At 48.3% G+C, this 142,068-nt stretch overlaps 2 protein-coding genes across 2 annotated transcripts; both read left to right on the plus strand.

The window, feature by feature from the left end:
• Positions 1-27,317: 27,317 nt before the first annotated feature.
• LOC141201581 (uncharacterized) lies at positions 27,318-93,935 on the plus strand. Its single transcript, XM_073663573.1, has 7 exons — positions 27,318-27,378; positions 75,013-75,162; positions 75,292-75,471; positions 75,546-75,669; positions 75,753-75,850; positions 78,693-78,783; positions 90,578-93,935. Exons 2-7 carry the CDS (start codon positions 75,070-75,072, stop codon positions 93,187-93,189), a joined length of 3,198 nt encoding a protein of 1,065 aa, XP_073519674.1. The 5' UTR covers positions 27,318-27,378; positions 75,013-75,069; the 3' UTR covers positions 93,190-93,935.
• A 34,852-nt stretch (positions 93,936-128,787) lies between these two features.
• LOC141201597 (uncharacterized) lies at positions 128,788-136,910 on the plus strand. The gene is made up of 6 exons (XM_073663600.1): positions 128,788-128,952; positions 129,082-129,261; positions 129,339-129,462; positions 129,555-129,652; positions 129,851-129,941; positions 132,228-136,910. The coding sequence occupies exons 1-6, from the start codon at positions 128,875-128,877 to the stop codon at positions 134,399-134,401; spliced, it is 2,745 nt and encodes a 914-aa protein (XP_073519701.1). The 5' UTR covers positions 128,788-128,874; the 3' UTR covers positions 134,402-136,910.
• The last annotated feature ends 5,158 nt before the right edge of the window (positions 136,911-142,068 follow it).

Here is a 142,068-nt window from a genome sequence, read left to right on the forward strand (position 1 = left end):
TGCAGCCAGCCACCCACCCACCCACAGGCCGCAACACTAAACTGACAGATTTCTGGGTAGCTCTTTGCACTTGAAATATGGCCTTTTAAGCTTGTGGAGGTGGAAGCTTTTCACAACCTCATGCAGGCTGCGGCCGGGTGTCCATACTGGGTCCCCAGCTGCCAGCATTTTTCCCGGCATCGCCTTCGTCTTCCACAAGCTCGGGTCCCACAACATTACCCATGCCCTACCCAGTGCACTTACTAAGAAGGACTGCCTAACCACAAACACGTGGACTGGTGAATGTGGCCAGGGACGGTACGGAGCCAGTTCACAACTTTTTTTGATAAGAGTTGTATTTAGCTCAGTGAAAGGACTGGCATAGAGGGAAACCGTATCTACCCTGCGTGTCATTTCTCCCAGGAAGTCCTCTAAAGCTGCTTGCACTTGAAATGTGGCCTGAACATTACTGCTGGTACTTTTCTGTGGGAATTTTCTTGCCTCCTACCAGCCTGGAATATTTCCAGCAAACTATGGTACAACACTATGGTATTAACACTGCCCCCAGTACCAGTAGCGAAGCCATCCTCAATTTCCTTCTCTGGAATTTTATTTGGTAGACTGAGTGGCTGCCCAAATACATTTTCTCACAAAGGAGCTGATGATAGAGTGGCAGTAGGTTCAAGTTTCTCCAGCCTGTTAGATATTAGAGGGTGAACGGCAGCACATTGGATCAGTGGTTAGCACTGAAGTCTTGCAGCACTGGGATCCTGGGTTCAAATCCCAGAAAGGACAACATCTGCAAGAAATTTGTATGTTCTCCCCATGTTTGCATGTGTTTCCTCCTCAGTAAAAATAGTGTCCTGGAATCTTCCCACACACTTTTCTTAGCCAGGACTGCTTCTCGGCAGGGTTGGACAGTCCCACCAGAGAATTCTCTGGTGTGCCTTGGCTTCTACCTCAGGAGAGTTCATGATAGCGCTAACTTTGCAGCTGCTATGGGGCTCTTGAGCGGGTGAGAAAGGTTAGCTCTCAGAAACAAATCCTCTGGTGGGCACAATGTTTTTCAATCTGAAACAGCTTCTCAGTGGGAGTTGTATTTCACCACAGCCATATTCTTTAGCTCTGTGAAAGGACTGGCATAGACGGAAACCTTATCTACCCCGGTTGTCATTTCTCCGTCACCAGGTTCCGCCCATTGTAACACACGACCATGCCTGGCTGTATGTTCAGCGGTGAGAGCCACAGATCAAGCTGCTGTGTTACAGCTTTCAACAACTATGCAGCGCTGGGCGGTTTGTCAATTAAGCATTAAGCATGTTATCTTCAGCACAGCCTGTTGCTGTTTGGCCAAGGCAGTGCTGCAGTGCTGTCAGCTTGTGACTGATGTGGTCATTTCGGAGATGGAGGAGGAGGTGCATGAGCTGAACAATGTGATTACATTGAGGTTAAATTGGTGATGCTGTTTTTTATACTAAAGAAAGATCCTATTGTTATGTTTTTTTATGTTATTTTTTATGACAAATGCATTCACCGGGAAATGTCATTTTAAATTTTACAACCTCATCTGGCAATGTGGTGTCATCAGACACATCCTGTTTTATTTATGATGGAGGGACTCTGAAAGTCATAAAGCCTATTTTTATAGGGACATCAGACGGCCCTTACTTTTCTTAAAAGGCCAGCAGTCGGCCCTAGCTATTGTTAGAGAGCCATCAGAGGGCTATGCTTTGTTGTTCCCATTATTAACAAGTGGGTCTCCTATACTGTTATTGCGCATCCAGTGACTGCAAGGGTTGTCAAAAATTTGGACGCAACCTAATACCCCTTTGAAGAGACATAGAGGAGGGTCTCAGTAAAAAAAATGTTCCCATTATAAAGGAGCGGGTCTTCTATAGTGTTTATGCCCATGCTGTGACTGCAAGGGTGGCCAAAATTTTTGAAAAAAAACACTAACAATTTAAAGACACAAAGAGCAGGGCTACAGTAACAAGGTACGACATGCTCCCATTTGAAAGGACAGGGTCTGCTATACAGTTATAGGGTATGCAGTGAGTCCAACAGCTGACCAATTTTAGGAAAAAACCCACTAAGAATTTAAAGACATAAAGAGCAGGGCCACAGTAACGACAAATTCCCATTAGAAATGATAGGGTCGGCTATACTGTTATAGGGTATGCAGTGAGTCCAACGGCTGACAGATTTTAGGAAAAACCCCACTAAGAATTTAAGGACACACAGAGCAGGGCCACAGTAACAAGGTACGACATGTTCCCATTAGAAAGGAGATGGTCTGCTATACAGTTATAGGGTATGCAGTGAGTCCAACGGCTGACCAAGTTTAGGAAAAAACCCACTAAGAATTTAAAGACACATAGACCAGGCCACAGTAATGACAAATTCCCATTAGAAAGGAGAGAGTCTCCCATAGTGTTGGACTATGCAGTGACTGCAAGGGCTGCCAAAAATTTGGAAGCACTTCAATGGCCCTTGGAAGAGACGTGGAGGAGCGCATCATAAAAAAATTTTACCATTACAAAGGAGCGGGCCTCCTATACTTGTAATGCCATGCACTAAGTGTATGGGCTGACAAACATTTACTCCTGGGGGGTATACATGAACATACTGTATAAAAAATTTTTTTTTACGGGCATCATAAAAATGTAGCACCCCGAGGGCTCGGCCGCTACAGGGGTATTGCACCTCTGCCAGAGGTGTGATATTCCACTCCCGGGTAAGGATGGAGTATGGACCAGGGTTCAGTTAGCACACTCACCCCATTTCCGAGGGACAGCTCAACGGTGCTCCCATTAGACAGAAATGCAGGCACAACAGACCATGTCCCTGGCTGGAGTGGGGAGGGGGTAGGAATACCCAGTGATGTAGGAGCAGATAGTGGTTGGTTCCTGAGCGTAGATAGGAGCCCATTGGTTGCTGGTCACCTGGGCTCATGTTCTAGAGGGAGGTATAAAAGGTGGGCACCATCTTAGAACAATGTTCAGTCAGAGAGAAGAAGTGACGGAGTGGAGGCCTCTGCAAGGGGCTCTTCTCCGTAGGCGGTCCTAGCCTCTGAGGCCCAGCCAGCACAGAGAGAAGAGAAGAAGAGAAGTTCAGTGAGTGGAGTAAGAGAAGGAGTTCAGCCAGAGAGGGCCGACAGGGAGCTGTGGCTCAGTCTGGGCCCAGCTCCACGAGGCAGGCCTAGGGTGAAGGCCAGGAACAGAAAGGAACAAGAACAGAAAGGAACAGAAGAGAAAGAGAAAGAGAGAAACAGAAGGGCTCAGGAACAAGACGGCAGAAGGGACCCTAAGAACCCACGAGAATACAGGGTGAAGGGTCAGGCAGATTAAGGATACCGGATCCCAAGTTGGTGGAGGAGAAACAGCCCTCAGCCAAAGACCGGAGGTCGTGATCATTTATTGGTGCGACACCTCATGAAACCTGCTAGGAAGGCACCATATAGGACAGCGGGGAACGGGAAACACGTTTACCCGCGGCAGCTGGAAAAAAGTGGGTCACTGGTGAGGCAGGCCAGAGAAAGGATTGAAGGGGTCCTGTGCCATGTGTTATGCACACGCCCGGGCTAAGCGGCGTGTGCGTGTGATTGGTAGTGATTCCACTGGACCGTGCCGGAGAGTGAATGCCTGGAGGGGCGTGACTAAGTATTCACCCGATCCGACCAGGGTCGCACGACGGCATACGACGCCAGTGCACCAAGGAGGAACCGAGCAGAGGGACCAGGTGCTACTCCAGGACAGACCCCGGACACGGCTGTTGACCCACACAGGGGAATACAGGAACAGGCTGGTAGGCTGGCACACAGACTGGTGGGTATAGGCAGGCACGACTGGTATGCAGGCAGGCGGGTATGCAGGCAGGGGGGTAAAGGCAAGCACAGCTAGAGTGCAGACAGGGAGGCACTAGCAGGTAGGAACACAGGCGGGATAGGACCCAGTACACACCGGGACTCAGGAACAATACAGGCAGAGGGTTACAGGCAAGCACGGCTAGAGTGCAGACAAGGCTGAGCAGGGAGGACAGGGCTCTGTTCACACGGAACAGACAGGAAGGGAAAGACAGAGCCAGACACCCACAGGGTACTTGCAGTGAAGTAGCGAGTGGACCACAAACTCACAAACGGGAGTACAGAGACAACTGGCAGGAGTTAGGTACGAGTTCAGACTCTGCAGAAAAAGGAAGGGAACGGACATAGAGGCAAAACAGGTAAAGGATAGGAGAGAGTTCAGACTGGAACTGAGTGTACGGAGGAGACCGACACTGCAGCGGGATACAGGAGCGGGTCTGGGAATACTGCCCCCAGAGAGGCAGGACGAACAGGCAAGGAGCGTGTTCAGACAGGACAGACAAGATACAGGAGCGGGTCTAGGTAATCGGCCCCTAGAAGGCGGGAGGAACAGGCTAGGAGCGTGTTCAGACAGGACAGACAAGAGAGCACAGAAAGGACTCAGTACAGACACGGGAACTAATACCGAAAAGCAGGAGACATACAGGACTCAGTTCAGACACGGGAGCTGATACCGCAAAGCAGGAGACATACAGGACTCAGTTCAGACACGGGAGCTGATACCGCAAAGCAGGAGACATACAGGACACAGTTCAGACACGGGAACTGATACAAAAAGCAGGAGACAAGAGACGGGACCTGGCACCTTCAGAGTGCAAGCACACACTGAAGGAAACACTATGCTCAGGCAGGGATAGAAGGGAGCTGCTGAGCTATATACCAAGTGACAGACAGCAATAGGCTGAGGACGCACAAGGGGTGTGACCCACAGCAGGTACAAAAGGCAGGAAGTGATCGGGCGCCGCCCTTAAGCAGCAGAAACAGACACAAACAGACAGCATGGAGGGAAGCCAGAGAGACATTCTGGACAGGAGATCAAGTGCGCCCTCTTGCACAGTGGGAGATGGACCACCATGCAAGGACGCCGCCAGGTATGTTACAGTACCTCCCCCCTTACGCCCCCTCTTCTTCAGGCCTGCCAGAATCTTCCGCAGGGAATTCGAGGACCAGTCGTTCACTGGGTTGGAGGGGGACAGAGACTTAAGGGTAATCTCTGCTTCGAGGTACATCTTGTCAAGCTCACAGGAAGAAATAGACGGGTTATCAGGTACATAATGAGGAAAAGTCACTGTCTCTTTGTTATCTGGTGGTATCCCAGAGGATTCAGGAAACAACTGGAGGTCCTCCGCCGGGTCAGAAGAGTGCAGAGGCTCAGAGAAAACAACTGCTTCAGAGTACACTAGGTCGGACTCACTGGAGGAAGCAGGCGAGGTATCGGGTACCGAGTATAGGAAAGTCTCTGTCCATTCACCACCAGGTGGCACCCCGAAGGGTTCTGGAGACAGCTGGCGGTCCTCCGCCTGGTCAGGGGGGTGTAGAGACTCACGGGTAACCTCTGCTTCAGAGTACACTAGGTCGGACTCACTGGACGAAGCAAGCGAGGCATCAGATCCAGGATATAGGAAAGTCTCTGTCCATTCACCACCAGGTGGCACCCCGAAGGATTCTGAACACAACTGGAGGTCCTCCGCCTGGTCGGAGGGGTGTAGAGACTCAGGAGTAACCTCTGCTTCGGAGTACACTAGGTTGGACTCACTGGACGAAGCGAGCGAGGTATCAGGTACAGAGTATAGGAGAGTCTCTGTCCTTTCGCTACCAGGTAGCACCCCGAAGGGTTCAGGAGACAACTGGAGATCCTCCGCCTGGTCAGAGGGGTGTAGAGACTCGGAGGTAACTACCACTTTGGGGTACCCATTGTCAGGCTCACAGGACGAAGCGGACAAAGTATTGAGTACCGGGTGTAGAGAAGTCTCTCTCCATTTGTCATCGAGTGGTATCCCGGAGGGTTCAGGAGGCAACAGGGGATCCTCCGCCAGGTAGTAGAGGTGCACAGACTCTGAGGTAACCACAGCTTTGGAGCATCCTTGGACATGCACACCGGTTAAAGAGAAAGAAGCATCTGATGCCGGGTGCAGGAAGTTCTCCTGTGTGGAGTCTGGATGGGCAGAAGTCTCTTCGGCCAGGAGAACTGGTGCACTACCCACGCACATTACCCATTGGGGTTTCTCCGGGATACAGGGAGATGAAGCTTCAGTAGGGACTTCAAGGTTGGGGTCAGGAGGTCTCAGGGAGGACAGACCCTGGCGTGACGGCTTGCCTCTAAGTCTAGCACGTCTGGACTGCCTCTTGAGGTGGAGAGAAGTATTCCGGAAAGCGTAGTCACCCTGTGAGGATTCTGGGTGGGCAGTAGTCTCATTGGGCTGGAGGACTATTGCGCTACCCACACACATTACCCGTCGGGGCTGCTCCGGGATATTGGGAAGTGAAGCTTCAGCAGGGGCTTCAGAGTTAGGGTCCTCGAAGACCATACGAAAGGCCACCAGGAAGGCCTGCAGGTCAAGGATGACAGGATCCCATGCTTCCCATAGGGGGGTGACCCATTTCAAGGCATCACCCGCTAGGTAGTCAATCATAAAGGCCACTTTAGCCCAATCGGAAGGAAAATAGAGAGGGTAGGCCTTAAAGTGTAGCATGCATTGCTCCACAAATGCACGACACTGTCTTGGATCCCCATAGTAACGTGGCGGATCCGCAGGAACGAGAGCAGATAGATCCATCTGGACGGGTGCGTAATTCGCCTGGAACTCAGCTAAAGGGGGAAAAAATTTATTTATTTTATTTTAATGCATGTATTCGCTGGAAAAACTTCTCAAAGAGCGAAGGCCGTGGGGCTCAACGGGAACCATGGCCTGAGCATGCTGTTATGCACACGCCCGGGCTAAGCGGCGTGTGCGTGTGATTGGTAGTGATTCCACTGGACCGTGCCGGAGAGTGAATGCCTGGAGGGGCGTGACTAAGTATTCACCCGATCCGAGCAGGGTCGCACGACGGCATACGACGCCAGTGCACCAAGGAGGAACCGAGCAGAGGGACCAGGTGCTACTCCAGGACAGACCCCGGACACGGCTGTTGACCCACACAGGGGAATACAGGAACAGGCTGGTAGGCTGGCACACAGACTGGTGGGTATAGGCAGGCACGACTGGTATGCAGGCAGGCGGGTATGCAGGCAGGGGGGTAAAGGCAAGCACAGCTAGAGTGCAGACAGGGAGGCACTAGCAGGTAGGAACACAGGCGGGATAGGACCCAGTACACACCGGGACTCAGGAACAATACAGGCAGAGGGTTACAGGCAAGCACGGCTAGAGTGCAGACAAGGCTGAGCAGGGAGGACAGGGCTCTGTTCACACGGAACAGACAGGAAGGGAAAGACAGAGCCAGACACCCACAGGGTACTTGCAGTGAAGTAGCGAGTGGACCACAAACTCACAAACGGGAGTACAGAGACAACTGGCAGGAGTTAGGTACGAGTTCAGACTCTGCAGAAAAAGGAAGGGAACGGACATAGAGGCAAAACAGGTAAAGGATAGGAGAGAGTTCAGACTGGAACTGAGTGTACGGAGGAGACCGACACTGCAGCGGGATACAGGAGCGGGTCTGGGAATACTGCCCCCAGAGAGGCAGGACGAACAGGCAAGGAGCGTGTTCAGACAGGACAGACAAGATACAGGAGTGGGTCTAGGTAATCGGCCCCTAGAAGGCGGGAGGAACAGGCTAGGAGCGTGTTCAGACAGGACAGACAAGAGAACACAGAAAGGACTCAGTACAGACACGGGAACTAATACCGAAAAGCAGGAGACATACAGGACTCAGTTCAGACACGGGAGCTGATACCGCAAAGCAGGAGACATACAGGACTCAGTTCAGACACGGGAGCTGATACCGCAAAGCAGGAGACATACAGGACACAGTTCAGACAAGGGAACTGATACAAAAAGCAGGAGACAAGAGACGGGACCTGGCACCTTCAGAGTGCAAGCACACACTGAAGGAAACACTATGCTCAGGCAGGGATAGAAGGGAGCTGCTGAGCTATATACCAAGTGACAGACAGCAATAGGCTGAGGACGCACAAGGGGTGTGACCCACAGCAGGTACAAAAGGCAGGAAGTGATCGGGCGCCGCCCTTAAGCAGCAGAAACAGACACAAACAGACAGCATGGAGGGAAGCCAGAGAGACATTCTGGACAGGAGATCAAGTGCGCCCTCTTGCACAGTGGGAGATGGACCACCATGCAAGGACGCCGCCAGGTATGTTACACCATGCTCCTGAACTGCCTGGGGTTTACCGAGCCCCTCACCTGGTGGACGCAGCACGGCTCGGGCGGTCATTGCTGACAGAAGTGACCCGGAGTACATGAACTGTGAGTAAAAGACATTGGACTGCAGTACGTTGTCTGTGTACTCTTTCGCTCCTCCAGCACTAACGGCACTGGGACTCTCTGCACCATCACCCCCACCATCCACTACACTGCCCTGGGGCTGCACTCTTCCCGTGGGGAGTCACACTACCTCAGCTGCATACATCATCAGCCCCAGCGGTCTGCCTTGCAGCGGCGGTTCATAATAACCGCAATCCACGGGTGGCGTAGTCGGACATCACTTAGGACTGCTAAAGGACTACCACTGGTCTGACCACCCTGAGCCACAGAACCGAGTCGCCACTACTACCCCCACCGTCTCCCTATTGCCCGGCTCCGAGTGCCCCACGGCCCAGGGGCGAGTCAAACACCCTTTAAAAAAATTATGTGGGTGTTGCATCATGGACCACGGTCACCCTGGTGATATGGTGGTGGAGGATGAGGAGAAGGAGGAGGACAAGAGCAAATAGCCAAAATCAGGAAGCGTATACCCATGTTTGGGTGTGAAAAGGTGCATGGGAATACACGCTGGCGGCAGGGCAGGGCAGGACATCCAAGGCATAGAGAGCCAGTTCATTCCACATATCTAGCTTGGATACCCAATATTTATAAGGCACAGAGGAATCACGGAGGACGTTGGTACGGTACGGCAAGGTACTCCCTCAGCATCTTCCCAAACTTTGCACTCCTTGTGAGTCAGAGCCTGTGCGATGGGAGGGTCTGAGAAAACTCTCCCAGAACTTTGACAGTGTTCCCCTGCCTCTGCTGGATTGAAGTTGTGTCTCTCTCGCCTGTACTCCTTGGTTGTCGAACGAAGTGTGCCCTCTGCCTCCAGCGTTTTCAGATGGGAATTTTTTTAATAGTTCTGCAACAAGGGCCTTCTGGTACTGCCTCATTTTTGTACACCTGTCCGCCTCAGGAATAAGAGATATAAAGTTCTCCCTGTAGAGTGGGTCTAGAAGTGTCACCAACCAGTAATGACCTAAAATTTTGAGAATGCGAGGGTCATGGGAAAGGCAGCATAACATAAACTCAGCCATGCGTGCCAAACTACTAACAGGCAAGACTTCCGTGTCCTCACCAAGAGGATGACTGACCATGCTCTCCTCCTCCTCCTCTCTGTCCTCTGGCCATCCACGCTGAACAGACGGTATGACAGCTGTGCAGATAGCACCGTCTATAGTGCATGAAACTAGTTCCTGTCCCTTCTCCTCCTCCTCTTCCTCATTGTCACCCAATCCACGTTGGGATGAGATGAGGCTTGGCTGTGTGTAATCACCCTGTATGGTTAATTGCTCCATCTTATCGTGCTCCGCCTGCAATGCATCATCTTTGATTGTGAGCAGACAGCGTTTCAGAAGACAGAGAAGCGGGATGGTGACGCTAATTATGGCGTCATTGCCGCTCACCATCTTGGTGGAGTCCTCAAAGTTTTGGAGGATGGTACATATGTCTGACATCCACGTCCACTACTGAGGTCTTATGTGTGGAGTCTGAACTGAATACCGATAGCCTTTTTGATGCTGGTACTCAACAACTGCCCTCTTCTGCTCACAAATCCTTCCCAACATCTGCAATGTAGAGTTCCAACGTGTGGGGACATCACACAACAGTCTGTAAGCCAGAAGCTGCAAACGCTGCTGAAACACTGCAAGGGCGGCGGAAGCTGTAGCTGACTTTCTAAAATGGGCACATAGGCGGCATACTTTAACAAGCAGATCCGGCTGCTCCGGGTAGGATTTGAGTAACCACTGAACCACAAGGTTAAGCACATGGGCCAGGCATGGTACGTGTGTGAGCTTGCCTCGCCTCAGAGCCGCCACCAGGTTCCGGCCATTGTCACACACGACCATGCCTGGCTGTAGGTTCAGCGGTTTGAGCCACAGATCTGCCTGCTCTTTCAGAGCGGTCCATAACTCTTCAGCATTGTGTGTTTTTTCACCTAAGCATATTAGCTTCAGCACAGCCTGTGTCACGCTGTCTCTGTATACTGGAGGTAGGGGGCCTAAGCTGACCCTAAGCTGGGGCCCTGACTAATCCCTCAACCTAGAGGTACTGTTAAAGGTACAGAGGTCCAGGCCGCCAGCGTAACCCCTACCTCCTGAGGATCCCTGCACCTAAGTAATCTAGTCCTGAGAAGGACCCCGATCACAACAAAAGAGGACAAGTAATAATATGCCCACACACAGTACTTAGACGAACAAGACAGTACAAGGGAAAAACCAAAACCACCTTGCATACAAAAACTACACAACTACAACAGAGGGAACACCAACGGGAAAGGAGATAAATGATAAAGCGAGGAAGGGAAAAAACACTCCAAATACACTTATCTCAGAAACTCCAAATACCACGATCCGCTCTGTAAGTCTGTATGAAATGCTTTCACCGACACTTCCCAAACAGACCAGCAGGCATTTGAAGGAGACTCACTACAGCAGCATTGATTGCAGCTGGGCGAGGCTGGACCTCGTCAAGCACAGAGAGAGAGAGAATTAACTCCCTCACTGCCGAAAACACAAAGCACCAAAAAGTCAGCTGCGAGAAGTCAGGCTGTGTAATCGTGACGATCTTCGTGGCGACACACCCGTGACAGTACCCCCCCTTCTACGAGGGGCCTCCGGACCCTCAGGGCCAGGTTTATCCGGGTGAGTCGTGTGGAAGGCCCGAACTAATCGGTCTGCGTTAATATCCGACGCAGGAACCCACATCCTCTCCTCAGGACCATACCCTTTCCAATGAACCAGGTACTGAAGGGACCGGCGATTAAAACGTGAATCGATGACCCTTGATACCTGGAACTCCAAGTTACCATTGACCACCACTGGAGGGGGAGGTAAAGGTGACGGTACCACCGGCGCCACATACCTCTTAAGCAACGATCTGTGGAACACGTTATGAATTTTAAACGTAGGGGGGAGGTCAAGACGGAATGCCACTGGATTAATAATAGAACTGATTCTGTACGGCCCGATGAACCTGGGACCCAGTTTCCAGGAGGGAACCTTAAGTTTAATATTCCTGGTAGACAACCATACCCGATCGTTCACACTTAGGTCCGGACTAGACACTCTCCTCCTATCAGCCATACGTATGTATCGGTTCCCCATAGTATTCAGATTCTTCAGCACCCCTCTCCATACTGAAGCGAGTGATGAGGAAAATCGTTCCTCCTCAGGAACCCCCGAAGAGCCCCCCCTACTGAAAGTACAAAACTGGGGGTGAAAACCATATGCCCCAAAAAACGGGGACTTACCAGTGGACTCGCTCCGCCTATTATTAAGAGCAAACTCTGCCAGAGGTAAGAAAGAAGCCCAGTCCTCCTGGTTCTCTGACACAAAACACCGGAGATATGTCTCCAAGCTCTGGTTCATACGTTCCGTCTGACCATTGGTCTGAGGGTGAAAAGCCGATGAGAATGACAAATGCATCCCCCGCCGTGCACAAAACGCCTTCCAGAACTTGGACACAAACTGAGACCCCCGATCAGACACCACATCGGAGGGTACCCCGTGAAGCCTCACAATCTCCCCAATGAACACCTGCGCAAGAGTTTTAGCATTAGGGAGAGCCGGAAGAGCGATAAAATGTGCCATCTTGCTGAACCTGTCCACTACAACGAGTATGACCGTTTTACCCGAAGACGGAGGGAGGTCCGTAATAAAGTCCATAGACAGATGAGTCCAAGGACGCTCCGGGATCTTCAAAGGTAAGAGGGCCCCAGACGGACGGGTATGTGAGGTCTTAGAGCGCGCACAAACCCCACAGGACGCGACAAAAGTTACCACCTCCTTATGTAAGTTAGGCCACCAAAACCGACGCGAGAGGAGATCCACAGTTGCTTTACTCCCCGGGTGTCCTGCCAAAACTGAGTTATGGTGTGCCTCGATCACCTTTTGTCGCAACTGATCTGGAACAAACAGTCTCCCCGGAGGTCCAACAGGGGCGTCCCCCTGAGCCTCCAATACCTCCTCCTCCAGCTCAGAGCAAACTGCCGAAACCACCACCCCCTCCTGAAGGATAGGAATCGGGTCGTCCGTATTCCCGGCCCCAGGGAAACTACGAGATAAGGCATCCGCCTTTACATTTTTTGACCCAGGACGATATGTAACGACAAAATTAAACCTGGTAAAAAACAATGACCACCTAGCTTGTCTGGGATTCAGACGTTTCGCGGACTCCAGATATAGCAGGTTCTTGTAATCGGTGATGACGGTGACCGGATGGACTGCCCCCTCCAAAAAATGGCGCCACTCCTCAAAAGCTAACTTAATGGCCAAGAGTTCCCTATTGCCGACATCGTAATTCCTCTCAGCGGACGACAATTTTTTAGAGAAAAAGGCGCACGGATGCCACTTACCAGGGGACGAACCTTGTGACAATACTGCTCCCACCCCTACCTCGGAAGCGTCTACCTCTACAATGAATGGCTGTGACGCATCAGGTTGAATGAGTATGGGTGCCGAGGCAAAACATTTTTTCAAGCAGGAGAATGCTTGACAAGCCTTGTCAGACCACCTAGAAAAATCCGTCCCCTTTTTAGTCATGTCTGTGAGAGGCTTAACCATGGACGAGAAATTACGAATGAACTTCCGGTAATAATTAGCAAACCCCAGGAAACGTTGTAGTGCCTTAAGATTCTCTGGCCGATCCCACTCAAGAACTGCCCGCACTTTCCCAGGGTCCATACGAAAACCGGACGCTGAAACCAGGAAGCCTAAAAACTGGAGTTCCTGTACGGCGAACACAGACTTTTCCCATTTGGCATACAGTTTATTATCCCGCAAGATCTGTAACACCTGCCTAACGTGCTCCTGATGAGACACCAGATCCGGCGAGTAAATTAAGATATCATCCAGATATATGACAACAAACTGTCCCACCAGGCGGCGAAAAATGTCATTAACAAAGTGTTGGAACACCGCCGGGGCATTAGTCAGACCGAATGGCATGACAAGGTTCTCATAATGCCCCTCCGGAGTGTTAAACGCCGTCTTCCACTCATCCCCCTCCTTCATCCTAATCAGATTGTACGCCCCCCTGAGATCCAACTTAGAGAACCATTTGGCGCCCACGATCTGATTAAAGAGATCGGGAATAAGTGGGAGTGGATACGGATCTCGGACCGTAATCCGATTAAGTTCACGGAAATCCAGGCAAGGGCGTAGGCCTCCATCTTTCTTCTTAACAAAGAAGAACCCCGCAGCCACCGGTGAAGATGAAGGTCTAATATGCCCCTTAGCCAGACTTTCTGAAATATAATCCTTCATGGCCTGCCTCTCAGGACCAGAAAGGTTATACAACCTAGCTTTAGGTAACTTGGCCTCAGGGAGCAGTTTTACAGAACAGTCATACTCGCGATGAGGAGGTAGTTCCTGACACCCTTTCTCCGAGAATACATCCTCAAAGTCCGCCAGAAATGGAGGTAAGACCCAAGGAGTAACCGCACCGATGACCGTGTTCATGCAGTTTTTATTACAGAATTTACTCCATTGGCTTATCTCTCTGGTTTGCCAATTAATAACCGGGTTATGCTTAGTTAACCAAGGAAGGCCCAACACTATAGGAGTGGGAAGACCCTCCAACACGTAGCAAGACAACAGTTCTTTATGTATCGCCCCCACTTGAAGTTTTACGTCATGCACAGCTTGCAAAAAACTTCCCTGACCGAGAGGCCTGGCATCGATCGAGAATATGGGGATGGGTTTAGCCAACTCACTCAATCGCATACCTTGAACCCGGGCAAACCGAGCATCAACCAGATTAGCCCCGGCCCCACTATCCAGAAGAACAGATATCCTCTCAGTTCTCGTACCCACCACCACCTCCGCCGGTACGAGAAACTGAGACGAACCTAGGGACGAAATACCTACTCCCAGATTGCCGTCCACCACACAACCTGGGATCAACAGTTTTCCGACGACTCTTCACTCTGCAAGGGACGGGATGGACACCCCCCAATAAAATGTCCCTTTCTCCCGCAGAAGAAACACCTTCCTGTCTTATGGCGCACCACCGGTCCCCTCCCCCGAAATGATGTCCCTCCTAATTGCATAGGCTCCTCTGGACTGACCAGGGGAACCACCATATGAGGGGACCTTGTAGGAGGTGGAGTCATCACAGGGGGTCGAGTTATCCCGCACCTCTCCCGAAGCCGTCTGTCAACGCGAATAGCCAGGGCCATAGCGGCTTCCAGTGACGCGGGAGAGTCATACTGTGCCAACACATCCTGTAATTTGTCGGATAAACCTTGACAAAACTGGCTCCTAAGAGCCGGGTCATTCCATTGGGTGTCCGTGGCCCACCTACGGAACTCCGAACAGAATTCCTCCGCCGGACGATCTCCCTGCTGGATCCTACGTAACTTAGACTCAGCAAGGGAGATCCGATCTGGGTCATCATATACGAGTCCCAGAGCAGCAAAAAACCTATCCACTGACTGGAGAGCCGGGGAGCCCGGGGGAAGAGAGAACGCCCAAGATTGTGGGTCCCCTTGTAGGAGCGAGATGACAATTCCCACCCTTTGTTCTTCACTCCCCGATGACCGAGGCCGCAGCGGAAAGTACAATTTGCATGCCTCCCGGAAAACAAAAAACTTGTCCCGCCCCCCAGTGAACCTGTCAGGGAGAGCTACTTTAGGTTCTGGTCCGGCTTGCTCCTGAGGATGCAAAACCTTGGACCTAACGTCCGCCAGCTCCATGGACAAACTCTGCAACTGCCGAGCTAGACCGGCTACTGGATCCATGGTAGCTGGAGAAAAACTAAGTGGGTCGGTGAAAATGTCACGCTGTCTCTGTATACTGGAGGTAGGGGGCCTAAGCTGACCCTAAGCTGGGGCCCTGACTAATCCCTCAACCTGGAGGTACTGTTAAAGGTACAGAGGTCCAGGCCGCCAGCGTAACCCCTACCTCCTGAGGATCCCTGCACCTAAGTAATCTAGTCCTGAGAAGGACCCCGATCACAACAAAAGAGGACAAGTAATAATATGCCCACACACAGTACTTAGACGAACGAGACAGTACAAGGGAAAAACCAAAACCACCTTGCATACAAAAACTACACAACTACAACAGAGGGAACACCAACGGGAAAGGAGATAAATGATAAAGCGAGGAAGGGAAAAAACACTCCAAATACACTTATCTCAGAAACTCCAAATACCACGATCCGCTCTGTAAGTCTGTATGAAATGCTTTCACCGACACTTCCCAAACAGACCAGCAGGCATTTGAAGGAGACTCACTACAGCAGCATTGATTGCAGCTGGGCGAGGCTGGACCTCGTCAAGCACAGAGAGAGAGAGAATTAACTCCCTCACTGCCGAAAACACAAAGCACCAAAAAGTCAGCTGCGAGAAGTCAGGCTGTGTAATCGTGACGATCTTCGTGGCGACACACCCGTGACAGCCTGTTGTCACTTGGCCGAGGCAGTGCTGCAGTGCTTCCAGCTTGTGACTGATGTGGTCATTTCGGAGATGGAGGCTGAGGAGGAGGCTGAGGAGCATGAGTTTCAGGAGCTGTAGACCGTGGGGGCAACCCTGATTGACCTAGGGCCTGCAATCCTTGGCGTCGGGAGGACGTGTTCCGTCCCAAGGTCCGACTGGGTCCCGGCTTCCACTATGTTAACCCAGTGTGCCATCAGCGAGATGTACCGTCCCTGCCCACAAGCACTTGTCCACGTGTCTGTGGTTAGGTGGATTTTACCGGTAACTGCGTTGTTGAGGGCACGGCTAATGTTTTGGGACACGTGCTTGTGTAATGCGGGGACGGCACACTGGGAGAAATAGTGGCGGCTGGGGACAGAGTACCGAGGGACGGCCGCCGCCATCAGGTTGCGGAATGCTTCTGTCTCCACAAGCCTAAAAGGCAACATTTCGAGCCAAGCAGTCGTGAATTGTGTAGTGTGACCTGTGGGACGTTGGCTGCATATTTGCGCTTGCATTCCAAGGACTGGAGTATGAACAACTGAACGCTGCGCTGGGACAAGGACATGGACGTGCTTCCTGATGCTGCTACTTGAGAGTGTGCAATGACAGGTGCAGGGCAGGAGGCATCTTTGCATGCATTATGGACAGGGGATTGACTTGCATGCACAACAGCAGAAGAAGCAATGGTGCCATCTGTAGACACTGTTCCTGGACCCTGGTGTTCGGCCCACAAAGTCGAGTATTTTGCTGCCATGTGCCTGATCATGCTGGTGGTGGTCAGGCTGGTCGTTTTGCCACCCCTGCTGATGCTGGTCTGGCTCGTGATGAAAATGGCCTTTTTGGAGTTATCGGCAGAGTCTTTAAAAAACAACCAGACTCGGGAAGACCTAACAGTTGTAGTGGCAACTTCCTTCGTGTTGGTGTTACGGGAAACGGTAGCCTGCCTTCTGTCTGCGGCCACCACACTGCTTCTTCCTGCCTGTTGGGGTGCTCTGCCTCCCTCCCCCTGTGTGCTGCTGTCCTTGCTCTGCATGTCCTCCTGCCAGGTTGGGTCAGTTACTATATCATCCACCACCTCGTCTCCCACTTCTGCACCCTGGTACTATTCCTGACTTTCTGCCAATTGTGTCTCATCATCGTCCACCTCTTGTGACAGTTTCCCACCGTCGCCTTCGTGTGACCGTGGCTGCTCAAATATTTGGGCATCGCTACACGTGATCTCCTCTTGCCCCGCTTCAAGTGGACCGGGCGAGAGGCCCGAATCTATAAATGGAAAAGTGAACAGCTCTTCAGATTGTCCAAGTGTGGGATCAGTTGTCTCTGGGTATTCGGCATGGTGGGAGGAAGGAGGATCAGGGTGAGGAATATGAGGTCCAGACTCATGGCTACTGACACTTGACCGTGTGGAAGACAGGGTGGTGGTGGTGGTGGCTAAGTGACTGGAAGCATTATCCGCTATCCAACCAACAACCTTTTGACACTGATCTGGGTTCAATAGTGGTGTGCTGCGGTCCCCTAGAAATTGGGACAGGAAGGTCAGGCGAGAAGATGTGGGTGTTTGTTGTGGCACAATTTCGGCTTGCCCACGGCCTTGTCCTCGGCCTCTGCATGTACCATTACCATCACGTCTAGTTCCCCGTCCCTTGCCACGTGCCTTGCCCATTTTAAATGGAGGATAGTATCTTCCACGCTCACTACAAATGACTGAGTTTGAAGCGAAGTTATATGTGATCGGTGTGATGGAGAAAACAGAGTTTTAAATACCTGGCCTGTAGGTAAGTAGTGTGAACAGCAAACTGCTGTGAATTGCTTCACTGACACACTGAAAAAATGGAGGCCAGAAATGGCAGTATTTTCTGACAACGTATATGTGATCCGTGTGACGGAGAAAACACAGTTTTAAATAGCTGGATTTCTAGCGCTCTAATATGGAAAGGACCTGGCTGTATTCTGCAGTGCCAACAAGCAAATGGCGCCGAAAAACGGTGTTCTCTGGATTGCTTTATAAGCAAATAATGAGGATTAAGATCCAAAGAAAAGTATTCCTGGCCCCTGAGACCTGGGCCTTTGTATAGAAATATCTAACAGCAGCAGAAGGCAGAATTGGAATGGAGCCTCTTGTGCTATATGCACTGCAGTCTGCTATATACCCTGCCTGCCTATATACACTGCCTGCCTGATATCTCTGCAGATGGATTAGTCCTCAGAAGAACTGTTTGTTAGGATGGATATGTGTAATGTGCTGTTTTTCTCCCTACACTACCTAATGCACGATCAAATCTCTCCCTAACGCAGCAGCAGCTCTCCCTACACTGTCTGATCCGGAGTGACTGTGATGAGCATGGCGGCGCCAGGTCAGATATAGACCTGATGACGCTGTGCGGCCAGCCAATCACTGTAATGCCCACAACCCGCCCGACCAACCCGGAAATACTCGGTGAGCGCAGAACATCTCGAGCAGTGAGATACTCGGGCAAGCACCGAGCAGTAGCGAGCATGCTCACTCATCACTAGTTGTCATTAAGATTTAAAAAGAGAAAACACAGAAATGTGACAGTAAATGGCTTCACCCAACCAATAACCATGAGTGGAGAAAAAGTGTTTTTGTTATCATTCATTTTCTCTGAAACAAGGCCAAGAAAGGAAAAATTCTGCCGGGGTATGTAAACTTTTGAGAACTGTATATGCGCCAGCCCCAGTGTCTCCTATTCTAAATACTCCAGCCCCAGTGTCTCCTATTCTATATACTCCAGCTTCTTCTGTGATGTATATGCTCTAGCCCCAATGTATCCTGTGATGAATATACGCCAGCCCCAGTGTCTCCTATTCTATATACTCCAGCTCCAGTGTCTTCTGTGACGTAGCTAATATAGCCCTAATGTCTCTTATGCAGAGGCGTCGCATGATAAAGCAGTGAGACACAAGCTCCCTGCCCTATCACTATCTCTTTCATATGCCACAGATCGCCATAGGCCTGTGGTTAACGAGATGTCAGCATACTCACGCAGGTGGCTCGGTGACATCATTGCATCGCTCTGCTCTGCTGTCCCGCCATGGAAGAGGAGACAGAGGCCGTGATGTAGGGAATCAGGATTAAGTGAGAATAAACTTTATTTTTTTAAATGATCGGGCAGTGGAGCCATCCTACTATATATCTGGAGTAGTGGGTCCATCATACTACATATGGAGTAGTGGGGCCATTATACTATAAGTATGTGGGGCAGTGGGAACATCATAGTATATACAGGTGCATCTCACTAAATTAGAATATCTTCAAAAAGTTAATTTATTCCAGTTCTTCAATACTGTTTCAGTATGCTCCACAATCATGAGGAAGACTGCTGACTTGACAGATGTCCAGAAGGCAGTCATTGACACACTCCACAAGGTCCTAGAGTTCCAATTTTCATTTGGAAATCAAGGTCCCAGAGTCTGGAGGAAGAGTGGAGAGTCCACAATCCAAGCTGCTTGAGGTCTAGTGTGAAGGCTCCACAATCAGTGATGGTTTGGGGGGCCATGTCATCTGCTGGTGTAGGTCCACTGGGTTTTATCAAGACCAAAGTCAGCACAGCCGGCTACCAGGACATTTTACAGCACTTCATGCTTCCCTCTGCCGACAAGCTTTTTGGAGATGGAAATGTCATTCTCCAGCAGGACTTGGCCCCTGTCCACACGGCCAAAAGTACCAATACCTGGTTTACACATAACAGTATCACTGTGCTTGATTGGCAGCAAACTCGCCTGACCTTAACCCCATAGAGAATCTATTATAGAGAATCTATGGGGTATTGTCAAGAGAAAGATGAGAGACACCAGACCCAACAATGCAGATGAGCTGAAAGACAGCTTTTGTATTGAAGAACTGAAATAAATTAACTTTTTGATGATATTCTAATTTAGTGAGATGCACCTGTATATGGAGCAGTGGGACCATCATGCTATATATATGGAGGAGTGGGGGCATCCTACTAAATATAGAGCAGTGTGTGTGTGTCACCCCAGGCCTGGATGCCACAAACAATAATCTGTTTCTGAAAGCAGGAGGGAGGTCCCCTGGTTAGGGACAATTAGCGCACAGCACCTCCTGTCCCAGGCCAGCAGGGGGAGCTGGCTGCCCCTATAAAAGCTGGAACTGGGGGCAGGGTTAGAGAAAACTGGACGACCTAGCTCAGGAGTGAGACTAGTCCCAGAGAAGGAGGGACAGTTCAGCTGTAGCTGAGGAGTCCGTGAGGCAGAGGAGAAACTGCAAGCCAGGGACAGAGGCGACGAGAGCCGGTCCTGGCAGAGAACCAATCTACCGGACATTGGGGTCCGAGGCTGTCAGGGTTACAAGCCCAGCAGCAGAGAACCAACCTGCGAGGGATTTCAGGTCCCTTGGCCTAAGAAGCCTGGAGGCTCCGCCACACAGAGGGACCAGTACATCGAGGAGCAAGCAACAGGTACCCAAGGCCTGAGTCGCAAGCCATACAGGAGAGAAGTACACGGCCAGTTCAGGGACGTGGGCTATTACACCACGAAAAGGGGGATAGTCAGAAAGAGCATAGAGAGAACGATAGGCCTACACACTCACCCTGACCAGTGGGGCTCGCCCGAATGCTCTCAGACACCCAGGTCCATTCCTAACCGGTACTGTTGGGTCATTAATAATATCTATAATAAAACCCTGAACTGTTTGAAGCGGACTCTGAACTCTTACTATTGCGACCTGCACTATCACCCCAAACATCCACCTACACTGCCCTGAGGCTACACTCTTCCCGTGGGGAGTTATCCTACCCCTGTGCTGCACACCAACACCAGCCTCAGCGGTCTGCCTTGCAGCGGCGGTTATCTCCAACCGTAATCCACGGGTGGCGTAGTCGGACATTCAAAACACTGATAAATAGACTGCCACCATTTGGTCTGACCACCCTGAGCCACGGGATCGGGTTGCCACTACTACCCCCATCAGCACCGTACACTAGAAGGCCCGGTTCCGGGTACCCCATGGCCCAGGGGGCGAGTCAGCTTTGGCATAGTCGGCAGAATTGTGACCAACCCGCCACAAACGGGTATTGCGTGCCTGGAAAAGACTCTATACATATCTGAGTGAAGTTTCCCGCCATTCGGGGCCATTTCCCGCCAATCGGAGCCGTTTCCCGCCATCGGGCGCCATCTTCGGGACGCCGCGCGGGAAGAAGAGGGGCGTGGATGTCCAAAAACGCGCGAGACCTGAAGCCCCGCCCTACGCTGAGACGCTGCGCAAGGTCCTGGAAGGAGATCCAGCGGATGCCGACGTCATCACCGAGCAACGCAAGGTCCTCGCCCAGAGCATCGCGAGCGGAGCCGCGGCCTACAGAAGAGGATCGCCAGAAGGTAGGCCACGGTTAACTAGGGGGGAGGAAGATGTCGGACGCGGAGGGACCCTCTACCACTAGCGTAGCCGCTGCAGCTGTGATGCCGTTTTCCATGCCCTATATTCATAGGCGGATTATAATGAGGGCAATCCGGGCGACCGCCCAGGGCCCCGAGCCTGCAGGGGGCCCGCGGCTCCAGGCGGGGTGTCTAATGCCGGATTGCCCTCATTATATGTGCAGGCCGCCGCGGCACATAGCGGTAGCAGTGGCGGGAGGGGGGGGCCCGGACTGCTCCCCTAGCAGCGGCCGCCGCTACTTCTTCATCGGCCGGGCCAGCACTGCAGCAGTTAACTTCCCTGTGCTGGCCCGGCCGCGTCACTGCTAGGAGACACGGCCCTGTGCGCGGCTGTGTCTCCTAGCTGTGACGTCATGCAGTGCGCCCCGGCCTGCAGTGCTGCACCGGAAAAGAGAGAGAGCAGGCAGGAGGAATTGAGCCGGGGGATGGTGAGTGTGTGTGTGTGTGGTCAGATGTGTGTGTGGGCAGGTGTGTGTGTGTTTGTGGGCAGGTGTCTGTGGGGGAAGGTGTCTGTGTGGGCAGGTGTGTGTGTGTGTGTGTATATATGTGTGTGTGTATATGTGTGTGTGTGTGTGTGTGGCGGGGGGGGGTGCAGAAATTCAATGAACAACTCAGGTAGCTAACAACTTTTATCTTGTATTTCTCTGCAGGATGTTTTGCTGATCTAACCATGGCCTCTACATCTCGCAGAAGACAGTGCTCAAATGATCCAAATATTTTTTGTTACATCTGTGGAAACTTTACTGTGAAGACTCAGAGGCGCAACATTACTGACTTTGTTAAGAGGGTGTATTTTGGGAACTTCAAAGTAAAACTTGGAGACCAAGACAAGCATTGGGCTCCTCACAAAGTGTGTAAAACCTGTATTGAGAGCTTGAGATCATGGTCTCAAGGAAAGAATGCTAAACTTCAGTTTGGAGTTCCTATGGTTTGGAGAGAACCAAGCAATCATTTAGAAGGCTGCTATTTCTGCCTTGTTGATGTAAAAGGTTTCAATAAGAAAAACAAGCAATATTTGCAATACCCAAGTATGTCTTCAGCTATTCGACCAGTTGCCCATAGTGAAGACATACTTGTTCCAAAATTTACTGCGCTTCCAGAAAACGTTGACACAGATCGCTCCTCACATTGTTATACTGATGAAGAAGACAGTCCAGATATTTTTCAGCCATGTGATGAAGATTGTGACAAACCAATTCTGTTTACTCAGTCTGCTTTGAATGATCTGGTTAGAGATCTTTATCTACCAAAAGAGTCTGCTGAACTATTGGCTTCAAGACTACAGGAGAATCGAATGTTGAAACCTGGTACAAGTGTCTCATTTTATCGCAACAGGGAAGCAGAACTGCGGAAGTCCTTCCATTCAGATGGCCAGCTTGTCTATTGTACTGATGTTGAAGGGCTACTTCTCTTTATGGGACTTCCAGCATATGATTCAAGGGATTGGAGGCTTTTTATTGATAGTTCCAAAAGAAGTTTAAAATGTGTTCTGTTACACAATGGAAATAAGTATGGCTCTGTACCAATAGGTCATTCTGTAAAACGTAAAGAAGAATATAAAAACATCAAGATTATTCTAGAAAGGTTACAATATAATGTTCATGGGTGGTTAATTTGTGTTGATTTGGAAATGGTTAACTTTCTTTTGGGTCTGCAAGGAGGGTACACAAAACACCCTTGTTTTTTTGTGCTACTGGGACAGTAGAGCTACAGCAGAGCATTGGGTGAAAACTGAATGGCCTCAGCGACAGAGTTTGGCATCTGGCGATAAGCATGTCATCCATGATCCTCTAGTGGATAGGAAGAACATTGTCTTTCCTCCCTTGCACATAAAACTTGGATTGATGAAGCAGTTTGTCAAAGCTCTCAATCACAGTGGAGAATGCTTTAACTATATACGTTCAAGTTTTCCTGGTCTTAGTGAAGAGAAGAAAAAGGCTGGAATATTTGATGGACCTCAAATAAGAACACTTATGAGAGACCCAAATTTTATCACATCAATGAATGAGACAGAAGAAAGAGCTTGGAACGCATTTTGTAATGTGGTGCAGAATTTTCTAGGGAATAAGAAAGCAGACAACTATGAAGAGATTGTGGAAGAGCTACTAATGAGTCTGCGAAATCTTGGATGTAGAATGAGTATCAAGATTCACTATTTACACAGCCATTTGGACTTTTTTCCAGAGAAGCTTGGGGATGTGAGCGAGGAACAAGGTGAGCGTTTTCATCAGGACATTAAAACAATGGAAGAACGGTATCAAGGCCGGTGGGACTCACATATGATGGCTGACTATTGCTGGAGCTTGATGAGAGACAACCCAGAAGCTGTACATCACAGATCAGCCAAGATAGAAAGTTCAAATAACTGCCATTTGCCATTCATCTGTGTGCCATATATATGTGTTTTTATATTTTGTAGCTTCATTCTGTAAGTATATTTGATTTGCTGTACATAGACTTTGTAATCTTTGTTATTCCTTGATTAAAAATATACAAAATGTAGTACCAAAAATCACGTGTTTTTATCTAAAACATTCAATAGGAGTAATTTTCATCAAAAATTGAAAATATCTCGAAATCCTGATGTGATAGCCAAAAACGGAGTTCGTATTCGTAATCAGCAGCCAAAATTGACTTAAAATAGGTTTTAAAACCTTTTGCCAGAAAAACTGCGTTGACCAGTGAATCAGTTATTTTTTTTATTACATTTTTTAAAGGGAAATTACAATAAAATGTCCCCAATCCCTTTTTCCCTTCTCCCAATCCATAATGCTGGGGTAAGATTATCTCTACAAAGACCCCTGTACAGGAATATTAGGGCTCCAGCGACATCACATCTATTATACAGAGAATAGCGCTATCTCCATAGCTCTGTACACAAGGACATAGAGATCAGACAAGGTCCTCATATTCAGGCAGCTTCTATTCTACTCCAACCCTCTTTATAAGAACAAGATCAGAGTCTCATTATACCGAGCAGAGAAGCTCCAGGGACAAAGACCCCGTCTGGTCCTAACACGCTGGGGGGTCCGGAGTATCCAGCCACGGGGCCCGGATTCTCTCATTTGTGGCCCCAGCGTTTCTTGTAGAATAAATCCCTTTCTCATCCAGTCCTGTAGTAATGACTTTGTTATCAGGTTTTGTAGGAGGGTTCGTCTGACTCCATCTTATGTTATCAATATCTGTGCGAGAAACAAGAGACGTCCGAGCGCAGTTTTACCGAGTGTCCAGTGTCAGTTCTTCTACATCTGATAAAGAGCCACGGTGTCTCCGACCGAACCTGGGAGTATACAGCTGTATACAGCATACACACAGGGCTCCGCTCCATACACACGGCTCCGCTCCATACATACCCGGCTCTGTACACACACGACTCTGTACACACACAGCTCCGCTCCGTACACACACGGCTCCGCTCCGTACACCTCGTACACACACGACTCCATATACACACGGCTCAGTACACACGCGGCTCCGCTCCGTACACCTCGTACACACACGGCTCTGCTCCGTACGCCTCGTACACACACGGCTCTGCTCCGTACGCCTCGTAAACACACGCGGCTCTGCTCCGTACGCCTCGTAAACACACGCGGCTCCGCTCCGTACGCCTCGTACACGCGCGGCTCCGCTCCGTACGCCTCGTACACGCGCGGCTCCGCTCCGTACGCCTCGTACACGCGCGGCTCCGCTCCGTACGCCTCGTACACGCGCGGCTCCGCTCCGTACGCCTCGTACACGCGCGGCTCCGCTCCGTACGCCTCGTACACACGCGGCTCCGCTCCGTACGCCTCGTACACACGCGGCTCCGCTCCGTACACCTCGTACACACGTGGCTCCGCTCCGTACACCTCGTACACGTGTGGCTCCGCTCCGTACACCTCGTACACGTGTGGCTCCGCTCCGTACACCTCGTACACGTGTGGCTCTGCTCCGTACACCTCGTACACGTGTGGCTCTGCTCCGTACACCTCGTACACGTGTGGCTCTGCTCCGTACACCTCGTACACGTGTGGCTCTGCTCCGTACACCTCGTACACGTGTGGCTCTGCTCCGTACACCTCGTACACGTGTGGCTCTGCTCCGTACACCTCGTACACGCGCGGCTCCGCTCCGTATACCTCGTACACGCGCGGCTCCGCTCCGTACACCTCGTACACGCGCGGCTCCGCTCCGTACACCTCGTACACGCGCGGCTCCGCTCCGTACACCTCGTACACGCGCGGCTCCGCTCCGTACACCTCGTACACGCGCGGCTCCGCTCCGTACACCTCGTACACGCGCGGCTCCGCTCCGTACACCTCGTACACGCGCGGCTCCGCTCCGTACACCTCGTACACGCGCGGCTCCGCTCCGTACACCTCGTACACGCGCGGCTCCGCTCCGTACACCTCGTACACGCGCGGCTCCGCTCCGTACACCTCGTACACGCGCGGCTCCGCTCCGTACACCTCGTACACGCGCGGCTCCGCTCCGTACACCTCTTACACGCGCGGCTCTGCTCCGTACACCTCTTACACGCGCGGCTCCGCTCCGTACACCTCGTACACACGGCTCCGCTCCGTACACACACGGCTCCGCTCCGTACACCTCGTACACACACGGCTCTGCTCCGTACACCTCGTACACGTGTGGCTCTGCTCCGTACACCTCGTACACGTGTGGCTCTGCTCCGTACACCTCGTACACACATGGCTCCGCTCCGTACACCTCGTACACACGCGGCTCCGCTCCGTACACCTCGTACACACGCGGCTCCGCTCCGTACACCTCGTACACACGCGGCTCCGCTCCGTACACCTCGTACACACGCGGCTCCGCTCCGTACACCTCGTACACACGCGGCTCCGCTCCGTACACCTCGTACACACGCGGCTCCGCTCCGTACACCTCGTACACACGCGGCTCCGCTCCGTACACCTCGTACACACGCGGCTCCGCTCCGTACACCTCGTACACACGCGGCTCCGCTCCGTACACCTCGTACACACGCGGCTCCGCTCCGTACACCTCGTACACACGCGGCTCCGCTCCGTACACCTCGTACACACGCGGCTCCGCTCCGTACACCTCGTACACACGCGGCTCCGCTCCGTACACCTCGTACACACGCGGCTCCGCTCCGTACACCTCGTACACACGCGGCTCCGCTCCGTACACCTCGTACACACGCGGCTCCGCTCCGTACACCTCGTACACACGCGGCTCCGCTCCGTACACCTCGTACACACGCGGCTCCGCTCCGTACACCTCGTACACACGCGGCTCCGCTCCGTACACCTCGTACACACGCGGCTCCGCTCCGTACACCTCGTACACACGCGGCTCCGCTCCGTACACCTCGTACACACGCGGCTCCGCTCCGTACACCTCGTACACACGCGGCTCCGCTCCGTACACCTCGTACACACGCGGCTCCGCTCCGTACACCTCGTACACACGCGGCTCCGCTCCGTACACCTCGTACACACACGGCTCCGCTCCGTACACCTCGTACACACACGGCTCCGCTCCGTACACCTCGTACACACACGGCTCCGCTCCGTACACCTCGTACACACACGGCTCCGCTCCGTACACCTCGTACACACGCGGCTCCGCTCCGTACACCTCGTACACACGCGGCTCCGCTCCGTACACCTCGTACACACGCGGCTCGGCTCCGTACACCTCGTACACACGCGGCTCGGCTCCGTACACCTCGTACACACGCGGCTCGACTCCGTACACCTCGTACACACGCGGCTCTGCTCCGTACACCTCGTACACACGCGGCTCTGCTCCGTACACCTCGTACACACGCGGCTCTGCTCCGTACACCTCGTACACACGCGGCTCTGCTCCGTACACCTCGTACACACGCGGCTCCGCTCCGTACACCTCGTACACACGCGGCTCCGCTCCGTACACCTCGTACACACGCGGCTCTGCTCCGTACACCTCGTACACACGCGGCTCTGCTCCGTACACCTCGTACACACGCGGCTCTGCTCCGTACACCTCGTACACACGCGGCTCTGCTCCGTACACCTCGTACACACGCGGCTCTGCTCCGTACACCTCGTACACGCGGCTCTGCTACATCCACACTGTAAACCCCTCCTGACCCCACACATAAACTTCAGCTCATCCAGCACCATGACAACCAGCACAGCAGAGTCCTGCATCCACTGAGGCCCCTGATCATGTGACCCCTGACTCCTCCCCTCCTGTGACCTCATCACAGCTCCTGTGCGCACAGAGCAGCCATATATGTGGTGGCGGCTCTGCAGGTGGAGGTATGTGGAGACCCCATTACTGGGCGCAGGGGGCATTAACCCCTTCAGCACGGAGACTCTTTTGGGGTCTTGTGTTGCCCCTTTATAAGAATCATAAGGTTTTTGTTCTGTTTCCTGTAATAGATACATACAACCCAACTATGGAGACAGGAAGGAGGAAACGTATTGTTCTAATAGTACAGGACCCCTTTACTGGCCCCACAGTGTAATGCCCCCATTATGCCCCTTATGCAGTATGTATGTTGCCCCCACAGTGTAATGCCCCCATTATGCCCCTTATGCAGGATGTATGATGCCCCCCACAGTGTAATGCCCCTATTATGCCCCTTATGCAGGATGTATGATGCCCCCACAGTGTAATGCCCCCATTATGCCCCTTATGCAGGATGTATGATGCCCCCACACAGTGTAATGCCCCCATTATGCCCCTTATGCAGGATGTATGATGCCCCCCACAGTGTAATGCCCCCATTATGCCCCTTATGCAGGATAGAGCCTAGAGAAAATGGAGTAGGACACCCAAACAATCAGAAACAAGGAAAAACTTATTTCAAACACTTTAAAAACACTTTTATTAGATAGAAAAATTAAAAGAGTTTCCTTTTCAATATATATATGTGACACTAATAGAAAGAGGTCATACAGGGTAAGAGAAACACACATAGCAGTTACGGCAACTCGTTTGTGGGTCCCCCGGGAGAATAATGCAAAAAAACCCTGTCAAAGGGTACAAGATAGCATAGTGTGTATGCAATGTATACCATTATAGGGCGTAAGTAAGAGTTCAGAGTCAAAAAACAGGAGAAAAATGGCCACCACTCAGATAAGAGAAATAATGGCCAGGATACAGAGACAATGCATAGTATAGGACTCACCCATGGGGACTAGGGTAACCACGTGGCCGTACTGCAGCCCCGACGCGCGTTTCGCGTGGCTTCCTCGGGGGGCTGTGGTTGTGGATGGGGTGGGCACCTTTAAATATACCTCAGGATGCAGCGCTGATTAGTGCAGCGCATGTGGAGCGACAACATCCCCCCATACCGCGTCACGTCCGGCCAATTTCCCGGGGAAGCGCGGGCAGCGACATACTAAAATGACGTCACCGCCCACACCTCCCACGTACGGAAGCCCGACGGGACGCGGCCAAGGGAGGGCGGCGCTGCACATGCGCGGCTCAGCCGCCGCCATGGCGGGTGAGGGCAAAGAAAAGGGCAAAAAACATACATTGTTGCGAGTTGGATATGGGACAAGATATGGACACGGTGAGTGTCCCATTCATGCCTAAACAGCACAATAATATCACCATAAGTATGCATCAGTGTGAATAAAACAGGGAGCATATTTGCCCATACATAGTGCAGCAGTGGTTATCACATTTACACAGAACGACAGGGACAGGCAAGTTTAAATGTATAGTGTAGTATATATTGCCAAATTGAAGGCATGTGGAGAGTCCAGTAGTTGCACAGTTGTCACCATTCACGGGAATCGTGTCATCAAGAGCCGGGGTGCATGATAAGTAACAATAAATTGGCTCCTAAAAATTATTTGTAACGATGAATATTCATAAGCACTATAGGTGCCCATCCCACATTCGTCCGAAACTCATCCTAAATAGTGCGGAGGTATAGATGGTGGTGCCTAAATATGAAGAAATGATAAAGAGAACAGAAAAATAAATAAAAAAATAGAAACATATATAATACTAAAATGAAAATCCACATTTAAAAACGAAGGAGAGGAGAACTCACAAGAATGAAGAGAAACTGTTGTATTCATTGAGACCGCCAGGGGTCACCGTATCCAAAATCGCAATCCAGCGGCACTCCAACTGCGCCAAGATGCGTTTGTAATCGCCTCCCCTAGTACCCAAATGTACCATATCGATACCAATAAACTTAAGGAGGGAGGGGTCGCAGTTATGGCGCAGTCTGAAGTGCCGCGGGACAGTCTTAAGTGTTGACACATCCAACACATCCTTTGCGGCCACCACATCCCTAACGTGTTCCCTAACACGAACCCGGAATTCACGAGACGTGAGTCCCACATAGTTCAAATTACATGGACAAGTGGCCATATAAATATCGTGTGTAGAACTGCAAGAGATGTGATGGGTGATTTTAAATTCCCTGCCATGATTGGTGGAAAAAGATTTAGCCCTAGTGATATTACGACAGGCCATGCATGATCCACAAGGATAACATCCCCATCGCGATTTAGTTATCCCAAATGGGGTTACCGTAGGGACCACATAGTGGCTCCTGACTAGTGAGTCCTTCAAACTTTTTCCTCTTCTGGCTGTCATTAAAGGTCTGTCAGGTAGGATCCTGCCAAGCACCGGTTCCGTTTTGAGGATGGACCAGTGCTTCTCAAGGATCCCCCGAATGGTCTGCCAGTGGCTGTTATACGTTGATATAAATCTTAATGGAGGATCTCTTTCATACAATCTACCAACACTAGTCAAGAGGAGATCACGTGGGGTCCCCTTATCACGTCTGTAGCCTCTCTTAATGCTCTGTGCACTGTAGCCCCGTTCCTGAAATCTTTGGCGCAGGTCCCGAGACTGAGACTCAAACGCCATATCGGTAGAACAAATGCGTTTGGTTCTAAGATACTGTCCAACAGGAATGGCCCGAATAGTAGCCGGTGTATGGGCTGATGTTGCATGCAAAAGTGCATTGACCGATGTTTTCTTACGAAACACGTCGGTCTGAAGTAAGCCATCCTGCTGGACAGTAATACCGATATCCAAAAAGTCTATGTGGGTAGAGTTCCATGTATACGTAAGTCTGATGTTCATTTGATTAATATTAAGAAAAGTAATGAAGTTGTGAAGCTCAGCCTCGGAACCCTGCCAAATAATAAAAATGTCGTCTATGTATCTATACCAGCACTGCGCATGGGAGGCGGCGCACGCGCCATCGCCGAGAACCTCCCTCTCCCAAAAACCGAGAAAGAGGTTGGCGTAAGATGGCACACATGCCGCACCCATCGCAGTGCCACGTTTCTGAAGAAAAAAACGGTCTTTAAATGTGAAAAAGTTGTGGGTAAGTATGAATTCCAGTAGTTCGAGGACCAGTGCACGAAGTGAGGCATCCAGACTGCTAGTCTCAAGAAAAAAACTTACTGCACGCAATCCATCTGTGTGGCCAATGCTGGTATATAATGATTCAACGTCAACAGCCACCAGCAGACTACCCGGATCAAGATATACACCATCAATTTTACCGAGGACATCTCCAGTGTCCCTGACATAGGAGGGCAACGTCTCCACAAGTGGATGTAAATAATGCTCAATAAATTTACAGATAGGGTCACATAGCCCTCCAATGCCAGAGACAATGGGACGTCCCGGTGGGTCCAAGAGATTTTTATGAACCTTAGGGAGTAGGTAGAACGTGGGAACTATTGGGTGTTTGGTACAAAGGCCATCAAAAACTTTTTTAGGGATAATGCCCTGTTCATATGCCCGCTCCAAAATGTCGAGAAGGTCGGCACTGAAGGATATCATGGGATTATTAGGTAAAGTATCATAGGACGCACGGTCCCTAAGGAGTTTGAAGGCCTCCTTTTCATACTTCACAACCGGCCAGATCACAACATTTCCCCCCTTGTCCGCAGGTTTAAAAACTACATCTTTAAAAGATTGTAGTTCTTTCAAAGCTTCTTTCTGTTGGATTGTAAGGTTGTGGTGTTTGGGTCCACCCGATAGGGCCCTAAGGTCCCTACTAACCAATTTATTAAATATCTCCACCTGTGGGCAGAGGGAGAAGGGGGGAAATGTGGTAGATCTGGCCAGAATAGAACACGGGAAAGTACCTGTGTTAACGGAGTTGCCCTCTCCCTCTAGCTCTTCCAGAGCCGATAGAGCCTCTCTCTCCAGGGTCGTGTCAGGATTCATATCAAACGTTGGTTTCATGTGTAATCTACGTAGAATTACTTTTCTAAGGAAAAGCTGTAAGTCCTTCAATACTGTGAAGAAATTATAACCGTTAGTCGGAACAAAAGTCAATCCCAAAGAGAGTACTTCAATCTGGCAGTCAGAAAGAGTGTGTGTGGACAAATTAATTACCTCTAATTTATTTGGTTTTGATTTTTTCTCCAGAGAGTGGGGGGGTGTCAATTTACGTTTTGAGTAGGTTTTACCCCTTAATTGTCCATGCTGTTTGTCATTCACAAATTTAGTGCCACCGACATTGGATTGATTACTTGTGGAGGTCCCTTCATCCATAGAGGATAATGATGACACTGAGTTCCACCGATTCTCCCATGTTTGTCTATTGGGGCCCTTGTGTCCTCTCCACTTGTAGACCCGTTTGGAATTAAAATCAGAGAGATCCCTCTGATATTTTTTGGTTTTGGTAGCCACTATTTCCTTTTCCCACTTCACAAAATCAGAATCCAAATCAGTATTGAATTTATTCCATCCCTCAGGGGTCAATTTAGTAGATATCAAATTTTGGAGACGATCAATCTCTGTCTCAATAATTTGTAAAGAAGACTCATTAGATTTGATCAAAAGCTCCATAAAGCCCTTGGAGCATACCGAGGACAGTTTTTCCCATTGGGTCTTTAGTGCATCATCATCAAAGTTATGTGCTGGAAAAACCTGGATCCGTAGACCCCTGGGGATCAGTCCCCTAATGATGTAGCGCTCAAGAAACGCTTTGTTCCACCAAAGGCGGATTTTTTTGTTATACAGGGTTCTCAATTCATCAAGTAAGTCCTCATTCTCCCTCGTATTTAAAACCACGGTGGTTTCCTCCCCGAAGACCTTATTAAGTTGCGTGAGCCACGTCTGCTCACGTATTTTGTGATCCATCTGTTCAGATCCACACGCTGTGAAAAGACACAGTATCAGCAAATGACAAAAAATCCTGAGGTATATTTAAAGGTGCCCACCCCATCCACAACCACAGCCCCCCGAGGAAGCCACGCGAAACGCGCGTCGGGGCTGCAGTACGGCCACATGGTTACCCTAGTCCCCATGGGTGAGTCCTATACTATGCATTGTCTCTGTATCCTGGCCATTATTTCTCTTATCTGAGTGGTGGCCATTTTTCTCCTGTTTTTTGACTCTGAACTCTTACTTACGCCCTATAATGGTATACATTGCATACACACTATGCTATCTTGTACCCTTTGACGGAGTTTTTTTGCATTATTCTCCCGGGGGACCCACAAACGAGTTGCCGTAACTGCTATGTGTGTTTCTCTTACCCTGTATGACCTCTTTCTATTAGTGTCACATATATATATATTGAAAAGGAAACTCTTTTAATTTTTCTATCTAATAAAAGTGTTTTTAAATTGAAATAAGTTTTTCCTTGTTTCTGATTGTTTGGGTGTCCTACTCCATTTTCTCTAGGCTCTATGTTCGATTAAGGAGTACCCTGTTTATTGTACTATGCATCATGGTGTTTGATCCAATTTTTTGCCCTTATGCAGGATGTATGATGCCCCCACAGTGTAATGCCCCCATTATGCCCCTTATACAGGATGTATGATGCCCCCACACAGTGTAATGCCCCTTATGCAGGATGTATGATGCTCCCACACAGTGTAATGCCCCCATTATGCCCCTCATGTAGGATGTATGATCCCCCCACACAGTGTAATGCCCCCATTATGCTTCTTATGTATTATGTATGATGCCCCCATTATGCCCCTCACAATGTGATGCCCCCATTATGCCCCTTATGCAGTATGTATGATTCCCCCCACACAGTGTAATGCCACCATTATGCCCCTCACACAGTGTGATGCCTCCATTATGCCCCTTATACAGTACTAGATGGTGGCCCGATTCTAATGCATCGGGTATTCTAGAATAGGTATGCGGTCGACCGGGCGCAGTCAGCAGAGCTGTGTTTAAATTTTGAGCCAAAATCGCTGATTGGTCGAGGCCGGCAACCGTGACCAATCAACAAAGCGGTGTTAAAATTTGGCGCCTATATCGCTGATTGGTCGAGGCCGGCGGCCGCGACTAATCAGGAGAGCGGGATTTAAATTTGGCGCCAATAATGCTGATTGGTCGCGGCCAGTAAACGTGACCAATGAGCAGAGCGGTATTTAAATTTGGCGCCAATTATGGTGATTGGTCTCGGCCGAGACCAATTAGCACAGCGGTGTTTAAATTTGGCACTAATAATGCTGATTATTCGAGACCGGTAACCACGACCAATCAGCAGAGCGGTGTTTAAATTTGGCGCCAATTTCGCTGCTTGGTCGCAGCCGGCCACCTCGACCAATCATCGAAGCGGTGTTTAAATTTGGCACCAATATGGCTGATTGGTCGCAACCACCGGCCGTGACCAATCAGCAGAGCGGTGTTTAAATTTTGCGCCAATACTGCTGATTGATCTCGGCCGGCGTCCTCGACCAATCAGCAGAGCGTTGCTTAAATTTGGCGCCAAAATCGCTGATTGGTCGAGGCCGCCGTCCGCGACCAATCAGCAATTTTGGCACAAAATTTAAACAACGCTCTGCTGATTGATCGCGTCCGTCAGCCGCGACTAATCCGCGATTTTGGGGCCAAATTTAAACCCCGCTCTGCATCGCTCTGCTGATTGGTCGAGGCCGGCGGCCGCGACCAATCAGCAGAGCGGGGTTTAAATTGGGCGCCAATAATGCTGATGGGTCGCGGCCGGCGACCGCGACCAATCAGCAGAGCGTTGTTTAAATTTGGCACAAAAAACGCAGATTGGTCACGGCCGGTGGTTGCGACCGATCAGCAGAGTGAGGTTTAAATTTGGCACCAATACTGCTGATTGATCTCGGCCAGCGACCGCGATCGATCAGCAGAGCGGTGTTTAAATTTGGCGCCAAAATCGCTGATTGGTCGCAGCTGGAGTCCGCGACCGATCAGCAGAGCGTTGTTTAAATTTGGGGCCAATCTCGCTGATTGGACGCGTCTGGCGTCCGCGACCAATCAGCAGAGCGTTGTTTACATTTTGCACCAATACTGCTGATTGATCTCGGCCAGCGACCACAATCAATCAGCAGAGCGGTGTTTAAATTTGGCGCCAAAATCGCTGATTGGTCACAGCTGGAGTCCACGACCAATCAGCAGAGCGTTGTTTAAATTTGGCGCCAATCTCGCTAATTGGTCGCGGATGGTGTCCGCGACCAATCAGCAGAGCGTTGTTTAAATTTTGCGCCAAGCTCGCAGCAGAAGTGTTTAAATGTGGCGGTAAGATCGGTGATTGGTCGCGGCCGCTATTTAAATGTAGCGCCCAAATCGGTGATTGGTCGCGGGCAGCGGCCGCGACCAATCAGCAGAGCGGTGTTTAACTTTAGCGCCAAGATCCCTGATTGGTCGCGCTCTCCGCACACGACCAATCCGCGAATCGTATTGGTGAGGAGCAGGGAGCGGAATCGTATTAGTGAGGACCGGGGAGCGCCGCTGCCTGTGCGGGTACTTCCGCTGCGAGAACCCGGGACATGAGCGGGCGCTCAGAGCAGAAGTATCCCGACCCGCAGCGCCGCTCCCCGGTACTCTCTTCACACCCTAGCCGCTGATGTCCCCACAGTATCCTCATGGTGTTACAAAGGTCCGGACATTTGTTTTAAAAATCGGTGATTGGTCGCTGACGCTACCCGCGACCAATCACCGATTTGGGCGCCAAATTTAAATATCGGCCGCGACCAATCAGCACAGCGGTGTTTAAATGTGGAGCCAAGATCGGTGATTGGTCGCGGACGATATTTCAATTTAGCGCCCAAATCGGTGATTGGTCGCGGGCCAAGACAGCGACCAATCACCGATTTGTGCGGCAGATTTAAATAGCGGCCGCGACCAATTGGATGTCAGCGCCGCTCCCCGGTCCTCCCTTCACACCCTAGCCGCCTGGATGTCAGCGGCGCTGCCTGTGCGGATACTTCCACTCCGAGAACCCGGGACATGAGCGAGCGCTCGGAGCAGAAGTATCCCGACCCGCAGCGCCGCTCCCCGGTCCTCCCTTCACGCCCTAGCCGCTGATGTCCCCACAGTATCCGCATGGTGTTACAAAGGTCCGGACATTTGTGTTAAAAATCGCTGATTGGTCGCAGGCGCTGCCCGCGACCAATCACCGATTTGGGCGCTAAATTTAAATATCGGCCGCGACCAATCGCTGATCTTGGCTCCAGATTTAAACACCGCTGTAATGATTGGTCGCAGACGCTATTTAAATCATTACAGCGGTGTTTAAATCTGGAGCCAAGATCGGTGATTGGTCGCGGCCGATATTTAAATTTGGCGCCCAAATCGGTGATTGGTCGCGGGCAGCGCCCGCGACCAATCACCAGGTTTTAACACAAATGTCCGGACCTTTGTAACACCATGCGGATACTGTGGGGACATCAGCGGCTAGGGTGTGAAGGGAGGACCGGGGAGCGACGCTGCGGGTCGGGATACTTCTGCTCCGAGCGCCCGCTCATGCCCCGGGTTCTCGGAGCGGAAGTATCCGCACGGGCAGCTGCGCTGACATCCATGCGGCTAGGGTGTGAAGGGAGGATCGGGGAGCGGCGCTGACATCCAATTGGTCGCGGCCGCTATTTAAATCTGCCGCACAAATCGGTGATTGGTCCCTGTCTTGGCCCGCGACCAATCACCGATTTGGGCGCTAAATTTAAATATCGGCCGCGACCAATCACCGATCTTGGCTTCACATTTAAACACCGCTGTGCTGATTGGTCGCGGCCGATATTTAAATTTGGCGCCCAAATCGGTGATTGGTCGCGGCCGATATTTAAAGTTAAGCACCCCTGTGCTGATTGGTCGCCGACGCTGCCCGCGACCAATCACCGATCTTGGCTCCACATTTAAACACCGCTGTGCTGATTGGTTGCGGCCAATATTTAAATTTGGCGCCCAAATCGGTGATTGGTCACGGGCAGCGTCGGCGACCAATCTGCACAGCGGTGCTTAACTCAGTGATTGGTCGGGTCCGAAGACCGCGACCAATCATCGAATCGTCTTGGTGGGGAGCGGCGCTGCCTGTGCGGCTACTTACGCTGCAAGAACCCGGGACATAGCGGGCGCTCGCAGCAGAAGTATCCTGACCCGCAGCGGCGGGTCAGCGGCGCCGGCGGTCCTTCTGCTGCTACCGGCCGGGAGATGAGCGCCTCGCGGCGCTCATCTCCCGGCTGCATCTCCGTCCCGATCTCCGTCCCGCAGATGGGTCCAGCGGTCGGGTTCCTTCTGCTGTTGCTGGCCGGGAGATGAGCTCCTCGCGCCGGTCATCTCCCGGCTGCATCGCCGCTCAGCTCCGTCCCGCAGATGAGCCGCTAACGGCCGCCATCTTTTTTCAGAAATCCCGTGGCGCTGATTGGCCGCTGGCGGACCAATGAGCGACGCGGGATTTCCTGGACAGACAGACAGACACACAGACAGACAGACGGTATAAGACAATTATATAGTAGATGTATGATGCACCCACACAGTGTAATGCCCCCATTATGCCCCTTATGCAGTATCTATGATGCCCCCACACAGTGTAATGCCCCCATTATGCCCTTTATGCAGTATGTATGATGTCCCCACACAGAGTAATGTTCCTATAGTACCACCTTCCCCCCACACACACAGTATAATGTTCCCATAATATTGCCTGAGGTCCTGCAGTTGGAATAAGTCCTGAGGTCCTGCACGTGGCATGATTCCTCTGGGATTGGTTTTCCCTTTGCCTGCTCCCCTACATGTAAACCCTCAAGCATGTATGCATGCATGTAGGGGAGCAGGCCTTACCAGATATCGAGGCTTTGTACAGTAATATACCGCATGAGGATGGTATCAGAGGAGTAAGACATTTCTTGAAATCGAGATCAATAGAGTGTAGCAGACATAATGACTTCATGGAGGATCTTTTAACCACTTCGCACCAGAGCCTGTTTTTGCCTTCGTGACCGGGCCAATTTTTTCAATTCTGACCACTGTCACTTTATGAAGCAATTACTCTGGAACGCTTCAACGGATCCCCCTGATTCTGAGATTGTTTTTTCGTGACATATTGTACTTCATGATAGTGGTAAAATTTCTTTGATATCACATGCGTTTATTTGTGAAAAAATCGGAAATTTGGCGAAAATTTTGAAAATTTTGCAATTTTCAAACTTTGAATTTTTAAGCCCTTAAATCAGAGAAATATGTCACACAAAATACTTAATAAATAACATTTCCCACATGTCTACTTTACATCAGCACAATTTTGGAACCAAAATTTTTTTTTGTTAGGGAGCTATAAGGGTTAAAAGTTGACCAGCGATTTCTCATTTTTCCAACAAAATTTACAAAAACATTTTTTTAGGGACCACATCATATTTGAAGTCACTTTGAGGGGTCTTTATGACAGAAAATACCCAAAAGTGACACCGTTCTAAAAACTGCACCCCTCAAGGTGCTCAAAACCACATTCAAGAACTTTATTAACCCTTCAGGTACTTCACAGAAATTTTTGGAATGTGGAAGAAAAAAATTAACATTTAACTTTTTTCACAAAAATGTTACTTTAGACCCAATTTTTTTTATTTTCACAGGGGTAACAGGAAAAAATGGACCCCAAAATTTTTTGTGCAATTTCTCTTGAGCGTGCTGATACCCCATATGTGAGGGAAAACCACTGTTTGGGCGCACGGCAGGGCTCGGAAAGGAAGGAGCGCCATTAGACTTTTTGAATGTAAAATTTGTCTGAATAATTAGCAGACACCATGTTGCGTTTGGAGAGCTCCTGATGTGACTAAACAGTGGAAACCCCCCACAAGTGACACCATTTTGGAAACTAGACCCCTTAGGGAACATATCTAGATGTGTGGTGAGCACCTTGAACCCCAAGGTGCTTCACAGAAGTTTATAATATTGAGCTGTAAAAATAAAATTTTCACATTTTTCCCACAAAAACGTTTTTCATCCCTTAATTTTCCATTATCATAATGGTAATAGGATAAATTGCACCATTAAATTTGTTGTGCAATTTCTCCTGAACACGCCGATACCCTATATGTGGGGGAAAACCACTGTTTGGGCGCACGGCAGGGTTTGGAAGGGAAGGAGCGCCATTTGACTTTCTGAATGTAAAATTTGTCTGAATAATTAGCAGACGCCATGTTGCGTTTGGAGAGCCCCTGATGTTCCTAAACAGTGGAAACCCCCCACAAGTGACACCATTTTGGAAACTAGACCCCTTAGGGAACTTATCTAGATGTGTGGTGAGCACCTTGAACCCCAACGTGCTTCACAGAAGTTTATAATAATCAGCTGTAAAAATAAAATTTTCACATTTTTCCCGCAAAAACGTTTTTCATCCCTTAATTTTGCATTATCATAAGGGTAATAGGATAAATTGCACCATGAAATTTGTTGTGCAATTTCTCCTGAACACGCCGATACCCCATATGTGGGGGAAAACCACTGCTTTGGTGTACGGCAGGGTTCGGAAGAGAAAGGAGCGCTATGTTGGCTGGGATAGGCAGCAGACACCATGTCACATTTGAAGAGTCGCTGACATGCAGAAACAGCAGAAACCCCCACAAGTGACCCCATTTTGTAAACTACACCTCTCAAGGAATTCATCTAGGGAAGTAGTGAGTATTTTTTAATTTTTAAATTTATACCATTGGGCAGTGAAAAAAGCATAATTATATTTTTACCACAAAAAAATGTTTTACCCTCAGATTTTACATTTTCACACAGGGCAATGGGTAAAAATGGTGCCGAAATGTGTCACACAATTTCTTCTAAAAGTGCCAATACCCCATATGTGGCTGTATCGTACCGCTCAGCCATACGGCGAGATCTGGGGGGGACGGAGTGCTATTTGACAATTGGAGAACAAATTATTGTAGAATAGGCATTTGGATTTGGGAGCACAAAATTTTTTGAATTTCTTTTGGGGGGCAAGGGTCATTTTGCTTTTCCAGAGCCTTTCTGCTACCAGTAACTTGGAAGTCCCTTATATTTTTAACAGATAACGGACCTGAGTGGGGACTAGCTTTTTTTGAGGACTGAGTTGAAGCTTTTATTGGGAACATTTTACGTAACATTTATCCGGCGCTCTAGGCTGAGCACTTACATCGGGGTTTCCATCTAAATTTCCAAGTGATGTAATTCAGATGAAACCCCTGCGGGATCCATTCACTGTAATGAGGCAGCAGAGTTACTCTGGACTCCGTCTGGCCTCTGTTTAGCGGTGTCCTTTTTTTCAGAAGTGCACAAAACTGTGGCCAACCGCACTTTTATGCACGCCTAAAACAAATGACACCGTGGGATCACAGGCCAGACGGCATCCACAGTGGCCTATATCTGCCTCATTACAGGGAATCTTCCGTCATGGGTTCCGGCTGAATCACATATTTCAGAGATTTACATGGAAACTCTGGCGTAAGTGCTCAGCGCAGAGCGCAGGATAAATGTGTGCCGAGCCATACTGCGATCTCTGGGAGACATAATAAACAAATCAGTAGCAGGTGAAGAATTGGTTTTATTTATTTTTTACGCCGTTCCTAGTGTGATATAACTGATTAGATTACTTTATTCTTCGGGTCGGTGCGATTACAGAGATACCAGATTTATATCGGGTTTTTATGACTGACAGCTGTCACACACTAAGAGACGCTTTTTTTTTGCAAAATCTAGTTTTTGCATCGCCATATTTTGAGAGCTATAATTTTTCCATATTTCGGCCGACAGAGTCATGTGATGGCTTGTTTTTTGTGGGACGAGTTGACATTTTTATTGGTACCATTTGTGGGTACGTGACATTTTTTGATCGCTTTCTATTCCGTTTTTTTGGGAGGTAAAATTAACAAAAACCAACAATTCAGGAATTGTTTTTTGAGGGTTTTTTTTATGCCGTTCTGCGTGTGGTAAAAGTGATCAGGCAGCGTTATTCTTCGGGTCAGTACGTTTACAGCGATACTACACTTACTGTATATTTTTTTATGTTTTGGCGCTTTTACACAATAAAACAATTTTAAAGAAAAAATATTTTTTTTGCATTGCTTTATTCTGAGAGGTATAACTTTTTTTATTTTTTGGCTGATGGAGCTGTATAGTGGCTTGATTTTTGCAGAACAAGATGACGTTTTCAGCGGTACCATTTCTATTTTCATTTTGCTTTTTGATCGCATTCTTTTCCACTTTTTGTTTGGCGATATGAGGAAAAAGCATAGTTTTTTGCTCCGTTTTTTATTTATTTTTATTACGGTGTACACATAAGGAGTTAATTAGTGTGACAGTTTTATAGCTTGGGTTGTTTCGAACGCGGCAATACCAAATATGTGTACTTTTTTTATTTTTGCATAACTATATGGATTTATCGGTTTAATATTTTATTTATTTATTTTTATTTATTTTGTATTTTTTTTTTAACAGTTTCAAAACATTTTTTTTTACCTTTTTTACATTTTTACTTAGTCCCTGTATGGGACATTAATTTTTATTTTTCTGATCCCTGATCTCATGTAATGTAATAGACATATATTACATTACATGAGATCTTCACTGACTGTTTCACAATCTCCTGTCTGGCATCAGCTACATACAGGCTGAAGTCAGACAGGAAGGACACCATATATGGCAGAGCTGGAGGCGGTCATGTGACCTCCAGCTGCCATAGCAACGCCAGGTCCTGAAAGCAATCAAGGGGTCGTCAGAGAGGTAAGTGGACGACCCCCTCTCCTCCTGCTGTCTCCTATATGCCGCGATCACTATAGATCACAGCATATAGAAGACAGCAAAGGGTTAACATCACTGGGACCTGATCTAATCAGGTCCCGATGATGTTCCCTGTCAGAGCTAACGCTCTGCACCGCTCTCACAGCGCTTGCAGGACCCAGGGGGTCCTGAGCACTGCGAGACCACCCACCGTTTTTAAACGTCCGCGCTGCACAGAGCCCAGGCAGCGCGGACGTTTATCTACAGTGGGCGGTCGGGAAGCGGTTAAAATTCACTCTTGTTCATAACTTCTTTCTTTTTGACAGGAAGTTATTCACTAGCTCAGGGGTACTGCGATGGGGAGCCCCTGTGCCCCCTCGTATGCTAACCTAGTTTTGAGCTGGTGGGAGAAAACCACAATATTCTGGGATGATCATAAGTGGTGGCAACCATATATTGGGGTATGGTATAGATATATTCATGACATTTTTATCATCTGGTCAGGGACGAGTGAACAATTTCTTGAATTTGTCAAGGAACTCAATGTCAATAGCGATGGCCTTAGAGGTACATCAGAGGTTAATTATAACCAGTTGCTTTTCCTGGATGTACTAATCAAGAAAGAACTGGATGGGACCCTAGGGACATTCATCTACCATAAACCGACAAGCACTAATGGTCTATGGAAGTGGGATAGCCACCGCTCCATCCCCCTAAAAAAAGGAATACCCAAGGGCCAATTTTTACAGTTGAGAAGGTACTGTACTAATGTCACAGATATTAATATACAGGCAATAGACATGAACACCAAATTCAAGGAAAAAGGTACCCACAGTACATTTTGGATTTCACACAATTGTTTGCAGAAAATTGGGAGAGACAGACACTCCTCCATACCTAACCAAGAGACCAAGAAAAATTTAGGATAACACAATTAATAGGAAGTTGTGACAATCAGAGTGACCATATCTTTAACCCCTTAACAACATTAGACGTACTAATACGCATCTGTGCCCTGGGACTTAAGAGCCAGACCCCTATTAGTACGTCATCGCGATCACGCGCGCACACAGGCTGTGCGGGCGCGATCGCCGCTGGGTGTCAGCTGACACCCGGTACTATGTGCAGGGAGCGGTCCCGCACCGCTCCCAGCACATTAACCCCCGCAATGCTGCGATCGAAGTCAATCGCAGCATTGCGGTGGCAAGGGGAGGTGATCGCAGATACTCACCTCCTCTTCCGGCCTCCAGCTCTGTCTGCCGTGGCTTCCAGGATGTTGCCATGACGACCCGATGACAACATCCGGGTCACCAGACAACAGGAAGATTGTTTGGACATGCGCAGTGCATCTCCAAACTATCTTCTCCCTGTCCAGCGCTGACAGCCTGCATAGCACAGGGATGGTGCTGCATTCCTGTGCCATGCAGGCGATCAGAATAAAAAAAGTGAAAGTCCCAGAGTGGGACAAAGTAATAAAGTATAAAAACTATCAGAAAGTGAAAAAAAAATTAAAAAAAAATTGTAAAAATATATAAAAAAAAATCCACCAAAAATAAAAATAGAATGTACCCATCAATAAATGTTATTATAAAAATAAAAAAAACAATAAAAGTACACATATTTGGTATTGCCGCATCCGGAACAACCTGACCTATAAAACTTTCCCACTAGTTAACCCCTTCAGTGAACAAGGGAAAAAAATAAATAAAAATGAAGCAAAAAACAATGCTTTATCATCATACCGCCAAACAAAAAATGGAATAACACGTAATCAAAAAGACGAATATAAATAAAAATGGTACCGCTGAAAACGTCATCTCGTCCCGCAAAAAACAAGCCACCATACAGCTCCATCAGCCGAAAAATAAAAAAGTTATAGCTCTCAGAATAAAGCTATGCTAAAAAATATTTTTTTCTATAAAATTGCTTTTATGTAAAAGTGCAAAACATAGAAAAACGATATAAATGTGGTACAGCTGTAAACGTACTGACCCAAAGAATAAAGCTGCCTTATCAATTTTACCACACGCGGAACAGAATAAAAAAAAAAACAATTCCTGAATTGTTGGTTTTTGTTTGTTCTGCCTCCCAAAAATCGGAATAGAAAGCGATCAAAAAATGTCACGTGCCTGAAAATGGCACCAATAACAACGTCAACTCATCCCGCAAAAAACAAGCCGTCACATGACTGTCTGCCAAAATCTGGGAAAAATTATAGCTCTCAAAATATGGCGATGCAAAAACTAGATTTTACAAAAAATGCGTCTTTTAGTGTGTGACAGCTGTCAGTCATAAAAACTCCATATGATTCTGGTATCACTGTAATCGCACGGACCCGAAGAATAAAGTCGTCTAATCACTTATACCGCATGAAGAACGGCGTAAAAAATAAACTCTCGGGTTAGGGTTGGGCTAGGGTTAGGGCTGGGTTTGGGGTTAGGGTTGTGATGGGGTTGGGATTTTTTTCAAAAGTAAGAAAAAAAGATGACGATATGGCGACTAGTGTTGAGTTCAAGTGCTCGCTACTTGAGTTTGCATCGGGTGCTCGGGTATGCATTGAGTATCGTGGGTATTTGAGTGACATGCTCGAGTCTCCGCCCCATATGCTTCGCGGCCAAAAAAACTTCGTGGGGATTGCCTGCCATGCACGAGCGATCCCCGCATGTTTTTTTTTGGGTGTCTAATAACATTGAAACATGCGGGGCAGGGACTCGAGCATGTCACTCGAGCACACCCAGTACATGGTGCATACCTGAGTACCCGATGCAAACTCAAGTAGCGAGCACTTGCGCTCAAGACTAATGACAACTTATTCAATATGATGACCTAATGTTATCAAATTCTGTGTCATACCTCTGGGTTCAAAATGTTCACTATACACCTTAACAAAATCCTTGAGGGGTATAGTTTCCAAAATGGGGTCACTTGGGGGGGAGCTCCACTGTTTAGTCACATGCTCTCCAAACGCGACATGGTGTCCGCTAACAAATTGAATGGAAAATCGGCTCAAATTGTTAGCGGACACCATGTTGCGTTTGGAGAGCCCCTGTGTGCCCAAACATTGGAGCTCCCCCACAAGTGACCCCATTTTGGAAACTAGACCCCCCAAGGCACCTATCTAGATGCATAGTGAGCACTTGGAACCCCCAGGTGCTTCACAAATTGATTCGTAAAAATGAAAAAGTGAAAAAAAAACAAAATGGGGTCACTTGTGGGGGAGCTCCAATGTTTAGGCACATCAGGGGCTCTCCAAACGCAACATGGCGTCCGCTAATTATTCAAGCAAATTTTACAATCAAAAAGTCAAATGGCGCTCCTTCCCTTCCGAGCCCTGCCGAGCGCCCAAACAGTGTTTTTTCCCCACATATGGGGTATCTGCGTGCCCAGGGGAAATTGCACAACAAATTTTGGGGTCCATTTTTTCTTGTTACCCCTGTGAAAATAAAAAAAATTGGGTCTAAAGTAACATTTTTGTGAAAAAAGTTAAATGTTCATTTTTTTCTTCCACATTCCAAAAATTCCTGTGAAGCACCTGAAGGGTTAATAAAGTTCTTGAATGTGGTTTTGGGCACCTTGAGGGGTGCAGTTTTTAGAATGGTGTCACTTTTGGGTATTTTCTGTCATAAAGACCTCTCAAAGTGACCTCAAATGTGATGTGGTCCCTAAAATAAATGGTTTTGTAAATTTTGTTGGAAAAATGAGAAATCGCTGGTCAACTTTTAACCCTTTTAGCTCCCTAAGAAAAAAAAATTTTGGTTCCAAAATTGTGCTGATGTAAAGTAGACATGTGGGAAATGTTATTTATTAACTCTTTTGTGTGACATATCTCTCTGATTTAAGGGCATAAAAATTCAAAGTTTGAAAATTGCAAAATTTTCAAAATTTTTGCCAAATTTCCATTTTTTTCACAAATAAACGCAAGTGATATCGAAGAAATTTTTCCACAATCATGAAGTACAATATGTCACGAAAAAACAATCTCAGAATCAGGGGGATCCGTTGAAGCGTTCCAAAGTAATTATCGCATAAAGTGACAGTGGTCAGAATTGTAAAAATTGGCCTGGTCATTAACGTGCAAACCACCCTCGGGAGTTAAGTGGTTAATATCCTCAGAAAACACTGCTATATACTTGTGGTCGACCCGGACCTGAGGGTGCTGTGGGATGTACTGTCAAAACAACTTTCAGAAAGGGTCGTTTAATTAGGGACCGTTTAGTGCATAGTTTCTATAACAAAAAACTCCACCGAAGGGGACTTGGCTAGATAGAACAGTTTGCGGTTTCTTTAGATGTGGAGAACGTTGTACATGTAATTGGATGAGACCATGTAAATCTTTCTCGAGCTCCTCCACGGGTAAAACCTTTTTTCAGAGGGATTATTCCAACTGTAAAACGTCAGGACTTATATATATGGCCACATGCACTTGCCCCCTAGATTATGTATGCAGGACCAAGAGTGAGTCTAGGAGGAGGGTGGGGGAGGGGGAATTTGGGTGATATACACCATGGTCGGGACACTCCATTAGTGAGACATATGAACAGTGTACATCGATGTGAAACCGGAGACATCTTATGTATCATTGAGATGGTTAAACCTAATGTGAGAGGAGGTGATCACAATAGATGTATCCTCAAAAAGGAAAGTGAATTTTTAGATGTTATTCACTAGCCACTCAATGAGCAAATTCCCTATGCCTGTTTTGTATGAATACAGCCCCATTCCGGATTACATTTTTGGATTTTATACTCTACCCATTGCTACTCCGTTCCCTGTGAATGGGGTTCACATATTGTTGTACTTCATCGAGATATTTGAGCTTTTATATAAGAACTATTTCTTATCAGTTATATCACACACATATACTATTTAGTAACTAACAAGTGTGGTGTTCCTTGTGTATCTCTAATTATACAATAGGGATCAAATTTGACCATTTAGGAATATACTGTGGTCCATCATCCCTATTTTATGTAGTGATATTGTAGATCTACATGCTTACTGCATGATGGGAGGATGAGCTATTCTTGTTTTTAGTCTCCTATCATGCTGATCTCAGAGACGGGACTTTTCTATATTGCTGGAACGCAATCCAAATTCATTATGCACTCCAGCATGGAACTCATGCACAGTCATACATAGGAGACCGTAATGCTCTCCAGCATAGAATACACACATCCAGGCATGCGCAATCGCTGACAATGACCCTAGATGCGCTCTGGCATGGAGTGCATAACTACGGCCATGCGCAGTGTTAGACGTCAGGCGTTTGCTGGATCTGAAATTGGGTCAGAATCATCAGTGGATTCTGTGGTCTCCCATTCTGGTCCAGCCAGGGCAGATGCTGCTCAGCATCGCCATCAGTCCCAACGCCTAGCTAGTGCACGAGATGTACAAGCTGTCTCTCGGGTCTTTGTTCCTAGTAGTGTTAAGAATAGGTTGCGGAGGGGAACATGGCTGCTACAGCCTAAGTCCAGGGTGCACTGCACTGAGCATGCCCGTGACATGGCGGACTGTGATTGGTGGTTGGATGTCAGGTGATCCGGTGACCTGGCACCGCCTGATTGGTCGCGGGTGACGTCATCAGTAGTGCGACCAATAATACGACTGTGGGCAGGGCTTAGTCTTTAAATAGCCCGACCACAAACATGGTGCGCTCTGATCATTCCATTTAAGTTGTGCTCTTGTGTGGACGCTTGTCTGTTTGGGCTCCAGGTGCTCCCTAGCTGCTCTCTCCGTGACCTTCCGATGCCAGAGTTCGCTCGGCTGATTAGCACAGGTCGCTTAGGCAGGCTTAGCTGTGTTTAGGGAGGTAGTTCCCGTTTGGCATTCTGGCTCCGGCAAGGGGGTTGCTATACACCCCGAGCAGACTGCGGGGTCCGTATCCCTGGCACTGCCTGCTAGCCACTTGGAGAGTTAATCCGCAGGCTGGTCACACACCGGCTGGGAGCACGTACACTCCGGCGTGAGTCACACACACCTCCTAGCGCCTGCTGCGTAGCCTCTGTGCAGTCAACAGAGCTACGGCTACGTTATTTGTCGCACATCTATCGTGCAGTTAACGGAGATAGTGCGAATCCCTTTTCCCGTCCCGGTGTGTAGTAACACTGGAGGGATTTATACTTTAGTTGGTTGTTTTACATTCTTACCCGGTAGGTGTTCGGCTGCAGTCTTCTAGGCTGCATCGCGGACCCCGGGTTCGGTTGCTTTCCATTTTAATAAAGTTGTTGCAACCGTCCCCTTAACATGCAGTCCCAGGTACGAGTGGCACGGAGGCAATCAGTTTATCAGGCGTTTCAGTGTAAAGTGCGTCACTTCCAGACATGAACACTAGGGGATGGACATTATCAGACCTCTAGCGCATGAGAAGTAGCGCAGCCACAATACATTATTATAGACATACTCCATTCTATATATCCTATGACAATTCACCTCTAGGAATGGGAATGGGTCTCCTAGTCTGGGGAGGGGTTTTGGATGAAGTGGGATATTTATACATGGACATATGGCTATTAGGCACACTATGCTGAACATCATGAATTATCATCCCTGTATCAAGCCTCCTGATGAAACTAGTGGGGAAATGCACTGAGGTGGATTATTGAAGCATTCTCTGGTGAGTACCATACCCTTTCCATTTATATATAGCTTGAGACATATCTGATCCTATTTAATGTATCAGTGTATTTTTTATATATATCAGGGTTAACTAGGGCTTCTGAGGGACAGCCACCAGTGAGCAGAGGTGCCATTGTCGTTCCTTAGAGTGCCAACCTCCGTGGCTAGGCAGTATCAGCTTTGTTTAGGTACAGGATAGGGTAAGGTAGTGACTGTATCAATTATTCAGCAGCATCATTGCATACATCTGTTTATATAGATCCACAACAGTATCTCGGACCTCCCTCTCCTTCCCCATCATCACAGTTTCAGCGAGATCCACATTCCCGTGACGGTGATACCATTGAATAGAATAGTGAATCAGGAGTTGAAAGCTCCCTGATCCACCATTCAGCATTTGTCTGTGAGTCTGAGACTCCGTGCACAGCAGCCACAAACACGTCACTACATCACGGCTGTAGTGTGGAGACTCAGTTTGACCAAGGTTTCTGACCTTAATTAGCCGTTGTGTTTTTGCTGCCAAGAGATTCAGAAATGTTGCCGACATTTCTGCACCAAATACTCAATGTGCACACATACCTTAGGGTTATGGCTTGTTCACTATCATCATAAGGAAAGACCAGGTGATGCAAATTTCCCAGATTTATAAAAAGCCAGCCTCCTCTAACCTTGTGCCCAAAAAAACGCAGCCATGGGTTCTTCTAAGCAGCTGCCGAGCACTCTGAAAATGAAAATGGTGGAGGCCACAAAGCAGGAGAAGACCATAAGAAGATAGCAAAGCTTTTTCAATTTACCCTTTGTTACAGGGCTTTATTCCGTATATTAATTATTAATGCTGGCCTTGGCTATCAATAACCAATATCCGGCTGATACCTCACGTTACGTACTCTGATTCACATGCTATAAACTATACTGAACGGCGACTAACTGAGATGAAACCGCGTACCAATGAAAGATATTTATTACACACAAGTCTTCAGTTATTATACTACTAATTACCGCACTAACAGAGTACAAATAATAATATATAATTAGCCCCACAGTACCCTAATTATACTTCCCACCCACTTACCTAAAAACATACATACATTAATAAGAGTCCACCGCCCATCACTAACTATTCCTACAGAGAACAAGGGGTTAATAGCAGCGATATTTAACAGAGTCCAGGTACTGTGAGGCTGAAGATCCTGCTTGAGGGTGACCACAGTTGCTTGATGGTAGGAGAGTGGGTGCTGCAGCCTGAAGGAACGCTGGGGTCATGTGGGGTGAAGAGAGGCAGAAGATCAGGTCAGAAGGTGAGCAGCAGAGTGTGACAGGCTGCCCGCTGCAGCACACAGGGGGACATGGAGAGAGAAGGAGGGGGCCATGGATGAAGGGGCTGCTGCGGAGTACAGTGCAGGCCGGGAGCAGGGCTGAGGCTGGAGAGTAGAGGAGATGAAGGGACTGCGGGCAGAGGATGACACAGAGGAGGAGGGGGCCATGGATGAAGGGTCTGCTGCGGAGTACAGTGCAGGACGGGAGCAGGGCTGAGGCTGGAGAGCAGAGGAGATGAAGGGACTGCGGGCAGAGGATGACACAGAGGAGGAGGGGGCCATGGATGAAGGGTCTGCTGCGGAGTACAGTGCAGGACGGGAGCAGGGCTGAGGCTGGAGAGCAGAGGAGATGAAGGGACTGCGGGCAGAGGATGACACAGAGGAGGAGGGGGCCATGGATGAAGGGGCTGCTGCGGAGTACAGTGCAGGACGGGAGCAGGGCTGAGGCTGGAGAGCAGAGGAGATGAAGGGACTGCGGGCAGAGGATGACACAGAGAGGAGGAGGGGGCCATGGATGAAGGGGCTGCTGCGGAGTACAGTGCAGGACGGGAGCAGGGCTGAGGCTGGAGAGCAGAGGAGATGAAGGGACTGCGGGCAGAGGATGACACAGAGGAGGAGGGGGCCATGGATGAAGGGTCTGCTGCGGAGTACAGTGCAGGACGGGAGCAGGGCTGAGGCTGGAGAGCAGAGGAGATGAAGGGACTGCAAGCAGAGGATGACACAGAGAGGAGGAGGGGGCCATGGATGAAGGGGCTGCTGCGGAGTACAGTGCAGGATGGGAGCAGGGCTGAGACTGGAGAGCAGAGGAGATGAAGGGACTGCGGGCAGAGGATGACACAAAGAGGAGGAGTGGGCCATGGATGAAGGAGCTGCTGCGGAGTACAGTGCAGGACGGGAGCAGGGCTGAGGCTGGAGAGCAGAGGAGATGAAGGGACTGCGGGCAAAGGATGACACAGAGAGGAGGAGGGCGCCATGGATGAAGGGGCTGCTGCGGAGTACAGTGCAGGATGGGAGCAGAGCTGAGGCTGGAGAGCAGAGGAGATGAAGGGACTGCGGGCAGAGGATGACACAGAGAGGAGGAGGGGGACATGGATGAAGGGGCTGCTGCGGAGTACAGTGCAGGACGGGAGCAGGGCTGAGGCTGGAGAGCAGAGGAGATGAAGGGACTGCGAGCAGAAGATGACACAGAGAGGAGGAGGGGGCCATGGATGAAGGAGCTGCTGCGGAGTACAGTGCAGGACGGGAGCAGGGCTGAGACTGGAGAGCAGAAGAGATGAAGGGACTGCGGGCAAAGGATGACACAGAGAGGAGGAGGAGGCCATGGATGAAGGGGCTGCTGCGGAGTACAGTGCAGGACGGGAGCAGGGCTGAGGCTGGAGAGCAGAGGAGATGAAGGGACTGCGGGCAAAGGATGACACAGAGAGGAGGAGGGGGCCATGGATGAAGGGGCTGCTGCAGAGTACAGTGCAGGATGGGAGCAGGGCTGAGACTGGAGAGCAGAGGAGATGAAGGGACTGCGGGCAGAGGATGACACAAAGGAGGAGGGGGCCATGGATGAAGGGGCTGCTGCGGAGTACAGTGCAGGACGGGAGCAGGGCTGAGGCTGGAGAGCAGAGGAGATGAAGGGACTGCAAGCAGAGGATGACACAGAGAGGAGGAGGGCGCCATGGATGAAGGGGCTGCTGCGGAGTACAGTGCAGGACGGGAGCAGGGCTGAGGCTGGAGAGCAGAGGATATGAAGGGACTGCAAGCAGAGGATGACACAGAGGAGGAGGGCGCCATTGATGAAGGGGCTGCTGCGGAGTACAGTGCAGGACGGGAGCAGGGCTGAGGCTGGAGAGCAGAGGAGATGAAGGGACTGCGGGCAAAGGATGACACAGAGAGGAGGAGGGGGCCATGGATGAAGGGGCTGCTGCGGAGTACAGTGCAGGACGGGAGCAGGGCTGAGGCTGGAGAGCAGAGGAGATGAAGGGACTGCGGGCAAAGGATGACACAGAGAGGAGGAGGGCGCCATGGATGAAGGGGCTGCTGCGGAGTACAGTGCAGGACGGGAGCAGGGCTGAGGCTGGAGAGCAGAGGAGATGAAGGGACTGCGGGCAGAGGATGACACAGAGAGGAGGAGGGGGCCATGGATGAAGGGGCTGCTGCGGAGTACAGTGCAGGACGGGAGCAGGGCTGAGGCTGGAGAGCTGAGGAGATGAAGGGACTGCGGGCAAAGGATGACGCAGAGAGGAGGAGGGGGCCATGGATGAAGGGGCTGCTGCGGAGTACAGTGCAGGACGGGAGCAGGGCTGAGGCTGGAGAGCAGAGGAGATGAAGGGACTGCGGGCAAAGGATGACACAGAGAGGAGGAGGGGGCCATGGATGAAGGGGCTGCTGCGGAGTACAGTGCAGGACGGGAGCAGGGCTGAGGCTGGAGAGCAGAGGAGATGAAGGGACTGCGGGCAAAGGATGAGACAGAGGAGGAGGGGGCCATGGATGAAGGGGCTGCTGCGGAGTACAGTGCAGGACGGGAGCAGGGCTGAGGCTGGAGAGCAGAGGAGATGAAGGGACTGCGGGCAGAGGATGACACAGAGAGGAGGAGGGGGCCATGGATGAAGGGGCTGCTGCGGAGTACAGTGCAGGACGGGAGCAGGGCTGAGGCTGGAGAGCAGAGGAGATGAAGGGACTGCGGGCAGAGGATGAGACAGAGAGGAGGAGGGGGCCATGGATGAAGGGGCTGCTGCGGAGTACAGTGCAGGACGGGAGCAGGGCTGAGGCTGGAGAGCAGAGGAGATGAAGAGACTGCGGGCAGAGGATGACACAGAGGAGGAGGGGGACATGGATGAAGGGGCTGCTGCGGAGTACAGTGCAGGACGGGAGCAGGGCTGAGGCTGGAGAGCAGAGGAGATGAAGGGACTGCGGGCAGAGGATGACACAGAGAGGAGGAGGGGGCCATGGATGAAGGGGCTGCTGCGGAGTACAGTGCAGGACGGGAGCAGAGCTGAGGCTGCTGAGCAGAGGAGATGAAGGGACTGCGGGCAAAGGATGACACAGAGAGGAGGAGGGGGCCATGGATGAAGGGGCTGCTGCGGAGTACAGTGCAGGACGGGAGCAGGGCTGAGGCTGGAGAGCAGAGGAGATGAAGGGACTGCGGGCAGAGGATGACACAGAGGAGGAGGGGGCCATGGATGAAGGGTCTCCTGCGGAGTCCAGGTACTGTGAGGCTGAAGATCCTGCTTGAGGGTGACCACAGTTGCTTGATGGTAGGAGAGTGGGTGCTGCAGCCTGAAGGAACGCTGGGGTCATGTGGGGTGAAGAGAGGCAGAAGATCAGGTCAGAAGGTGAGCAGCAGAGTGTGACAAGCTGCCCGCTGCAGCACACAGGGGGACATGGAGAGAGAAGGAGGGGGCCATGGATGAAGGGGCTGCTGCGGAGTACAGTGCAGGCCGGGAGCAGGGCTGAGGCTGGAGAGTAGAGGAGATGAAGGGACTGCGGGCAGAGGATGACACAGAGGAGGAGGGGGCCATGGATGAAGGGTCTGCTGCGGAGTACAGTGCAGGACGGGAGCAGGGCTGAGGCTGGAGAGCAGAGGAGATGAAGGGACTGCGGGCAGAGGATGACACAGAGGAGGAGGGGGCCATGGATGAAGGGTCTGCTGCGGAGTACAGTGCAGGACGGGAGCAGGGCTGAGGCTGGAGAGCAGAGGAGATGAAGGGACTGCGGGCAGAGGATGACACAGAGAGGAGGAGGGGGCCATGGATGAAGGGGCTGCTGCGGAGTACAGTGCAGGACGGGAGCAGGGCTGAGGCTGGAGAGCAGAGGAGATGAAGGGACTGCGGGCAGAGGATGACACAGAGAGGAGGAGGGGGCCATGGATGAAGGGGCTGCTGCGGAGTACAGTGCAGGACGGGAGCAGGGCTGAGGCTGGAGAGCAGAGGAGATGAAGGGACTGCGGGCAGAGGATGACACAGAGGAGGAGGGGGCCATGGATGAAGGGTCTGCTGCGGAGTACAGTGCAGGACGGGAGCAGGGCTGAGGCTGGAGAGCAGAGGAGATGAAGGGACTGCAAGCAGAGGATGACACAGAGAGGAGGAGGGGGCCATGGATGAAGGGGCTGCTGCGGAGTACAGTGCAGGATGGGAGCAGGGCTGAGACTGGAGAGCAGAGGAGATGAAGGGACTGCGGGCAGAGGATGACACAAAGAGGAGGAGTGGGCCATGGATGAAGGAGCTGCTGCGGAGTACAGTGCAGGACGGGAGCAGGGCTGAGGCTGGAGAGCAGAGGAGATGAAGGGACTGCGGGCAAAGGATGACACAGAGAGGAGGAGGGCGCCATGGATGAAGGGGCTGCTGCGGAGTACAGTGCAGGATGGGAGCAGAGCTGAGGCTGGAGAGCAGAGGAGATGAAGGGACTGCGGGCAGAGGATGACACAGAGAGGAGGAGGGGGACATGGATGAAGGGGCTGCTGCGGAGTACAGTGCAGGACGGGAGCAGGGCTGAGGCTGGAGAGCAGAGGAGATGAAGGGACTGCGAGCAGAAGATGACACAGAGAGGAGGAGGGGGCCATGGATGAAGGAGCTGCTGCGGAGTACAGTGCAGGACGGGAGCAGGGCTGAGACTGGAGAGCAGAAGAGATGAAGGGACTGCGGGCAAAGGATGACACAGAGAGGAGGAGGAGGCCATGGATGAAGGGGCTGCTGCGGAGTACAGTGCAGGACGGGAGCAGGGCTGAGGCTGGAGAGCAGAGGAGATGAAGGGACTGCGGGCAAAGGATGACACAGAGAGGAGGAGGGGGCCATGGATGAAGGGGCTGCTGCAGAGTACAGTGCAGGATGGGAGCAGGGCTGAGACTGGAGAGCAGAGGAGATGAAGGGACTGCGGGCAGAGGATGACACAAAGGAGGAGGGGGCCATGGATGAAGGGGCTGCTGCGGAGTACAGTGCAGGACGGGAGCAGGGCTGAGGCTGGAGAGCAGAGGAGATGAAGGGACTGCAAGCAGAGGATGACACAGAGAGGAGGAGGGCGCCATGGATGAAGGGGCTGCTGCGGAGTACAGTGCAGGACGGGAGCAGGGCTGAGGCTGGAGAGCAGAGGATATGAAGGGACTGCAAGCAGAGGATGACACAGAGGAGGAGGGCGCCATTGATGAAGGGGCTGCTGCGGAGTACAGTGCAGGACGGGAGCAGGGCTGAGGCTGGAGAGCAGAGGAGATGAAGGGACTGCGGGCAAAGGATGACACAGAGAGGAGGAGGGGGCCATGGATGAAGGGGCTGCTGCGGAGTACAGTGCAGGACGGGAGCAGGGCTGAGGCTGGAGAGCAGAGGAGATGAAGGGACTGCGGGCAAAGGATGACACAGAGAGGAGGAGGGCGCCATGGATGAAGGGGCTGCTGCGGAGTACAGTGCAGGACGGGAGCAGGGCTGAGGCTGGAGAGCAGAGGAGATGAAGGGACTGCGGGCAGAGGATGACACAGAGAGGAGGAGGGGGCCATGGATGAAGGGGCTGCTGCGGAGTACAGTGCAGGACGGGAGCAGGGCTGAGGCTGGAGAGCTGAGGAGATGAAGGGACTGCGGGCAAAGGATGACGCAGAGAGGAGGAGGGGGCCATGGATGAAGGGGCTGCTGCGGAGTACAGTGCAGGACGGGAGCAGGGCTGAGGCTGGAGAGCAGAGGAGATGAAGGGACTGCGGGCAAAGGATGACACAGAGAGGAGGAGGGGGCCATGGATGAAGGGGCTGCTGCGGAGTACAGTGCAGGACGGGAGCAGGGCTGAGGCTGGAGAGCAGAGGAGATGAAGGGACTGCGGGCAAAGGATGAGACAGAGGAGGAGGGGGCCATGGATGAAGGGGCTGCTGCGGAGTACAGTGCAGGACGGGAGCAGGGCTGAGGCTGGAGAGCAGAGGAGATGAAGGGACTGCGGGCAGAGGATGACACAGAGAGGAGGAGGGGGCCATGGATGAAGGGGCTGCTGCGGAGTACAGTGCAGGACGGGAGCAGGGCTGAGGCTGGAGAGCAGAGGAGATGAAGGGACTGCGGGCAGAGGATGAGACAGAGAGGAGGAGGGGGCCATGGATGAAGGGGCTGCTGCGGAGTACAGTGCAGGACGGGAGCAGGGCTGAGGCTGGAGAGCAGAGGAGATGAAGAGACTGCGGGCAGAGGATGACACAGAGGAGGAGGGGGACATGGATGAAGGGGCTGCTGCGGAGTACAGTGCAGGACGGGAGCAGGGCTGAGGCTGGAGAGCAGAGGAGATGAAGGGACTGCGGGCAGAGGATGACACAGAGAGGAGGAGGGGGCCATGGATGAAGGGGCTGCTGCGGAGTACAGTGCAGGACGGGAGCAGAGCTGAGGCTGCTGAGCAGAGGAGATGAAGGGACTGCGGGCAAAGGATGACACAGAGAGGAGGAGGGGGCCATGGATGAAGGGGCTGCTGCGGAGTACAGTGCAGGACGGGAGCAGGGCTGAGGCTGGAGAGCAGAGGAGATGAAGGGACTGCGGGCAGAGGATGACACAGAGGAGGAGGGGGCCATGGATGAAGGGTCTCCTGCGGAGTCCAGGTACTGTGAGGCTGAAGATCCTGCTTGAGGGTGACCACAGTTGCTTGATGGTAGGAGAGTGGGTGCTGCAGCCTGAAGGAACGCTGGGGTCATGTGGGGTGAAGAGAGGCAGAAGATCAGGTCAGAAGGTGAGCAGCAGAGTGTGACAGGCTGCCCGCTGCAGCACACAGGGGGACATGGAGAGAGAAGGAGGGGGCCATGGATGAAGGGGCTGCTGCGGAGTACAGTGCAGGCCGGGAGCAGGGCTGAGGCTGGAGAGTAGAGGAGATGAAGGGACTGCGGGCAGAGGATGACACAGAGGAGGAGGGGGCCATGGATGAAGGGTCTGCTGCGGAGTACAGTGCAGGACGGGAGCAGGGCTGAGGCTGGAGAGCAGAGGAGATGAAGGGACTGCGGGCAGAGGATGACACAGAGAGGAGGAGGGGGCCATGGATGAAGGGGCTGCTGCGGAGTACAGTGCAGGACGGGAGCAGGGCTGAGGCTGGAGAGCAGAGGAGATGAAGGGACTGCGGGCAGAGGATGACACAGAGGAGGAGGGGGCCATGGATGAAGGGTCTGCTGCGGAGTACAGTGCAGGACGGGAGCAGGGCTGAGGCTGGAGAGCAGAGGAGATGAAGGGACTGCAAGCAGAGGATGACACAGAGAGGAGGAGGGGGCCATGGATGAAGGGGCTGCTGCGGAGTACAGTGCAGGATGGGAGCAGGGCTGAGACTGGAGAGCAGAGGAGATGAAGGGACTGCGGGCAGAGGATGACACAAAGAGGAGGAGTGGGCCATGGATGAAGGGGCTGCTGCGGAGTACAGTGCAGGACGGGAGCAGGGCTGAGGCTGGAGAGCAGAGGAGATGAAGGGACTGCGGGCAAAGGATGACACAAAGAGGAGGAGTGGGCCATGGATGAAGGAGCTGCTGCGGAGTACAGTGCAGGACGGGAGCAGGGCTGAGGCTGGAGAGCAGAGGAGATGAAGGGACTGCGGGCAAAGGATGACACAGAGAGGAGGAGGGGGCCATGGATGAAGGGGCTGCTGCGGAGTACAGTGCAGGACGGGAGCAGTGCGGAGGCTGGAGAGCACAGGAGATGAAGGGACTGCGGGAAGAGGATGAGACAGAGAGGAGGAGGGGGCCATGGAAGAAGGGGCTGCTGCGGAGTACAGTGCAGGACGGGAGCAGGGCTGAGGCTGGAGAGCAGAGGAGATGAAGGGACTGCGGGCAGAGGATGACACAGAGAGGAGGAGGGGGCCATGGATGAAGGGGCTGCTGCGGAGTACAGTGCAGGACGGGAGCAGGGCTGAGGCTGGAGAGCAGAGGAGATCAAGGGACTGCGGGCAGAGGATGAGACAGAGAGGAGGAGAGGGCCATGGATGAAGGGGCTGCTGCAGAGTACAGTGCAGGACGGGAGCAGGGCTGAGGCTGGAGAGCAGAGGAGATGAAGGGACTGCGGGCAGAGGATGACACAGAGAGGAGGAGGGGGCCATGGATGAAGGGGCTGCTGCGGAGTACAGTGCAGGACGGGAGCAGAGCTGAGGCTGCTGAGCAGAGGAGATGAAGGGACTGCGGGCAAAGGATGACACAGAGAGGAGGAGGGGGCCATGGATGAAGGGGCTGCTGCGGAGTACAGTGCAGGACGGGAGCAGGGCTGAGGCTGGAGAGCAGAGGAGATGAAGAGACAGCGGGCAGAGGATGACACAGAGGAGGAGGAGGCCATGGATGAAGGGGCTGCTGCGGAGTACAGTGCAGGACGGGAGCAGGGCTGAGGCTGGAGAGCAGAGGAGATGAAGGGACTGCGGGCAGAGGATGACACAGAGAGGAGGAGGGGGCCATGGATGAAGGGGCTGCTGCAGAGTACAGTGCAGGACGGGAGCAGAGCTGAGGCTGCTGAGCAGAGGAGATGAAGGGACTGCGGGCAAAGGATGACACAGAGAGGAGGAGGGGGCCATGGATGAAGGGGCTGCTGCGGAGTACAGTGCAGGACGGGAGCAGGGCTGAGACTGGAGAGCAGAGGAGATGAAGGGACTGCGGGCAAAGGATGACGCAGAGAGGAGGAGGGGGCCATGGATGAAGTGGCTGCTGCGGAGTATAATGCAGGACGGGAGCAGGGCTGAGGCTGGAGAGCAGAGGAGATGAAGGGACTGCGGGCAGAGGATGACACAGAGAGGAGGAGGAGGCCATGGATGAAGGGGCTGCTGCGGAGTACAGTGCAGGATGGGAGCAGGGCTGAGACTGGAGAGCAGAGGAGATGAAGGGACTGCGGGCAGAGGATGACACAGAGAGGAGGAGGGGGCCATGGATGAAGGGGCTGCTGCAGAGTACAGTGCAGGACGGGAGCAGAGCTGAGGCTGCTGAGCAGAGGAGATGAAGGGACTGCGGGCAAAGGATGACACAGAGAGGAGGAGGGGGCCATGGATGAAGGGGCTGCTGCGGAGTACAGTGCAGGACGGGAGCAGGGCTGAGACTGGAGAGCAGAGGAGATGAAGGGACTGCGGGCAAAGGATGACGCAGAGAGGAGGAGGGGGCCATGGATGAAGTGGCTGCTGCGGAGTATAATGCAGGACGGGAGCAGGGCTGAGGCTGGAGAGCAGAGGAGATGAAGGGACTGCGGGCAGAGGATGACACAGAGAGGAGGAGGAGGCCATGGATGAAGGGGCTGCTGCGGAGTACAGTGCAGGATGGGAGCAGGGCTGAGACTGGAGAGCAGAGGAGATGAAGGGACTGCGGGCAGAGGATGACACAGAGAGGAGGAGGGGGCCATGGATGAAGGGGCTGCTGCGGAGTACAGTGCAGGACGGGAGCAGGGCTGAGGCTGGAGAGCAGAGGAGATGAAGGGACTGCGGGCAGAGGATGACACAGAGGAGGAGGGGGACATGGATGAAGGAGCTGCTGCGGAGTACAGTGCAGGACGGGAGCAGGGCTGAGGCTGGAGAGCTGAGGAGATGAAGGGACTGCGGGCAAAGGATGACACAGAGAGGAGGAGGGGGCCATGGATGAAGGGGCTGCTGCGGAGTACAGTGCAGGACGGGAGCAGGGCTGAGGCTGGAGAGCAGAGGAGATGAAGGGACTGCGAGCAAAGGATGACACAGAGAGGAGGAGGGGGCCATGCATGAAGGGGCTGCTGCGGAGTACAGTGCAGGACGGGAGCAGGGCTGAGGCTGGAGAGCTGAGGAGATGAAGGGACTGCGGGCAAAGGATGACACAGAGAGGAGGAGGGGGCCATGGATGAAGGGGCTGCTGCGGAGTACAGTGCAGGACGGGAGCAGGGCTGAGGCTGGAGAGCAGAGGAGATGAAGGGACTGTGGGCAGAGGATGACACAGAGAGGAGGAGGGGGCCATGGATGAAGGGGCTGCTGCGGAGTACAGTGCAGGACGGTAGCAGGGCTGAGGCTGGAGAGCAGAGGAGATGAAGGGACTGCGGGCAAAGGATGACACAGAGAGGAGGAGGGGGCCATGGATGAAGGGGCTGCTGCGGAGTACAGTGCAGGACGGGAGCAGGGCTGAGGCTGGAGAGCAGAGGAGATGAAGGGACTGCGGGCAGAAGATGAGACAGAGAGGAGGAGGGGGCCATGGATGAAGGGGCTGCTGCGGAGTACAGTGCAGGACGGGACCAGGGCTGAGGCTGGAGAGCAGAGGAGATGAAGGGACTGCGGGCAGAGGATGACACAGAGAGGAGGAGGGAGCCATGGATGAAGGGGCTGCTGCGGAGTACAGTGCAGGACGGGAGCAGGGCTGAGGCTGGAGAGCAGAGGAGATGAAGGGACTGCGGGCAGAGGATGAGACAGAGAGGAGGAGGGGGCCATGGATGAAGGGGCTGCTGCGGAGTACAGTGCAGGACGGGAGCAGGGCTGAGGCTGGAGAGCAGAGGAGATGAAGAGACTGCGGGCAGAGGATGACACAGAGGAGGAGGGGGACATGGATGAAGGGGCTGCTGCGGAGTACAGTGCAGGACGGGAGCAGGGCTGAGGCTGGAGAGCAGAGGAGATGAAGGGACTGCGGGCAGAGGATGACAGAGAGGAGGAGGGGGCCATGGATGAAGGGGCTGCTGCGGAGTACAGTGCAGGACGGGAGCAGAGCTGAGGCTGCTGAGCAGAGGAGATGAAGCGACTGCGGGCAAAGGATGACACAGAGAGGAGGAGGGGGCCATGGATGAAGGGGCTGCTGCGGAGTACAGTGCAGGACGGGAGCAGGGCTGAGGCTGGAGAGCAGAGGAGATGAAGAGACTGCGGGCAGAGGATGACACAGAGGAGGAGGAGGCCATGGATGAAGGGGCTGCTGCGGAGTACAGTGCAGGACGGGAGCAGGGCTGAGGCTGGAGAGCAGAGGAGATGAAGGGACTGCGGGCAGAGGATGACACAGAGAGGAGGAGGGGGCCATGGATGAAGGGGCTGCTGCGGAGTACAGTGCAGGACGGGAGCAGAGCTGAGGCTGCTGAGCAGAGGAGATGAAGGGACTGCGGGCAAAGGATGACACAGAGAGGAGGAGGGGGCCAAGGATGAAGGAGCTGCTGTGGAGTACAGTGCAGGACGGGAGCAGGGCTGAGACTGGAGAGCAGAGGAGATGAAGGGACTGCGGGCAAAGGATGACACAGAGAGGAGGAGGGGGCCATGGATGAAGGGGCTGCTGCGGAGTATAATGCAGGACGGGAGCAGGGCTGAGGCTGGAGAGCAGAGGAGATGAAGGGACTGCGGGCAGAGGATGACACAGAGAGGAGGAGGAGGCCATGGATGAAGGGGCTGCTGCGGAGTACAGTGCAGGATGGGAGCAGGGCTGAGACTGGAGAGCAGAGGAGATGAAGGGACTGCGGGCAGAGGATGACACAGAGAGGAGGAGGGGGCCATGGATGAAGGGGCTGCTGCGGAGTACAGTGCAGGATGGGAGCAGGGCTGAGGCTGGAGAGCAGAGGAGATGAAGGGACTGCGGGCAGAGGATGACACAGAGAGGAGGAGGGGGCCATGGATGAAGGGGATGCTGCGGAGTACAGTGCAGGACGGGAGCAGGGCTGAGGCTGGAGAGCAGAGGAGATGAAGGGACTGCTGGCAAAGGATGACACAGAGAGGAGGAGGGGGCCATGGATGAAGGGGCTGCTGCGGAGTATAATGCAGGACGGGAGCAGGGCTGAGGCTGGAGAGCAGAGGAGATGAAGGGACTGCGGGCAGAGGATGACACAGAGGAGGAGGGGGACATGGATGAAGGAGCTGCTGCGGAGTACAGTGCAGGACGGGAGCAGGGCTGAGGCTGGAGAGCTGAGGAGATGAAGGGACTGCGGGCAAAGGATGACACAGAGAGGAGGAGGGGGCCATGGATGAAGGGGCTGCTGCGGAGTACAGTGCAGGACGGGAGCAGGGCTGAGGCTGGAGAGCAGAGGAGATGAAGGGACTGCGGGCAGAGGATGACACAGAGGAGGAGGGGGACATGGATGAAGGGGCTGCTGCGGAGTACAGTGCAGGACGGGAGCAGGGCTGAGGCTGGAGAGCAGAGGAGATGAAGGGACTGCGGGCAGAGGATGACACAGAGAGGAGGAGGGGGCCATGGATGAAGGGGCTGCTGCGGAGTACAGTGCAGGACGGGAGCAGGGCTGAGACTGGAGAGCAGAGGAGATGAAGGGACTGCGGGCAAAGGATGACACAGACAGGAGGAGGGGGCCATGGATGAAGGGGCTGCTGTGGAGTACAGTGCAGGACGGGAGCAGGGCTGAGGCTGGAGAGCAGAGGAGATGAAGAGACTGCGGGCAGAGGATGACACAGAGAGGAGGAGGGGGCCATGGATGAAAGGGCTGCTGCGGAGTACAGTGCAGGACGGGAGCAGGGCTGAGGCTGGAGAGCAGAGGAGATGAAGGGACTGCGGCCAGAGGATGACACAGAGAGGAGGAGGGGGCCATGGATGAAGGGGCTGCTGCGGAGTACAGTGCAGGACGGGAGCAGGGCTGAGGCTGGAGAGCAGAGGAGATGAAGGGACTGCGGGCAGAGGATGACACAGAGGAGGAGGGGGACATGGATGAAGGAGCTGCTGCGGAGTACAGTGCAGGACGGGAGCAGGGCTGAGGCTGGAGAGCTGAGGAGATGAAGGGACTGCGGGCAAAGGATGACACAGAGAGGAGGAGGGGGCCATGGATGAAGGGGCTGCTGCGGAGTACAGTGCAGGACGGGACCAGGGCTGAGGCTGGAGAGCAGAGGAGATGAAGGGACTGCGGGCAGAGGATGACACAGAGGAGGAGGGGGACATGGATGAAGGGGCTGCTGCGGAGTACAGTGCAGGACGGGAGCAGGGCTGAGGCTGGAGAGCAGAGGAGATGAAGGGACTGCGGGCAGAGGATGACACAGAGAGGAGGAGGGGGCCATGGATGAAGGGGCTGCTGCGGAGTACAGTGCAGGACGGGAGCAGGGCTGAGACTGGAGAGCAGAGGAGATGAAGGGACTGCGGGCAAAGGATGACACAGACAGGAGGAGGGGGCCATGGATGAAGGGGCTGCTGCGGAGTACAGTGCAGGACGGGAGCAGGGCTGAGGCTGGAGAGCAGAGGAGATGAAGAGACTGCGGGCAGAGGATGACACAGAGAGGAGGAGGGGGCCATGGATGAAAGGGCTGCTGCGGAGTACAGTGCAGGACGGGAGCAGGGCTGAGGCTGGAGAGCAGAGGAGATGAAGGGACTGCGGCCAGAGGATGACACAGAGAGGAGGAGGGGGCCATGGATGAAGGGGCTACTGCGGAGTACAGTGCAGGACGGGAGCAGGGCTGAGGCTGGAGAGCAGAGGATATGAAGGGACTGCAAGCAGAGGATGACACAGAGGAGGAGGGCGCCATGGATGAAGGGGCTGCTGCGGAGTACAGTGCAGGACGGGAGCAGGGCTGAGGCTGGAGAGCAGAGGAGATGAAGGGACTGCGGGCAAAGGATGACACAGAGGAGGAGGGGGCCATGGATGAAGGGGCTGCTGCGGAGTACAGTGCAGGACGGGAGCAGGGCTGAGGCTGGAGAGCTGAGGAGATGAAGGGACTGCGGGCAAAGGATGACACAGAGAGGAGGAGGGGGCCATGGATGAAGGGGCTGCTGCGGAGTACAGTGCAGGACGGGAGCAGGGCTGAGGCTGGAGAGCAGAGGAGATGAAGGGACTGCGGGCAAAGGATGACACAGAGGAGGAGGGGGACATGGATGAAGGGGCTGCTGCGGAGTACAGTGCAGGACGGGAGCAGGGCTGAGGCTGGAGAGCAGAGGAGATGAAGGGACTGCGGGCAGAGGATGACACAGAGAGGAGGAGGGGGCCATGGATGAAGGGGCTGCTGCGGAGTACAGTGCAGGACGGGAGCAGGGCTGAGACTGGAGAGCAGAGGAGATGAAGGGACTGCGGGCAAAGGATGACACAGACAGGAGGAGGGGGCCATGGATGAAGGGGCTGCTGCGGAGTACAGTGCAGGACGGGAGCAGGGCTGAGGCTGGAGAGCAGAGGAGATGAAGAGACTGCGGGCAGAGGATGACACAGAGAGGAGGAGGGGGCCATGGATGAAAGGGCTGCTGCGGAGTACAGTGCAGGACGGGAGCAGGGCTGAGGCTGGAGAGCAGAGGAGATGAAGGGACTGCGGCCAGAGGATGACACAGAGAGGAGGAGGGGGCCATGGATGAAGGGGCTGCTGCGGAGTACAGTGCAGGACGGGAGCAGGGCTGAGGCTGGAGAGCAGAGGATATGAAGGGACTGCAAGCAGAGGATGACACAGAGGAGGAGGGCGCCATGGATGAAGGGGCTGCTGCGGAGTACAGTGCAGGACGGGAGCAGGGCTGAGGCTGGAGAGCAGAGGAGATGAAGGGACTGCGGGCAAAGGATGACACAGAGGAGGAGGGGGCCATGGATGAAGGGGCTGCTGCGGAGTACAGTGCAGGACGGGAGCAGGGCTGAGGCTGGAGAGCTGAGGAGATGAAGGGACTGCGGGCAAAGGATGACACAGAGAGGAGGAGGGGGCCATGGATGAAGGGGCTGCTGCGGAGTACAGTGCAGGACGGGAGCAGGGCTGAGGCTGGAGAGCAGAGGAGATGAAGGGACTGCGGGCAAAGGATGACACAGAGAGGAGGAGGGGGACATGGATGAAGGGGCTGCTGCGGAGTATAATGCAGGACGGGAGCAGGGCTGAGGCTGGAGAGCAGAGGAGATGAAGGGACTGCGGGCAAAGGATGACACAGAGGAGGAGGGGGCCATGGATGAAGGGGCTGCTGCGGAGTACAGTGCAGGACGGGAGCAGGGCTGAGGCTGGAGAGCAGAGGAGATGAAGGGACTGCAGGCAGAGGATGACACAGAGAGGAGGAGGGCGCCATGGATGAAGGGGCTGCTGCAGAGTACAGTGCAGGACGGGAGCAGGACTGAGGCTGGAGAGCAGAGGAGATGAAGGGACTGCGGGCAGAGGATGACACAGAGAGGAGGAGGGCGCCATGGATGAAGGGGCTGCTGCGGAGTACAGTGCAGGACGGGAGCAGGGCTGAGGCTGGAGAGCAGAGGAGATGAAGGGACTGCGGGCAAAGGATGAGACAGAGAGGAGGAGGGGGCCATGGATGAAGGGGCTGCTGCGGAGTACAGTGCAGGACAGGAGCAGGGCTGAGGCTGGAGAGCTGAGGAGATGAAGGGACTGCGGGCAGAGGATGACACAGAGAGGAGGAGGGGGCCATGGATGAAGGGGCTGCTGCGGAGTACAGTTTAGGACGGGAGCAGAGCTGAGGCTGCTGAGCAGAGGAGATGAAGGGACTGCGGGCAAAGGATGACACAGAGAGGAGGAGGGGGACATGGATGAAGGGGCTGCTGCGGAGTATAATGCAGGATGGGAGCAGGGCTGAGGCTGGAGAGCAGAGGAGATGAAGGGACTGCGGGCAAAGGATGACACAGAGGAGGAGGGGGCCATGGATGAAGGGGCTGCTGCGGAGTACAGTGCAGGACGGGAGCAGGGCTGAGGCTGGAGAGCAGAGGAGATGAAGGGACTGCAGGCAGAGGATGACACAGAGAGGAGGAGGGCGCCATGGATGAAGGGGCTGCTGCAGAGTACAGTGCAGGACGGGAGCAGGGCTGAGGCTGGAGAGCAGAGGAGATGAAGGGACTGCGGGCAGAGGATGACACAGAGAGGAGGAGGGCACCATGGATGAAGGGGCTGCTGCGGAGTACAGTGCAGGACGGGAGCAGGGCTGAGGCTGGAGAGCAGAGGAGATGAAGGGACTGCGGGCAAAGGATGACACAGAGAGGAGGAGGAGGCCATGGATGAAGGGGCTGCTGCGGAGTACAGTGCAGGACGGTAGCAGGGCTGAGGCTGGAGAGCAGAGGAGATGAAGGGACTGCGGGCAGAGGATGACACAGAGGAGGAGTGGGCCATGGATGAAGGGGCTGCTGCGGAGTACAGTGCAGGACGGGAGAAGAGCTGAGGCTGCTGAGCAGAGGAGATGAAGGGACTGCAAGCAGAGGATGACACAGAGAGGAGGAGGGGGCCATGGATGAAGGGGCTGCTGCGGAGTACAGTGCAGGACGGGAGCAGGGCTGAGGCTGGAGAGCAGAGGAGATGAAGGGACTGCGGGCAAAGGATGAGACAGAGAGGAGGAGGAGGCCATGGATGAAGGGGCTGCTGCGGAGTACAGTGCAGGACGGGAGCAGGGCTGAGGCTGGAGAGCAGAGGAGATGAAGGGACTGCGGGCAAAGGATGAGACAGAGAGGAGGAGGTGGCCATGGATGAAGGGGCTGCTGCGGAGTACAGTGCAGGACGGGAGCAGGGCTGAGGCTGGAGAGCAGAGGAGATGAAGGGACTGCGGGCAGAGGATGACAGAGAGGAGGAGGGGGCCATGGATGAAGGGGCTGCTGCGGAGTACAGTGCAGGACGGGAACAGGGCTGAGGCTGGAGAGCAGAGATGAAGGGACTGCGGGCAAAGGATGAGACAGAGAGGAGGAGGGGGCCATGGATGAAGGGGCTGCTGCGGAGTACAGTGCAGGACGGGAGCAGGGCTGAGGCTGGAGAGCTGAGGAGATGAAGGGACTGCGGGCAGAGGATGAGACAGAGAGGAGGAGGGGGCCATGGATGAAGGGGCTGCTGCGGAGTACAGTGCAGGACGGGAGCAGGGCTGAGGCTGGAGAGCAGAGGAGATGAAGGGACTGCGGGCAGAGGATGACAGAGAGGAGGAGGGGGCCATGGATGAAGGGGCTGTTGCGGAGTACAGTGCAGGACGGGAGCAGGGCTGAGGCTGGAGAGCAGAGGAGATGAAGGGACTGCGGGCAAAGGATGAGACAGAGGAGGAGGGGGCCATGGATGAAGGGGCTGCTGCGGAGTACAGTGCAGGACGGGAGCAGGGCTGAGGCTGGAGAGCAGAGGAGATGAAGGGACTGCGGGCAAAGGATGACACGTGGAGCTAGAGAGGAGGGGAACAGCGGCAGGTCAGGTGGAGGCAGGCAGGGAAGTAGAAGAGTAGAGCGTGCAAGCACTGCCATTTTGCGATGACCTCCGCCCTCCTCCTGCTATGCATGCTGGACACGAGTGCCAGCATGGCGTTATGATGACATTGGATACACAGACATCCCTGTATGCACCTGTGTGCACCCGGCGGCAGGGCTCTTTGAAGTGCGGGGCGACCACACTGATATGATTATATCAGTGCTGGTGTCTGGACCCCTGCAGGCAGCGGCTATTGCCAGGACAAGGATCTCTTTGATCCTTTTATCCTAGCAGTGTGACTCTCTACTGACATGGTAATTAACCATGTCAGCCTATAGTCACAGGCAATAGATGGACAGCTGTCCATCTTCTTTTGACATGCCCAGACTTTTCTTGTCCTGGGCATATCTGAACAGTGGGGGGATTATTATAAAGGGGGCCAACTATGTATGTGTGGAGGCACAATTATATTTATGTGCATGTGGACATATATAAGTGTGGGGACACATGGGGACATAGGCACATAAGGCAATACACTGTGTGCCAAATTATTAGGCAAATGAGTATTTTGATCACATGATATTTTTTATACATGTTGTCCTACTCCAAGCTGCATAGGCTTGAGAGCCAACTACCAATTAAGTAAATCTGGTGATGTGCATCTCTGTAATGAGGAGGGGGTGCTGACTAATGACATCAACACCCTATATGAGGTGTGCTTAATTATTAGGCAACTTCCTTTCCTTTGGCAAAATGGGTCAGAAGAGAGATTTGACAGGCTCTGAAAAGTCCAAAATTGTGAGATGTCTTGCAGAGGGATGCAGCAGTCTTGAAATTTCCAAACTTTTGAAGCGTGATAACCGAACAATCATGGGTTTCATGGCAAATAGCCAACAGGGTCGCAAGAAGCGTGTTGGCCAAAAAAGGCGCAAAATAACTGCCCATGAATTGAGGAAAATCAAGCGTGAAGCTGCCAAGATGCCATTCGCCACCAGTTTTGCCATATTTCAGAGCTGCAACGTGTGCGATACTCAGGGACATGGCCACGGTAAGGAAGGCTGAAAAACGACCACTTTTGAACAAGAAACATAAGATAAAATGTCAAGAATGGGCAAAGAAATATCTTGACTGATCTTTCAAAGGTTTTATGGACTGATGAAATGAGAGTGACTCTGGATGGATCAGTAAAGGGCAAAGAACTCCACTCCGACTCAGACACCAGAAAGGTGTAGGTGGGGTACTGGTATGGGCTGGTATCATCAAAGATGAACTTGCGGGACCTTTTCGGGTTGAGGATGGAGTGAAGCTCAACTCCCAGACCTACTGCCAGTTTCTGGAAGACAACTTCTTCAAGCAGTGGTACAGGAAGAAGTCGGTATCGTTCAAGAAAAACATGATTTTCATGCAGGACAATGCTCCATCACATGCATCCAACTACTCCACGACGTGGCTGGCCAGTAAAGGTCTAAAAGAAGAAAAAATAATGACATGGCCCCCTTGTTCACCTGATCTGAACCCCATAGAGAACCTGTGGTCCATCATAAAATGTGAGATCTACAGGGAGGGAAAACAGTACACCTCTCGGAACAGTGTCTGGGAGGCTGTGGTGGCTGCTGCATGCAATGTTGATCGAAAACAGATCAAGCAACTGACAGAATCTATGGATGGAAGGCTGTTGAGTCTCATCATAAAGAAAGGTGGCTATACTGATCACTATTTTTTTGTTTTTGCATGTCAGAAATGTTTATTTCTAAATTTTGTGCACTGATATTGGTTTTCCTGGTGAAAATAAACAAGTGAGGTGGGATTATATTTGGTTTTTATTAAGTTTCCTAATAATTCTGCACAGTAATAGTTACCTACACAAACAGATATCCTCCTAAGAGAGCAAAATCTAAAAAAAAAAACACTCCAACTTCCAAAAATATTAAGCTTGGATATTTATGAGTCTTTTGGGTTGATTGAGAACATAGTTGTTGATCAATAATAAAAATAATCCTCTAAAATACAACTTGCCTAATAATTCGGCACGCAGTGTATATGCACATGCATATACAGGTACTTCTCACTAAATTAGAATATCAAAAAGTTACTTTATTTCAGTTCTTCAATACAAAAAGTGAAACTCATATTATATAGCGTCATTACAAACAGAGTGATCTATTTCAAATGTTTATTTCAGTTAAGGTTGATTATGGCTTACAGCCAATGAAAACACACAAGTCATTATCTCAGTAAATTAGAATATTTTATAACACCAGCTTGAAAAATTATTTTAAAATCTGAATTGTTGGCCTACTGAAATGTATGTTCAGTAAATGCACTCAATACTTGGTCGGGGCTCCTTTTGCATCAATGCGGCGTGGCATGGAGGCGATCAACTGTGACACTGCTGAGGTGTTATGGAAGCCCAAGTTGCTTTGATAGCAGCCTTCAGCTCATCTGCATTGTTGCGTCTGGGGTCTTTCATCTTCTTCTTGACAATACCCCATAGATTCTCTATAGGGTTAAGGTCAGAAGAGTTTGCTGACCAATCAAGCCCAGTGATACTGTTGTTTGTGAACCAGGTATTGGTACTTTTGGCAGTGTGGACAGTTACCAAATCCTGCTGGAGAATGAAATTTCGATCTCCAAAAAGCTTGTCAGCGGAGGGAAGCTTGAACTGCTCTAAAATTTCCTGGTAGACGGCTGCGCTGACTTTGGTCTTGATAAAACACAGTGGACCTTCGCCAGCAGATGACATGGCTCCCCAAACCATCACTAATTGTGGAAACTTCACACTAGACCTCAAGCAGCTTGGATTGTGACCTCTCCATTCTTCCTCCAGACTCTGGGACCTTGATTTCCAACACCTTGGAACACTGAGCAAAAGTCCAGGTCTTTTTCTCCTTGGCCCAGGTAAGACGCTTCTGGCGTTGTCTGTTGGTCATGAGTGGCTTGACACAAGGAATGCGACACTTGTAGCCCATGTCCTGGATACGTTTGTGTGTGGTGGCTCTTGAAACAATGACTCCAGCAGCAGTCCACTCCTTGGGAATCTCCCCCACATTTTTGAATGGCCTTTTCTCAACAATCCTTTCAAAGTTGTGGTTATCCCGGTTGCTTGTGCACCTTTTTCTACCACACTTTTTCCTTCCACTCAACTTTCCATTAATATGCTTGGATACAGCACTCTGTGAACAGCCAGCTTCTTTAGCAATGACCTTTTGTGGCTTAGCCTCCTTGTGTGGTGTGTCAATGACTGCCTTCTGGACATCTGTCAAGTCAGAAGTTTTCCCCATGATTGTGGAGCCTACTGAAACAGACTAAGGGACCTTTTTAAATGCTTAGGAAGCCTTTGCAGATGTTTTTTTGTTAATTATTCTAATTTTCTGAGATGACTTTTTTTGTGTTTTCATTGGCTTTAAGCCATAATCATCAACATTAACAGAACTAAACAATTGAAATAGATCACTCTGTTTGTAATGACTCTATATAATGAGTTTCCTTTTTTTTTATTGAAGAACTGAAATAAATTGACTTTTTGATGATATTCTAGTGAGATGCACCTGTGTATATATATGAATTCGCATACATGGTAGTATGAAAAAACATACAGTACAGACCAAAAGTTTGGACACACCTTCTCTTTTAAATATTTTTCTGTATTTTCATGACTATGAAAATTGTACATTCACACTGAAGGCATCAAAACTATGAATTAACACATGTGGAATTATATACTTAACAAAAAAGTGTGAAACAACTGAAAATATGTCTTATATTCTAGGTTCTTCAAAGTAGCCACCTTTTGCTTTCATGACTGCTTTGCACACTCTTGGCATTCTCTTGATGATCTTCAAGAGGTAGTCACCGGAAATGGTTTTCACTTCACAGGTGTGCACTGTCAGGTTTAATAAGTGGGATTTCTTGCCTTATAAATGGGGTTGGGACCATCAGTTGTGTTGTGCAGAAGTCTGGTGGATACACAGCTGATAGTCCTACTGAATAGACTGTTAGAATTTGTATTATGGCAAGAAAAAAGCAGCTAAGTAAAGAAAAACGATTGGCCATCATTACTTTAAGAAATGAAGGTCAGTCAGTGTGAAAAATTGGGCAAACTTTGAAAGTGTCCCCAAGTGCAGTTGCAAAAACCATCAAGCGCTACAAAGAAACTGGCTCACATGAGGACCGCCCCTGGAAAGGAAGACCAAGAGTCACCTCTGCTTCTGAGGATAAGTTTATCCGAGTCACCAGCCTCAGAAATCGCAGGTTAACAGCAGCTCAGGTTAGAGACCAGGTCAATGCCACACAGAGTTCTAGCAGCAGACACACCTCTTCAACAACTGTTAAGAGGAGACTTTGTGCAGCAGGCCTTCATGGTAAAATAGCTGCTAGGAAACCACTGCTAAGGACAGGCAACAAGCAGAAGAGACTTGTTTGGGCTAAAGAACACAAAGAATGGACATTAGACCAGTGGAAATCTGTGCTTTGGTCTGATGAGTTCAAATTTGAGATCTTTGGTTCCAACCACCGTGTGTTTGTGCGATGCAGAAAAGGTGAATGGATGGACTCTACATGCCTGGTTCCCACCGTGAGGCATGGAGGAGGAGGTGTGATGGTGTGGGGGTGCTTTGCTGGTGACACTGTTGGAGATTTATTCAAAATTGAAGGAATACTGAACCAGCATGGCTACCACAGCATCTTGCAGCGGCATGCTCTTCCATCCGGTTTGCGTTTAGTTGGACCATCATTCATTTTTCAACAGACAATGACCCCAAACACACCTCCAGGCTGTGTAAGGGCTATTTGACCAAGAAGGAGAGTGATGGGGTGCTACGCCAGATGACCTGGCCTCCACAGTCACCAGACCTGAACCCAATCGAGATGGATTGGGGTGAGCTGGACCGCAGAGTGAAGGCAACAGGGCAAACAAGTGCTAAGCACATCTGGGCACTCCTTCAAGATTGTTGGAAGACCATTTCTGGTGACTACCTCTTGAAGCTCATCAAGAGAATGCCAAGAGGGTGCAAAGCAGTCATCAAAGCAAAGGGTGGCTACTTTGAAGAACCTAGAATATAAGACATATTTTCAGTTGTTTCACACTTTTTTGTTAAGTATATAATTCCACATGTGTTAATTCATAGTTTTGATGCCTTCAGTGTGAATGTACAATTTTCATAGCATAGTCATGAAAATACGGAAAATCTTTAAATGAGAAGGTGTGTCCAAACTTTTGGTCTACTAATATATATATATATATATATATATATATATATATGTGCATACATATTTTAGGACACTTATCTTTACACTCTTTCCTCAGTTCGAAATGTAATTAAGAAATGGCAGTTAACAGCAACAGCAAGGAAGACCAAGCTAAATTTCAGTGAGAGCTGCTCGTAGGATTGCTGGAGAGGCAAATCAGAAACCCCCCTTGACTGCAAAAGACCTTCAGAAAGATATAGAAGATTCTTTAGTTGTTGCACATTTTTCAACTGTTCAGAGACACCTGCTCAAATATGGCCTTCATGAAAGAGTCATCAGAAGAAAACCTCTCCTGAGTCCTCACCATAAAATTTTGTGTCAGAAGTATGCAAAACAACATCTAAATAAGCCTGATGCATTTTGGAAACATGTTCTGTGGACTGATGAGGTTAAAATAAAACTCTTTGGCCACAATGATCAAAGGTATATGTGGAGAAAAAAGGGCACAGAATTTCAAGAAAAGAACACCTTGCCAACCATTAAGCCTGGAGGTGGATCAATCATGCTTTAGGGTTGTGTTGCAGCCAATGGCATGGGATTATTTCATGTGTAGAGAGAAGAATGGATTCAATGAAGTTTCAACAAATTCTTAATGCAATAACACCATCTGTAAAAAAAGCTGATGTTGAAAAGAGGATGGCTTCTTCAAATGGATAATGGATTCTAAACACATTTCAAAATCCACAATAGACAACCTCAAAGGCACAAGATGAAGGTTTTACAATGGCCCTTGCAGTCCTCTGATCTGAACATAATTGAAAATCTGTGGCTAGACGTCAAAATAGCAGTGCATGCAAGACGACCCAGGAATCTCACAAAACTGGAAGAATTTTCCAAGGAAGAATGGATGAAAATCCCTCAAACAAGAATTTAAAACCTCTTGTGTGGTTACAAAAAGCGTTTACAAGCTGTGATACTTGCAAAAGGTGGTGCTACTAGGTACTAACCAATCAGGGTGTCCAAACTTTTGCATCGGCCCATTTTCCATTTTGTAATTTTGACCATGGATGTTTCAACCTTTACATGCCACTGTGAGTAAAGGGAATTAAGGAAGGATTCCTTATCTTAGACAAACAAGGGCTGTAACGACACATCTCAACCTGTATGGTCCTCACAGGGATGATGGACCTTCCCATAATGGCTTGCTATACTGTTGTAGCTTTTAACAAAAGTTATGTAACGCCACATGTAACCATAAAGTTCTTGACTGCATAATTCAGGAGAAACATTCATAAAGTGTTGTGCCTGTTATCTGATATATATACTTGTCATCAAGTTCTTGTTAAGTAAAGTAAAGTTTATTTTTGGACTTTGGTCTCCTTCATTTATCTCCATACCATCTGGACTGGGCCTGCCAAGTACAGTGGCAGCATACGGTCTTCAGAGTCGGGAAATATGACTCCACCAAATTAAAGTCTGTGTTGCAATGCGGCATTGGTGGATGGATCAAGACATGATGTCTCAGATGTGCTCGATTGGATTCAGGTCTGGGGAATGGACAGGCCATTCCAAAGCATCAATGCCTTCATCATGCAGGAACTGCTGACACACTCCAGCCACATGAGGTCTGGCATTGTCCTGCATTAGGAGGAATCCAGGGCCAACCGCACCAGCATATGGTCTCACAAGGGGTCTGAGGATCTCATCTCGGTAACTAATGGCAGTCAGGCTACCTCTGGCGATCACATAGAAGGCTGTGTGGCCCTACAAGGAAATGCTTCCCCACACCATTATTGACTCACTGCCAAACCGGTCATGCTGGAGAACGTTCTCCACAGCATCTCCAGACTCTGTCACGTCTGTCACATGTGTGCAGTGTGAACCTGCTCTCATCCGTGAAGAACACAAGACGTCAATGTGGAATCTGCCAATCTTGGTGTTCTCTGGCAAATGCCAATGACCCTTTACCATGTTGTACTATAAGCACAACACCTACTTGTGGACTTCAAGCCTTCATACCACCCTCATGGAATCTGTTTCTGACAGTTTGAGCTGACAAATGTTAGTGGCCTGTTGAAGGTCATTTTGCAGGGATCTTGCACTGCTCCTCCTGTTCCTCCTTGCACAAAGGAGGAGGTAGCGGTCCTGATGCTGGGTTGTTGCCCTCCTACGGCCCCCTCCACATCTCCTCGTGTACTGACCTGTCTCCTGGTACAGTATATGCTCCATGCTTTGGACACTGTGCTGACACACAGTTACCCTTCTTGCCACAGCTCTCATTAATGTGCCATCCTGGATGAGCTGCACTACATGAGCAACTTCTGTGGGTTGTAGACACCGCCTCATGCTACTGTACCTCTAGGGGTGAGAGCAATGATAAAATGCAAAAGTGACCAAAACAGCCAAAAAGGATGAGAACAGAGAAATGTTTTGCAGAACCACTCCTTTATTGGGGGTATCTTGCTAATTGCCTATCATTTCTACCTGCTGTCTGTTCCATTTACACAACAGCAGGAGAAATTGATTCACAATCAGTGTTGCTTCATAACTGGACAGGTTGATTTCACAGAAGTGTGATTGACTTGGAGTTACATTGTGATGTTTAAGTGTTCCCTTTACATTTTTGAGTAGTGTACTTAACAGCCCCATACATAAGATAAGTGTTGGCTGAACGGTCATTTGGCAGATGGCTATTTTTCCCGACTCCCCCATACACACAAATATTCCAGCTTTCTTGGGGTCTGTATGAGAGAGTCGCCTCCAGACTCCTCTAGTGGAGGATTATCTACAGGAAAAACAAACAATTAGCCTCCAAAATTGAGGATGCCAGATCCTTCTCTGCCCTGACATCATCTGTCGCGAGGCCCCCAAATACATTATATAGTCAGCCAACCCCCAATTCATTACATGCAACTTTAGTCTAATGTGTATGGGGGCTTTAAAATGTAACTCATTTGACGCTGCCTCTGTCCCGGCCTAATAGACTTTCGTACATTGCAGGTTAAGACACCATTATTAGGTATTTAAGTATCATAGTAACTAGGCAGCCTTATACTATCGAGTACTTGGGGGAGGAGGGGCATTCAGCTGAACTCTGTCACACCTTCCGAGATGCCATGTTTGCTTTTGACAGCAGCAATTGGTTAAACTGCCAGGGTTTATGTTGCAGTGGCATCTGTGCCATCCCTGCGGTGTACATCTATGTTCTGCTGCTCAAAGGATTTAATTATTTTAAAACAAATGTTTAATGTGTTAGAAACTAACAAAATTTGTCTTATGCTGTTTGCTTGTTTTTTCTTTTTATAAAAATTGTTGGTGCCAATTTTCTTTTGAAAAATTTTAATTTCTGCTTTTTTTCTGGTGTTTTTCTTGTAATATAGGAAAGCCTAAGGCCAGAAATAAACCCCATAAAAAACTGTACATGGAGACTTTGGTATCAAATAATTTCTGTCCGCAATATTTGTGCCAACAAAAAAGGTTTTCTAAATACATCAAACTTCTGTGTGTGAATCAGACATGAGATCTAACGTGATAGAAGATTACAGTCTGGGGAAGACGGGAAACATTCATATAGACGGCCGGTGGTGATGTAGTCAGTGACGGACTCTGGCCAAATATGTTTCTGGAGCCGTAGTAGAAGATGAAGATGTCGTCATCATCATGAAGTAGTTATTTCTCATGTTACGTGTAATGAATATCTCCTGCAGTTTTGCTAATGCCGATTCCAGTGTCCGTAAATGAGACGACAATTAGCAATAAGGAAGATGAGTCTATAAGAAACGTGTTCAGCTGCAGACTCCGAGGAAGAAACTGCTTGTTGGCTGTGTTCTAAAATATATTTGTTTTATTAGCAGATATAAAGAAGAAAACTAAATAGTGTAAAATAATAAATCTCCTCATATGTTTCCCTAATTATCTCCAGTAATTGTATTATTACACAGGATTTTTATGATGTTACATCTTCTTTTCATTCAGGTCTCTACAATATTCGATCTGCTTAGTGACAATCTTCTATATAAGAGAATTTTCCTTATGGACCCATCAAAACTGGATATGGATAAGGACAAGATGGCAGAGAAAATATTACACCTCACCCTAGAGATCCTCTTCCGTCTTACTGGAGAGGTGAGAGATTCTGATGACGTCACATTACATCATTCTTATCTATGGGAATAACAGATGGACAGAACTGGAGAGGTGAGGACTCTGGAAATGTCTGTAGTGAGATTTATTAATGTGTCTCTCCATAACCAGGATTACACAGTAGTGAAGAAGACCTCTAGTGAGCGCTGTCAGGACCCTGTGTCTGAGGAGTGGGCGAGACCCCTGAGCCCAATCACAGGACCTCCATCTCACCCCCTGATACATGAGGTCATCAATGACCAGAAGATCCTAGAACTCACCTACAAGATGATTGAGCTACTGACTGGAGAGGTGACACTGCTGGGACATTATACAGTAACGCTATGAAGGGATTGCAGTGATGACATTATTATTGTATGTGTCAGGTTCCTATAAGGTGTCAGGACGTCACCATCTATTTCTCTATGGAGGAGTGGGAGTATTTAGAGGGACACAAAAATCTGTACAAAGACATCATGATGGAGGTTCCCCAGCCCCTCACATCTCCAGGTAATAGACAGGACTAAATACACACGGCCTATAATTATCTGTATGTAAAGAATGAATTCAGTCCCTGTATGTGTTTCCTCCAGATCTATCCATTAAGAGGACAACACCAGAGAGATGTCCCCGTCCTCGTCTTCCACAGGACTGTAAACAAGAAGATCCCAATGTTCCTCAGGATCATCAGGTAGATGGAGAGAAGGTGTCATGAGATCTCCCCTATGATGTGTAGACGGCTGTGAAGGTCTTGTGCTCAGTCTTGTTTTATCCACCAGTATTATATGCAGGGCCGGCGTCAGCACCCAGCACACCCAGGCAAATGCCGGGGCCCTGAGCAGGCGGAGGGACCCACTCGCCGTCGGGCTCCCCGCTGCCCTATGGGAGCCGTGAACGGAGGAGAGCGGTGTCAGCGCCTGCTCTCCCCCCGCTTGCTCAGGGCCCCGGCACAATACTTACCCCTCCCCTTGCCTCCGCAGCAGCTCCTGCATCCTCCGCAGCTGCTGCACTGTGGCGTCTCAGGTCAGAGGGCGCGGTGATGTCTCAGGTCAGAGGGCCCGGTGACATCTTTACACCGCACTCTCTCCTGCGCAGTCACAGCGCAGAGCGGGATGAGGCCGCTGACGCTGGAGTCCGAAGCAGCGGCCGCAGGTGAGGAGTGAGGTGTGTATTTGATTTTTTTTTTTAATTGAATGGAGGCCTGTGGCAGTATAAGGGAGGGGGGTGAGGTGGGGGTGTGTGACATCCTGCATGGGGCATTATATGGGGAGGGTGAGGTGGGGGTGTGTGACATCCTGCATGGGGCATTATATGGGGAGGGTGAGGTGGGGGTGTGTGACATCCTGCATGGGGCATTATATGGGGGGGGTGAGGTGGGGGTGTGTGACATCCTGTATGGGGCATTATATGGGGGACTGAGGTGGGTGTGTGTGACATCCTGCATGGGGCATTATATGGGGAGGGTGAGGTGGGGGTGTGTGACATCCTGCATGGGGCATTATGTGGGGGGGGGTGAGGTGGGGGTGTGTGACAACCTGCATGAGGCATTATATGGGGGGGTGAGGTGGGGGTGTGTGACATCCTGCATGGGGCATTATATGGGGGGGTGAGGTGGGGGTGTGTGACATCCTACATGGGGCAATATATAGGGGGGTGAGGTGGGGCTGTGTGACATCCTGCATGGGGCATTATATGGGGGGGTGAGGTGGGTGTGTGTGACATCCTGCATGGGGCATTATATGGGGAGGGTGAGGTGGGGGTGTGTGACATCCTGCATGGGGCATTATATGGGGGGTTGAGGTGGGGGGGTGACATCCTGCATGGGGCATTATATGGGGAGGGTGAGGTGGGGGTGTGTGACATCCTGCATGGGGCATTATATGGGGGGGTGAGGTGGGGGTGTGTGACGTCCTGCATGGGGCATTATGTGGGGGGGGGTGAAATGGGGGGGTCTGACATCCTGCATGGGGCATTATGTGGGGGGGGGTGAGGTGGGGGGGTCTGACATCCTGCATGGGGCATTATATGGGGGGGTGAGGTGGGTGTGTGTGACATCCTACATGGGGCATTATATGGGGGGGGGGTGAGGTGGGGGTGTGTGACATCCTGCATGGGGCATTATAAGGGAGGGGGGTTGTGACAGCATGCATGGGGCATTATAAGAGAGGGGGTGTGTGTGACATCCTGCATGGGGCATTATAAGCGAGAGGGGTGTGTGACATCCTGCATGGAACATTATAAGGGAGGGGGGGTCTGACATCCTGCATGGGGCATTGTAAGCGAGGGGGGGTGACATCCTGCATGGGGCATTATAAGGGAGAGGGGGTGTGACATCCTGCATGGGGCATTATAAGGGAGGGGGGTGTATGACATCCTGCATGGGGCATTATAAGGGAGGGGGGGTGTAGGACATCTTGCATGGGGCATTGTAAGGGAGGGGGTCTGTGTGACATCCTGCATGGGGTATTATAAGGGGGGGGTGACATTCTACATGGGGAATTATGTGGGGGGAACAGCCTGCGTGGGGCATTATATGGGGGGAACAGCCTGCATGGAGTGTTATATCGGGGCCAGTATTCTGTATGGAGCGTTATATGGGGGCCAGTATCCTGCATGGAGCGTTTCATGGGGGCCAGTATTCTGTATGGAGCATTTTATGGGGGCCAGTATGGAGCATTATATGGGGGCCAGTATTCTGTATGGAGCGTTATATAGGGGCCAGTATCCTGTATGGAGCGTTATATGGGGGCCAGTATCCTGTATGGAGCGTTGTATGGGGGCCAGTATTCTGTATGGAGCGTTATATGGGGACCAGTACCTGTATGGAGGGTTATATGGGCGCCAGTATTCCGTATGGAGCTTTATATGGGGGCCAGAATTCTGTATGGAGCATTTTATGGGGGCCAGTATTCTGTATGGAGCATTATATGGGGGCCAGTATTCTGTATGGAGCGTTATATGGGGGCCAGTATCCTGTATGGAGGGTTATATGGGCGCCAGTATTCCGTATGGAGCGTTATATGGGGACCAGTATTCTGTATGGAGTGTTATATGGGGGCCAGTATTCCTTATAGAGCTTTATATGGGGCCAGTATTCTGTATGGAGCATTTTATGGGGGCCAGTATTCTGTATGGAGCGTTATATGGGGGTCAGTATCCTGTATGGAGCGTTATATGGGGGCCAGTATCCTGTATGGAGCATTTTATGGGGGCCAGTATACTGTGTGGAGAGATTCACTGTTTTCTGAGCTATTGTGGAATTTACAATAGATATCACTCATGTAATGTAAGAAGTGAAATCTTCGGCATTGTACTATATATATATTTCTCTGCGGTATCTGTGCATCATGAATCGTGGTATGTATTAAAGGGGCCCACTGAGACTCTTTCCCCCGGGGCCCAGAAAAACCTGGAGCCGGCCCTGATTATATGTTTTATACTTGTGTAATGAGAACGGTGGAGATGGCAGGATTAGAGCTGATCATAGATGGGACTTCTCCATCTGTCTGTGACTTATACAATATTTGTTTCAGGGTGAAGATCTGACCCATATTAATACTACAGAGACATATGTGAGGGGTGATGAGCGGTGTAAAGAGGAGATTCCTACATATGACTACCCAGGTGAGTAGTAACCACTAAATGCAGAGAAGTCACAGATTTTTCTCAGTCACCGGCTGTGGCTGCTTTATCGGTGGTGTAGTCCGACCGTATCACAATCGTGTGATCACCATTCTTCCTCTAGACCACAACATTCTCCCCTACACAAAACTGTTAACCCCTTTCTGACATTGTCCTTAAGGTCCCTGTGCCCTGGACCTTATGGACCAGGTACGTATTATTACTACATGGCCATCGCACCCGCACACAGGCTGTGCGGGCGCAATCTCCGCCCGTGTCAGCTGATTCTGACAGCTGACACTCGGCACGCAGTGCCCGCACCGCTCCCAGCACTTTAACCCCCTAAATGCTGCAATCGATGTGATTGCAGCATTTAGCGAGTGAGCAGAGGGACCGCAGCGGGGTCACAACATCCGGGTCATGACAACATCCGGGTCACCAGCCCCAGCAAGTTAGTTTGATCATGCGCAGTGCATGATCAAAGTAACTTGTGTCTGCAGAGCTGACAGTTTATTAGTTATAGCAGTGATCCTGCACTGCTATGTCTTATAACTGCGATCAGCCTGTTGTAAAAATATATTTAAAAAATATATTTTTGCAACATATATTAAAAATAATATATGAAAAAAACCAAAACAATAAAAGCACACATATTTGGTATTTCAGCGTCCAGACGACCTGACCTATAAAGCTGTCCCACTAGTTAACCCCTTTAGTGAACACCGTAAAAGAAAAAAAAATAAGCAAAAAACGGTGCTTTATCATCATATTGCCAAACAAAAAATGGAATAAAACGCGATAAAAAAGCCGCCATACAGCTCCATCAGACGAAAAATAAAAAAGTTATAGCTCTCAGAATAAAGCGATGCAAAAAAAAAAAAAAAAATCATTTTTATTGTGTAACAGCGCCAAAACCTAAAAAACAATATAAATGTAGTGCGGCTGTAAACGTACTGACCCGAATAATAATGCGATCTTATTAATTTTTCCACACGTGGAACGGCATAAAAAGAACTCCAATAAAACAATTCCCGAATTGGTGTTTTTTGTTTATTCTGCCTCCCAAAAATCGGAATAGAAAGCGATCAAAAAATGTCACGTGTCCAAAAATGGTACCAATAAAAACATCAACTTGTCCCGCAAAAAACAAGCCATAACATGACTCTGTTGGCCGAACTATGGAAAAATTATAGCTCTCAAAATATGGCGATGCAAAAACTTTCTGTGCTGCTGAATGTGCTCATATGGTCCCTACAAGACCAGGTCCAGTCCCTCTGGCCAAACTTCACTTTTATGATCTACAACATTAAATGTGCAGTGAGGGCCAACTACACAAAAATCATTACACCTGCGCCATGATATATCTCTAAGCTGTGCGTGGCTGATGGCTGTAATATACATTTATTCACGCCTGCAGGAGATGTGTTGGCTCCAGCCCTGGTTTCATGGATTCACTCCACATCATAAATTCCATTATATTTCAATCCTAAGGAATTCAGATTACTGCACAATCTCTCCTGAAATGGGGGCGCTAATACTTTCTCTACTCTCCTGGTCAGGACTCATAGTAGCTTCAATGGTCCACCATAAATGAGTGCAATTCTGGTTTAATGTTGGAGTTCTCCCCTCATACATACGTTGTTGTTGGGGATGTAACATAGAATAAAAAAATATGTCTTTTTTTTTTATAGGTTTATTCTGTATGAAAGTTTGATTTGTGGTTGCATCAGCCTGCCTCACTTATGTAAGTCTGTAACTCCCTGGTAGTCTTTAAAAAATAGATCTCCATTGTCTCTTCCAAATGCCCGAGATCTAAATTTAAGACACCTCAGCTCTGCAGTATTATAAAAAGTTATTTTTAAATGTCTAATATTTCTTCTTGAAACTCATCAGACAAAAAATATTGTCCCTTAGGCTGAGTTCACACGATGCGTTTTTAATGCGTTTCCGCGGCGTTTTTGCAGTTGCGGAAACGCATGAAAAACGCATGGTAGAAGGGCAGCAATGTTCCCCAATTGAAATCCGCATGTGCTGTGCCCATGATGAGGATTTTTCCGCAGCTTAAACGCTGCGCTCAAAAATCCGCAGCATGTCAATTAATTTTGCGGAAACGCTGCTCTTTTGCCGCCATTGACTTGCATTAGACCGCATGGAATCCGCATCACTGTATATGTTGATGCGCTTTTCATGCGGTCTAATGTGCGGATGGTACCCGGGTGTGGATGAGACGACTCGCATCCAGACCCAGGTACCATTAAAAAAAAAAAGAATAAAATAAAAAATATATATATTCTCACCTTCTGACGGCCCGCGCAGCGCTCCTGCTTGGTTCCCGGCACTTTGCGGTTGAATGAAGAAGGACCTTCGCTGACGTCAGAGTCATGTGACGGGTCACGTGTCGCTGACGTCGGCAGGTCCTTCAGTCTTCACTGCCGGCAGCCGGGACCGAGCAAAGCAGGACACCGGGGGCCATCAGAGGGTAAAGTATATATTTACTTTTTGACATTCACACACTATATAAATCCATGCCGGTTGCCGGTTGCATGGATTTATATAGTGTGAAGTTGACAAGCACTTTCCAAGTGATGCTAAAATCGCTTGGGAAGCGCTTGTCAACCCGCATGCAGAAATGAAAGTGAACACCGCTTCATTTCCGCATGTCCCTGGCAGGAAACCGCATGTACAATCCGCATGTACAATCCGCATGCGTTTTTTCCTGCCAGGGAGATGCAGAAACGCTCAGGAAAAAATCCTGAGCATTTCTGCATCGTGTGCACATACCCTTACGATAGTTTAGATTCCCAAGAGCCACCGAGCCCCATACTCCAATTACTCCAGAGAGGTTTCACCACTAGTTACTCATTTTTCTCTGATGAAGACTATTGAGTTCGATCATTTCAGTAGATGTGTTATTGTCTATAGTCAGTTTTTGACTTCAGTAGTTAGTGCCCAAAATACTCTGATTTAACCCCTTCCTGCAGCCAGTTTTCTGTTCCTATCTGGGCCCATTTTTCTTAATCTGATGTGTGTCACTTTATCTGGTGATAACTTTGGAATTCTTCTCAAAGGATAATAAGAAACAAATGGACCTTACAAATTATTTTCCTTGAATCCCACAATCCCCTATATACGGTTGTACACTACTGTGTGGGCACATGGCAGGTTAAGAAGGGAAGAAGCGCCATTTAGCTATTTGAATGCAGATCTTGCTTGAATAGTTTGCAGACACAATGTATTGGGGAAACTGTTCATGGTCACCTGCCAGCTCAAAAGATGGCCACCACGAACAGGCTTGGTGTCATCTACTCCATTTTCCAGATCCCAGATATTGCCTTGCTCATCACTATTTAACCCCTCTACATGGATCTGGAGTTACACAGAGACCCCCAGGCTTGGGCCACAGTGTTACCTGCTGTTCTGTGGTGTGAGATGGGAAGAAGAATAGTCAGGTAGCCGGGTCAGAACCAGGAGGGCAGAGAAAATACAAAATCAGAAGACACAAGAGTAGTCAGTAAACGGGCCGAGGTCACAACAGGAAACAAATACACAAACCGGGAGCTGAGCACAGAGGACTGAACCAGAGGAGAACAAGGCTGTATCTGGCAGCTTCCGGCAATATGCTTCCAGCTTTAGTAGGGTGCGGTGCTTTCCAATTGGCTGAAGCAGGGAGCAGATTACTCCAGCTGGACAGCACACACACCCATACTGCCAGACTGGATGGTACTACAGGTCCCAGCAACCCTAATCTTAGTGGCTGGACAGAGCCAGCACCGCCCAGAGCTTCTGGTTCTGACGTCTCCTCCATCACCAGCGCCACCTGCAGGATGAATAAGGAGGTGAGAGAAGCAGACGTCACAGGAGAAGATCCCAGAGGAGATGGGACCCACCATTTACAGAAGCCCTAATATGACAAAATGTCAGAAAAACAGAGCAGTAGAAATCCACATAAAGTGACTCCATTTTGGAAATTATAACCCTGAATGATATAATCTTTAGAAGTAGTGTGATTATTTTGATTCCACATCCTAAAAAAAAAAAAGAAGAAAAGCGAGGCGCTCCTGTGTATACCGGTGATCTTTGAGGGGAGGAAACCGGAAAATAGATTGACTAACCTTGTGTGGTTGTGCACCCCTGCACAGCCACGGATTAAGGCTCCGGCGTGAACCGCACCCCGCACGGGTCTCAGGCTGACCAGCTGACAGAATCACATGGGGTGTGACATCACCGCGGGTCCTTGTAAACGGTTAATAAGCCGATATCTGCAGCCCCCAACCGCCCACCCAAGAGGGAATCAAGAATACAAAGTACAAAGTCGCTGCGGATTTCAATGGGGCGCAAGGTGACGGCAGGCCGGGGTATTTGTTACTCCATCATTTTTTTTATTAATCAAATGGCTTCACAACATGTTTCGGCTAATGCCGCCTTCATCAGGTGATGGCCAATATTACCACACAAGCACTTTATATAGAAGTTTAAAGAATTAACCAGCAGGTGCCAACAATTGACCAGTTAACCCTCAAATCCCCTTTCTAAGGGCCAACCTGACTTGGCTGATAACAGAGACAAAACATCAACACTAAAATAAAACTACATGAAAAAAACTATATATACAAATAAAAGAAGAATATAAAAAGAGTAAAGGCTGCATATATTCATAATTACACTCATATTAAAAACCTAATAAAAATAAATATCCACTAGATTTTTCAATTCTACATAAATTATATAACTTACTTAATAATATTTTCAAGTCAGAGATTCAAACCTTCCGGGGATAAAGTTCCCAACTTATAGATCCAATAATTTTCCCGGTTTCCAACCTTTTCTATCTATCATGCACCGTGTCAGATATATGATCAATAATCGTAAGGTGCAGATATTTTGGATCTTTCTGATCTTCTAAGAAGAAGTGCTTTGACAACTATGTAACAAATCTCCATTTCTGATATTCTGCCGATGTTTATTTAGCCTGGCGCGCATTGGTTGTATGGTGCGACCTACATACTGTAGGCCACATGTGCACTCCAACAAATATATCACACTAGATGGTGGCCCGATTCTAACGCATCGGGTAATCTAGAATATGTATGCGGCCGACCGGGCGCAATCAGCAGAGCGGTGTTTAAATCTGGCGCCAAAATCGCTGATTGGTCGCGGCCGGCAACCGCGACCAATCACCAAAGCAGTGTTTAAATTTGGCGGCAATATCGCTGATTAGTCGTGGCCGACAACCGTGACCAATCAGCAAAGCGGTGTTAAAATTTGGCGCCTATATCTCTGATTGGTGACGGCCGGTGGTCGCGACCAATCAGCAGAGCGGTATTTAAATTTGGCGCCAATAATGGTGATTAGTCGCGACCGGCAACCGCGACCAATCAGCAGAGCGGTGTTTAAATTTGGCGCCAATATCGCTGCTTGGTTGCGGCCGGCCACCGCAACCAATAAGCTAAGCGGTGTTTAAATTTGGCGCCAATAATGCTGATTGGTCGCGTTCGGCGACCGCGAGCAATCAGCAGAGCGGGGTTTAAATTTGGCGCCAATACTGCTGATTGGTCGCGGCCGGCGACCGCGACCAATCAGCAGAGCGGGGTTTAAATTTGGCGCCAATACTGCTGATTGTTTGCGGGCGGCGGCTGCAACAATCAGCGAACCGTGTTAGTGAGAACTGGAGAGTGTGTTTAAATTTGGCGCCAAAATCGCTGATTAGTCGCGGCCGGTGGTTGCGACTAATCAGCAGAGCGGTGTTTAAATTTGGCCCCAATACTGCTGATTGTTCGCTGCCGGCGACCGGGACCAATCAGCAGAGCGGTGTTTAAATTTGGCGCCAATAATGCTGATTAGTCGCGGCCAGCATCCGTGACCAATTAGCAGAGCGGGGTTTAAATTTGGTGCCAAAATAGCTGATTGGTCGCGGCTGGCGGCCGCGACCAATCAGCAGAGCGTTGTTTAAATTTGGCGCCAATAATGCTGAGTGGTTGCGGCCGGCGACCGCGACCAATCAGCACAGCAGTGTTTAAATTTGTCATCAAGATCGTTGATTGGTCGCGAGCAGCGTCCGCGACCAATCAGCACAGCAGTGTTTAAATGTGGCGCCAAGATCGGTGATTGGTTGCGGCCGCTTTTTAAATGTTGCGCCCAAATCTGTGATTGGTCGCGAGCAGCGTCCGCGACCAATCAGCACAGCAGTGTTTAAATTTGTCGGCAAGATCGCTGATTGGTCGCGCTCTCCGGCCGCAACCAATCAGCGAATCATATTGGTGAGGACCGGGGAGTGGAATCGTATTGGTGAGGACCGGGGAGCGGAGTTGCCTGTGCAGCTACTTCCGCTGCGAGAAGCCGGGAGATGAGCGACTGCTCGCAGCAGAAGTATCCCGACCAGCAGCGCCGCTCCCCGGTCCTCCCTTGACACCCTAGCCGCATGGATGTCAGCGCCGCTGCCTGTGCGGCTACTTCCGCTGCGAGAAACCGGGATATGAGTGGCTGCTCGCAGCAGAAGTATCCCGACCCGCAGCGCCGCTCCCCGGTCCTCCCTTCCGTATGGAGGTCAGCGGCGCCGGCGGTCAAGGTCCTTCTGCTGCTACCGGCCGGGAGATGAATGCCTCGCGCCGGTCATCTCCCGGCTGCATCTCCGTCCCGCAGATGAGCCGCTAACGGCCACCATCTTTTTTCTGAAATCCCGCGTCGCTGATTGGCCTCTGCCGGACCAATGAGCGACGCGGGATTTCCTGGACAGACAGACAGACAGACAGATGGGATAAGACGATTATATATATAGATATGACGACTGGTAGTCTGTCCGGCATCTAATCTGAAAAGTCTCCCCCGTGGTGGGCAAACTAAAAGTTTTTGTTCCATTATTAATGATCCCCCAAATGACACATCTTGATGTTCTACATCTAAAGCACCCATCCCTCCTTCCTTGGTTTATATTTTTATACTTTATATAATTCTTAGTCAGTGATGTGGAGCTAGGCGCTAACACATTTTTCAGATTCTGACACCTCTAATATATAATCCTTGGTTTGGCCGGCAGTTGCTTGCCCAAAATCGGATCACCGGATAAAATGAACCAATACGTCTTCAATTGGTTATGAAGAATAACTATATTGGCTAAATGTTGTAACGAGACTATACTCAGCACTCAATGGTTTAATAGTCTCATTTTTTACCACAGTGGTAGGTCCGGCCAGATTCCCCTTATTGTTTATCATTTCCAAGCATTTTTCTTGGGATAAACTTTTGGCTTTCTTATATGTATCACTGAATAATTTGTCAGGATATCCCTTTTCCCTGAATCTCATCTTTAAAATCCTAGATTCATTAATAAAATCCACATCTCTACTACAATTTTTCCTAATTCTCCAATACTGTCCATAGGGAATATTACGCTCCCAGGCTGGAAGATGGCTGCTATCATATGCTAGGTAACTATTTGCATCCACCTGAAATGTGTGGAGGTGATTATCTTTCCTTCTGGTTTTTTTTGAATCAGGACGTCAAGGAATTGAATACTTAAACTGGATATATTAGATGAAAAACTAAGACCCTGGGTATTATTATTTAATTCAGATACAAATATAGATGCTTCCTCATGGGTACCGGTCCTGACAAAGAAAAGATCATCTATAAATCTCCTATAGAGACATGTATGTCTAGTATATAGATGGGACTGTACGATGAAGACAGACTCAAACCTCCCCATAAATAAATTTGCATAGCTAAGGGCGAATCTCGTCCCCATCGCACAACCTCTCATCTGTTTATATGTGGTCCCTTCAAATGAAAAAATATTATTGTTTAAGATAAACTCAATACTTTCTAATGAGAACCTTTTCTGTTCCAAAAATATAGAGGTATCTGAACACAAATAATGATCAATAGCCTCTAAACCCAAAATATGTGTAATGTTGAAGTATAAGGAACTCACAAAAAACATAATAATAATAATCTTTTTATTTATATAGTGCCAGTATATTCCGCAGCACTTTATAACTCAGACAATTTACAGACATTATCATCACTGTCCCCATTGGGGCTCACAATCTACATTCCCTATCAGTCTTTGGAGTGTGGGAGGAAGCCGGAGAACCCGGAGGAAACCCACACAAACATCGGGAGAACATACAAACTCCTTGCAGATGTTGTCCTTGGTGGCATTTGAACCCAGGACCCCCGTGCTGCAGTGCTAACCACTGAGCCACCATTCCGCCCTCCTCCTAGGGAGGTAAATCCCTCAACAAGCTAATAAAATGTGAAGAATCTTTTAAATAAGATTCAAGCCTAATCACATATTTTTGTAAAAACAAATCAACATAATTTGATAAATTAGCTGTAATAGATTTTATCCCCGAAATGATGGGGTGACCAGGGGAAATGGTAGTACTTTTATGGATCTTGGGTCGGAAATAAAAATAAGGGGTCTGAAAAAATTATATATCCAAAAATCTTTTCTCTCTCACATCCAAGATCCCCTCCCTAAGGGCTCTCTTAATTAAGTTTTTATATTCCATAAAGATGTTGACAGAATTATCACAATCTAATTTATTATAATAATCAGTATCACTGAGTATCCGCAAACCTTCTCCAGTGTACTAACCCCGATTCATCACCACAATACCACCGCCTTATCAGCTTCCTTAATAATTATTCCTTTATTATTCCGTAAACTAGAGATGGCTTGTCTTTCTGGAGCCGTCAGGTTATCCGTCTTTTTAATATGAGTAAAAGTGCGAATGTCTTTTAAAATCAGTTGCTGAAAAGTCTCGAGATGAGTTCCCTTATGGTGAGTAGGATAAAAATTACCACCTACTGGAACATGGTGGAAACCCATAGCGGGCACATGATTTTCGACTCCATTATTAGCAAGGGGTATACTGGCGTTTATTGATTTACGTTTTTCTTCAATAATAAAGTGACGTTTTAACGTCAATTTCCTAAAGTACTCATTCAAATCTACATATAAATTGAAAACATTCAAACTTGAAACAGGTCAAAAAGAGAGTCCTCTACTCAATAGTGAGATCTCCCCCTCAGATAAGGTGTGGTGAGACTGGTTAAAACTGCATACTATTTTCTGCTTCTCGTCTTTTTCTCTTTCCTCAATATTTACCCTACTGGCTTTGTCTTTTTAATTAGCAAATCCTACAGGGCTGCTATTTTTTGGGATGGCTCTACCTCACCCCCTACATCCCCGATATTTCTTTTTCTTTTTGGTTGGCGAGCTTGGGCCGGCTGAAAAAATTGGGATTTTTGTATCATAAAGGAGCGGTGTGTTTTTTTACCATTGAGAGGCGGTGCAGTTTCATTAGTTAATATTACAGCTGGTGATAACAATTCTATTGAAGAAGTTATATTTTGCGGAGGTGGTAGCTTCACTGATTTATCAGTGGAACCTTCCTCTAATGATGTATGCCCTACACTTAATGACTGAGATATTGTTGGAAAGGAATTTTGGGAATCAGGATGGATAGTTAAAATAGAAAAATCCAATGCACTAACACCCTGCATTGAGGTTGCACCAATTTAATTCATTTAACCCAAAATCAACTAGTGATGATTGCTCTGTATCATTAGAAACACCACTATCCTTATTCACCACTGGTAAGATAGAATTACTAGCTCCACCAGTGTTTGCTTGATTCTCCCCAATAGGAGAAGGACACAAAGTAACTATTGCACTGTTAGTTTCCATATCCATAGTTTGATTCCACAGGCACTTTCTGCACTGTGGATGTTGGAGAGTGAAAATTGCAAATATTCCATTTTATTACCCAACACATTGTCTCCTGGAGCACAATCTGGGCACTCACATACCATAAATTAAGTGGGTTCTTCTCACTATAGTCATGCCAAATACATGGATGCTGAATGTGGTTTGGGCGCACTGCAAGGCTCATAAGCAAGGGGGAGATATGACTTTGGGAGAGCGGATATTGCGGGATTGGTGTATGGAAGCCATGTTGCTTTTCTAGAACCTTTGAGCCACTAATAATGTGGAAACCTCTGTTATTACACTGGCAGATGATGGACCTGAGTTGGGGGCTTGCTTTTTGTGAGATGAGTAGAAGTTTTTATTGATATTATTTTCACCTACAATGGTGGAAATAAGTATTTGATACACTGCTGATTTTTCAAGTTTTCCCACCTACAAAGAATGGAGAAATCTGTAATTTTTATCGTAGGTACACTTCACCTGTGAGAGACAGAATCTAAAAAAAATCCAGAAAATCACATTGCATGATTTTTACTTAATATTTGGTACAGAAACCTTTGTTTGAAATTACAGAGGTAAGATGTTTCCTTTAGTTCTTGAACAAGTTTGCACACACTGCAGCAGGGATTTTGGCCCACTCCCCCATACAAATCTTTTCCAGATCTTTCAGGTTTTGGGGCTGTCGCTGGGCAACATTGACCCTGAAATGCTTCTTATGATACCACTTCTTAGTTGCCCTGGCTGTGTGTTTCAAGTCATTGTCATGCTGGAAGAACCAGCCACGACCTATGTTCAAGGTTGTTGGCCAAAATCTTGCGATACATGACCCCATCCATCCTCCCTTCAATATAGTATAGTCGTCATGTTCTCTTTGCAGAAAATCACCCCCAAATTATGTTCCTCCCACCATGCTTCACAGTTGGGATGGTGTTCTTGGGTTTGTACTCTTCCTTCTTCTTCCTCCAAACCCGGCGAGTGGAGTTGATACCAAAAAGTTCTATTTTGGCCTCATCTGACCACATTACCTTCTCCCATGCCTCCTCTGGATCATCCAGATGGTCATTGGAGAAGTTCAAACGGGCCTGGACATGTGCTGGTGTGAGCAGGGGGACCTTTTGTGCCCTGCTGGATTTTAATCCATGACAGCGTAGTGTGTTACTAACGGTAATGTTTTAGACTGTGGTTCTAGCTCTCTTCAGGTCATTGACCAGGACCTCCCATGTAGTTCTGGGCTGATTCCTGACCTTTTTCAGAATCATCCTTACCCACGAGGTGAGATCCTGCATGGAGCCCTAGACCGAGGAAGATTCAGAGTCATCTTGTGTTTCTTCCATTTCTTAATAATTGTGTCAATAGTTATTCCATTCTCGCTAAGCTGCTTGCCTATTGTCCTGTAGCCCATCCCAGCCTTGTGCTGATCTACAATTTTGTCCTTGGTATCTTTAGACAACTATTTGGTCTTGGCCTTGGTGGAGAGGTTGGAGTGTGATTGATTGAGCGTGTGGACAGGTATCTTTTATACAGGTAACGAGTTCAAACAGGTGCAATTAATACAGGTAATGAGTGCAGAGTAGGAGGGCTTCTTAAAGAAAAACTTAACATGTCTGTGAGAGCCAGAATTCTTGCTGGTTGGTCGGTGATCAAATACTTATTTCATGCAATAAAATGCTAATTAATTATTTTAAAAATCATACAATGTGATTTTCTGTTTTTTATTTTTAGATTCTGTCTCTCACAGTTGAAGTGTACCTACGATAAATATTACAGTCCTCTCCCTTCTTTGTAGCTGGGAAAAATTGCAAAATCACTAGCGTATCAAATACTTATTTTCCCCACTGTACATAACATTGTTTGGCTTTTTATTTCATATTTGGGAGGCAGAATGAACAAACAGTTGAACACCACAGTTTACTGGTTCACGCTATGAGGTTTTCTATTAGACTGTGAACTGTCATTGTCTTGGTGAATAATTCAATATTTTTACATAACTTGCCATTTTTACACACAGTTTAAGTAGAAATTTTCAAAACTATAAAATTCAAGGATATTTAATTCAAAAATAATAATTGGTTTTCTTCTTGGCAGATGACTGTACCAGGAGATCAGACGGACAGCTGATATCTTCAATTTTTAAATCAGATGATCTTGAGATCCCTCAGGATACAATTGAAGTGAATTCTATTACTCCAGATAAACCATCATCCCTTCACAGCAAAGATCTGTCATCTGATCCTTTGAAACACGTCCTGTCTTCTGATTCATTACCGACCACTATGGAAAATCAAAGTCACAAAATAAGCATTAAAAAACGAGTTGCTCCTAAAGCAAAGAAGCCATTTTCACATTCTGAATATGGAAATAGTTTTCCTCTCAAAATGTCTCTTCTTAAACATCAAAAAATTCAATCAGCAGAGAATATATTTTCTTGTTCCAAGTGTGGGAAATGTTTTAACCAGAAATCAAATCTCGTTAGTCACCAGAGAACTCACACAGGGGTGAAGCCTTTTTCATATTCAGAATGTGGAAAATGTTTTACTATGAAATCAAATTTTGTTAATCACCAAACAACGCATACAGGGGAGAAGCCTTTTTCATGTTCAGAATGTGGAAAATGTTTTACAGAGAAATCGAGTCTTATCAAACATCAGAGAACTCACACAGGGGAGAAGCCTTTTTCCTGTTCAGAATGTGGGAAATGTTTTAACCAGAAATCAAATCTTGTTAGTCACCAAAGAACTCACACAGGGGAGAAGCCTTTTTCCTGTTCAGAATGTGGGAAATGTTTTAACCAGAAATCAAATCTTGTTAGTCACCAAAGAACGCATACAGGGGAGAAGTCTTTTTCATGTTCAGAATGTGGAAAATGTTTTACACAGAAATCAAATTTTGTTAAGCACCAAAGAACTCACACAGGAGTGAAGCCATTTTCATGTTTAGAATGTGGGAAATGTTTTAACCGGAGATCAGATGTTATTATACACCAAAAAACCCACACAGGGGAGAAGCCTTTTTCATGTTCAGATTGTGGGAAATGTTTTAACCGAAAATCAGATGTTGTTATACACCAGAGAACCCACACAGGGGAGAAGCCTTTTTCATGTTCAGAATGTGGGAAATGTTTTTACCGGAAATCAGATGTTGTTATACACCAGAGAACTCACACAGGGGAGAAGCCTTTTTCATGTTCAGAATGTGGGAAATGTTTTAACCAGAAATCAGATGTTGTTATACACAAGAGAACCCACACAGGGGAGAAGCCTTTTTCATGTTCAGAATGTGGGAAATGTTTTAACCAGAAATCAAATCTTGTTAGTCACCAAAGAACTCACACAGGGGAGAAGCCTTTTTCATGTACAGAATGTGGGAAATGTTTTAACCGGAAAGCAGATGTTGTTATGCACCAGAGAACCCACACAGGGGAGAAGCCTTTTTCATGTACAGAATGTGGGAAATGTTTTAACCGGAAATCAGATGTTGTTATACACCAGAGAACCCACACAGGGGAGAAGCCTTTTTCATGTTCAGAATGTGGAAAATGTTTTACACAGAAATCAAATTTTGTTAAGCACCAAAGAACTCACACAGGAGTGAAGCCATTTTCATGTTTAGAATGTGGGAAATGTTTTAACCGGAAATCAGATGTTGTTATACACCAAAAAACCCACACAGGGGAGAAGCCTTTTTCATGTTCAGATTGTGGGAAATGTTTTAACCGAAAATCAGATGTTGTTATACACCAGAGAACCCACACAGGGGAGAAGCCTTTTTCATGTTCAGAATGTGGGAAATGTTTTTACCGGAAATCAGATGTTGTCATACACCAGAGAACTCACACAGGGGAGAAGCCTTTTTCATGTTCAGAATGTGGGAAATGTTTTAACCAGAAATCAGATGTTGTTATACACAAGAGAACCCACACAGGGGAGAAGCCTTTTTCATGTTCAGAATGTGGGAAATGTTTTAACCAGAAATCAAATTTTGTTAAGCACCAAAGAACTCACACAGGAGTGAAGCCATTTTCATGTTTAGAATGTGGGAAATGTTTTAACCGGAAATCAGATGTTGTTATACACCAAAAAACCCACACAGGGGAGAAGCATTTTTCATGTTCAGATTGTGGGAAATGTTTTAACCGAAAATCAGATGTTGTTATACACCAGAGAACCCACACAGGGGAGAAGCCTTTTTCATGTTCAGAATGTGGGAAATGTTTTTACCGGAAATCAGATGTTGTTATACACCAGAGAACACACACAGGGGAGAAGCCTTTTTCATGTTCAGAATATGGGAAATGTTTTAACCAGAAATCAGATGTTGTTATACACAAGAGAACCCACACAGGGGAGAAGCCTTTTTCATGTTCAGAATGTGGGAAATGTTTTAACCGGAAAGCAGATGTTGTTATGCACCAGAGAACCCACACAGGGGAGAAGCCTTTTTCATGTTCAGAATGTGGGAAATGTTTTAACCGGAAATCAGATGTTGTTATACACCAGAGAACCCACACAGGGGAGAAGACTTTTTCATGTACAGAATGTGGGAAATGTTTTAACTGGAAATCAGATTTTGTTATACACCAGAGAACCCACACAAGGGAGAAGCCTTTTTCATGTTCAGAATGTGGAAAATGTTTTACCAAGAAATCAACTCTTGTTACACATCAGAGAACTCACACAGGGGAGAAGCCATTTTCATGAAAAATGTTTTGCAAATAAATCATCTCTTCTTACTCACCAGAGCAGTCACACAAGGAAGAAGCCTTTTTTATATTCTTAATGTGGGAAATATTTAATTTGGAAAGACACACTTAGGCTGTGTGCCCACTATGCGTTTTTGGTGCGTTTTTTGGTGCAGATTTGCAGCGCGGAAACGCTCCAGAAATGCATTGCATACCTTATCCCATGACTTCCTATGACATTCTGCAAGTTCTGTGGACATGGTCAGGATTTTTTCTGCGCAGATTTTACTCGCAGAAAAAATCCGGACATGACCAATTCTTGTGCGTTTCCGCATGCGTATTTGCCTATACAATGCATTGTAAAAACGCAAGGCAAATCCGCATGCAAAAACGCATCAAATACGCGTAAAAAACGCATGTAAAAAACGCATGCGTTTTTCTGCCAAGGAGGTGCAGAAATGCTCAGGAAAATTTCTGCTTCATTTCTGCATCGTGGGCACTAAGCCTCATTAGCAAGAAAAAATCTTTCTAATAAGTGAGTGCATCTTAGGCTATGTGCCCACGTTGCGGAAATGAAGCAGAAAATTTCTGCTTCATTTCCGCATGTCCTCTCCCGGAAAAACGCATGCGGAATTCCGCACGCGTTTATTGCGCGTTTATCGCGCGTTTACCACATGCGGAATTGCCTTGCGTTTTTAATGCATTGCACAAGGCAATTCCGCTTGCGGAAACGCAAAATTAATGAACATGCTGCGGATTTTTGAACGCAGCGTGGGCATAGAACTTGCGGAATCCCCTTGGGGACCATGGGGAGCGGATTACCTAGCGTTTAACAAGCGTTTATGCTGCGGAAATTCCGCAGCGTAAACGCTTGAAAAACGCTACGTGGGCACGCAGCCTTATAGACTTTAGGCAGCTTCCTGTTACTGAGGAGAACATTGAAACAGTGTCCTTCCTGATCAATCAGAAAATTTCTCTCTCCTTCACTCCACTCCACTTATCTAACTGATTGGTGCAAAGTAGGAGAGGAAACTACAGGGACCTGCACAGAGGCTGCATGTCCTGAATGAGCAGCTGAAGACTTCCTCAAGGACCTTTCAGATCATGTAACACTGTTTTACATATTTTCAAAGTTGTCAGGTTCAGTTATGAAATGAGCCATTTTTTAATGATTTTGACCATGTGAATTCAAATTGCACAATAAAAAATTTTAGTTGCCTCTTGTTTCTGTGATATCAAAGAGTTTTCCTTTTACTGCTACATATAATTGATGAAAAAACACAGAAAAAAGGGCAGCAGTGTTTACCTGCCCAGATCTTCAGAACTAAATGCACTACCAGGGTGCAGCAAACCCACATAAAGATGGCTGCTACACAGGTGCAGAATACTGATGAGACAATCACTCACAACCTACCATTTCATGGAGGGGGTGACTGCTTAGTATTTGAATTGCACACAAAAAGGCTTGTATAGGGTGCTGTTCACACTAGGGTAGTGCACAGTATCCGGCTTACAGCCTATTAGTTATGCCCAAACTATTAGATTAGGCAAGCTGCCCGGTACTATCCAAGGGCACCCCCTGGGAACAGACACCCCAGTTTACAATGAAAGCACTGATGGGCCTGGCTGCACCCTGGAATAAAATAGTGCAAAAATACATATATATAATATATGAGGTATTAGTTGGTATTTTGGACAAAATGCCTAAGCTCGTAACCTGCGACAAGGGTCCTCATGCTTACGAGCCCTACTCTAAACACAAAAAGCAAAGCCACACCAAGAAGAATTAAAATTCCCCCTAGTGTGAACAGCACCCTATACAAGCCTTTTTGTGTGCAATTCAAATACTAAGCAGTCACCCCTCCATGAAATGGTAGGTTGTGATTGTCTCATCAGTATTCTGCACCTGTGTAGCCGCCATCTTTATGTGGGTTTGCTGCACCCTGCACCTTAGCTATTTGGAATTCCAAATTTCCATCCACAATGACCAGAGATGGCGGTAGCGTTGATGGTACAGAGGACGCAACGTATTTTTGGGGTAGAGACTGATGAAACATTATGGATCCTAAAGGTGGGCAGCAAAGCAAGGTGGAATGCTACGGGATTGATGACTGCCACAATCTTATAAGAACCAGTAAACCTGGGACCCAGTTTCCAAGATGGAATCTTCAACTTAATGTTCCTTGAGGACAACCACACCAAGTTGTCATCACACAGGTCCGGACCCACCACAAGTCTCCAATCAGCCACACTCTTATATTTGGACCCCATCTTCTTCAAGCAATCAAGAACCCTTTGCCACACAGACATAATTGAAGATGGAAAACATTCTTCAGGTATTCCTGAAGAATGATTTCCGTTAAATGAGCTGAACTGAGGATGAAACCCGTATGCCCCGAAGAACGGGGACTTACCAGTGGATTCATAACAACAATTATTCACTACAAATTCAGCAAGAGGCAAGTAAGTAACCCTATCCTCCTGATTCTCAGACATAAAACCCCTAAGATAAGTCTCAAGATTCTTGTAAACATGTTCAGTTTGCCCATTAGACTGCGGAAGACTGCTGAAGAGAACAACAGATGGATCCTCAAATGAGTGCAATATGCCAGTCAAAATTTGGAAATAAACTGCACCCTTCAATCAGAAAAAAATATCAGTAGGGATCCCATGTAATTTTACGATCTCTCTGATGAAAATCTGCATCAAAGTCTTAGTGTTAGGTAATGCGGGTAGCGCAATGAAATGTGACATCTTACTGAATCTGTCCTCCAACACCAAAATTACAATATTACCTACTGACACGGGTAGATTAGTGATAAAATCGACCAATAAATGAATCCACGGTCTACTGGGAATCGCCAATGGATGGAGAGACCCAGCTGAACAAGTATGATAGAGCTTAGAACACGCTCAGACACTGCAGGTGGCTACATACTCGTGAACATCCTGAAAACGCAGAGTAAGGAGATCTGTAGTGTCTTTATTACCGGGATGTCTGGCCAAGACCAAATCATGATGTTCACTGAGAACTCTAAGATGGAGGTTCACATGTACAAACTGTTTACCTAATGAACAGGCAGGTGCATCCACCTGAGCCTCAACAACCTCCTTCTCAAGATAGGAGCATATAGATGCAGTAACCACCCATTTTTGCAGTATAGGAACCGGTTCACAATTATCTCCACCCCCGGAAAAGGCATCCACCTTAATGTTCTTGTTCCCTGGCCTATATGTAACGAAAAAGTTAAACTTGGTGAAGAATAACGGCCATCTTGCCTGTCTAGGTGTTAGACACTCTAGATATACCAGATTCTTATGGTCCGTGATTACCATAATCGGATAAACTGCCCCCTCCATAAAATGACGCCTCTCCAAAAGCCCACTTGATTACCAAGAGTTCCCTGTTACCAATGTCATAATTTCTCTCAGCAGGTGACAGTTTTTTAGAAAAGTATGCACATGGATGCCATTTACCAGGAGACGCACCCTGCGACAAAACAGCCCCCACACACACTTCTGACACGTCAACTTCTGCAATGAATGGCTGAGTGACGTCAGGCTGCATGAGAATCAGCACAGATGCAAAACACTCCTTAAGGTATTGAATGCCTCCCTGGCCGGACTGTACCATTTAGAAAAGTCATATCCGCCAGAGGTTTGGCCACTACCGAAAAGTTTTTATGAATTTGCGTCAGTAGTTGGCTAAACCCAAAAACCTTTGTAACGCCTTTAAATCCTCAGGACAATCCCAATCTTGTTCCGCCTGGACTTTTGCTGGATCCATGTGAAAATTGTTGGATGATAAAATATTGCCTACAAAAGGGATCTCCTCGAGAGAACATACACTTCTCTGGTTTAACAAATAATTTATTGCCTCTGATTATCTGTAAGACCTGCCTGACATGTACCTGATGTGACTCAAGATCAGTCGCATAAATTAATGTAATCTAGATAGATCATAACAAATATACCTGCCGGGTGACTAAAGATGACATTTACAAAATGCTGAAAGACGGCAGGAGCATCACTCAACCCAAATGGCATGACAAAGGTTCTCATAGTGTCCCTCAGGCATATTGAAAGCTGTTTTTCACTCATCCCCCCCTTTAATACAAATGAGATTATATGCCCCCCTGAGAACCAGTTTAGAAAACCATTTTGCTGCCACGATCTGATTAAATAGGTCCGGGATGAGAGGGATCAGATACTGTTCCCAGACCATGATCGGATTTAGTTTGCGGAAATCTAGATAGGGGCGTAACCCCCCTGTCTTTCTTTACAAAGAAAACTCCCGCAGCAATGGGGGATGACAATGGTGTGATATGACCCTTTGCCGAAGTTTCCGCGATATAGTCCTTCATGGCCCGCTTCTATGGACCAGAGATTTTACAAAGTCTGCTCTTAGGCAGCTTGGCCCCAGAAAAAAGATTAACGGCACAGTCATAAGGTCGATGGGGAGGGAGTTCTTAACACCCCTGCTCCGAGAACACATCCTCAAAGTCAGATAGGTGCCCAAACAGTGTCCTTGACAATACTTGATCCAATTTGCTACCTCCCGAGTCTGCCAATCTACCACAGCGTTGTGCAGCACGAGCGTCTCAGAACTACAGGAGAGGGCAGACCTTCTAGTACATAAAAATCAATACATTCTGAGTGTATGGCCTACCTGTAGATGTAACCCTTGGATGACTTGAGTAAAACACCCCTGGCTCAAGGATGCAGAGTTGATGGTGATTATGGGTATGTGTCTGGACAATGTATGTGGTTTGAGGCACTGGACCTGGATGAAACTAGCGTTTTTCAAATTAAACCCGCCCCACTGTCCAGAAAGGCAGAAATGATCACCTTATTTTTGCCCAGATGGATTTCATGCTCCCCTTTTACGCTGAACTCGAATTTGATCCACAGAACGAGTCACCCCACCCAACTGCATAGGCTCCTCAGATGACTCAGACCAGAGTTCCCTTGGCGCTGGACCTCTCACATATTGGGGTGTTTCTTTATGTCTCTGGTGAAGACTGTGATCCACCCGGATAGCCAGAGACATGGCTGCTTCAAGAGAAACTGGAGTCTCCTATACGACAAGGGCATCAGTCACCCGTACCGATAGCCCTTGACAAAACTGGATACGTAGTGCGGGATCATTCCACTGAGGTGTATCACCTCCGAAACTCAGAGTAACCCACCTCCGCCGGCTGGTCTCCCTGCTGAAGCTGACGTAGCATGGTCTCAGCCAGGGAGATGTGGTTGGGATCGTTGTATATATGACCCAGGACTAGAAGAAATTCCACCACCGTCCGGAGCAATTGGGAGTCTGGCGGGAGAGAAAATGCTCATGCTTGGGGGTCACCCTGAAAAAGCGAGATTACTATCCCCACCCATTGCTCCTCGGTTCCTAAGGAGATAGGACATAACCTGAAGTACAGCTTACAGGCCTCCCTGAAGAAAACAAACATGTCACGCCCCCCAAAGAACCTGTCAGGCAAAGCAAACCGGGGGTTGCCTGGGAGTCATGGTCCCCGGACCCAGGGCCAGCTCCAGGTTTTTCTGGGCCCCGGGCGAAAGAGTCTCAGTGGGCCCCTGTATCACATACCACGATTCATGATGCACAGATACCGCAGAGAAATATAGGTACAGTACAATGCAAAGATTTCACTTCTTACATTACATGAGATATATCTATTGTAAATTCCACAATAGCACAGAAACCGGCGAATCGCTCCACACAGTATACTGGCCCCCATAAAATGCTCCATACAGAATACTGTCCCCCATATAACGCTCCATACGGAATACTGGCCCCCATATAACGCTCCATACAGAATACTGGCCCCCATATAATGTTCCATACAGAATACTGGCCCCCATATAATGCTCCATACGGAATACTGGCCCCAATATAACGCTCCATACAGAATACTGGCCCCCATATAACGCTCCATACGGAATACTGGCCCCCATATAACGCTCCATACGGAATACTGGCCCCCATATAACGCTCCATACGGAATACTGGCCCCAATATAACGCTCCATACGGAATACTGGCCCCCATATAGCACTACATACAGAATACTGGCCCCCATATAATACTCTATACAGAATACTGGCCCCCATAAAATGCTCCGTACAGGATACTGGCCCCCATATAATGCTCCGTACAGGCTGTTCCCCCCCACATAATGCCCTATGCAGGCTGTTCCCCCCTTATAATGCCCCATGCAGGATGTCACCCCCCATATAATGCCCCATGCAGGATGTTACTCCCTCCCCATATAATGCCCCATGCAGGATATCACTTCTCCCCCATATAATGCCCCATGCAGGATGTCACCCCTCATATAATGCCCTATGCAGGATGTCCCTCCCCCCCCATATAATGCCCCATGCAGGATGTCCCTTCCCCCCCCATATAATGCCCCATGCAGGATGTCACCCCTCATATAATGCCCCATGCAGGATGTCACTCACCCCCATATAATGCCCCATGCAGGGTGTCACTTCTCCTCCCCCCATATAATGCTCCATGCAGGATATCACTTCCCCCCATATAATGCCCCATGCAGGATGTCACCCCTCATATAATGCCCTATGCAGGATGTCCCCCCCCCCATATAATGCCCCATGCAGGATGTCCCTTCCCCCCCATATAATGCCCCATGCAGGATGTCACCCCTCATATAATGCCCCATGCAGGATGTCACTCACCCCCATATAATGCCCCATGCAGGATATCACTTCCCCCCATATAATGCCCCATGCAGGATGTCACTTCTCCCCCCCATATAATGCCCCATGCAGGATGTCACTTCTCCCCCCACATATAATGCCTCATGCAGGATGTCACTTCTCCCCCCCATATGATGCCCCATGCAGGATGTCATCTCTTCCCCCCCATATAATGCCCCATGCAGGATGTCACCCCCCCATATAATGCCCCATGCAGACTGTCACCCACCCATATAATGCCCCATGCAGGATGTCACCCCCCCCATATAATGCCCCATGCATTATGTCACCCCCCCATGTAATGCCCCATGCCTCCATACATTAAAAAAAAAAATTTAAATACTCACCTTACTTCTCACCTGCTGCCACTGCTCAGATCCAGACTCCAGGGTTGCCGGCGTCTTCCCACTCTGCGCTGCCTGTGATGGCTCAGGGGAGGGCGCGGTGGAAAAACGTCACCGCACCCTCTGACCTGAGACGTCACAAGGAGCGCACAGCAGGAAGACAGCGGATCTGCGGAGGCACGGGGAGCGGTAAGTATCCGGCTGCCGGGTCCCTGAGCAAACAGGGGGGAGCGGGTGCTGACACCCTCTCCTCTGCCCATAGCCCGGCGGGGTGCCCGACTGCGAGTGGGCCCCCTGCCTGCTCAGGGCCCCGACACTTGCCCGGGTGCTGATGCCGGCCCAGCCCGGACATGATGTGTTAGGGAGCTGTAAACACGACAGTGCGTAGATCTACAACCTCTAGGCTAAGTTGCTGCAGTTGCCCAGTCAGAGCTGTGATAGGATTCATGATGGATCAGAAAACAGTTTCGGCCAGAGCTAATGTCATGACTCTGTTGTCGGGTATCCCAGGACCAGGGCCTCCTTCCCTGTTCCTATCGCTAGGGGCGTCCTAGCTTGCCCATGTTCCCCGAATTACTTCTGAAGGTGAAAATGCAAGGAATTGATAATGCCAGTCAGCAGCGTTCAAACTGTGATTAACAAATGGAAAATTAGGGGCTCTGTAAAAACCAAACCATGCTCAGGTAGCCCAACAAAAATTTCGGCCACAACTGCCAGGAAAATTCAGGACTCTCTGTAAACTAGCGGTGTGGCTGTTTCAAGATGCACAATAAGGAGGCACTTGAAGAAAAATGGGCTGCATGATCGAGTCGCCAGAAGAAAGACATTACTGCGCAAATGCCACAAAGTATCTCGCCTACAATATGCCTAACAGCACAGAGACAAGCCTCAAAACTTCTGGAACAAGGTAATTTGGAGTGATGAGATCAAAATTTAACTTTTTGGCCACAACCATAAACGTTACATTTGGAGAGAGGTCAACAAGGCCTACGATGAAAGGAACACCATTCCTACTGTAAAGTAAGGAGGTAGATCGCTGATGTTTTGGGAATATGTGAGCTACAAAGGCACAGGAAACTTGGTAAAAGTTGAAGGAAAGATGAATGCAGCACATTATCAGCAAATACTGGAGGCAAATTTACACTCATCAGCCCGGAAGATGTGCTTGGGACGTACTTGGACGTTCCAACATGACAACAATCCAAAACACAAGTCCAAGTCGACCTGTCATTGGCTACAGCAGAACAAAGTGAAGGTTCTGGAGTGGCCATCTCAGTCTCCTGACCTCAATATCATTGAGCCACTCTGGGGAGATCTCAGGCACGCAGTTCATGCTAGACAGCCTAGGAATTTACAGGAACTGGAGGCTTTTTGCCAAGAAGAGAAAATAAAGAACCTCATCCACAACTACCACAAAAGACTTCAAGCTGTCATTGATGTTAGAGTGGGCCATACATGGTATTAAGAACTGGGGTATGTGAACTTTTGATCAGGGTCATTTGGATGTTTTTGGTCATTAAGATTTAAAAAGAGAAAACACAGTAGTTTGACAATAAATGGCTTCAGCCAATCAATAACCATGAGTGGAGAAAAAGTTTTTTGTTATCATTCATATTCTCTGAAACAAGGCCAAGAAAGGAAAAATTCTGCCGGGGTATGTAAACTTTTGAGCACAGCTGTATAGGAGCATGGAGTGGCTAACAGTGAACAGCTGCGAGCATTAGGGCAGGAAATCTTCCAGGAGCTCTCAACTGCGCAGATTAACCCCTGCACTGCTAGAAAAAACCTGCACCTTATAACATTAAGGTGAAAGTCTTAAAGAGTGCAGGAGTTGGAGGAATCAGATGTTGCAGTCTTCTGGATCCTGTCTGTAGGACTAGAGAAAGAAAAACTACTATAAAAACTACTATATACCAACTATCCTTGTGTTTTTTTCCTGTTCTTTTAAAGAAATACACACACTGTTTTATGTTGTGAATATAGCAGTTTTTATAGTTTTTCTTTCTCTAGTCCTACAGTGCCTCACAGAGAAATAAATTCATTACCTTCTCTCCCCCTTTTTTCTGCTTTCAAAGTATTCAGTTTCATTTGACTGGTACTTGGCATATCTACCTCACATCCACATCTATAATTTGATAGTCACTTGTCACTGTGACATAGCATCATATGATCTCAGGGGTCCGTTACGGAGCGCCTTTTTTTTTAAATTGTCCATATATTCCAGTACTTTTGAATTGTAATCCTTACTGTGGTTTTGTCCTGATGAAGAAGTTTGTAGACCTTGAAACACGTTGACGCAATAAACTGCAATCATACCACATCTGCGTCTATGATCACACTTTGGATACTTGGCAGCGTGGATTTTGAATCAACAGATTCCATATTCTATTGCATCAAACCCCATTGGTGATCCTGCAGCAGCCTTCACATGCTTTACACAGCGATTGTGACTGTCACAACCCCATCAGGTGAGCGGATTTCTTAACTCCCTACACCCTTTTCCGACAAGATAAGACCCTATCTTGTATTTCTTGTCTTTCCAGTTTTTCCATTTTTATTTACCAAAAGGACCTAGAAAGAGATCTCCAAATGGCAGAAGAGACCGGGTACTTAGCTAAAATGGAATCGTGTATTTCATTAAGAAGATCTACACTTAAAGAAGGTGGAACATAAAGTTTATTTATAGATAAACCTTCCGGCACACTGAATGCGCTGGCTGATATCTACCCCCAAAGCACTAAACACCACCCCCTCAATAAGAATCTAGACTGGACTTTCGTCCATCAACTCTGCGACTAGACTAAGTGACAAAGCTTCAGCCTTGACATTCTTGGATTTGGGGAGATAAGTAATGGCAAAAGCAAACCAGGCAAAATGGTCCCACCAAGCCTGTCTGGTGCTTAAGCACTTAGCAGCGTCACTATGCAACAGGTTCTTATGACCGGTAGAGACAGTCACCTCATGTCTTGCCCCCTCCAACCAATTTCTCCATTCCTCAAAGGCTCTTTTAACTGCCAGAAGCTCTCGGTCACCTATATCATGAATAGACTCTGCTTGAGTGAACTTCTGGGAAAGAAAAGCACATGGATGTAGATACCCAATTTTTTTTCTGTGAAAGAACAGCTCACATACTAATAGCGGAAGCTTCTACCACGACAAAGAAAAGCAGATTGACCTTAGGTTGGCTCAGAACAGGAGCCCTAGAGAAAGCTGTTTGAGAGGATGAAAAGCATTTACCGCCTCAGCTGACCAAGAAGAAAAACCTATTCCTTTCTTAGTCTGTCAGTAAAAGGCTTGAGAAGGCAGAGCACTTACTGACTGCTCCACTGACTCAGCTAGCCGAGGGTGGAAAGCAGTGTCAAGTAAGGTGGACAGCAAGAGACGTGGGAGGAGAAATCAGCAATGGAAGAGGTGGGGGAGGCCGACCAGTGGGAGGCGAGAAGGAGATGAATTAGTAAAGCCATCAGTAAGTTCTTTCTCTTCTCTGTCAAATTATTTTTATTGAGTTTTTTTAGAACGGGAGGATATACATTACACACAAAAGGATCTATATAATATACTAACAGCCTGAAGAAAATAGGGGAAAGGGAACAGGGGAAAGAATAAAGAATTATAAAGAGTAAAGTATACATAGTTACACGTCCTCTGCTGTCTGGTTGTCTCGTACGTCTTTTGCATAAGATGAGACATCGGTGTATTCACCGGGACTTTTTGATACAAATTTAAGGATTTCATCCTTTATTTTTTTTATCAGGATCTGAGGAAGTGTCTTCAGAAATATTGCTTTCTTCATCCACAGGCAAATGACAGTAAATGTTATTGGAGTAAAACTCACTATATGATTATCAGGTGATCGGGATTCCTTCATCATTAATGGCAGTGTAGGACTCCTTGTATACTGGTCCTCTGTATTGTACTCACAGATATTGTAATCATATGTGTTACACGCACTCCGCCTAAGTTCAGATAGGGGCGAGACCGGTTACATGAATTTGTTGGAATCCTGGGGGAATCATTATTCCAGGTTACCATAGGCTGCGGCTTCTCTCAGGCACAGGAAAGATTCAATTGCTGACCAGACACATTTGACAAGAGTCCTCATAAACGGTAGAACAGTAACATTTAATGAGGCACAGCCAGTGCAATGTAAATGTCTCATTGAGCAAGAGGCTCCAGTAATAACAGTACAGTCTCCTTTGCAGCACAGCAGTACACAGTCTATTATCCGGTAGCACAGTACAGCACAGTTTTAATGCATACACAACCACAGGCTTTTCCTTCACAAGGACTCAATTGTACACAGCATTCTTTATCCTGCATGGAGATGGAGGGGAGGTGGGTTTGATGAGGAAGATGATCTCTGTGACACAATTCCTTCCAGTCCTTATCTTCCTGCCCAATGATAGACTTCCTGAACTAACAGTGCAGGGTATCTGACCTGAGTTGAGCTTCACCCTGGACTTGAATCCTGTTCTCTTTCCTGCACTTCTGTGAGATACAGATCACACACACCACTTCTTTCTTTGGCTGCAGCCAGAATAGTAAACAAGTTCCCCACAATCCTCCTGGGGCTCTGCTAACCACTCCCTGTCTCTTGTGATTGTGTTAACCCCTCTAGATGCTTTTGAAGCAACAGCACTACTTCTGCATGACACATATGATTATCAGGTGATATGGATTCCTTCATCATAAATGGCGGTGTAGGACTCCTCGTATACTGGTCCTCTGTATTGCACTCACAGATATTGTAATCCCGTGTCTGCAGTCATTATTACTGGATGAGGGGACATAGATGTAAAGTTGTTTCCTATTGTTATCTGTGTCCCTGAGAGAGGTGTTATCCTCTACCTGGGTTCACATTCTGCACTTTCCCAGCCCTGGTTTACATGTGGCTTATGAATATTCCTGTCACTCATTGACTGCAGGGAAGGTCTGAGACATACCTGTGCTGGAGCCAGAATTGCTGGTGACCTGTCCTGTATGTCTGTGGGAGGACAATGTCCTAAGTCTGTGCGTTCCTCCATGTATTATCAGGATTAGAGCCAACACTCAGCTGTTTTCCAGCAGCCGCCATTGATAGAAAACACCTGCCTGAGTGAGGACAGCCGAGGCAAAGGGACTTCACACTTCACAGCGGCTGTTAGTCAGCTGGATGAGATCCGGCAGGCTGACGGGCGGAGGGATCCAACCTGCATTGGAGAGGGAAAAGCGCATGCTCGGCCTCTAGAGATGGCTAGAAGGATGGACATAAATACCAGTAATGCTATCACTAGGGGGCGCCATACTGATCATCAGAGGAACATATATTTTGAATGTGGCATCATCTGTAATAGGTTTAATTTACAAAAGCATTTCTTTACATGATACTTACAGGATTACCTATATGTTCTATGGTGGCACCACCCCTTTAAGGAGACAGCTTTAATTGCTCTTTGGAGAGTCCGTCCTCCTAATGTATACCAATACTCCTGTTTTTCGTCCACATTCTCTTCTTTGTGGAGAATGGATTTGTCTCTTGGAAATGAACTGATGCAGGGTCTTATATCTGACATCAGCTCCTGCCCAGAGCGCTATCCCATCATTCTCCTCTGTGTCTCCCTAAGCTTAATCCCCCAATGCAGTACAGACCCACAGGGAAATTAACCCCTTTTGGTTACAAGTTATAGACCTTAAGGGGAAAATTAAAGGGGAACTAAAGAAGTATCTTGTGATTAATAAAAATACAACTTCTATTTTCTATGTATGGGAAGCCATGAAGGCCGACCTTAGAGGAATATTTATAACAGAAATCTCAGCAGCTAAATCCCGAACTAAGCAGCAGGATCAATTGGTGTTTCAGGAATTGGGAGATGCAGAGAGTGCGATGATTACAGATCCAACGCCGGCTGCGCAAAACAGGCTGAAAGCAGCTCAGGACCTGCTGAATCAGGGAACATTGCTGCTGCAGGAAGGAAGAAGATGTTTCATAAGATGCAATATTGTGAAGAGGGGGATAAAGCCGGTCACGTATAATCTGTGATAGCTGCCACCCAGAGGGACTCCGCCTTTATATCCAGTCTGCAGACTAGGGAGGGTAATGTGGTACAGTCCACAGTGGACATACTGAAAGTGTTGGAGGAATACTATGCAAGCTGTATACTTCTCAGGTTCAACCCTCAGAAGAACAGACCCAGGACCTTCCTAGATAAAGCTCAGCTCCTGGTCCTTTCCTTAAACTCTCGGAATTTATTAGATGAACCGCTTGATGTAGAAGAGCTAGAATGGGAACTGGCTCAATGGCCAACGATAAAGCATCGGGAATGGATGGTCTTCCAGTGGAAGTATATAAGAGATATAAGGAAATATTACTACCAGTGTTATTGGATGTATACAATTTATGTTTTGAAGGTGGATCATTGCCCACGTCCATGCAGGAAGCCATAATTACAGTGTTACCTAAACAAGGCAAGACCCCCAGCTTGCTGGCATCCTATAGACTCATCTCTCTTTTAACAGTAGACGTCAAACTTCTTGCTAACAGACTCTCAAAAGTAATCTCAATAATACAGCCCAATCAGTCTGGGATTATGCCAAATAAGTCCACAGCGATCAATCTCAGAAGGCTTTATATTAATATACAAGCAAGGACTGATAATATTGGTCAGAGAGTGATCCTGTCTTTGGTCCCAGCTAAGGCCTTTGACAGTGTAGAATGGCCATATTTGTGACCTACATTGCGGCAGATGGGCTTTGGTGACAAATTTATATAATGGGTGCAATTGCTTTATTCGGACTCAAAGGCCAAAATAAGAGCGAATGGCTCTATGGCTAACCGATTTTTGTTGTACAGAGGTACAAGACAAGGGTTCCCCCTGTCTCTTATTGTTTTCAATAGCAACTGAACCTCTTGCGGCAGTAATTAGTAAAATGTCTGAGATAAATGGATTTAAATATGGGACCAAGGAAAAGAAGGTGGCATTGTTTGCCCATGATTTACGATTATTCCTTGGGGATGCTCGGGGGTCTCTGGAGAGCATGATGGCGACTATCTCTAGCTGACTTATTCCTTCCAAAGACCATACTAAGGACTAGGTAGCACTTATTAAGGGTGGAGAAATGGCCATTTGGGCAAACAGGAAAAAGAAAGGAAAATTCAAAATAATGGGGATGATCACCATAATTACAATAAAACGGCGAGGTTCCAGCAGACTGACTGATCCAACTGTTAGGCCACGGCCCCACTATCAGTATTTGGTCAGTATTTTTCCTCAGGAGTGGGAGCCAAAACCAGGTGAGGAACAACCAGAGAAAAGGTATAATAGAAACAAGTCACCAATTCTACATTTATCACCCACTCCTGGTTTTGGCTCCCACTCCTGAGAAACAATACTGCCCAAATAGTAATAGTGGGGCGGTGGCCTGAAAGGCAAACTCAGCAAGAAGTAAGAATGAAGTCGCAACAAAACACTGAGCTGCAACAAAACACCTTAAAATTTGAGATTGATTAGTCCTTTCTGTCTGACCATTGGTTTCAGGGTGGCAGGCACAGGAAAATAAATGAATTCCCAGTTTATTACAAAAAGCTCTGCAGAATTTGGAGACAAATTACACTCCCCTATCAAACACAATGTTAATAGGGATCCCATGTAGCCGTACTTTATGAGAAATAAAAAACCTGGAGAATGTCTCTGCATTAGGTAATCCTCTGACAAAGGAACAAAATGAGCCCGTTTAATGAATCGGTCAACAGCCACCCAAAGACAGTCTTCCCACCAGACAGAGGCAAATCTGTGATGAAATCCATGGACAGATGACTTCACTGTCTTTCTGGAATTGCAATGGAGCCAATACTCCACCTGGACTGTTAAGACAGACTTTAGCGTGTGCGTAAACTACACAAGCAGATACAAAATCTTTAAATAATTATTCATAGATGGCCACCAAAAAAGCCTAGTAATAGCTTTCTGCATAGCTGTGAACCGCGGATGACCACTCATGATTAAATCATGAAGCTCCTGCAACAGACGCAATCTTAGGTACCCAACTACAAATAATTTGGACCTAGGCATGGCGAAAGGAGACGATTGGACTTTACAGATCTCAGCTTCAACCTCCAAGGATATCACAGAAACCACAATGCCCTCAGGGAGAATGGAGGTTTTGGAGGAGAAACAGAACTAAAACTGCTTGGACCCCGGCCTGAAAGTGATAGAGAAATTGAATCTAGAGAAAAATAAGGACCCTCTGGCCTGTCTAGAAGTTAGCCATTTACCTGATTCAATATACGCTAAATTCTTCTGGTCAGTGACCACAGTGATTTGATGAGCTTCTCCCTCCAGAAAATGTCTTCAAACCTTAAAGGACAATATAATAGTGAGTAACTCACAATTCCCAACAGCATAATTTCTTTCAGCAAATGAAAATTTTTTCGAGAAAAAAGCACATGACCCCAGATTGGTCAGAGTTTTGGAACCCTGAGATAAAACGGCCCCTACCCCGACCTCCGAAACATCCACCTCCACAATGAATGGTTCTTGGACATCGAGTTGGATTAGAAAAGGAGCAGACATAAAACACTTCTTCAATTTTTCAAAAGCCCCAATAGCATCCGGTGGCGAAACCTTGAGATCTGCACCCTTACGTGTGAGGCCAGTAATCTGAGAAAAAAAACCCTAAAGAATTTCCTATAATAGTTGGCGAATCCTACAAAATGTTGCAACACTTTCAGGTCACTAGGTTGGACCCAATCTATTATGGCTTTCACCTTCCCAGGATCCATCGTAAACCCATCAGCCGATAAAATGACCGGGGAATGAAACTTCCTGAACAGAAAAAAAAACATTTCTCAATTGTAACAAAGAAAGAATTCTCCCTCAACCTTTCTAATACAACACGGACATGTTCCTGGTGAGAATCCAAATCAGGAGAGAAAATTCTATATCATCAAGGAAAATCACAAGAAATCTCCCAATGTAATCAGAGAAATATCATTCAGAGTTGTGAAATCCTGTTGGTGCATTGGAGAATCCAAATGGCAGAACAAGATTATCCAGTTAAACCTCCGCTCCGTACACCTCGTACACACACGGCTCCGCTCCGTACACCTCGTACACGCGCGGCTCCACTCCGTACACCTCGTACACACGCGGCTCCGCTCCGTACAACTCGTACACGGGCGGCTCTGCTCCGTACACCTCGTACACGCGCGGCTCTGCTCCGTACACCTCGTACACGCACGGCTCTGCTCCGTACACCTCGTACACGCGCGGCTCTGCTCCGTACACCTCGTACACGCGCGGCTCTGCTCCGTAAACCTCGTACACGCGCGGCTCTGCTCCGTAAACCTCGTATACGCGCGGCTCTGCTCCGTACGCCTCGTACACGCGGGGTTCCGCTCCGTACGCCTCGTACACGCGCGGTTCCGCTCCGTACGCCTCGTACACGCGCGGCTCCGCTCCGTACGCCTCGTACACACGCGGCTCCGCTCCGTACGCCTCGTACACACGCGGTTCCGCTCCGTACGCCTCGTACACGCCCGGCTCTGCTCCGTACACCTCGTACACACACAGCTCCGCTCCGTACACCTCGTACACGCGCGGCTCTGCTCCGTACACCTCGTACACACGCGGCTCCGCTCCGTACACCTCGTACACACGCGGCTCCGCTCCGTACACCTCGTACACGCGCGGCTCTGCTCCGTAAACCTCGTACACGCGCGGCTCTGCTCCGTAAACCTCGTACACGCGCGGCTCTGCTCCGTACGCCTCGTACACGCGCGGCTCTGCTCCATAAACCTCGTACACGCGCGGCGCTGCTCCGTAAACCTCGTACACGCTCTGCTCCGTAAACCTCGTACACGCTCTGCTCCGTACGCCTCGTACACGCGCGGCTCTGCTCCGTACAACTCGTACACGGGCGGCTCTGCTCCGTACACCTCGTACACGGGCGGCTCTGCTCCGTACACCTCGTACACGCGCGGCTCTGCTCCGTACACCTCGTACACGCACGGCTCTGCTCCGTACACCTCGTACACGCGCGGCTCTGCTCCGTACACCTCGTACACGCGCGGCTCTGCTCCGTACACCTCGTACACGCGCGGCTCTGCTCCGTACACCTCGTACACGCGCGGCTCTGCTCCGTACGCCTCGTACACGCGCGGCTCTGCTCCGTACACCTCGTACACACACAGCTCCGCTCCGTACACCTCGTACACGCGCAGCTCCGCTCCGTACACCTCGTACACGCGCGGCTCCGCTCCGTACACCTCGTACACGCGCGGCTCCGCTCCGTACACCTCGTACACGCGCGGCTCCGCTCCGTACACCTCGTACACACGCTGCTCCGCTCCGTACACCTCGTACACACGCGGCTCCGCTCCGTACACCTCGTACACACGCGGCTCCGCTCCGTACACCTCGTACACACGGCTCTGCTCCGTACACCTCGTACACGCGCGGCTCTGCTCCGTACACCTCGTACACGCGCGGCTCTGCTCCGTACACCTCGTACACGCGCGGCTCTGCTCCGTACACCTCGTACACGCGCGGCTCTGCTCCGTACACCTCGTACACACGCGGCTCCGCTCCGTACACCTCGTACACACGCGGATCCGCTCCGTACACCTCGTACACATGCGGCTCTGCTCCGTACACCTCGTACACATGCGGCTCTGCTCCGTACACCTCATACACACACGGCTCTGCTCCGTACACCTCGTACACACGTGGCTCTGCTCTGTACACCTCGTACACACGCGGCTCTGCTCCGTACACCTCGTACACACACGGCTCCGTACACCTCGTACACACGCGGCTCCGCTCCGTACACCTCGTACACACGCGGCTCTGCTCCGTACACCTCATACACACACGGCTCTGCTCCGTACACCTCGTACACACGTGGCTCTGCTCTGTACACCTCGTACACACGCGGCTCTGCTCCGTACACCTCGTACACACACGGCTCCGTACGCCTCGTACACACGCGGCTCTGCTCCGTACACCTCGTACACACGCGGCTCTGCTCCGTACGCCTCGTACACACGCAGCTCTGCTCCGTACACCTCGTACACACGCGGCTCTGCTACATCCACACTGTAAACCCCTCCTGACCCCACACATAAACTTCAGCTCCTCCAGCACCATGACAACCAGCACAGCAGAGTCCTGCATCCACTGAGGCCCCTGATCATGTGACCCCTGACTCCTCCCCTCCTGTGACCTCATCACAGCTCCTGTGCGCACAGAGCAGCCATATATGTGGTGGCGGCTCTGCAGGTGGAGGTATGTGGAGACCCCCATTACTGGGCGCAGGGGGCATTAACCCCTTCAGCACGGAGACTCTTTTGGGGTCTTCTGTTGCCCCTTTATAAGAATCATAAGGTTTTGTTCTGTTTCCTGTAATAGATACATACGACCCAACTATGGAGACAGGAAGGGAGGAAACGTATTGTTCTCATAGTACAGGACCCCTTTACTGCCCTCACAGTGTAATGCCCCCATTATGCCCCTTATGCAGGATGTATGATGCCCCCACACAGTGTAATGCCCCCATTATGCCCCTTATGCGGGATGTATGATGCCCCCCACACAGTGTAATACCCCCATTATGCCCCTTATGCAGTATGTATGATGCCCCCACACAGTGTAATGCCCCCATTATGCCCCTTATGCGGGATGTATGATGCCCCCCACACAGTGTAATGCCCCCATTATGCCCCTTATGCAGTATGTATGATGCCCTCCACACAGTGTAATGCCCCCATTATGCCCCTTATGCGGGATGTATGATGCCCCACAGTGTAATGCCCCCATTATGCCCCTTATGCAGGATGTATGATGCCCCCCACACAGTGTAATGCCCCCATTATGCCCCTTATGCGGGATGTATGATGCCCCCCACACAGTGTAATACCCCCATTATGCCCCTTATGCAGTATGTATGATGCCCCCACACAGTGTAATGCCCCCATTATGCCCTTTATGCGAGATGTATGATGCCCCCCACACAGTGTAATGCCCCCATTATGCCCCTTATGTAGTATGTATGATGCCCCCCACACAGTGTAATGCCCCCATTATGCCCCTTATGCGGGATGTATGATGCCCCCACACAGTGTAATGCCCCCATTATGCCCCTTATGCGGGATGTATGATGCCCCACACAGTGTAATGCCCCCATTACACCCCTTATGCAGTATGTATGATCCCCCACACAGTGTAATGCCCCCATTGCACCCCTTATGCAGGATGTATGATGCCCCCACACAGTGTAATGCCCCCATTATGCCCCTTATGCAGTATGTATGATGCCCCCACACAGTGTAATGCCCCCATTATGCCCCTTATGCAGGATGTATGATGCCCCCACACAGTGTAATGCCCCCATTATGCCCCTTATGCAGGATGTATGATGCCCCCACACAGTGTAATGCCCCCATTATGCCCCTTATGCAGGATGTATGATGCCCCCACACAGTGTAATGCCCCCATTATGCCCCTTATGCAGGATGTATGATGCCCCCACACAGTGTAATGCCCCCATTATGCCCCTTATGCAGGATGTATGATGCCCCACACAGTGTAATGCCCCCATTATGCCCCTTATGCAGGATGTATGATGCCCCACACAGTGTAATGCCCCCATTACGCCCCTTATGCATTATGTATGATCCCCCCCACACAGTGTAATGCCCCCATTATGCCCCTTATGCAGGATGTATGATGCCCCACACAGTGTAATGCCCCCATTACGCCCCTTATGCAGTATGTATGATCCCCCCCACACAGTGTAATGCCCCATTATGCCCCTTATGCAGGATGTATGATGTCCCCACACAGTGTAATGCCCCCATTACACCCCTTATGCAGGATGTATGATGCCCCCACACAGTGTAATGCCCCCATTATGCCCCTTATGCAGGATGTATGATGCCCCCACACAGTGTAATGCCCCCATTATGCCCCTTATGCAGGATGTATGGTGTCCTCACACAGTGTAATGCCCCCATTATGCCCCTTGTACAGTATGTATGATGCCCCACACAATGTAATGCCCCCATTATGCCCCTTATGCAGGATGTATGATGCCCCCACACAGTGTAATGCCCCCATTATGCCCCTTATGCAGGATGTATGATGCCGCCACACACAGTAAAATTCCCTCATTATGCCCCTTATGCAGGATGTATGATGCCCCCCACACAGTGTAATGCCCACATCATGCCCCTTATGTAGGATGTATGATGCCCCCACAGTGTAATGCCCCCATCATGCCCCTTATGCAGGATGTATGATGCCCACACCATGTAATGCCACCATTATCCCCTTATACAGGATGTATGATGCACCCACACAGTGTAATGCCCCCATTATGCCCCTTATGTAGGATGTATGATGCCCCCACAGTGTAATGCTCCCATTATGCCCCTTATGCAGGATGTATGATGCCCCCACACAGTGTAATGCCCCCATTATGCCCCTTATGCAGGATGTATGATGCCCCCACACAGTGTAATGCCCCCATTATGCCCCTTATGCAGGATGTATGATGCCCCCACACAGTGTAATGCCCCCATTATGCCCCTTATGCAGGATGTATGATGCCCCCACACAGTGTAATGCCCCCATTATGCCCCTTATGCAGGATGTATGATGCCCCCACACAGTGTAATGCCCCCATTATGCCCCTTATGTAGGATGTATGATGCCCCCACAGTGTAATGCCCCCATTATGCCCCTTATTCAGGATGTATGATGCCCCCACACAGTGTAATGCCCCCATTATGCCCCTTATACAGTGTGTATGATGCCCCCACACAGTGTAATGCCCCCATTATGCCCCTTATACAGTGTGTATGATGCCCCCACACAGTGTAATGCCCCCATTATGCCCCTTATGCAGGATGTATGATGCCCCACACAGTGTAATGCCCCCATTACGCCCCTTATGCAGTATGTATGATCCCCCCCACACAGTGTAATGCCCCATTATGCCCCTTATGCAGGATGTATGATGTCCCCACACAGTGTAATGCCCCCATTACACCCCTTAAGCAGGATGTATGATGCCCCCACACAGTGTAATGCCCCCATTATGCCCCTTATGCAGGATGTATGATGCCCCCACACAGTGTAATGCCCCCATTATGCCGCTTATGCAGGATGTATGATGTCCTCACACAGTGTAATGCCCCCATTATGCCCCTTGTACAGTATGTATGATGCCCCACACAGTGTAATGCCCCCATTATGCCCCTTATGCAGGATGTATGATGCCCCCACACAGTGTAATGCCCCCATTATGCCCCTTATGCAGGATGTATGATGCCCCCACACAGTGTAATGCCCCCATTATGCCCCTTATGCAGGATGTATGATGCCCCACACAGTGTAATGCCCTCATTATGCCCCTTATGCAGGATGTATGATGCCCCCCACACAGTGTAATGCCCACATCATGCCCCTTATGTAGGATGTGTGATGCCCCCACAGTGTAATGCCCCCATTATGCCCCTTATGCAGGATGTATGATGCCCACACCATGTAATGCCCCCATTATCCCCTTATACAGGATGTATGATGCACCCACACAGTGTAATGCCCCCATTATGCCCCTTATGTAGGATGTATGATGCCCCCACAGTGTAATGCTCCCATTATGCCCCTTATGCAGGATGTATGATGCCCCCACACAGTGTAATGCCCCCATTATGCCCCTTATGCAGGATGTATGATGCCCCCATTATGCCCCTTATGCAGGATGTATGATGCCCCCACACAGTGTAATGCCCCCATTATGCCCCTTATGCAGGATGTATGATGCCCCCACACAGTGTAATGCCCCCATTATGCCCCTTATGTAGGATGTATGATGCCCCCACAGTGTAATGCCCCCATTATGCCCCTTATTCAGGATGTATGATGCCCCCACACAGTGTAATGCCCCCATTATGCCCCTTATACAGTGTGTATGATGCCCCCACACAGTGTAATGCCCCCATTATGCCCCTTATACAGTGTGTATGATGCCCCCACACAGTGTAATGCCCCCATTATGCCCCTTATGCAGGATGTATGATGCCCCACACAGTGTAATGCCCCCATTACGCCCCTTATGCAGTATGTATGATCCCCCCCACACAGTGTAATGCCCCATTATGCCCCTTATGCAGGATGTATGATGTCCCCACACAGTGTAATGCCCCCATTACACCCCTTAAGCAGGATGTATGATGCCCCCACACAGTGTAATGCCCCCATTATGCCCCTTATGCAGGATGTATGATGCCCCCACACAGTGTAATGCCCCCATTATGCCGCTTATGCAGGATGTATGATGTCCTCACACAGTGTAATGCCCCCATTATGCCCCTTGTACAGTATGTATGATGCCCCACACAGTGTAATGCCCCCATTATGCCCCTTATGCAGGATGTATGATGCCCCCACACAGTGTAATGCCCCCATTATGCCCCTTATGCAGGATGTATGATGCCCCCACACAGTGTAATGCCCCCATTATGCCCCTTATGCAGGATGTATGATGCCCCACACAGTGTAATGCCCTCATTATGCCCCTTATGCAGGATGTATGATGCCCCCCACACAGTGTAATGCCCACATCATGCCCCTTATGTAGGATGTGTGATGCCCCCACAGTGTAATGCCCCCATTATGCCCCTTATGCAGGATGTATGATGCCCACACCATGTAATGCCCCCATTATCCCCTTATACAGGATGTATGATGCACCCACACAGTGTAATGCCCCCATTATGCCCCTTATGTAGGATGTATGATGCCCCCACAGTGTAATGCTCCCATTATGCCCCTTATGCAGGATGTATGATGCCCCCACACAGTGTAATGCCCCCATTATGCCCCTTATGCAGGATGTATGATGCCCCCATTATGCCCCTTATGCAGGATGTATGATGCCCCCACACAGTGTAATGCCCCCATTATGCCCCTTATGCAGGATGTATGATGCCCCCACACAGTGTAATGCCCCCATTATGCCCCTTATGTAGGATGTATGATGCCCCCACAGTGTAATGCCCCCATTATGCCCCTTATTCAGGATGTATGATGCCCCCACACAGTGTAATGCCCCCATTATGCCCCTTATACAGTGTGTATGATGCCCCCACACAGTGTAATGTCCCCATTATGCCCCTTATGCAGGATGTATGATGCCCCCCACACAGTGTAATGCCCACATCATGCCCCTTATGTAGGATGTATGATGCCCCCACAGTGTAATGCCCCCATTATGCCCCTTATGTAGGATGTATGATGCCCCCACACAGTGTAATGCTCCCATCATGCCCCTTATGTAGGATGTATGATGCCCCCACACAGTGTAATGCCCCCATTATGCCCCTTATGCAGGATGTATGATGTCCTCACACAGTGTTATGCCCCTTATGCAGGATGTATGATGCCCCCACACCGTGTAATGCCCCCATTATGCCCCTTATGCAGGATGTATGATGCCCCCATTATGCCCCTTATGCAGTATGTATGATGTCCCCACACAGTGTAATGCCCCCATTATGCCCCTTATGTAGGATGTATGATGCCCCCACAGTGTAATGCCCCCATTATGCCCCTTATGCAGGATGTATGATGCCCCCACAGTGTAATGCCCCCATTATGCCCCTTATGCAGGATGTATGATGCCCCCACACTGTGTAATGCCCCCATTATGTCCCTTATGCAGGATGTATGATGCCCCCCACACAGTGTAATGCCCACATCATGCCCCTTATTGTAGGATGTGTGATGCCCCCACAGTGTAATGCCCCCATTATGCCCCTTATGCAGGATGTATGATGCCCACACCATGTAATGCCCCCATTATCCCCTTATACAGGATGTATGATGCACCCACACAGTGTAATGCCCCCATTATGCCCCTTATGTAGGATGTATGATGCCCCCACAGTGTAATGCTCCCATTATGCCCCTTATGCAGGATGTATGATGCCCCCACACAGTGTAATGCCCCCATTATGCCCCTTATGCAGGATGTATGATGCCCCCACACAGTGTAATGCCCCCATTATGCCCCTTATGCAGGATGTATGATGCCCCCACACAGTGTAATGCCCCCATTATGCCCCTTATGCAGGATGTATGATGCCCCCATTATGCCCCTTATGTAGGATGTATGATGCCCCCACAGTGTAATGCCCCCATTATGCCCCTTATTCAGGATGTATGATGCCCCCACACAGTGTAATGCCCCCATTATGCCCCTTATACAGTGTGTATGATGCCCCCACACAGTGTAATGTCCCCATTATGCCCCTTATGCAGGATGTATGATGCCCCCCACACAGTGTAATGCCCACATCATGCCCCTTATGTAGGATGTATGATGCCCCCACAGTGTAATGCCCCCATTATGCCCCTTATGTAGGATGTATGATGCCCCCACACAGTGTAATGCTCCCATCATGCCCCTTATGTAGGATGTATGATGCCCCCACACAGTGTAATGCCCCCATTATGCCCCTTATGCAGGATGTATGATGTCCTCACACAGTGTAATGCCCCTTATGCAGGATGTATGATGCCCCCACACCGTGTAATGCCCCCATTATGCCCCTTATGCAGGATGTATGATGCCCCCATTATGCCCCTTATGCAGTATGTATGATGTCCCCACACAGTGTAATGCCCCCATTATGCCCCTTATGTAGGATGTATGATGCCCCCACAGTGTAATGCCCCCATTATGCCCCTTATGCAGGATGTATGATGCCCCCACAGTGTAATGCCCCCATTATGCCCCTTATGCAGGATGTATGATGCCCCCACACTGTGTAATGCCCCCATTATGCCCCTTATGCAGGATGTATGATGCCCCCACACAGTGTAATGCCCCCTATGCAGGATGTATGATGCCCCCACACAGTGTAATGCTCCCATCATGCCCCTTATGTAGGATGTATGATGCCCCCACACAGTGTAATGCCCCCATTATGCCCCTTATGCAGGATGTATGATGTCCTCACACAGTGTTATGCCCCTTATGCAGGATGTATGATGCCCCCACACCGTGTAATGCCCCTTATGCAGGATGTATGATGCCCCCATTATGCCCCTTATGCAGGATGTATGATGCCCCCACACCGTGTAATGCCCCCATTATGCCCCTTATGCAGTATGTATGATGCCCCCACACAGTGTAATGCCCCCATTATGCCCCTTATGCAGGATGTATGATGCCCCCACACCGTGTAATGCCCCCATTATGCCCCTTATGCAGGATGTATGATGCCCCCATTATGCCCCTGATGCAGGATGTATGATGTCCTCACACAGTGTAATGCTCTCATTATGCCCCTTATGCAGTATGTATGATGCTCCCACACAGTGTAATGCCCTCATTATGCCCCTTATGCAGTATGTATGATGTCCTCACACAGTATAATGCCCCCATTATGCCCCTTATGCAGGATGTATGATGTCCTCACACAGTATAATGCCCCCATTATGCCCCTTATGCAGGATGTATGATGTCCTCACACAGTATAATGCCCCCATTATGCCCCTTATGCAGGATGTATGATGCCCCCACACAGTGTAATGCCCCCATTATGCCCCTTATGCAGGATGTATGATGCCCCCACAGTGTAATGCCCCCATTATGCCCCTTATGCAGGATGTATGATGTCCTCACACAGTGTAATGCCCCCATTATGCCCCTTATGCAGGATGTATGATGTCCTCACACAGTGTAATGCCTCCATTATGCCCCTTATGCAGTATGTATGATGCTCCCACACAATGTAATGCCCTCATTATGCCCCTTATGCAGGATGTATGATGCCCCCACAGTGTAATGCCCTCATTATGCCCCTTATGCAGGATGTATGATGCCCCCACAGTGTAATGCCCCCATTATCCCCTTATGCAGAATGTATGATGCCCCCACACAGTGTAATGCCCCCATCATGCCCCTTATGTAGGATGTATGATGCCCCCACACAATGTAATGCCCCCATTATGCCCCTTATGCAGGATGTATGATGTCCTCACACAGTGTAATGCTCTCATTATGCCCCTTATGCAGGATGTATGATGCCCCCACAGTGTAATGCCCCCATTATGCCCCTTATGTAGGATGTATGATGCCCCCACAGTGTAATGCCCCCATTATGCCCCTTATTCAGGATGTATGATGCCCCCACAGTGTAATGCCCCCATTATGCCCCTTATACAGTGTGTATGATGCCCCCACAGTGTAATGCCCCCATTATGCCCCTTATACAGTGTGTATGATGCCCCCACACAGTGTAATGTCCCCATTATGCCCCTTATGCAGGATGTATGATGCCCCCCACACAGTGTAATGCCCACATCATGCCCCTTATGTAGGATGTATGATGCCCCCACAGTGTAATGTCCCCATTATGCCCCTTATGTATGATGTATGATGCCCCCACACAGTGTAATGCTCCCATCATGCCCCTTATGCAGGATGTATGATGCCCCCACGCAGTGTAATGCTCCCATCATGCCCCTTATGTAGGATGTATGATGCCCCCACACAGTGTAATGCCCTTATGCAGGATGTATGATGTCCTCACACAGTGTTATGCCCCTTATGCAGGATGTATGATGCCCCCACACCGTGTAATGCCCCCATTATGCCCCTTATGCAGGATGTATGATGCCCCCATTATGCCCCTTATGCAGTATGTATGATGTCCTCACACAGTGTAATGCTCTCATTATGCCCCTTATGCAGTATGTATGATGCTCCCACACAGTGTAATGCCCTCATTATGCCCCTTATGCTGGATGTATGTTGCCCCCACACAGTGTAATGCCCCCATTATGCCCCTTATGCAGGATGTATGATGTCCTCACACAGTATAATGCCCCCATAATGCCCCTTATGCAGGATGTATGATGCCCCCACACAGTGTAATGCCCCCATTATGCCCCTTATGCAGGATGTATGATGCCCCCACAGTGTAATGCCCCCATTATGCCCCTTATGCAGGATGTATGATGTCCTCACACAGTGTAATGCCCCCATTATGCCCCTTATGCAGGATGTATGATGTCCTCACACAGTGTAATGCCTCCATTATGCCCCTTATGCAGTATGTATGATGCTCCCACACAGTGTAATGCACTCATTATGCCCCTTATGCAGGATGTATGATGCCCCCCACACAGTGTAATGCCCCCATTATCCCCTTATGCAGTATGTATGATGCCCCCACACAGTGTTATGCCCCCATCATGCCCCTTATGTAGGATGTATGATGCCCCCACACAGTGTAATGCCCCCATTATGCCCCTTATGCAGGATGTATGATGTCCTCACACAGTGTAATGCTCTCATTATGCCCCTTATGCAGGATGTATGATGCCCCCACAGTGTAATGCCCCCATTATGCCCCTTATGCAGGATGTATGATGCCCCCACAGTGTAATGCCCCCATTATGCCCCTTATGTAGGATGTATGATGCCCCCACAGTGTAATGCCCCCATTATGCCCCTTATTCAGGATGTATGATGCCCCCACACAGTGTAATGCCCCCATTATGCCCCTTATACAGTGTGTATTATGTCCCTTATGCAGGATGTATGATGCCCCCCACACAGTGTAATGCCCCTTATGCAGTATGTATGATGCCCCCACACAGTGTAATGCCCCCATTATGCCCCTTATGCAGGATGTATGATGCCCCCACACAGTGTAATGCCCCCATTATGCCCCTTATGCAGGATGTATGATGCCCCCACACAGTGTAATGCCCCCATTATGCCCCTTATGCAGGATGTATGATGCCCCCACACAGTGTAATGCCCCCATTATGCCCCTTATGCAGGATGTATGATGCCCCCACACAGTGTAATGCTCCCATCATGCCCCTTATGTAGGATGTATGATGCCCCCACACAGTGTAATGCCCCCATTATGCCCCTTATGCAGGATGTATGATGTCCTCACACAGTGTTATGCCCCTTATGCAGGATGTATGATGCCCCCACACAGTGTAATGCTCCCATCATGCCCCTTATGTAGGATGTATGATGCCCCCATTATGCCCCTTATGCAGTATGTATGATGTCCCCACACAGTGTAATGCCCCCATTATGCCCCTTATGTAGGATGTATGATGCCCCCACAGTGTAATGCCCCCATTATGCCCCTTATGCAGGATGTATGATGCCCCCACAGTGTAATGCCCCCATTATGCCCCTTATGCAGGATGTATGATGCCCCCACACTGTGTAATGCCCCCATTATGCCCCTTATGCAGTATGTATGATGCCCCCACACAGTGTAATGCCCCCATTATGCCCCCTATGCAGGATGTATGATGCCCCCACACAGTGTAATGCCCCCATTATGCCCCTTATGCAGGATGTATGATGCCCCCACACAGTGTAATGCCCCCATTATGCCCCTTATGCAGGATGTATGATGCCCCCACGCAGTGTAATGCTCCCATCATGCCCCTTATGTAGGATGTATGATGCCCCCACACAGTGTAATGCCCCCATTATGCCCTTATGCAGGATGTATGATGTCCTCACACAGTGTTATGCCCCTTATGCAGGATGTATGATGCCCCCACACCGTGTAATGCCCCCATTATGCCCCTTATGCAGGATGTATGATGCCCCCATTATGCCCCTTATGCAGGATGTATGATGTCCTCACACAGTGTAATGCTCTCATTATGCCCCTTATGCAGTGTGTATGATGCTCCCACACAGTGTAATGCCCTCATTATGCCCCTTATGCTGGATGTATGATGCCCCCACAGTGTAATGCCCCCATTATGCCCCTTATGCAGGATGTATGATGCCCCCACAGTGTAATGCCCCCATTATGCCCCTTATGCAGGATGTATGATGCCCCCCACACAGTGTAATGCCCCCATTATGCCCCTTATGCAGGATGTATGATGCCCCCACACAGTGTAATGCCCCCATTATGCCCCTTATGCAGGATGTATGATGTCCTCACACAGTGTAATGCCCCCATTATGCCCCTTATGCAGGATGTATGATGTCCTCACACAGTGTAATGCCCCCATTATGCCCCTTATGTAGGATGTATGATGCCCCCACAGTGTAATGCCCCCATTATGCCCCTTAAGCAGGATGTATGATGCCCCCACACAGTGTAATGCCCCCATTATGCCCCTTATGCAGGATGTATGATGCCCCCACACAGTGTAATGCCCCCATTATGCCCCTTATGCAGGATGTATGATGCCCCCACACAGTGTAATGTCTCCATTATGCCCCTTATGCAGGATGTATGATGCCCCACACACAGTGTAATGCCCCCATTATGCCCCTTATGCAGTATGTATGATGCCCCCACACAGTGTAATGTCTCCATTATGCCCCTTATGCAGGATGCATGATGCCCCCACACAGTGTAATGCCCCCATTATGCCCCTTATGCAGGATGTATGATGCCCCCACACAGTGTAATGCCCCCATCATGCCCCTTATGAAGGATGTATGATGCCCCCACACAGTGTAATGCCCCCATTATGCCCCTTATGCAGGATGTATGATGTCCTCACACAGTGTAATGCCCCCATTATGCCCCTTATGCAGGATGTATGATGCCCCCACACAGTGTAATGCCCCCATTATGCCCCTTATGCAGGATGTATGATGTCCTCACACAGTGTAATGCCCCCATTATGCCCCTTATGCAGTATGTATTATGCTCCCACACAGTGTAATGCCCTCATTATGCCCCTCATGCAGGATGTATGATGCCCCCACACAGTGTAATGCCCCCATTATGCCCCTTATGCAGTGTGTATGATGCTCCCACACAGTGTAATGCCCCCATTATACCCCTTATGCAGGATGTATGATGCCTCCACAAAGTGTAATGCCCCCTTTATGCCCCTTATGCAGTATGCATGTCCATCCCTATGCTATACAGGCGATCAGAGTAAAAAAAGTGAAAGTCCCATAGTGGGAAATAGTATAAAAGTAAAAAAAAAGTGTTTAAAAAAAGAAAAAAAAGAAAAATTTTGTAAAATATTTTAAAAAATCAAAAAAGAATCCACCAAAAATAAAAATATAATGTACCCATCAATAAATATTATTATGAAAAAAAACAAACATAAAAGTTCACATATTTGGTATCGCCGCGTCCGGAACGACCTGACCTATAAAACTGTCCCACTAGTTAACCCCTTTAGTGAACACGGTAGAAAAAATAAATAAAAAACTAAGCAAAAAACAATGCTTTATCATCATGCTGCAAAAACAAAAATTGGAATAACAGACGATCGAAAAGACGAATATAAATAATAATGGTACCGCTGAAAAGGTCATCTTGTCCCACAAAAAATAAGCCACCATACAGCTCCATCAGCTGAAAAATAAAAAAGTTATAGCTCTCAGAATAAAGTGATGCAAAAAAATGTTATTTCTATAAAATAGTTTTTATTGTGTAAAAGCGCCAAAACATAGAAAAACGATATAAATGTGGTACCGCTGTAAACGTACTGACCCGAAGAATAAAGCTGCCTTATCAATTTTACCACATGCGAAACGGCATAATTTTTTTTTTTAAAAAAAAACAATTCCTTGCGCTCAAGACTAATGACAACTTATTCAATATGATGACCTAATGTTATCAAATTCTGTCGTACCTCTGGGTTCAAAATGTTCACTATACCCCTTGAGGGGTGTAGTTGCCAAAATGGGGTCACTTGTGGGGGGTTTCCACTATTTAGGCACCCTACTATTTAGACATCCGCTCTCAATTCCAGCCAATTTTGCGTTCAAAAGGACACGCACTGCTCCTTCCCTTCTGAACTCTGTCGTGCGCCCAAACACTGTATTTTCCCCACATATGGGGTATTGGTGTACTCAGGAGAAATTGCAGAAAAGTTTTTGGGGTCCATTTTCTCCTCTTAACCTTGTGAAAATAAAAAAATGGGGTTAAAACATAATTTTTGTGGAAAAAGTTTGATTTTTTTATTTTCACGGCTCCATGTTATAAACTTCTGTAAAGCACTTTGGGGTTCAGGGTGCTCACCACACATCTAGATAAGTTCCATGAGGGGTCTAGTTTCCAAAATGGTGTCACTTGTGGGGGGTTTCCACTGTTTAGGCACATCAGGGGCTCTCCAAATGCAACATGGCGTCCGCTAATTATTCAAGCAAATTTTACATTCAAAAAGTCAAATGGCACTCATTCCCTTCCTGCCATGAGCCAAAACAGTGTTTTTTCCCCACATATGGGGGAAATTGCACAACAAATTTTGGGGTCTATTTTTTCCTATTACCCTTGCGAAAATAAAAAAAATTGGGTCTAAAGTAACATTTTTGTGAAAGAAGTTAAATGTTAATTTTTTTCTTCCACATTCCAAAAATTCATGTGAAGCACATGAAGGGTTAATAAAGTTCTTGAATGTGGTTTTGAGCACCTTGAGGGGTGCAGTTTTTAGAATGGTGTCACTTTTGGGTATTTTCTGGCATAAAGACCACTCAAATTTACTTCAAATGTGATGTGGTCCCTAAAAAAATGGTTTTGTAAATTTTGTTGGAAAAATGAGAAATCGCTGGTCAACTTTTAACCCTTATAGCTCCATAATAAAAATAAATACATTTTGGTTTCAAAATTGTGCAGATGTAAAGTAGACATGTGGGAAATGTTATTTATTAACTATTTTGTGTGACATATCTCTCTGATTTAAGGGCATAAAAATTCAAATTTTGAAAATTGAAAAATTTTCAAAATTTTCACCAAATTTCCATTTTTTTCACAAATAAACGCAAGTGATATCGAAGAAATTTTACCACAATCATGAAGTACGTCACGAAAAAACAATCTCAGAATCAGGGGGATCCGTTGAAGCGTTCCAGAGTAATTGCCTCATAAAGTGACAGTGGTCAGAATTGTAAAAATTGGCCTGGTCATTAACGTGCAAACCACCTTGGGTTGTAAAGGGGTTAATGAGAAAAAAATGAACTTTTTAGAATTTACCAAATGGCTGCAATGAAACAGAGTGAACACTTTAAAGGGGTCTGAATACTTTCCGTACCCACTGTATATGTATGTCCCTTATCCTAGGCCCCATCCTGATATATGTCCTCCGTTCTGCCTCTGTTCTTTAGTGTATAGAAAAAAAATAAACTATTACACTCACCAGGGGCAAACATAGAAGTAATGGGGCCCCATAACAGAAGTATAATGCACTCCCCATAATCCTCCATACAGTATAATGCACAGCCTATAGTCATCCATGTAGTATAATGCACAGCCCATAGTCATCCATACAGTATAATGCACAGCCCATAGTCCGTACATGTAGCGTAATGCACAGCCCATAGTCTGTACATGTAGCGTAATGCACAGCCCATAGTCCGTACACGTAGTATAATGCGCAGCCCATAGTCCATACATGTAGTATAATGCACAGCCCATAGTCCGTACATGTAGCGTAATGCACAGCCCATAGTCCATACATGTAGTATAATGCACAGCCCATAGTCCGTACATGTAGTGTAATGCACAGCCCATAGTCCGTACATGTAGGATAATGCACTGCCCATAGTCCGTACATGTAGCGTAATGCACAGCCCATAGTCCGTACATGTAGCGTAATGCACAGCCCATAGTCCGTACATGTAGCGTAATGCACAGCCCATAGTCCGTACATGTAGCGTAATGCACAGCCCATAGTCCGTACTTGTAGCGTAATGCACAGCCCATAGTCCGTACATGTAGCGTAATGCACAGCCCATAGTCCGTACATGTAGTGTAATGCACATCCTATAGTCCGTACATGTAGCGTAATGCACAGCCCATAGTCCGTACATGTAGCGTAATGCACAGCCCATAGTCCGTACATGTAGCGTAATGCACAGCCCATAGTCCGTACATGTAGTGTAATGCACAGCCCATAGTCCGTACATGTAGCGTAATGCACAGCCCATAGTCCGTACATGTAGCGTAATGCACAGCCCATAGTCCGTACATGTAGTATAATGCACAGCCTATAGTCCGTACATGTAGTGTAATGCACTGCCTATAGTCCGTACATGTAGTGTAATGCACTGCCCATAGTCCGTACATGTAGTGTAATGCACTGCCCATAGTCCGTACATGTAGTGTAATGCACAGCCCATAGTCCGTACATGTAGCGTAATGCACAGCCCATAGTCCGTACATGTAGCGTAATGCACAGCCCATAGTCCGTACATGTAGTATAATGCACAGCCTATAGTCCGTACATGTAGTGTAATGCACTGCCCATAGTCCGTACATGTAGTGTAATGCACAGCCCATAGTCCGTACATGTAGCGTAATGCACAGCCCATAGTCCGTACATGTAGTGTAATGCACAGCCCATAGTCCGTACATGTAGCGTAATGCACAGCCCATAGTCCGTACATGTAGTGTAATGCACAGCCCATAGTCCGTACATGTAGCGTAATGCACAGCCCATAGTCCGTACATGTAGCGTAATGCACAGCCCATAGTCCGTACATGTAGCGTAATGCACAGCCCATAGTCCGTACATGTAGCGTAATGCACAGCCCATAGTCCGCACATGTAGCGTAATGCACAGCCCATAGTCCGTACATGTAGCGTAATGCACAGCCCATAGTCCGTACATGTAGCGTAATGCACAGCCCATAGTCCGTACATGTAGCGTAATGCACAGCCCATAGTCCGTACATGTAGCGTAATGCACAGCCCATAGTCCGTACATGTAGCGTAATGCACAGCCCATAGTCCGTACATGTAGCGTAATGCACAGCCCATAGTCCGTACATGTAGCGTAATGCACAGCCCATAGTCCGCACATGTAGCGTAATGCACAGCCCATAGTCCGTACATGTAGCGTAATGCACAGCCCATAGTCCGTACATGTAGCGTAATGCACAGCCCATAGTCCGTACATGTAGCGTAATGCACAGCCCATAGTCCGTACATGTAGCGTAATGCACAGCCCATAGTCCGTACATGTAGCGTAATGCACAGCCCATAGTCCGTACATGTAGCGTAATGCACAGCCCATAGTCCGTACATGTAGCGTAATGCACAGCCCATAGTCATCCATATAGTATAATACACAGCCCATAGTCCATACATGTAGTATAATGCACAGCCCATAGTCCATACATGTAGTGTAATGCACAGCCCATAGTCCGTACATGTAGCGTAATGCACAGCCCATAGTCCGTACATGTAGCGTAATGCACAGCCCATAGTCCGTACATGTAGCGTAATGCACAGCCCATAGTCCATACATGTAGTATAATGCACAGCCCATAGTCCGTACATGTAGCGTAATGCACAGCCCATAGTCCGTACATGTAGCGTAATGCACAGCCCATCCTCTTACATGTAGTAGTATGGCCAAGGGCTCCATGTACTCGCTGATTTAAAAAAAAAAGATTATACTCCCCTTCACTCCGCTCCCTCGCCGCGTGGTGTCTTTTTTTCTGGAAGCGACAGGAGAGCATGATGTTACTTCCATGCGCCCTAATGACGTACATGCTGATGTCAGCTGCTGGCCTCTGATTGGTCGGCAGCGTGTATTGTGGCACTAAGCTGAATGTCAGTCCGAGAGCACACATCCAGCTGCAGCAGGGGTTGGTGTTGGCTGGCCCCGGTCACAGGAGCGACTGCGGTCATTAAGCCTCTCAATATAATGCTCTCATAGTACCTCTATTTCCTCACACTGTATAATGTTCCCACAGTACCGCCATCTTCCCACATACAGTATAATGTTCCCACAATACCCCCCCCCCCCCCACATACAGTATAATGTTGTCACAGTCCCGCCAACCCCAATTTTATTTTGTGTTTTAACACTTGGTTTTCTTTTTTTGGTGTTTTTCATGTAATATATGGAGCCTACAGGAAAATGCTAAAAGAAACATAATATCCAGGAAAAAAAACACTGTACATGGAGACATTAGCATCAAATAACTCCTGTCTTGGTGTTCTTACAAACAAGCTCTTATAAATGAGATCTAACGTGATAAACGATTATAACCTGGGAAAGACGGGAAACATTCATGTAGACAGTCGGTGATGATGTAGTTAGTGACGGACTCTGTCCAAATTTGTTTCTAGAGCCGTATTAGAAGATTAAGATGTCGTCGTCATTATGAAGTTGTTTTTTCTCATGCCACGTGTAATGTATATGACGAGAATTAGCGTTATGGAAGATGAGTCTATAAGACACGTATTTAGCTGCAGACTCCGAGGAAGAAACTGCTTGTTGTCTGTGGCCTAAAATATATAGGTTTTATTAGTACGTCAGGGACAAAAGCAGAATGTTGTAAAATAATAAAAATACCATTGCTGCGTGGGTTTCTGGGTGATTCTTACTGAAGCAGTGGCCAACTTAGCGATTGGAAGTATGGAGGAGATGTCTAAGTCATCAATTCAACTTGTGTTCCAGTCCATAAAAGACTAGAGAATACAACATCTACACATTCTATCTCCTGATATATTTCCCTTATTGTCTCCAGTAATTGTATTAATACACAGAATTCTTTATGATGTTATATCGGCTCATCTTCTTCTCATTCAGGTCTCTACAATATCGGATCCTCTCAGTGAAGATCTTCTATATTAAGAGAATTTTTCTGAATCACCTATTAAGGATGGATATGGACAGAGACAAGATGGCGGAGAGGATATTACACCTCACCCTAGAGATCCTCTTCCGGCTTACTGGAGAGGTGAGAGATTCTGATGACGTCACATTACATCATTCTTATCTATGGAAATAACAGATGGACAGAACTGGAGAGGTGAGGACTCTGGAAATGTCTGGAGTGAGATTTATTAATGTGTTTCTCCATTATCAGGATTACACAGTAGTGAAGAAGACCTCTAGTGAGCGCTGTCAGGACCCTGTGTCTGAGGGATGGGGAAGACCCCTGAGCCCAATCACAGGACCTCCATCTCACCCCCTGATACATGAGGACATCAATGACCAGAAGATCCTAGAACTCGCCTACAAGATGATTGAGCTGCTGACTGGAGAGGTGACACTGCTGGGAATGCTGGGACATTATACTGCTATGAAGGGATCGGGGGATGACTGTATCATTGTATGTGTCAGGTTCCTATAAGGTGTCAGGATGTCGCTGTCTATTTCTCCATGGAGGAGTGGGAGTATTTAGAAGGATACAAAGATCTGTACAAAGACGTCATGATGGAGGTTCCCCAGTCCCTCACATCACCAGGTAATAGACAGGACTGAATACACACAGCCTATAATTATCTTATCTAATTATGTGTAAAAAATGAATTCAGTCCCTGTATGTGTTTCCTCCAGATCTATCCAGTAAGAGGACAACACCAGAGAGATGTCCCCGTCCTCTTCTTCCACAGGACTGTAAACAAGAAGATCCCAATGTTCCTCAGGATCATCAGGTAGATGGAGAGAAGGTGTCATGAGATCTCCCCTATGATGTGTAGACGGCTGTGAAGGTCTTGTGCTCAGTCTTGTTTTATCCACCAGTATTATATGTTTTATATTTGTGTAATGAGAACGGTGGAGATGGCAGGATTAGAGCTGATCATAGATGTGACTTCTCCATCTGTCTGTGACTTTTACAATATTTGTTTCAGGGTGAAGATCAGACCCATATTAATACTACAGAGACATATGTGAGGGGTGATGAGTGGTGTAAAGAGGAGATTCTTACATATGACTACCCAGGTGAGTAGTGACCACTAAATGCAGAGAAGTCACAGATTCTTCTCTGTCACCGGCTGTGGCTGCTTTATCGGTTGTGTAGTCCGGCCATATCACAATCGTGTGATCACCATTTTGCTTCCAGATCACAACATTCTCATCCACCCAAAACTGTTCAAATGACTTTGGGTAATGAAAGCCCTTTTCTACAGAACTTACAACCTGGAGGATCCACCTACCCCCTGGAATTAGGAGACGCTGACCCTTACCTGTCTATATCTATAAAATACAAAGCCAAATGACAGCTTATGCAGAATGTGCTAACAAGTGAGAAAATCACTTGCAGAAAAATATTCTGATGGGCCTCTAATAGAAAGCGGAGAGTAATGATACTGTTGGCTTCCTAGATCCCTGATATCTCTCCTTTCTGTGCCGCTGAATGTCCTCATATGGTCCCTACAAGACCAGGTCCAGTCTTTCTGGCCAAACTTCACTTTTATGATCGAAAATATTAAATGTGCAGTGAGGCCAAGTGTGAATTTCTGTACAATAACAGCAGAGTTTCCCTTTATCCTGACTTTTCAATTTCTTTTTAAACCAACTAACTTCAAACAGGATTGTGATAAACTATACAGAAAACATTACACCTGTGCCATGATATATCTCTAAGCTGTGCGTGGCTGATGGCTGTAATATACAATTATTCACGCCTGCAGGAGATGTGTTGGCTCCAGCCCTGGTTTCATGGATTCACTCAACGTCATAAATTCCATTATGTTTTCAATCCTAAGGAATTCAGATTACTGCTCAATCTCTCCTGAAATGGGGGCGCTAATACTTTCTTTACTCTTTTGGTCAGGACTCATAGTAGCTCCAATGGTTTATCATAAATGAGTGCAACTCCGGTTTAGTGTTGGCGTTCTCCCCCCAAACATACGTTCTTGTTGAGGATGTATCATATTTTTTTATGTCTTTTTTTTAACAGGTTCATTCTGTATGATAGCTTGATTGTGATGGGATCGGCCGGCCTCACTTATGTGAGTCTGTAACTCCCTGGTAGTCTTTAAAAAAGGTCTCCATTTCCTCTTCCAAATGCCCAAGATTTAAATTTAAGACACCTCAGCTCTGCAGTATTATAAAAAGTTCTCTTTAAATGTCTAATATTTCTTCTTAAAACTCATCTGATAGAAAATATTGGCCCTTACAATGGTTTACATTGCTAAGAGCCACCGAGCCCCATACTCTTAATTACCCCAAAAAGGTTTCACCACTAGTTACTCTTTTTTTTTCTGAAGAATACAGTTGAGCTTCATCATTTCAGTAGTTATGTTATTGGGTTTGGTCACAGTTTTGCCCATCATCCTTTAACTTTTTTAACCCCTCCATATGGATCTGGACTTACTCAGAGACCCCTACACTTGGGCCATGGTGCTACCTGATGTTCTGTGGAGTGAGATGGGAAGAAGAATAATCAAGTAGACAGGTCGTTACCAGGAGGGCAGAGAAAATACAAACTCAGAAGACACAAGAGTAGTCAGTAAACGGCCCGGGGTCACAACAGGGAACAAATACACAAGCCGGGAGCTGAGCACAGAGGACTGAACCAGAGGAGAACAAGGCTGCATCTGGTAGCTTCTAGCAATATGCTTTGAGATTTAGTAGGGTGCGGTGCTTTCCCATTGGCTGAAGTAGGGAGCAGATTACTTCAGCGGACAGCACATACTGCCAGACTGGATGGTACTACTGGTCCCAGCAACCCTAATCTTAGGGGATGAAGGGAGCCCGTCTTGCCCAGAGCTTTTGATTCTGTCTTCTCCTCTATCACCAATGCCGTCTGCTGAGAGAAGCAGACGTCGCAGGAGCTGATCCCAGAGAAAATGGGACACACCAATTGCTGAAGTTCTAATACAACAAAATGGCAGAAAACCAGAGCAGTAGAAATCCCCATAGAGTAGTGACGAATTTGACTTCACAGCCACTTTCCGGAAATTAGCACGCCATGGATGTTGGAGAGTGAAAATAGCAAATCTGCCATTTTATTACCCAACACATAGTGCCCAGATTGTGCTCCAGGGGGGACACACCGTAAATTAAGTGGGTTCTTCTCACTACATCAATGCCAAATACATGGTTGCTAAATGTGGTTTGGACACAGTCTATTAGACTGTGAACTGTCATTGTCTTGGTGAATAATACAATATTTTTACATAACTTGCCATTTCTACGGACAATTTAAGTAGAAATGTTCAAAAATATAAAATTCAAGGATATTTTATTAAAAAAAATAACAATTGGTTTTATTCTTAGCAGATGTCTGTGCCAGGAGACCAGAGGGACAGCTGACATCTTCATCATCATCATGTTGGGATGAGCTTGATATCACACAGGATACAACTGAAGTGAATGCCATTACTCCAGATATACCATCGTCCCTTCACAGCAAAGATCTGTCTTCTGATTCATTAGCGACTACTAAGGAAATTCAAAGTCACAAAATAAGCATTAAAAAACAAACTACTCCTAAAGCAAAGAAGCCATTTTTATGTTCAGAATATGGAAATAGTTTTCCCATCGAAAAGTGTTTATTTAAACATCAAAAAATTCACACAGCGGACAATAGATTTTCTTGTTCCAGGTGTGGGAGATGTTTTAACCAGAAATCAGATCTTGTTAAGCACCAGAGAATTCACTCAGGGGAGAAGCCATTTTCATGTTCAGAATGTGGGAAATATTTTACCCAGAAATGGAATCTTGTCATACACCAGAGAACTCACACAGGGGAGAAGCCTTTTTCATGTTCAGAATGTGGGAAATGTTTTAACCATAAATCAGTTTTGGTTAATCACCAGAGAACTCACACAGGGGAGAAGCCTTTTTACTGTTCAGAATGTGGGAAATGTTTTAACCAAAAATCCGCTTTGGTTAAGCACCAGAGAACCCACACGGGGGAGAAGCCTTTTTCCTGTTCAGAATGTGGGAAATGTTTTAACCAGAAATCAGATTTGGTTAGTCACCAGAGAACCCACACAGGGGAGAAGCCTTTTTCATGTTCAGAATGTGGGAAATGTTTTGTATGCAAATTACACCTCGTTAGTCACCAGAGAACTCACACAGGAGAGAAGCCTTTTTCATGTTTGGAATGTGGGAAATGTTTTGGATGCAAATCCCACCTTGCTAGTCACCATAGAACTCACACAGGGGAGAAGCCATTTTCATGTTCAGAGTGTGGGAAAAGTTTTAATCAGAAGTCAGATTACATTAAGCACCAGAGAACCCACACAGGGGAGAAGCCTTTTTCATGTTCAGAATGTGGGAAATGTTTTGTATGCAAATCACACCTTGTTAGTCACCAGAGGACTCACACAGGAGAGAAGCCTTTTTCATGTTCAGAATGTGGGAAATGTTTTAACCATAAATCAGTTTTGGTTAATCACCAGAGAACTCACACAGGGGAGAAGCCTTTTTACTGTTCAGAATGTGGGAAATGTTTTAACCAAAAATCCGCTTTGGTTAAGCACCAGAGAACCCACACGGGGGAGAAGCCTTTTTCCTGTTCAGAATGTGGGAAATGTTTTAACCAGAAATCAGATTTGGTTAGTCACCAGAGAACCCACACAGGGGAGAAGCCTTTTTCATGTTCAGAATGTGGGAAATGTTTTGTATGCAAATTACACCTCGTTAGTCACCAGAGAACTCACACAGGAGAGAAGCCTTTTTCATGTTTGGAATGTGGGAAATGTTTTGGATGCAAATCCCACCTTGCTAGTCACCATAGAACTCACACAGGGGAGAAGCCATTTTCATGTTCAGAGTGTGGGAAAAGTTTTAATCAGAAGTCAGATTACATTAAGCACCAGAGAACCCACACAGGGGAGAAGCCTTTTTCATGTTCAGAATGTGGGAAATGTTTTGTATGCAAATCACACCTTGTTAGTCACCAGAGGACTCACACAGGAGAGAAGCCTTTTTCATGTTCAGAATGTGGGAAATGTTTTGTATGCAAATCACACCTTGTTAGTCACCAGAGAACTCACACAGGGGAGAAGCCATTTTTATGTTCAGAGTGTGGGAAAAGTTTTAACCAGAAGTCAGATTTCATTAAGCACCAGAGAACCCACACAGGGGAAAAGCCTTTTTCTTGTTCAGAATGTGGAAAATGTTTTAACCAGAAAGCGCATCTTGATAGCCACCAGAGAACCCACACAGGGAAGAAGTCTTTTCCATGTTCAGAATGTGGGACATGTTTTAACGACAAATCAGATTTTGTTAAGCACCAGAGAACCCACACAGGGAAGAAGCTTTTTTCATGTTCAGAATGTGGGAAATGTTTTATCCAGAAATGGAATCTTGTTATACACCAGAGAACCCACACAGGAGAGAAGCCTTTTTCATGTTTAGAATGTGGGAAATGTTTTAACCAGAAATCGCATTTTGTTAGACACCAGAGGACCCACACAGGAAAAAAGCCGTTTTCCTGTTCATAAAATCATAGAATGTTAGAGTTGGAAGGGACCTCCAGGGTCATCGTGTCCAGCCTCCTGCTCATTGCAGGATTTACTAAACCAGCTCAGACAGATGTCTGTCCAGACTCTGTTTTGAAGACTTCCATTGAAGGAGAGCTCACCATCTCTTGTGGCAGCCTGTTCCACTCATTGAACACCCTCACTGTCAAAATGTTTTTTCTAATATCTAGTCAGTATCCTCTCCCTTTCAGTTTCATTCCATTGCTTCTCGTGTTTCCATGTGCAAATGAGTGTAAGGATGTTCCTGCTACATTCTGACATCCCTTCACATATTTGTAGACCGCTATTAAGACTCGTCTTAGCCTTTTTTGCTAGCTAAACATTCCTAAATCCTTTAACCTTTCCTCATAGGACATAGTTTGTAGTCCTCTCGCCATTTTGGTCGCTCTTCTTTGAACTTGCTCCAGTTTTTCAATGTCTTTTTTAAAATGTGGTTCCCAGAACTAGACACTATTCCAGATGAGGCCTGACCAAGGAGGAGTACAGAGTGATAACTACTTCACGTGATCTAGACTATGCTTCTCTTAATACATCCCAGAACTGTATTTGCCTTTTTTTGCTGCTGCAGCAAAATGTTGACTCAAGTGTTAAAAAAGGGCTGTTGCTTAGTTCTATTTCTCCAGATCTGTAACTGTAATTTTCCTTTTTCTTGCCCAGATGTTGGATCTTGCATTTCTCCCTGTTAATTACCATTTTATTAGTCGCTGTCCATTGTTCAAACTTATCTAGATCCTTCAGAATCCTTTCTCTGTCTTCTGTAGTGTTAGCTATCCCTCCTAGCTTTGCATCATCTGCAAATTTGATTAGTTTACCTTCAGTTCCCTTATCTAGATCATTTATAAAAATGTTGAACAACATTGGGGCCAGGACAGAGCCTTGTGGTACCCAACTTGAAACACTCTTCCAATTGGATGACCAACCATTTATTACCACTCTTTGCGTAAAATCACTGAGCCAATTATGAATCCACCTAACTGTAGCCTTGTCAATCTCATAATTGGTCATTTTTCAATAAGGATAGTATGAGATACTTTATCAAATGGTTTGCTGCAGTCGAGATTTACTATATCTACCGCATTTCCCTGATCCAGCTTCTCAGTGATTTCATCATAGTAGGAAATTAGATTAATCTGGCATGACTTGGTTGCTACAAAGCCATGCTGGCTCTGGTTAATTACTGTATTCTTATCCAAGTACTTGCATACATGCTGTTTAATTATTTGTTCAAAGATCTTTGCTGGTATAGAAGTAAGGCTCACTGGCCTGTGATTTCCAGGCTCCATCTTCTTTTCTTTTTTGAAGATAGGAACAACATTTGCCCTTCTCCAATCTTCTGGGATGTCTCCTCCAGGATTTTTCAAAGATTCTGGCTAGTGGTTCTGCAATTTCCTCTGCTAATTCTTTAATACCCTAGGATGTAATTTATCTGGACAACTAGATTTATATTCGTATAACTTAGCTAAGTGTTCCCTCACTGTGATGACACAGCTTCTAATCTTAATTAGCCAGACGTTAAGATTTGTTAAGCCAGGAGAAATACAATATTATCTTTGACTTTTGAATGTGTGTGTTTGTTTGGTTAATAATAACAATAATTTTTATTTATATAGCGCCAACATATTTCACAGCGCTTTACAATTAAGTAGGGACATGTACAGACAATAAAACAATACAATGTATCATAATTCAACAGTACAGGAGAAGTGAGGGCCTTGCTCGCAAGCTTGCAATCTATATGGAAATAGGGGGACACAATAGATAGAACATTGTCTTCCTTCAGCCAGTATCAGTATCTAAGTGCAGTTACTGTGTGCTATTGGGTGCATGAAGGATGTGGAGACAGAGGAATAGGCAGAAGCAGATTAAGACTAACATTTAGGAGGGAACAGGGGAGAGTTATGTTAGTGAGCTGAGGTCATAGGCTTGTCTAAACAGATGTGTTTTTAAAGCACGTTTAAAACATGGGGGCTAGATATTAGTCAAATTGTTTGAGGTAGTGCATTCCAGAAAACTGGCGCAGCATGAGAGAAGTCTTGGAGACGGAGTAAGCGAGGTTCGGATTAAGGAGGATGTTAGTCTTAGATCAGTTGCAGAACGAAGGGCACGGGAAGGGTGATAGACAGAAATGAGGGAAGAGATAAAGGGCGGTGCAGAATTGTGGAGAGCTTTGTGGGTGAGAGAGATGAGTTTGTATTGTATTCTGTAGTAAATGGGTAACCAGTGCAATGACTGGCACAGGGTAGAGGCATCGGTGAAGCGGCCTGATAGAAATACGACCCTGGCTGCTGCATTCAGAATGGACTGGAGAAGAGCAAGTTTGTTTAGAGGGAGGGTTGGTCAAGAAGGACAGTGACTCAGTGTTTGGGACACTGATGTTTGTTACTATGCTAATTGAATATTGTACTAACCCAGCTAGTTTATTTACAAGAGCAGAGGGATTAGCTCAAACAGTGAGACCTGAGTGAGCCCTGCACCTCCCCCCCCCCCCAACTTGTGACTAATAACCTTAGACACATATATAAAAAGGGTTTTCTATGCTGCTGCAAAGAGAATCAAGGAGAATCAGAGAGACCTTCCTCGGGACAGAAGATGGATAGCATCCTCAGATTTGGATTCTACACAATAGGGACACAATAGGTTTCCAGCCTAAAAGTATATAGTTCTGACTGGAAGGATACAGATCGGCTTCATTGACCATCAGAGAATTCATGGATACAACTAGGTATCAGGGTTGCTACAATGAGGTCACCTGGCACTGTGGCTATTTTGTTTGGGGTTGCCAGGTGGGACCCTCCATCGCCTGGAAACCATGGAGACATTCGGAGAAGCCAGATTGGGACCAGCCTGTCATCTGGCCCAATAGAAACTCTCGGAGAGGCCAGGGTGGGACCCTCGGGTCTCCTGGCCTTGTACCTCGATGGACTGTCAGCTTCATAAGCTTACCGCTACCTCTTCTCTGTGGGGACCCGCCAAAAGTGAGGGGCCACTAGTTGAGGTAGTTGACGCTGGAAGTCCCAAAGTCGCAGCTGCTCTAATCTTGAAAGGCCAGCGGAAGGGTGAGACTGTAATTTTGCACCATCTCGGATATTTTCTCAGACTGTTCTATATGTTTATTGTCTGTTTAGTGGTTCAATAAAATATTGCCACACTGTTTTACCCTCACCCTGTCTTGTCTGAGTAGTATTATGCCCACGGAAGACCCTCGGGTCTTCACACTCACCATCTTTCTGTTTATAGATAATGTGGATTCTTGTATTCCTTCGATAGCACCATGAAGATCAGTTGATGTTGCAATTTCTTTCTTAAAGAAGACAGCCTTCTCAATGTAATTTTTGACCAATTCACCCTGTTCATCCTGTAAAAATTCTATAGCATCTGACTTTTCTTTTGCTTTTGACATCCCCCCAAAATCCATTTTTATTGATTTTGGTCTCCCTTGCAAGCCTCACTTCATTACTGGCTTTAACTCTTCTAATGCTTGCCCTGCATTACCTGCAAACAGCATTATATTCTTCTTTAAATATGCCCCCCTCTTTCCATTCAATGTACACTTCTTTTTTCCTTTTTAACAAGTGTTTCAGTTCTGTGTATATCCATCCTGGTCTCTTTAAATGCTTCCAATTCTTCCTTCTTTTCGGGATTGTTACTGTGCAGTGAGAATTTCATTTAGCAAAATCTCCCCTCATTGGACATTTGTCCTTTAGAACATGGAGTCATTGAACCTTCCATTAAAATCTGCCTTTCTGAAGTCCAACCTTAAAGTCTGAGTCCTCGCTGTATTCCATTCATGTGTATCATCCCACCAACTTTCAGTGATGTCTATGACATCATATCTCTCTTCCTTTGTTAGCAGCTCCAATTCTCCTTGTTTGTTACTCATGATCTGTGTATTTGTATAGACACATTTTAGTTTGTAGTCGGTTTCTCTTGCTCTTCTATTTTCATTCAGAATTTGTTGTTTTTGTTCTTTATTTCCATTTCTAATAGCAGGTTCTCAAAAGAATTCTTATACTGCATATTTTTTTCTGGTCATGTATTCCCCATCTCATATTAGTTTAGAATGTGGAAAATGTTTTGTGAAGAAATCATCTCTTTCTAGTCACACAGGGGAGAAGCCATTTTCATGTTCAGAATGTTGGAAATGTTTTACCTGAAAATTGTACCTTCTTAAATGAGTTGCCCACTTCTAGGACAACCCTTTGTCATTCCTCATATTTGTCATTGTTGAAAGTGATGCTAGCAATGATTGAGTGCAGGGCTCACATGGCGTAACAACTTAACATGAGCCCCGGGAAGACACATGCTGATACCGCTGGAACGGCACCAGCATTGCAGGATTATAATAATAATAATCGTTATTTTTATATAGCGCCATCATATTCTGCAGTGCTTTACATACAAATTATTGTTAGAATTATGATAAGGTGTTAAAAGAATATTATTTATCCATTATGAATATATTCAATGTGTTGAATACTAGAGATTTAAAACCTTAGTTATATATAAATTATAAATATGTTTACCAAAAGATCATAGCATGACTGAAAAGTAGACAGATGTTATCTTTGCGGTCAGAAACAATTGACATTCTGAGATGTGTAGAAGCAGTAACCGTATCTTTTAAAACACAGTATGCTTAGAATATTATCTATAGTCGGCAGCGAGTATTAGTTTTAACTGCCTCTCATATCTGATTGTGTATATTTTGCCTTGCCTATGTAAATATTATCAAAATATATTTGCATCAGACAGCCTGCTGAGTATCTCACTTGTTGTCTCTTTGTTAACAAACAAAATAAACAGTTTTACGGCAGAATTCAGATGATCTCCTATCTCACATGGTAAAAGGTGAAATTCTCCTGTCAAGAATTTTTATTTTAAAGGGAATCTGGCACCACTTTGGAGTTATCAGACCTCTACTACAGGCATACAGGGAATAGAAAAGTAAATCTATACATACCTGTATGGCCCATGGTAGAGGTCTGAATGCAGAGAAATGTAGTTTCATCTCCTTGGTTTTTCACAGGCTTGGTGTCCCCCGGACGCCAAGCTATCCCCGTCCATCTGCTTATTATTCCACCAATTCCCCGTCTTTGTCCACGTTTACCATATTTTCCCCCCTCCCTGCACGTCACAGGTCCCTGTGATGTGCGCTTTTTTCCCTCCCCTCCCGGTGCATGCGCAAAGTGCGGCTCACAGGGAGCGCGCTTTGTTTTCTCCCGGGCCCGTTTGGCTGAGCACAGTGCTGCAGTGTTCTATTGCGCAGGTGCCGGGGAGTTCACAGTGCCTCCCCGGCGCCTGCGCAATACAGCACTGTGGCACTGTGCTCAGCCAAATGGGCCCAAGAGGAAACAAAGCGAGCTCCCTGTGAGCTACGCTTTGCTCATGTGCCGGAAGGTGAGGGAAGAAAAGGTCCCTGTGACATGCGGGGAGGGGGGTAAATAAGGTAAACGTGAACATAAGTGGGGAATTGGTGGAATAATAAGCAGATGGGCGGGGATAGCTGGGCGTCCGTAGGACGCCAAGCCTGTGAAAAACCAAGGAGATAAAACTATATATCTCTGCATTCCGACCTCTACCATGGGCCATACAGGTATGTTTAGATTTACTTTTCTATACCCTGTATGCCCATAGTAGAGGTCTGATAACTCCAAAGTGGTGACAGATTCCTTTTAACAGGATCAAACATATAAAAATGTTTGTCCACTACTTAGACAACACCTTTAAACATCAATAATCCCACACAGGGAGCCATTAACATACCAAGAGTGTGAAAAATTAATTATTGGAAAATCGTATTTTGTTGACCATCAAAATTAACTCAGACTGGGAGAATCTATATGTTATTGACAAATTGTACAAAAACATACAACAAACAGTCATACAATTAAATGAGAAAGGGAAATTACTTTAGAACTTACCATATTTGTTGGACTTTAAGACACACTTTTAGCAAGAAAAAAGTGCATCTTATTGACTTGAGACAGCTTACTGTGACAGTGGCGAACGCTGAGACAGTGTCCTTCCTGATCACTGAGATAAGTTCGCTCTCTCCTTCAGCCTTATGCTTATCTGATTGGTGCAGAGCAGGAGAGAAAGGTACCTGGACCTGCACAGAGGCTGCACATCCTGAGTGAGCAGCTGAAAAACCTTCCACCTGACCAATTACTCCAACCAGAAGCCCCCTCTTTTGGTGGGCATCTACAAAGAGGAGGTAGTGGCAAGCTTAGGAAGCTGACCGAGCACAGCGAGCTATGTGGCCAGGTGACCGAATTGTCCCAACCTGGATCATCCAAATTAATTTGTGGGCTCTGTGTTGGGCAGTGGAGGAGTTCTGTAATCCAGCAGCTGGAACCATGGTCCCTAGGCTGAAGTCCTGTGAAATCACAGAGGTGACAGGACCAGACCCTTTTTATAACCGTCAGCTTCCATAGCAGTTCATAGCCCTACAGGAATGGGGGATGGGTGGGGTGGTCATGGCTATTCCTTCATTGTTCAATTGTTTAATTAGACTGCATTATTGTCCTCCAAATGATGCAGTCTAGTACACCGCCAGGCGACGATATTCCACCAATTAGCATACAAAAAGGGGCACCGGACAGTCTTGCATGAAACAACGGTTCATGTCCCTTGACTTACTGAACAAAAGAATAGTACCTCTGGCATAATTAAGAGTTCACACCCCTCCACCTACAAGTGGCCAGATTTTAATTTGTCGTCACACACGAGTACACACACCAGTACTACACTTAACACCATCAGTTAAGATTTAATTAGTAGAAAAAATGTTTTTCCTTTTTTCTGCTGTCTAAACTTTCTATGCGTCTTATGATTAGGTGTGTTTTACAGTCTGAAAAATACAGTACATTAGAATTAAAAATATATGCAGTTACTAAATTATTTAATTCAAATAATAATAAAAAGCAATATTTAATGTGCAGTTAATATTTCACATTATTATACTGCGGGTGAAATAAGTATTAAACACGTCACCAATTTTCTAAGTAGATATATATCTAAAGGTGCTATTGACAAGAAATTCCCACCAGAATTCCACAAAGGAAGCATCTTGATGGGTAAAACCAGTGAGCTGTCTCAAGACCTTTGCAGCCTTATTATTGCAAAACATACTGATTGCATTGGTAACAGAAGAATTTCTAAACTGCTGAAGGTTTTAGTGAGTCCTGTTGAGGCAATTATCCGGTAGTTGAAAGAACATAATTTCACCAAAAACCGGCCACAACCAGGTTTTAGACAATTTTAGACAGAGGAGTAAAAAGAATTATCCAAAAAATTGCCCTAAAGAAAGGGATACCTGAGAGCTACAGAAAGACCTGGAATCAGTAGGTACAATTGTTTCAAAGAAAACTATAAGTAATGCATTCAACCTCCATGGCTTGTATGCACACTTGCCACGCAAGACTCCATTGCTGAACAAAAAGCTTGTTCAAGTGCGTTAAAGTTTGTTCAACAACATTTAGACAAGAATGTGAAATACTGGAAAAATATAGTCTTGTCAGATGAAACTAAAAATTGAACTCTTTGGATACCATAATACACACCTTGCTTGGAGGCCAAAAGGCACTGCATATCACCCCAAAACCACCATACCAATAGTGAAGTTTGGA

The sequence above is a fragment of the Phyllobates terribilis genome, unplaced genomic scaffold (assembly GCF_046119375.1).
Source record: "Phyllobates terribilis strain yellow unplaced genomic scaffold, ASM4611937v1 Scaffold_119__1_contigs__length_5224398, whole genome shotgun sequence".
Lineage (NCBI taxonomy): Eukaryota > Metazoa > Chordata > Amphibia > Anura > Dendrobatidae > Phyllobates > Phyllobates terribilis.

Bases quoted from the DNA above. Each gene is read 5' to 3' on its own strand.
- LOC141201597 (XM_073663600.1), top strand. From the start codon at position 128,875: ATGGATATGGACAGAGACAAGATGGCGGAGAGGATATTACACCTCACC. The intron at 128,953-129,081 runs GTGAGAGATTCT...CTCCATTATCAG, and splicing joins TCTTCCGGCTTACTGGAGAG to GATTACACAGTAGTGAAGAA. The intron at 129,463-129,554 runs GTAATAGACAGG...TGTTTCCTCCAG, and splicing joins CCAGTCCCTCACATCACCAG to ATCTATCCAGTAAGAGGACA.
- LOC141201581 (XM_073663573.1), top strand. From the start codon at position 75,070: ATGGACCCATCAAAACTGGATATGGATAAGGACAAGATGGCAGAGAAA. The intron at 75,472-75,545 runs GTGACACTGCTG...TGTATGTGTCAG, and splicing joins TTGAGCTACTGACTGGAGAG to GTTCCTATAAGGTGTCAGGA. The intron at 75,670-75,752 runs GTAATAGACAGG...TGTTTCCTCCAG, and splicing joins CCAGCCCCTCACATCTCCAG to ATCTATCCATTAAGAGGACA.